Genomic DNA, 121,896 nt, shown 5'->3' with positions numbered 1-121,896 from the left:
CAGAAGAGGAAGACTTTGAGTTGAGAATTAATCTTAGAGATGATGACGAGTAGCAGTGGTAGTATGAGTAACTGGGCTTTGACACAGGGCATAGAGTAGGTTACTGCAGTTAGTAATTTTTGAGAAGATTTGGTGTTTTCCAAATTTGGTACACTCATATATGTTTTTATGGTGGATCACATATCCAAGATGAGATTTTATACTCAAGGAATAAGCCTTTCAAGTTTGGTTGCTAATTGAGTTCATAGATGAAAGATAAGGGCTCTAGAAGGTTAATGTCTATAGTGGACCTGCAATTAGGAACCTCAACTTTGTATCATCTCACTTACATGTGGCATTATCATTTGAATGTTAGTGATGACTATTCTATGCACCCATCATGGTTTGTCATTCCCTGCTCTAAAAACTGTCCATTTGGACCACGTTGTAGAAAAATGGTCATAACTTTTGATCAGTAACTCGGATTCCGAGCTTTCTGAAGAAAAATTGTAGCTCAATGCCAATCTACAAGTTTTGTGAAGAGATGAGATCAAATTCTCTAGAATAGCATGAAGGAGACCATTTTTAGGAGTCTTAGAGATAGATTTGCTACTATATACTTAGTCTTTACAGGGCTGAACTTTAGAGAGCTTAAGCTACAGTGTTTCTTACATTATTATGGGTGCCTTGTTGCTTGAAAAGCTTGCTTGAAATGGGTAAGAAAGTGGACATATTTGAAGATTTTGGTATCTACTATTGTAGATAGTTTATATCATAGTTTTTATTAGTGTTTTTCACGAGTTTTTCTTAGAGAAAATGGGTTGAAGTATATCCCACTATCCATAGAGCATTCCAGATTATTTTAGTATAAAGCATAATATTTCATTATATTGTTGTAGCAAAGAGTTTCAAATTTCATAGAGTAGACAAGCAATCGTCTTGATAGAGTTCTGCCTAAGCCATCATCTTAGACATAGAGTTTATAATTCGAGAAGAGTGGTTATAGTGTACAGAGCTTATCAAATAGTAATGCACAATGCGTTTTGGGTTCTTTTGTTTCTTCCATCTATCTTGTCTATTTCCTTTGAATCCCAGTGATTAGTTGCTTGCCACAACCCACCCCCCCTCCCCCCCTGACACTACAATTTGGGTGGTTGTAATGGTTATTATTTGCATCAATTAACTTCCTATGCATTCTGTGGAGGTCCTAAGTGAGTACCACTTTTACAAAAATGGGATATCAAATTTAGTTTAGTTTTTTTTTGGGAAGTCATGAATCTCCTCTTTGTTAGCTTTGAGTATGCTAGTTTTGTAGGAGGTGATGAGGCATATTTAAATTGTAGGTTCAATGAGGGTCTTTGTGGATTCTTCAGCTAAAATCTAGTATCCTTTAAAGATATGCTCATGATCCTCCCATGTGACATTCAATGCGAGTATTACCTAATCACTAGTTTCATCAACCTCTTTGATATCTAGTAGATCATAATTGCATGCAAGAAGTTTACTCATTTTATCAATCACTTGAGCCCTTAGCTATAAGAAGGTCTTGTTGGCTTTTATTGCATTCACAAGGTTGGTAATGGTTGAGGGATGCTCTTATTCTAGATCCAAAATTGGGGTTTGGATTTCCTTTATTTTTTCAAGTGCAAGAGTGGCAACTATTTTCGTGAATTTCCAATCATTGGAAGGCTCTTGGCTTGTAAGTAATTTTTGGTTTTGGAGTATTTGGATTTGTGGGGATGGTAATTGGCTTCTTGGTTGAGGTTGTTGCCAATTTTAGTATGGATGCAAGAGTTGGTTTGGACTTTGTATTGTGAGACACTTGTGTTGAAGATTCTATAGGAGGCTAACTTTGTCCTAGCTTCGGTAGTAGCTGGAGTGTGCAATTGCTTTGACAGTCCTTGTGCATAGAGTAGGGATTTTGGGCACCCACCTTGGTATGGTTAATTTCTTGTAGGACCTACCTATTCTACTTGTTTTCTTTTTTTATCTATTTTTTGTTCTTCCCTCTTCATGAGGGTCCCTGATTTGGCTATCTTGGCCTACAATCCTTCACATATTTGTGCTTGTTCTTCATAGCATTACGAGTGTGGCATGGTGGACTAGTTTCAGGTTTCCTTTTTTACTTCTTGCAAGTCTTCTACAAAGATTTGACCTTCCTCACTAGATGGTATTCTTGGTTATAATGGATTATCTTTCTCCTTGGTGTAGTTGCCCTTGACTAAAAGGCATGATGATTTTGCAACTAGAAGTATAAAATGCATGTCTATAGCTTAAAATGCTTGCCATGTTTAAGTTTTTCCTTTTGCACTTATTGCAAGGTTTTTACCAGCCCATTGTCCTCCCTTACTAGATGCAATATGGCATTCTTTGTCATAACAAACGATCTTCCTTCTTGGTTTGGTTGCTCTAACTAAAAAACATGATGATTTTTGCATGTAGAAGGCTCAACTCTATGTGGGAAATTGTGGATAGATAACCAAAATGGCTAGGTTCATTTCAACCTCATCTAGAGGTAAAACTTCATGCTAACTAGGTTGTCTGAGAGAACAAATATCACTTACATAGCCTTATGGAAAATATATTGTGATTGAGATAAAAAGTTTACAGGTTTCTTTAAAGAGTTGTAGTTAGGAGGCTAAATACTAAACGCAATATGAGTATGTAGATCATCTACAAATTGATGCAAAAGCTGAAAGGGTTAACCAAATCGTAGGAGATATGGTTCTAGTATATGTAAATAGATGGCAAACTAATTGCAAGAGTACCTAACTAAAGTAGGTTTGCATAATAGTGCAAGCACTCTTTCATCAAATATATATAGTTCATTCATGTGAATGTATGGGTTTCAAACCTAGAGCTCCTTATGCATCGAGACTATTTGTACATTATGGAATATAATGTATGGGGTTCGATGTTTCAAAAAAAGGATTCCTAATTTAGAGTTGAACTTTCCTAATTTAGAGCTATACTTTTCTAGTTAATTTTTAAGGATGAAAGCAGCCCTTAAAGGGGAGGTACCACCAAAATTAATATAGCAATTAATGAATGTGATAGTTGATTGGTGTGATAGCTCTAAGAAAACACTTCAGGTGATTTGACTATTTCTATATTATGGAATATGATGTATGGGGTTCAAGGGGTCATGATTGAAAACATACATGAGGCACATGTGAACACATACCAATTAAATTATAGGCAAGCCGTTTAATATGTCTGAGCATTGGCCAAAGCCAAGTGAGTTGATGAGGTACTAGAAATGCATCTAACTTATAAAGGGATAATTAAAATATCTAACTTACTAAGGGCTACACAATGAGAGTACGGCCCAAATCCCATGTTCTCTCTCCAATAAACTCTAATCTTTGCATTGGACCAATATCAATCATAGAGTACCTTTCATCCAATTTGTAAATGTTCATGCCTAAGGCCGAAAGAAAATATAATGCCATAATGTTAACTTACAAAGGGACCATTAAAATATCTAACTTACTAAGGGCTACACAGTGAGAGTAGGGCCCAAATCCCACGTTCTCTCTCTATTAAACTCTAATCTTTGCATCGGACCAACAATCAGTCATAGCTTACCTTTCATCCAATTTGTAAATGTTCATGCCTAAGACTGAAAGAAAATATAATGCCATAATGTTAACTTACAAAGGGACCATGAAAATATCTAACTAAGGGCTACACAGTGAGAGTAGGGCCCAAATCCCATGTTCTCTCTCTAGTAAACTCTAATCTTTGCATTGGACCAACAATTACTCATAGCTTACCTTTCATCCAATTTGTAAATGTCCGAAAGAAAATATAATTTTCCAAAATGTTGTAACATTTGGCATTATGACCAAAAGAAAATAACTCATCAATGTGGTTCCTTTCTTAATTACTAATCATATGTATGCATTATCATTTACATTTGGATTTAAATAGAATAAATATGCGATTATGCAAAAAAATATAAACATCTACCAAAATTGATCAATTTACAAAAGTAAAATTTACATATTGTCATACATAAATTATGTTTTGCACTTTTCTTGAAAAAAATGATCACATGTTATTTACATCTTTTGTGTAATTGTTAGTCTACACTACTTGATCATTATAATACAAGGCTTTGTATGGCCTATTATACTCACTGTTTAGCTTCCATTGGCATGACTTTTGAGCTTCCATTGACCAAACCCTTCATGTTTTTAACAATTGTCATTCCAATTTGATAGCCCTTCATATCCATGATCTTTGCCTTTCATTTACTCTTCATTGTTCTACTTTCAAACAAGGAATACAAAATCCTAAGCTATCCACATGTCCCAAAAAAACCATTATTTGAAATAAATTGAAAATTTATTTCTCATCATTAATGAAGCTATTTGAGTCCAAGTGATTGAATTGTTAATGAATGTTTGCTTGCAAGTAAGAAGGAGAAGGTCACATGGCAACAATAAATAATATTTGACAACGAAAATTTCCCTCCTTTTCTTGACTTGACAAATTGACCTTCACACACAATCACATCCCCATGATAATAATATATCCCCCTTCATCTCAATAGACAGTTCAATACCCCACATCCCACATCCCATGCCCCAGCCCCAACCCCCCATTTGTCAATTGTCTCTTCCTTAGTCAAGCCAAAAATGTTTGCTTAGCTAAGGAAGCCCATTATCTACTTGACCAAGAGGAGAGTCACTTCCTCTAAAGGCAAATATGCAACACACATAATTGACTTTTGCTTAGCTAAGGAAGCCCATTGTCTACTTAACCAAGAGGAGAGTCACTTCCTCTAAAGGCAAACACGCAACACACACATAATTGACTTTTGGTTTACCTTCTTCAAACCTCCTATTTGACTTAACTATATATTGCTACCTAGCTATGTTCTTGCTAATCCCCCTCAATGAAAGCAATTGGGATGGAAGTTTATCAAGGTGTGACCTTGCTCATTAAAAATGTGTAGATTAGGGTAAAATGGTTAACCCATGACTTCAAAAAGGAATGCAAAGTAGATACCACATGCTTCCCATTTGCAAGGGCTCTCACCTCACCTAAAAAACCATCAAGTGCAAACAAATCAATGGAAGAATGACCTCTTACAAGAGACTAAGAAGTTGAAATCAATAATGACCCTTGGCTACAATGTGCCATGATATATTTTAAGCTCTCATAATTAATGGTTTGTCTTTTCTCAAAGCCAATAGGCATTCTTGCAAGAAAATCGAAAGAGGCTATGCAAAAATTATGAATGGGAATAAAAACCCACTATTATAGTTAAATAAGAAAACATTTGCGAAGTAACAATTCCCTTCGCAAGCTCCCCCTCCACACCAAGATTTGGAAACAAGACAACCAATGTGGCCACATAACATACCCCTTTCTTATAGATGAGAAGGTAGAATGACCTTCATGAAGTGGATTATCTAGCCATAAAACAATGAAATGACCATTCTTCATTGCTACTAGGCTCTTGCCTCTACATGTGGAGAGAGAGAGAGAGAGAGAGAGAGAGAGAGAGAGAGAGAGAGAGAGAGAGAGAGAGAGAGAGAGAGGCTCCTGCTTCTAACCAAATAGATGTAGCTCAATAGGTAAACTTGAACACGTGGTGATTGAGAGGTCTTTGTTCAACTTCTACATTTTGCACAGTCATTTAAAATAGGTATAGAAAAATGGAGATTTGAACTAGAGTCAGCAAATTAATAAAATAAGTGACTTACCATCAGGGCCACCATTGAATTATGAAGAAAAAGAAGAGGCTCTTGCCTCTACATCACAAAGCCTATCTATTGGGTCCCCTCATCAACACTCTGCTATTCAACATCTTGCCACTACACTATCCATATTATCATCATCTTTACCATTTTCCAGCTTGTTCACTATCTTGAGTCCCTCTTATCCTATCCACTATCTTCAGTCGCTCTATAGAACAATCATCACCCGTTCTCCATTTTCATCTCCATTCACCATCCATCTCATTATCATATTCTCCCTATCACAATAATCATAATTATGTTCTCCCCTCTCCTTATCTTGACTATATCAAGGTACCAAGTCTTATGCTTGGATGGTCTAAAGCTGCCGATAAAGACTTTTTCTAAAATTTCACCTATCCAAGATGCATACATGATAAGCATCTCCAATTACCCATACATTCTTGTAGGAGTAGAGATAAAGTGGTAGTTGAGAACATTACTCACCATGGCTCTAATGTTGGGACCAACTATACATGAGAATATGTTTGTCAAAGAACAAGGAAGTTTCAAAAAATATTATTTCACCCAAGATTTGATTAGGCAAGGAAGGCTAGACTACTTGCATGAATGTCACAATAGTAGCATTCGTGCCATGGAGTTGATTGGCCTAATGTGGTCTTTGGCATGAGAGTTTCATCATGGAAAAAGATATTTCCCTTTCAATGGAGATGTTGGGGTGCTCAAAGAGAGACATATGGAGGTGACTAATCTCATTGTGGACATTGTCTTATCATAAATATCAAGACTTTTAACTCATGTTGTTGTTCCAATAGTATAATTTCAAATATAAGGCTCACATATATATATATATATATATATCTTCTTGCAAAACAATGGTGACTTTTTACCATAAAGATTGTGAAAGATTGGTGCTCCACCATCCTAGGCAACTACAAAAGTAATTGCCTACTCTAGTTTTGTGAGCCCCTCATGTAAGGAGAAGGCATTTTTTAGCAATAACTTACCTCATAGGTCCTAGTTTAACATTGGAGCATGGTCGCTAAGTGTGGTTAGACAGCTAGGGACAAATCCTAGAGAGGGTTGGCACATTTCCAACCTAGTTATATATGTGTGTAGAGTCATTACTACACTAGGTCCTTACTTGGAGGGCCTACTGTGCCACAGCTTTGACCATTAAGCTTCTTGGGGGGAGGTGTGGAGGGAGGCAAACCTCCTCAAAATTGTGGGGGGGGTGGGGGAGATGATTCGTGGACCTACCAAATATACATTCGATGGTCAATTATGGATATATGCTTGCAAAAGTAGGCATGTAATACCTTATTTAGCACATTACTTTATGGCTAGTTTTACAAGCTTTATTCACATTTTTTTGAATGCACCCCCTTTGCTCTCTTGTTATCTCAAGTGATATCTAAGCTTCCTAATAGAAGCACACAATTGGCAAGCATAAGCTATCTATTGTAATCATATGCACTAATCAAAAACTTTGATTCTCCATATTCTCTATTCTCACTTGCTATTAATTTTTTTATACTTAGTTGCATCATCTTTTTTTCTCATAGATGTGTGCAAGTGATATAAGAACATGAATTTTGAACATGTGCACACTTTACTCCTTACCTTCCATAAGGTGTAAATCCAAAAAGAAATTGTGCATTTTTAAAAATTTCTTATTTCTTACAGTTAACATTGTATCTTGCAATCACAACTAGAGTTTACTAGTAATACATATGTAAAAAACATGTTTTTTTGCTAATTCAACATTTATCTCCATGGCTCATCAAATGTAAAAATGTCTCCATGAATCCTAAGACTTTTTGGTCAAGGCATATCCATTTAGAATTTTGATATTACAAAGTTGCAACTACACATACAAAATCTTAAGACCTAATAATAGCTTAACCACTCAAGACCTCCTTGATTTTGATATTGGCATCGAGGTGCCAAAGCAAGTTGATGAACACACATACAAATGGAGCACGTGCTTAAATGTATGTATTCCCTACATCACATACCCTTTTCATATCAATGAGAACCTACAAGAAGCAGATTAACTTCCCATAAAATAGTGAAATGGCCATTCTTCATTGCTACCAAGCTCCTACCTCTACATGTGGACACACACACACACACACACACACACACACACACACACACACATGTGTGTGTCCTACCATATTGGATCTACCCATAAAAAAGTGAAATGACCACTCTAGGTGTCATACACATTTCACATTTCACATTTCACCAAAGATACTTGAATATACACTTCATGCAACTTGGTGTGCCAATGGCCCCATATTCAATGACAAGACTCCCAATCGAGGTATGCCTTCAAAGACATCTTGAGATTAGTTCCTACTACAAGGGATGCTAATTAATAAAGCCACCTAGCTTTGCCAATCCCATTGCCCTTCACCCTAATGTAGACAATGTAGGCACGTGCATGTGTATACAAGAGAATGTTGCATAGGCTAGATATAGGCCCTATGTACATCCATGATATTCCTAGCACTAGCTTTTGTACATCAAGTCCTACCATCCTTGATTGTATCACCTAGCCTTTCTCCCTTTATCATAGTTTATATCTTTTAGCTTTCTTCATGCATTTACATTACCGTTCTTTCCAAACGATTATATTGTCATGCAAATGGAATGTAATTCATGGTCTCGAAAGTCATTTTAGAGTTTTTAGACATTAATATATCGTTTCCTCTCTAAATTTTGAATCCACAAGGGTTTGAAACCTTGAATTGTATGACATGCCCTAAAGACCATTTGGGATTGTTCCTACCACATAAAATGCCTTGTCCTCTCTCTCTCACATTGAGATTGAGTTGAGCACATCTTTGCATCCATTGGGCAGATTTAAAAATTCAAATTAGAAAAATTAGTTGCTTTGACTTTTCTACACTGACAAGATGGATTCAAAGATCAAAGATGATTCAGGTAGGTGCAGTGGGTGCATCGGGTTACTGATGGGAAACTCAATTCAAATCATTCAGGTTCCATTTTTCAGTTTCTAATTATGCTGTAACTCTACTTGGAAATTGAAAGGGTGATGTGTGATTCATCTCTGTCAATACTTGGAAGGTACTATTTCATTATTCTGCACTCTTCTGTATAACATTTTTCCAGCTCTTCTTGCAGGCAGGCGTACATGTCCAACCATTATACTCTTGAAAAGAAAAGGGTAAAAGGAAGAAAGCCGAACATTAAGACTTCCCATGGAAAAACATTTTTCTGTCATCTGCACTCTCTCCACATCCATATTGAATCCAGTCAATCCAAACAGTAAACTTCTCAGAGTACAAGCAAAGGTTGCCCGGGCTTACATTAGATTGAAAGAATAGAAGTAATTCATATGAACTGGTAATAATTTGGACCACCCCAGTAAAAGAATTTAGGCCACAGCTTTTGCCAATGTCAGGGATTTTGATAGCAGTAGCCTGGCCACAGGATAGTCATCCTGATGAAGATCAAGTAAAACTGCGGACATGGCCATTCATTTCCACATTTTAGCTGGCCTTATAACACAAACCGTGCTCAAGTACACAGTCATGCTATGCACCATTGGGGTCTTCCTTTCTTAATCAGCATCGTACAGGGTTCCATACTGCGTATTTTCAGAACGATTGTGGCACAACAAGGATCACCCAAAGCAGTTTTGAGTTCCCTGCAAGCAGACATTTTGACACTGCTTATCAACAGGCTCTTCCCATGTAGCAATTGAAGACCTTAGGTGCTTAGGCATTTTGGATTTTCAGGAACCCCGAGACCAAAGAACATTGGGATTATGAATGGCAAGAGTCACATCAGTGCCAGTTTTGGTGTCTGGAACCTGCACCTCTTCCACGTCCACCTGCACCTCTTCTGCCCTGAAGTGCAGCAAAGCTGTTTGAAACAGTAAATTGTTCAGTTACTGAATAGTTGTATGCCTGGCGGTTCCCAGCTGATGCATGAGTAAAACCACCAGGGTATGGAGCTGGCTGCATCGAGGAACGTTCTGTTACAGAATGCCGATAGTAGTTACGAAGGCTATCTTCATAGTATTCTCCACCCTGTCTGACAGGATTCGCCAACACAGAAGCAGGATGGGGGTAAACAGGAGGTGGATACAATGAGGGTGACATAGGGACAGATGGTGGTAAGTATGCTGGGGTGGGAGCAGGACGATGCGGTAACAGAGGAGCCTCATGATAAGCAACCCCTCTAGCTGGTGGATTGCTTGAGCGTCTATCATTGCTGAATTCTGAATCTTGATGTTGATTTGATGAGACCCCTTTACGAGAAGGGATGGAACCAGAATGATGCCCAGGCACAGTCTGTGCTGGTGCAGAGTGATTTCTTTGGTATGAGTGGCTACGACCACTGTTTGTTCCAAACTCCCGTCCTGCAGACAAGAACCCCTGCTCATAACCAGGTGGTCCAGCAGGACCGGGTGGCAAATGTTCATCCCCATGGTGCCTAGGTGGGGCCAGTAATCCATTAGCACCCCTGTAGGAATTTGCAGTCTGAAAAGGAGGTTGAGGTTTTCCTCTGCCATTTGCTTGCATGCTGTTAATCAACAGGCGATGGGAGGCCTCACTTAATCTTGCACCAGCCATGGCTCCTGCAACAGGAGGCCTACACAATCCATGTGTTTCCATCATTAAACAGTAAAAGATTGCAAGCAGCACTAACAGAAAAGATTGTGAGGTCCACACCAGACTAGACTCGGATAAAGCTTTTACCTGACTTGGTTGTTGTGATGCCTTCGCCCATCATCCTCATGCCACAAAGGTTGCAATTTCACATCTTGCTCCGTAACACTCTACAGAGTCAGTTCATATACAATAAACTTCAGATACCACCAACTGAAGAATTCTATTTTTGATGAAAAGTAGATGAAGAGAGCTAGAAAATCAGCTTTAAGACTAACCTAAACTTAAAGAACCTAACAATGTAAAGGCACATCAGCACCAATAGCAAACCAGTTTTATGCATGGTTGTCAGGTCTGACGACGCCCAATTAGTACTGTTTGATACTAGCACGGTACTAATCAGACTAATAAATCATGGACATACATCCGATGCAAAAAGTTGTACATAATTTTAAGGCCTATACTTGATGTTGGGACTTGCAATAATACACTTCAAATGTTTAGAGTTGTTACACAAGGAATTTACATATGGAGAGCTTGAGGACAGAGAGGATGGAGAGCTTGAGAGCAAAGGTAGGATGGAGGTAGGGCAAAGGAAAGCTTGAGGGAACAGAGGGTAGAGAGCTTGAGGAGAGAGAGCTTGAAATTAGAGATGGTTGTGAGAGAGAGAGAGAGAGAGAGAGAGAGAGAGAGAGAGCATGCACGATCTATTTGGGGGGGGGCAGCGGGCGGGGTGTGCCAGTGTTTTGTGCGAGAGGAAGCCTGAACAACACCAACAACTACCCCAAATGGTCACAAACAGGCACTTTGAAACAGTCAGGCAGTTTGGATCAGATGCCATTGTACATGATCGGACATGTCGTACTGGACAGGCCAGATTGGACTAGTCCATTGTCTATTGGACGTGCACAGCTAGGGTTTTATGACATGAGTGTTTTCATACATTCAATGCTGCAGTTCAATATCCAAACTCCACGGCTTTAAAAGCTAACAAATCTGCTGGTTGGAGCAGAGAAACTGACCTTCTTTGGTAACCGTACTCCATCAGGAAGTCTTACAACATGCTCATGTGGAGGTGGCAACTTGTAAGTAACTGACCTGTTATAATCAGCAGATAGCAACATGAAAAGAAAAGTTTACCCACCAATTAAATGTTCTTCACCAAAACCTTAAAAACTGCAAAACCAGATAGTTATGTACACTACTTAAAAACAGCAAAACCAGATAGTTGTGCACGCTTATACTTACAGAACTTGATTATTCAATATGTTCTCCATTCCCTCAACTGGAGAAGGGAAAAGTGTAGGACAAGCTTCACCATCACACAACCCAATAAACCCATTCATACCACCGCTGCAAGAAGTGGATTTTGTAAGCAACATCAAAATTTCAATTATTCAAACGGTCTTGTAATATAGATACTAATCAAGTTGATACCTGAATCTGGGATCTAATTTTTCTGTTGCTTTAGCCCGTTGCTCGCCCATAAGATGTCCTGAGGAGTCATAAAAAGAAAATATGCACGGTGCAAGAGGATGGCTACATGTAACAAACAGCATCTCTGCCATGATACTGTTCCTCCGAGCCTCTTCTGCCTACATTCCAGTATTTTATTGGAGGGTTTTATTGCATTAAATACTTTCAAAACTGCAAACTGTTCATTCTTAACCTTATGAAGATAGAAAAACCCAAAACAAAGCTACCACAAGTAGTTGTAGATATGCTTACCGTTAAAGTGCCTTCAACTTTTCTGATCTCTGCCAGAAGGCGGGCCTCATCAATGAAAGGCAACTTTGCAATTCCCTGAGGTGCAACAAAAACAGACAATGATTTGAATTTACTTGTCAAAAAAGAATTGGCAAAATAATGCTTTCATAAAATTTCCATCTTTTGCATGCAACTCTTCCTTTCAGTGTAGTGGATAAGCCAAGCCACACTGAACAAGTCAGATTTTGCAAAACAGTAGAGATTAATGCCTACTTAACAGATTTTATGTCAATGAAATATGAGAGCGAACTTTGTATTTCTCAAGGTAAACCCTCTCAAATAAAAGTCCTTGATATGGGCTACTTTGCTACAAGGCACCTGTTAAAACTTCCTTTAATGGAGTACAGCAGATGATATGATAAGAGATAAGACACGCCATGTAATCCCGAAGCATGACCAAAAACTCAAATGAATGCTTCAGTTTTCACAAGACAGCAAACTAATGCCAACTTGACAAGGTTTGTGTCAATGAAATATGGGGGCAAACTTTGGATTTCTGAAAGTAAACAATCTCACAATGAAAGTCCTTGATATAGCTTCCTTCCCTAGAAGGGACCCATTAGAGCTTACATTATGGAAATACAACAGGTGATGTGAAAATTAAAGGTCTTGGAAATAGCTCAAAGATCTCTAATTTTAAGTGTGTTTTTTTCCTTTTCGATTGCATGTAGTATCTTGGGGCTTTTGAGTTCCACTTGACTCATTCCTGCTGTTTGTAAGCAATTGAGGCTGTTGTTACTGTAGAAGTGCAAACTTTGGAGCTTTTGCTGTCAAGCTGCCTTTGCCAACTGTAACCAGCCTTCTTCCTTGGATAGGATGGTAAATAACCTGATTAAGCACTATTTACAACAATTGACAAATTCACAAAACTGAAATGCACACTTTACCATATAATCTTGGACATTGGACACCCTGTTGGCCCCAAAACTGTCACCCCTTTCGGTATTTATTTAACTTAATTAAAGAAGAAGTTGATGTACAATGGGATTCTCCCAATCCCTTTCGATATTCCAACTCCCCTTGCTGCCCAAAATGACCGGCAAGTCTTTAATCTGATTTGCCCTTGATTTGGGCAATCAATTTGCCTTCACCCGCTTTGATAGAGATAGGAAATGTCTCAAATTCAATGATTTGCCAGTCCTTCCACTTGAATAGACTAAAAATAACTTCAGCCCTGTTTAATCCAAGTCTTGGAGCTTCCAATTTCTGGCATGTTTCCCGAGGCCGCTACTAAACCCTAATTCTTGCTGCATATTAGGTTTTATAGCAAAGAAATCTGAAATTTCTCAACCTCTAGTGATCTCAATGCTGCAATCTCCGGAGCAAGGTTGTAAAAAGGCTAGGAGATGAGAGAGAATGTTGAGAACTGAAGAAAATTAGTCATTTACTGCTGCTGCCCTGTCTCCACAACCTATAGATACTATTACTTGCTGTTGATTGGTCTTCTCGTGCCCCTGGCTACCTTAGAAGGTACTCCAACAGCTACAAATCAGACCAGCACCATCTCCTACCTCTCTCTTATAGATTGAATACACTAAAAATGCCCCTCTCGAACATCTTAAGACGTTTTTCAGGCTTGCATGGGCATTTTTGACAAGTGGCAGTCTTCCCGAATGGTTTTACCAACATTGTCCATAATTAAATATTAATTTTCAATCTTTGTATACTGAAAATTAATCTAATAATTATTTCGGTGTCCTGAAAAATAATCTGACTAGCCAATAATTAAATTGGCTAGGCAACTTCCATTCCGGAGTGTCTTTGCGTCATCTTTGACCATCAAATTGGTCTTAAGTACCATACGCCACTTCTCTAGTATCACCAACTGACACTTATGGCCAAATGAATAACCTAGGCCAACAATTGACACCGGGTACCACCAAGTACCTATGCGGCATAACTTATAGCAACTTTTGCCTTTGATATCCCGTGATTTCCTCAGATCCTAGGCTTGTAAATTTACTCTAACCCCAGTTACACCTCACATGTGCAACATTTACTTAACCATGTGATTAAAAATTAATCCACATGTTAAGTGAGGTTTCAAAAATACATGTCCTCATGACACCAACCCAGAATAACTGATAATAGTTGCAAACAGATACATATGGGGAAACACAAGAATACTTGGTATGATGAAGTACACCCATGTACAAGTTTTCGAGAGATCATTAGGATGGGGGAGATTTTAGATTGATGTTACTAGCAAAGCACAAATGGGGAGTAATAAGTAAAATCCTTAGCAAAGAGTAGTTTGATAGTCTTGGGGCAAATTGGACTACATACTATTTAAGTCTCATTTCAAAAAGTGTATGTTTTTTTTGGGTGAAACCAATGTTTTTAATTCATAATGTACGAAGGCGACAATCCTCAAAGCAAGGACTATCCCCAAAAGAATTTGCCAAAAACACAATATAACATATCCCTATGACAAATATGCATACTATCAACATACCAGCTGTTACATAGGGATGCTACAATGAGGATCTACAGAAACTGTGAGAAAAAGTCTGACGTCCAAGAAATGCACGATTCCTTTATTTCTAGTCTAAAGAGTGAGTGTGCATGCAAAAGCAATAGTGCAACTGTGAGATGAAGAACGCAAAGCGAATGAAACACAACACAAACCTGATTCCACTTGGTCCAAAGAGTGAGTGCACATGTAGAAGTAATAGTGCAACTGTGAAACAAAGAACACAGAAAGAATAAAACAAAGAACGCAAACACAAGTCAATGATGATGAGAACAGGAGTGCATACAATGCTGAAGCAAACAACAGATTGGGCCCCAACACAAGTGCCAACTGTGGGCAAGATGAGTGATGTCATCAAATGGAGAAAAGATCTGACCGAGAGGAGAGAGAATGATGATGATTGGAGAGATAAGATGACTGCAACATCAGCCTGATGGAAGTGATCACAAATAGCAAAGTGGGAGATGGAAAACAGAGTGACCAACAGTGAGGAGGGACACTATATATACCATAATGATCAGCATTCTGGTCAAGATGGCTGAATTACAGCTGACCAGCACCAAAAATGTGCCACCTAGGAGAAATATTGTCTAACTTAGTGTCCAACTTGCCTAAAACATTCAAGCAGATCTGAACAATGTTGGCCCAACCAGAAAGTGACCATGAAATACAGAAAAGATATTGCCTAGAGGGTGGGCTGGTCAGAGAATGCCATGGGTATATCTCAAAAAGGCAATGGACAGATCTGGGAAAGTGTGATCTCTCCATCTGACGTGTCTGGGGTGAACACTGGTAATGCATACACAGGCTGACAGACATGCACACTGCCAAAGCTCCAAACGTCCTTCCCACACATAAATTGAGCCTTACAACCAAAAGATGGACACAAAGAAACACAGGCCTTTACATGTCCACTGACACTCATCTCAGATCCTGGGTGTAGCTGAATGCCAAATGAGCAGAGAATGGAACACAAAAGGGGAACAACTCTCAAAAGAGAAAACTCGACTATTGGTGTATGAACCACACCACCACCAAAGAAAGCTCCAATGGTGTAGAATGGATCCAAAGATAGCAGAAAGATTTAATGGAAGCCGAGAAAACGTCAATGTCAATGTTATCCCTAAAAAATGAGATCCAGTCAGGTTACACGACCCCCTTCTCTAGATGAAAACCTTAAGAAATAGGTGGCTGAACATGCCAATGGAAGTAAGGAGCCTAGAATGGGCCCCACACATGGTATCCAATCAAGAATAGATGAGCCAAATCATTGGCCCAGCTAGAGGTTGTTACACCATAGTTCCCATCACACACGCCCAATCAGGTCATATAGGTGGAAGTGTATACTATCTTTCTTCTAACCCATTGTGGGGATGCATCATAACATGTGACCAGCTCTATCGCAATTTTCTCTATTAATTATAAATAAAACAAGTCCAATAGATAATTGACCACGCAAATTAATTTAAAAAGAGACGAGTTCTTCTTTGTTGTGTTGTGACACTTCTTCCACTGTCATTCTAATAGGCTTGTAGCATGGCATATTTGAAAGGCTAGCTACTAGTTGGATTTCAACTCAATGACAGCAAGACTTGTGCATGTTGTGCTAAGAAATGCACTTAGCCACTTAACCAGCCCCAAAACATGCTTATTTTAGGCTTATTTTAGCCAAAACCCTAAAATGGCGAGCGGATCGAGAGAGTTAAATGGGAGAGGATCTAGAACCCTAATTTTCTATAAATAGGCAGCTAGCTCTCCACTCTTGTTCAATTACGTTTTTGCATATTTCAGGTGTTTCAGCTTGCTGGCCACAACCCATTCGCGGAGGACATCTCAGCCGAAGCTGTCCGTTGCTATCTTCATCAGTTGGCGCCTGATTTCCAACCCTCCTCACGCAGTTTGGAGCTGATTCCAGTCATGCAATTGCTGTTCCTGTGCAGACCTGCTGCCGTACAGCCTACCACGTCATCATAGTCTTGCTTTCTGCGTTTTTAGTCTTTCTCTCTCCTGCAGGCTGTCTTGCCTGCGTTTTGAATCTCTCTCTCACCTACTGCCTACGTTTTCAGTCTTACTCTCTCCTGCAAGCTGTCCTACCTACGTTTTTAGTCTTTCTCTCACCTACTGCCTGCGGTTTTAGTCTTTCTCTCGTCTCACTATTATCTGCATCAGATCCAACTTCTCACTACTGCGTTTCCTGGTGTTGGACATCCGGAGGCTGCCTTGCTGTGATTCGGATCCGTTCGGAGTACGACACACTCTCCAGCTCATTACCCCTACCCTGAACCTTGAGATACAAGAGTTCGAGATTCCGTATTCATTCACTTCATAGTGTGTTTAGTGTTTGAGCATCGTATTATTCAGTAGTTATATCACTTCATTTATTCACTGTGTTCATTGTCTCTGAGTTACCCTTATCCTAACTGTGTTCTTTTATCAGACTGTGCTTTGTTGTATGGTTTTTGTTTATGTTTCTGTGTTAGGGTATTTCTTTACATGGTATCAAAGCTTGGTACTCTCTGAGAAACCTAGGCCTTTGATCTGAAAGCTCTACACAAGAAGCAAGAACAACAATAGATTCAAATGACTTCGAATACAACAACACCGATTCAGTCTCTAGAATCAACTATGCCGAGAATCGAGTGAGAGTGGGCTGATTAGCTTGCTTCACAAAATTCCGACATGGTGGAAGACACTTCTGATTACATGAAAGAAAAGCTAGGCAAGTTGACCTCTGAAGAATACAAACTGATTATAGCTTATCGACGAAAGAAGATTGAGGAGCTCAATCGAAGGATTGTCCTTCAAGAAAAGCTTCTAAATGAAGGTATGCATGAATTTCTCTCTTCAGATGTTGCACATAAATTTGATGATGTTGTAGGGCCGTTGAGACCTCCATCGGGGACGAGTCCCCCCTCTTGGAGAACAAGACTCAGAGTATGTTTATTTCTTTCATTCTCTTCCATCCACTCCAGTGCAAGGTCCTTTAGATTCATCTTTTGTATGCAATATTCTGGTAGAGATCATGTGGAAAAAATAGTTTACTTTGTTGACTACGAAAAAGATCCTCTTGAGGACCAATTCTTATATGTTAACACACGGCATGGGCATTATAAGAAAAAGCCAGGTACCTCCTGTTCTAACCTTCCTTCTTTTCAGTCTACTTCACAAAATCAAAATGAATTTGGTATTTTTTTTTCTTCATTGCGTGGTGCATCATCATCTTCACACTTTCATTTTCAATCATTAAATGATAAAAATCACACACCACATCGTATTCAACTTAACCATGAGCTTAACCATGGGTCCTCACACACCACATTTTGAAAACCCACCCATCCCACCACATTCTTCCGCTAATTCTCCACTTTCATTCACACCATTTACATTTCCATTTCAGACACCTCATGTCGCACCACACATTACACCGAGGGGTTATGGAAACATGGGCACATCCTTTAGGACTTCATCCTTACCTCTGCCGGGTGGTGTTTCACCTACTTCACATACACTTTTGGGATCATTGTAGCCTGGATATCCCCCCCAGTCTCTCCCCTTTGGATCAGTTGACTCCACAGTCTGCCTCCATGGCTTTACCTAGTGGACCTTCTGGTTATACTGCAGTGTCCCAGTCTCACTTTGGACCGGGCTTCCGTATCCCACTGCCTCCACCTACACCGGCACCTTATGAAAACATTCATGTTCCACTGTCTCCGTCTCAATTGGCACTCGATGGACACTCACAACCTACTTCTGTCTAGCCATCTTTTCCCCCTCCTCCTTATCAAACACATCCACCTCCACCATCTTACCCTCCACCATGTTATTCCCCACATCCATCTTACTCTACCTATGCGATACCTCATGGTTCTAGCTCATCTTCTGCTCCCAGAACCTATGGAATCTTATGGAGGGATTGGAACCCCAACCTAATCCCACACTTATTCCATACGAGGTTGTTCGCTCATGGAAGGCTAGGAATGCCTCCACTATGGTCGAGCTGATGCAGCACTTAATGCCCGAGTTTCATTCTCAGCTTCAACATTTTGAACTTAGCGTCAAAGCAATGGGCATAGTTGACTGACCAAAATGTGGCTTGGGATAGGACCCATCGTATTAAACTTAACCATGAGCTTCAACTTTTCAAAATCATTGATCAGGATGACTTGAAAGTCAAGTTGGCTGAGTTTCGACGTCTCCTCGCTGAATTCTCCACTACGGGAACTCCTAAGTTCCCTAACGATCAGGCCACATTGTTCCTAAACAAACTCCCCAAGAAATACTTCAATTTTGTGGAAGGCATAGTTTCAAAACCTACAATGCCTACATTCTATGAATTTGAGTGTCAACTGTTGCGTTACGTATGGTTGTTCGATCAGTTTCATTCGAATTCCTCTTCAGAGGGGGCTTTTCTTGCTTATTCTCAAAAAGAGCAAACAAAACCAAACCTCCACTCAAAATAAAAAACAAACTCAAAAGCCAAATCTTGGGTGGCAAAATGTACCTAAAAAGAAAAGATATTATCAACATTGTCAAAAGGCTAGCCATTTTGACGACGAGTGTCGATCAAAGGCAAAAGGCACAGTACCAAAACCTAAGTCTCAAATCCCCACTCCTCAATCGGGCAACCCCCAACAGCGGAGACAGGGTGATGGCAAGGAGTAGTTTAAAGGCCAGACTCACACTGCCACCGCACAGCCAGTTTAATCGATATCGTTCTCAACTCCAAAGGGCTTGTCTGACTGGTTTGCAGAGGCCCATATCATCTCCATAGAGACATCAGATACGAGTCTTGTCCATATCTGTGAGTTGCCACTCAACGAGGTTACTGTAGAGGCCCACTCGACACAGCCAAGCACTTCAGCTCCTGTTCGGATTGTGGACAATGAAGCTACACATCACATGACTCCTATAGAGGACATCTTCCGTATGCAAGCCCCTACATTGGACAGGTCCGCGTAGGAAACAACTCCTCGATTAAGATTCAAACACAAGGTTGCGTCAGTTTTGCCACTGACAAGGGTCCGAATCTAGCTACGCTGGACAATGTATATCATGTCCCTCAACTTGGGGTGAACTTATTATCTATTCAGCAGCTTTGCTGATTGGGACGAGCGGTTTTCTTTACAGCGACCACAATCGAGATGCTTCACTCTCTAACTGGTTTAGTGATTGCTCGCGGTGAGGCACAGCCTAATGGCCTATACCACATGACACATTTTCTAACCCAACCGACAGCCGAGGACTCCATGTTCCCTAACTTAGGCCTTCGCCATATGTCGAGAGCCTACGAACAATGAGCGTCTTTGGTAGTTTTGCTTAGGGCATCTTGGTTATGACTCACTTTATGAGTTGTCATGCCGTGAGCTGGTTGAGGGTCTTCGAGACCTGAAGCTCGCTCGAGATGTTTGTAAAGCTTATCAACTCAGAAAGCAGTACCGTACCCTATTTTCTCAACAGATCTCACATAGAGCTGGGCCGCCTCTTAGATTGATTCATGTTGATCTTCGTGGGCCGACATCCACTGCCGCCTTCAATGGCGCACTGTACTTTTTGATAGTGGATAATCGTTCTAGATACATGCATGTGTACTTTCTCAAGCATAAGTCCGATGCTTTCACATACTTTTCTGCTTGGATGTTGCTGGTTCATAATCAGACTAGTCGTCGTGTCGATTGCCTGAGGAGAGATACCGGTGGTGAGTTTATCTCCCAAAGTTTTCCGAGTTTCTACAGAAGCATGGTATCTCTCGCCAGCTCATCTCTACTAACTCCCCCTCTCAAGGTGGAGTCGTAGAGCGTAGGAACCGGACAGCCATGGAAATGGCACATACACATACCTATTGCTCTGTTATAGGAAAACTTCTTTGGTTAATTCACACTCAGCCAGATTTAGCTTACTTAGTTAGCATACTCAGCTAGTATTTCATAGCACCTAGGATGTCACATTGGATTGCATGTCTTCATGTGTTGCGTTATTTGCAATGTACTTATTCTTATGGCCTGACATATGATTCTGGTTTATGTTTGTAGGGGTACACTAATTTTGATTGGGCGGGAGATCCTGACACCTGGCGTTCCAATGGCGGCTATCTCTTTACCTTGGGCACAGCTTCCATTTCTTGGTCCAACCGTAAGCAAGAGACGGTGGCGGCTTCCATGACCGAGGCTATCTGAGGAGTTTATTGACAGCACTTCATTTTCCTTGTGTCTCTCCCACAGTTGTCTACTGTGACAACCAAAGTGCCATTGCCCTTGCGAGCAATCCGATCATCACACCACGGACGCAGCATGTTAAAGTCCATTTTCACTTTTCCAGAGAGCAGGTTTAGCTAGACACTATTTACCTAGAGTTTATGCCTTCATCAGATAATTTTGCAGTTATTTTGACCAAAGCGGTCACCCGGCCAATTCTTTAATATCTGCTACCCAAGATCGGCTTGGATACATCCTCGCCTACTTCTTCCGCTTGGTGGGGAGAGAGTGCTTCCCTCTTGTTTTCCCTTTCACTTTGAGAGGGGGCGGCTTCTACTCTTGATATTGACAGTGATGATGCTTATAGTTTTTAGACATTACATTCGTTTATTCTTTTGTATTGTATTATGGACATTTGTAACTTCATCCGCACTGTCAAGATGACATGATTGTAAAAGGACACTGAGACAAGTGAACAATTCCTCTGCGAGGACACTGTCTAAGTGACACTGTTACATAGCATATTGCATGAGCATGGCATCTTGCATCTCCCTTTTGCATTACCCCATACATTGGCATTTTATTCATATAAACACGCATCTGTGTGCATTTATTCCTCTTCGGTCTTTTGGAGTGGTCGACTCTAGGATTCACCATATTCGTGGTATAACATATAGCAGTTCTCCTAAAGATAGTTTCCCTACCCTTCCTTGCTTGCTTGCTTGTCTTGCTAAGCCCACCATTATCTTTTTTGCCTCTACGCATATTCACCACATGATTGGCACACACATACTTTTCTCATCCTTAAGCACTTATCCTAGTCAGTGTGAGGGATTGACTTGCTAGTTTTGTGAATGACTTGGTTTTAAAACTCTCTTTATCTTTTCCTATCTGTCACTTAATCAACTGTTGCCTCTATATTGCTTATGTATTTTTAAAACACTTTAAAAAAAACCAAAATAAAACATAATAAACAAGTCCATTGTTGTCTCCATCCACCTTTGTAGAACTTAGTAGGCCCTTGGGCAGTCGACAAGCACCCTTGGTCCGATACCCTGGCCTCTCTGGGATGACCACTTGGGCTCCCTTGGTAAGATAACCATCGCCTATGTAGTCTTGGTAGCCCACTAGGCAGCCAATGTGCACTGTTTATCCAATGCCCTGGTTGCTTTGGGATGGGACGCCTTGGGGTAAATCAAAATTTAGGCTAGCCTACTCTTCTAGCCCTATTTTGGACCTGAGAGGGGGTGTTGTGCTAAGAAATGCACTTAGCCACTTAAATAGCCCCAAAACATACTTATTTTAAGCTTATTTTAGCCAAAACCCTAAAATGGGGAGCAGATTGAGAGAGTTAAGTGGGAGAGGATCTAGAACCCTAATTTTCTGTAAATAGGTAGTCAACCCTCCACTCTTGTTTAATCTCGTTTTTGCATATTTTAGGTGTTTCAGTTGGCTGTCCTCACCCCGTTCACGAAGGACATCTCAGTCGAAGCTGTCCATTGCTATCTCCATCAATTGGCGCCTGATTTCCAACCCTCTTCACACAGTTTGGAGCTGATTCCAGTCAGGCGATTGCTATTCTTGTGTAGACCTACTGTCGTATAGCTTGCAACATCATCACAGTCCTGCTGCCTGCGTTTTTAGTCTTTCTCTCTCCTACAAGCTGTCCAGCATGCGTTTTTAGTCTTTCTCTCACCTGTTGCCTACGTTTTTAGCATTTCTCTCTCCTCCAAGCTATCCTACCTACTTTTTAAGTCTTTCTCTCACCTGCTGCCTGCGTTTTTAGTCTTTCTCTCTCCTCACTGCTGTCTACATCAGATCCCGCTTCTCACTGCTGTATTTGCTTGTGTTCAACATCCAAAGGCTGCCTTGGCTGCGATTCGGAATCCGTTCGAAGTACGACACACTCTCCAACTCATTACCCCTGCCTTGATCCTTCAGATACACGAGTTCAAGGTTTAGTATTCATTCACTGCATAGTGTGTTTAATGTTTGAGCATCGTATTATTCAGTAGTTATATCACTTCATTTATTCACTATGTTTATTGTCTCTGAGTTACCCAAACCCTAACTGTGTTTTTTTATCAGTCTGTGCTTTGTCGTACGGTTTCTGTTTATGTTTCTGTGTTAGGGTATTTCTTTATAGTACATGCGTTAACTTGGCAAAGCTTTGGTCTTGCATTGTACAATCCACTTGCACGCATAAGGGAAACTCCAAAGAGACTCTCAGCATCAGCAAGAACTTTCACAGTTGTTTCTTTAAATGCAGTTTCATCATAGCCTATTCTAGGAGCTACCAGTTGGTAACCCTTAGTTCCTCTTTTCCCTTTTTTTTGGGAGGGCTTCTTTTCTACATTTCTTCCCAAGTATCTTGAGATGCTCTAAATGTTGAGCAAGTAAAATTAATCCCTAATTAATCCACTTTTTCTGGCCTAGTTGAACTCCTAAAAACAGCTCCAAAGTTTAAAGCTAACGATATTTGATTGTCAATAGGACAAATAGCTCAAAAAGTCCCATAAAATGACAATGAGGACTCGTTACTCCATTCCATCACCCAAACTTTTCATTGCCATCATCTCCTACCTTTGCCGGTCATCATCATCGCTTTCCCAGCCTGCATTTGAAAACCAGACCTATCAGCAATCTCCTACAACCCCATTGCCATCATCCTCATCATCACCTAGAGAGGTTGATGCTGCCCAGAGCAGACGCTAATCAAGACATTATTGATTCAAGCCGTGCTGCTGCAGGTTGAGGCTGTCCACATCAGCATTTTGCTGCCTGCAACCTCCTGCAGACATCCTCAACTAACACATTGCTGATTGCTGCCATCTTATGTAGTATTCATCTGCTCATTTGTAAGTAATGTGGAGTCATCATAGGGCTTGCATGTATACTGTCTGTGACTCACATTCACTTTATGTAAGATATGAAATGCTGAAGGGAATGTGTAATGCCATGCTTGGAGCTCATGTGCTCTTATGATCTTCAATTAACCAATGAGATCATACTTAAGATAATTTGGTGTGCAATGCGGCCTTTTGGATCACTTTGATACACATGGAGTTCGATGATTTTTTGGTATAGAATGGATGTTATGAAGCAAGAAGTCACAAATAAACATACTCCACATTGTGACACTCATAGTTGTCATCAAATTTCTTTGCATGAAATGTCTTCCATTCAGATTACAACCATATGTCGTGAAACCATGCTTTCTTACCAACCAAGGGCAATAGCGCATTCACGTGCAAATGCAAAGACGTGAAGACACTACATAAAAAAAAATAGCACTCTAATCAAGGCTTTAAAAGTGATACTCTGTATCCATTACATGTAGCTAGTCTGCGTGATCATGTTGTTGCCATAACGGAGCAGCCGAGTATGTATTCGTGAAATAGCCAATTGGGGCACGTGAGTCAAACTAGAATGAAAGAGCTTTCTCATTTGGGTTACAAGCATGCTCAAACATCACATAAAAAGTCTCTTTCATTAAAATCTTCACCCTTAGAGTTGGTAAATTTGGATGAGCAAGATGCATAAGAAAATAGGATAGAGTAGAGAATAGGAAATTCGTAGCCAAGAGACTACATTTTGGAAACTTGAAGATTCGTTGTCATCATCTCCACCGTGCCTTTATTGGCAGACTTGCTGCTACCTTTGGGATCCATTTCAGATACTTGGAGCTGTTTCCAGCAGTTCCAGCTTTTTCATTAGCTCATCTCAACCCCAGTCCCTGAGACAGGGAAGCCAGAGACTCTTTTGTGCCATTCTCATCATTATATATACCTTTCACCAGAAAGATACAAGCCTCCAGTTCCTTATTGCAACAATGAAATTCTGCCAAAGCCCTTGAGGAATTATGTAGTAGCTGATTCTCCTTGGTTCTTTCTCATATATGCTTCTAAAGAGCTAATTTCAGTTTACATTGTAAAGTCAATTAGCAATATGTTCTCATATGCTGGGACACCCTGGGCAAAGCTATTGAAGCAACTTTATCTTTGGCAGAAGGATCTAAATAGAAAAGAGAATACATTCCTTGACCAGGCAGATTCCAGAGTCCTCCATAAGAGGACTTCTATATATCAGATCCATCAAGCTGTACTAACAAATTCTAATGTGCACATTGTGTGAATTTAGTTTGGAACAACATGGTGTTTGTGACTCTGCTTTGAACTAGCTTCAACAAATGCCAGCTTGTGATAATTCCTTCAAGAATGGCATACACAAAGAAAGAGACAGAGAGAGAGAGAACCAAAACCTGCCAAGCATAACGCTTTCCATTCATGTCAACTTCAAAGTCTGCAAAGATAACACAACAAATGAATATGATTCTCTCATCAAAATGCTATACATGAGCTGAGCAAATTTGGTGCGTTGAGCTATACCCTCAGGGTAAAAATCTATAATTGGAGAATTTGGATCAGACATCAATGGCCTGTAGTGTTTTGGTAAGCAAGCGCCACTGCATTTGTAGCACAGGGAAAACACATAAGACGCTTATACTTTTCAAATCCAGTATCATTATAAACTGCATGCGAGTGAACAACAATATTTCTTGAATTCACAAAATACTACCAAGAATTTGCATACCTAGCAGCCGGTAACACCCCCATAAGCTGATCAAATGGTTTAAAAGGCTTTCCAATAGAAAAGTTGGGTTCGACTTGATCCATGGTACTCAAGTCAGATGCAAATGGAGCATAGTGGTAGGGATAAAACCTGTGAGACAAAGGGACCGAATATACAAATTGAGCAAAAAAGTAAAAAAGAATACTTTAAACACAAGTTTGTGAAATATATACTTTTGTTTACCACAAGAAAACGTTTTGAAAGCATAAAAAAGCTCCAGCAACATATTGCCACTACATCAATATGTCTTACAAGCATGTTGGCAGTAGATCTGTAGGTTTCATCCTCAATACCATCAATGGACTAAAAGCCTCCAACTTTGGGTGGCCAAGGACACTATTCTCAATTCAATATTATTGCAACTATCCACTTCTTCAAACAATGTGGAGGGGATTCAGCTGACATGAGAAATCTTTGATGACTCAGTGATTTACTGTTACTGCCAGTTTGCATTTCCAACCTAGGAAATAGGCAGAAACAATGTGGAGGGCATTTGGCTGATGTAAGAAAAACTTGATATGACTTGTTGATTTACTGTCACTGCCAGTTGCAGTGACAGTTTGCATTTCCAACCTAGGAAATAGGCAGATACCAACGTCCTGACTCAAGTGGAAGGGCATATTCTTTTTCACAGTTAGTCTGAAGCAAAAACAAAGAGTGCAAAGGCAAAGACAAACAACTTTTTATAGCGATGACAAAGACAAAAGAAGATCAACGATGACAAGGACAACAACTCCAATCCTACAAGAGAAGCAACCAAACAAAATGCAACATTGCTTCTGCAAAGCAAGAACAAGTAGGGAGCCAAAAAGCAGCTCCAGCTGGCTGAGCAGTGGAAGTCTTGCCATCATCCGTGACAAACAGACAGAATTTTTCCGAGGGTTGGGATACTCTTGGACACAATCAGAAGTCCATGATTTAACCAAATGATATAGGCCTTCTCAAAGCCCAAAAGTGAAACTCATGTTCTAGCATTGTATTGGGCCCATAGTGTACCCTCAAATAACATGAAGAAATGACATCTTTCCCCACATAGTTGGGGCTTGTGAAATAAGGGTGATTGTCACCACTCACATAAAGAACAATCCGTATTATCATTTTGATCTTCAAACACTACTATAACAATGAAATATTAATCTATGTTATTGTTTTGATATTCAAATACTACTTTGGACATGTCTTTGTGGAGGGATGTGATGGAACTATAAAAACGATTTTCCATGAATAGAAAATTAGAGGCCATGAAGGATCATGGACCATGTAAAAACTGCTCTTGGTAATGAATGGACCAATTACATACTTTGTGTTAGCAAGCATAATTTTACCTCTTTTCCTCTAGGGTTGCGAATCTCCGCCACAATCAAGCAAGGACTATTAGACCTCCAATATTATCTTGCCCATTAATCTTTTGCATATGACTGCAGTATTCGCCGTAGGCACATCAGCTGCAAACAATTGGATTTCTCAAATTGGTCCTTTGTCACAAGCTTGTGAATTTTCATATCAATGCTCTTTGGACACTTGAGTTGTGCACTTGTGAGGTGCATATGTGAGATTAAGTTGAATGTGCGTCGTGGTAAAAGATAATCCTAGCTTGGGCAATCGGGGAAACTTGCAAAAGTTGTGTCAACAAGTACCAATGGGGTACCTAACACAGATCATGGTCAAGGAACATTGAATGGCCCCTTGAGGAGTGACTTATCGGGTCAAGAGGGCTAGGGATTTTAAGGATTTCATGCCCTAGACTAAAGTTTGCAGAAAGTTTCAACATATTTAGGTTCAAAGAGATCAAGAATTTAAAATTGAGACTGGGCTCGGCCAAAGTTTGGGTTCTGAAATGTATTTTCCAATTTAAATAATTATTATTGGCTGAAAATTAAGCTTAGAGGCTGAGTTTGCATGCACAAATCTTACAATTGGTAGATGGCTAAGTTTGGAATCAAGGCAAGGCTGTGTGTGGCTGTTTTAGGGCAGATTTGAGGGTGGAGATAGCAATCCTGAGCGCACAGAGAGAGAGAGAGAGAGAGAGAGATGTTATAGCACCATGACAACAGGGCGACCTGTCCTAAGGGTGATTCTAGAGCTTCAGGCAGCTAAGCGACTTGATTTTCTACAACAGCAGAGGCTGGAACTGCAGGCAGAAGCAGCAGGAAAAGGTCAGTCTAGAGTAGGCCCAACAGCTAGGTGATCCCCAATAGTAGGCAACATCTGGTGCCCTCAAATCAGCTAGCGATCGCACGTGTGATGGAAAAGGGCGACAATTATCTTCTCCATCTCAGTGAGAGGCAGTAGCAAAAGAGGAAGGATCATCACCCATGCTGAAGTTTTACCTCCCTTTCAAAGCTGTTGAAACCATCAGAATTAGAGTTACCATTTGAGAGGTGCAGCAACAAACCTGATTTTAAATGTTTATGGTCAAGAAATGGATGTTGGTCACTATTTGAGGGCTAAATTGCAGAATTTTCACTCTCTTGCCTCTTCTCTCTCATGTATGCTTGATGCATGGGCGATCTAGTGAAGCAAATTGGAGACATGAGCCTCAGATTGGAACCTGATGTTTTATGGATTACTGATTTGCTGTTCTCACTGTGTTTCTAGCAAGGATTTTTTTTTTTGCATTTGGGGGGGGGGGGGGGGGGGGGGGAGGGTGGGTTTTGTTGGTGGGTTGTGTGATTACCAAATCTAAGCTAAGACTTTCGTTGGGCTAGGAAATCATTTTAGACAAGGCAAGTAGCATCTCATCCAATCCAAGGAAATTGCAAAACATTTCACCCCCTAAAAATTGCATTTCAGCATGAAATGTTTCACCCCAGTCCCCTTGGCAGATCCCAAGGGAAATACCACATGAAGCAACAACACGGCACATTTAGAATCCACATATTCATCACTTTTTGAGTAAATTGTCCCCCCTTCCCCCCCCAAGAGTGAAAGAAGGCAGCAAAATGTTGCATAGTAAAATGTTTTGTTAGTGAAACATGTTTCATGTTTCACTCCTAATGACATACTTTTCATGGTGACCATGGTCTAGTCAGCAGCATTTCTGGTACTTCATCGTGGTGAAGTTGGACAAACTCATGATTATTGGCTATACATACACACATAGAGCCTCCCCTAACCTTGCTTCCATCATCCTATTGTTGCAGATCTTCTCTCCTCTCTACTGCAATCGAACAGCCTCATTGACATGGTATAGTCCACTGCCTCCTTGTACTCTTTCTTTGTGTGTGTGTGTGTGTGTGTGTGTGTGTGTGTGTCATGAGGACGTGAAGTTTTGCTTGCTTTACTAAACATCTAGATTGATCTTTAATTAAATGTTTAAGTGTGTTTTGCACATGTGAAGTGCAACTAACATTATTTCATATTTACAAGCCAAGGATCCAAGGAAATCAGTGGATATCAAAGGCAAAAATTGTCTTAAGTGATATTGCACAAATACTAGGTGGCATCTAGTGCCAAAAATTGGCCTAAGACATTTTAATGGCCATAACTATCAATTGGTGACACTAGGGATTTGGCACTTAATGACACTTAATGCCAATTCGAGGGCTAAAGAAGCCTCAACAACACTTGGGGGATAAATTGGCCTAGCCAATTTAATTGTTGGTTGGTCAGACTAATTTCAAGGGCACTCAAATAATTATTGAATTAATTAAGATGAAATGGTTGGTTGCTTTCTAAGCTTTTTTTATTTCCTTAGAGCACCATTGCATGTAAAGCCACTTTAAGTTCCTTTTTTCCTTCATTGGAGCTACTTTGGAAGCTTCGTCCACCAGGACAATTAAAGATTGAGCATCTAGAAGAGTTGAAGGTTCTCCATGGTCAAGAATAGTAAGAACACTTCAAGGTTCATGATCAAGAGAAGTTGGTGTTTCACTATCATTTGATGATTTAGCCTCGATAGAAGGCTAAGAAGTACCTTGTTTTCCAAGAAGCTCATGAAGCACTTGGGAACGCCCTACGAGAAGAGGGCAAATTTTTTCCTCAATAGAACATAAACAATCTCTAAGGATTGCTATTGCATATATACCTTCCTCGCAGTCTACTTAGTCCTAACCATTGCAAGGAGTTGTCTTTATAGAAGGAAAGAGTCAGCCAAAGAAAATAGCACTTGGTACAGCATTAGAAGGAGGAGTTCCAAGTCCTAATAATGCAAATAATGCTAGAAAATTGGAATAGAAGGCTGCCACATGGCAAAACTTGTCCATGCAAATCAGAAAGGCGTTGTTGAGGCTAGGGGTGAGAGAGAGAGGGTCATTCCAACCTTATGCAAGCTCAGAGAGACAAAGAGATGGCTGCCATAGCTGTTGCAACACTTAATAGGCCATTTTCAGCCAACAAGAGACCCTCCCAGAGCTGGTGGCATCCCCTTAAGAGAGTACAATAGTAGATGACAGCAGTTTGAGGGTTGTTTCAACAAAACAAACATCATATTTGGTGTGTTCCATCAATGGAAATAGCTTTCATGGCTGTCTAGACAAGGCAGCAGCTAATTTCTTCCATTTTCTCACGATACAAGTCCGAATTTTCTCTCTATTCAACATTCTCTCACAATCCAGCCATTTCCTAGCCTTGCTCCAAAGATCTCAGCATTCTAATCCCTGGATGCTGAAAAATTGTTATTTTCTCTGCTGTAAACCCTAATTTACAGTAGAGATCAAGGTTTGACAGCAACCTTAGGAAGCGTGTCAAGAGATTGAAGCTGAGAATTAATTCTTACCAAGATTCAAGTGACAAATCAGCCAACATTTGAATTCGGGGTAAATTTCATTTCCTAAGGAGCCAGTGAATGCCAATTTTCAGAGAAAATCAAGGGGCAAATCAGATAAAGAAATACCGAAAGAGTGCCAATTTTGGGACCAACATGGTGTTCAATGTCCAAGATTGATTGGTAAATGTTTGTGTTTCAGCATTTCATTAATTATTGCTTGTTGTCATTAAGTTATAATCAAGTTATTACCAACCCTCCACAAAAGAAAGGCTGGTTTCGCTCTCTCTCTCAATAGATAATTGTATTAGTTACGAAAAAGTACAAGATTACAAGATGCAAGATGGCTCTGAGCCATCAAGCATAAACCAAGTACAACAAACCCAATAGATACTCTCTAAGGCATCATGATGAAAGTACAAAGGAGCTAGATGGGCTAAAGAAACTGCATCATGCCAAGAAAATAAATATTGTCTAGGGAGAATATCTGCCAAGTCATTGGTTAATCAAGTCGAGCTCCCAATGAAAATCTCTCTCTCTCTCTCTCTCTCTCTCTCTCTCTCTCTCATTGATTGTATTATATCAAACGACTAAAAGGGTAAAAAAGTCACATTAGTAAGAGAGCACAAAGAAGTACAAAATTCAAGGCAAGGTTGCTGAAGAGACTATCTGATGCAAAGTTACTGAATCTTCTCTCGCCAAGATATTAGCGTGCTGAATAAGATCAAGTTGCCACTAAAGAAGTTCCTCAAGCTTCACAAAATGACGTTGGATGCCAGAGGCAGCATAAAAATTGAATGCATTGCGAGTGACCCAAATATGCCAACAACCCCAAAATCTAAGAAAGTGAAACTAAATCTTCATATGATATTAGCGTGCTGAATAAGATCAAGTTGCCACTAAAGAAGTTCCTCAAGCTTCACAAAATGACGTTGGATGCCAGAGGCAGCATAAAAATTGAATGCATTGCGAGTGACCCAAATATGCCAACAACCCCAAAATCTAAGAAAGTGAAACTAAATCTTCATATGAGGTTGTGCCAGACTATGATGTTTAGCCTTGCCAAAGACCCAAATCAAAAGGATGCATCCTACTCTCCACCACCACATGCCAAATGTCAAAAATAAGGGCCCAAATTTTCCAAGAAAAAGGACGCAATGAATCTACAATGAGAAGGCTCAACTATATTGGTATAGAAGAAACAATTCCCATTGGAAATACCCCTACAGTAAAGAGCCAATGCAAGGGGAAGATTACCCACCAACATTCTCCACATGAATATCTTACATTTGAATGGCATCTTGCTGATCCATCCCTCCATGACTCTCAATTTCAACCAAGCTTTAGATTTGTACAATCCTGATAATGCATTGGCTTCGGTGGCCAACGATGAGCCATCTCTGATCATGAGACAAAAAATTTGATCAACGAAGAAGACTGACAACTCAAATCCCCTAGAACGTCCCAATCCTACCAAGGACAATCAGAATCTAGGACACGAACCTGAAGATCTTGCCCCAAAGATCACGGCAGCCACAAGAGACCCAAAAGACCATTTGATGGTGCAAAAAGACATCAGTGTACCTCCAAGCATGAGAGTGGCATTGGCCACCAAGACCAACCCAAGGAAGCCATGCGATTAAACTTAGGTCTCTCCTCCAATTTATCCTCCCAACAAAGCAAACAAGACACTATGAGAATTTCGATTTGCAATGAATTGGCAGCAACCAATATGTCCTTTCATTGAAACTTGCAAAGCACCATTTTCCACAAGCACAGGAAACGGTTGAGAAGAACTCAAGCAAATGTAGAGAACGGAACCTCAGCATTAAGTACATTCCCCGCCCGGTACTCCCAAGGAATGTCACGGGGTTTGCGATCTAGGTCTTCCCGAGTCTACCACGAAGCGGAAGCATTCCGGCCGTTCCCACTTAGGACCGACCTGAATCAGGGTTTCCCTAATGGTCAAGTTCCTAGGAGGTAGCTAGCGTCAACCACTTTGCGCAGAAACATCAAGGTCGAAGTGGATTTATACTGCACTTGGTTCAAGGAGAATGGGAAACGAGAGGGATTCGAAGCTCGACCTCTCTGCCCGTAAGGCATAGTCCTATTCCGTTCCCCTAAAACAGCATAAATCGTGACTCTAGCTCTATAGATTCTAGGTCATTGTTACCTCGCTGTCAAATCCTTTAAAGTAGACATTATGGCAGCTTGGAATTAGTTGAATTCCAAAGATTGCAAGAACTTTGATTAGTACAATAAGAAGTTTTGGGATGCATTGTTACCAGTTACTTCTTATCGCACAGTACCCCTCCATAAGCAAGTGGAGAAGTGTATTTGTGGTTTGCCAAAGGGTATTCGGGACTTTTACATTAAGTCCATTGTTTCCAACATGTCTCAGCTTATAGAAATTGCTACTACAACAGACACATTGCTATGTGGAAAGGATGCAGGATTCCACGATGATGGTGCCAATTCATAAATCAAAAAGGTAAAGGCTGAGAAAAAGGGTAAATCTGAAAATAAAGTTGAAAATCAAGGCAAATCTGAAAATAGGGCTGAAAGAGGATCAGATCGCAAAGAAAGAGAGGAAGATCAGGGGTAAGGGTTCCAAAAGCTACCTGGTGAAGTTTCAGAATTATTCACCAATGGATTCCAAATGGATGGAGGAGGATGACTTGGCAGACCATCCTCAGTTATTGTAGCTTTACCTAGATGCGTTTCCGTTAGAGCCGACTTTAGCTCGGGCTCCGTCAAGTTCCGCAGAGCAGAGGTCCAAAGTATTACCTGATACTTGTGAGGGAGCTAGCATCTCCACTTCTCAATAATGGACAACTCTCGTATGTAGTGGATCTCGAATGTATTCAGCATGCATCCAAGGTACTGCACTGATAGTATGTTTGCCATAAGGTCACTACTTAGTGTACTAGTCACTGTGAGATGTATGAAGATGAGTAAGAGTTTCACCTGGACACTGGAACTATACTATTGCATCAGCTTACGATCAATTTGGCATGAATTTTACCTCAATTTTGAGACAAAAATTATGATCAGTTTTAGCTTAGTTTTTGATAAGCTTAACAACCATTTATGGTCACTTTTTGGATTAGTTTATGTATTGATTACTAGTCACTTTTTGCAATGAGTTTGTGATCAATTTGGAGTCACAAAAATTATGATCAGTTTTAGCTTAGTTTTTGATAAGCTTAAGAACCATTTATGGTCACTTTTTGGATTAGTTTTTGTATTGATTACTAGCCAATTTTTGCAATGAGTTTGTGATCAATTTGGAGTCACATTTGCAGCACTTTGTGATCAATTCTCAGATCAGCAAGTGATCAGTTTATGATCACATTATGCTCAATTTACAATGGTTTACATCTAGTTCCATGGACAAAGCATATGTTATGATGCCATTGATGTTTTAGCCATGATTTATGCTTGGTTATGCTATGCTATGGTTTGATTTTACCAGATGAGTTGAGCTCATGAGAAATAGACATATCAAATGATAATCTAGCAATGTTTTTGAGATTCTTTGTGAGTCTTATGTTATGTTAAGTTGACCGGTAATTTTCAGCATATGTTGGACATATGGAATGGTTGAATAACAGTGCGCAATGTTGTGTTGACTATGATGCCCTATGGAAAATTCCATTGTAGTACTTTGCTTTTGATGCATTTGATAGTGCAATCGAGGACGATTGCAAGGATTTCAAGGGGAAGGGTTATCATGAAGACATGTATTTTTCAAAACCTCACTTAACATGTGGATAAATATTTAATCACATGTTTAAGTAAATGTTGCAAGTGTGAGGTACAACTGGGATTAAAGTAAATTTACGAGCCTGGGACCAAAGAAAATCACGAGATGTCAAAGGCAAAAGTTGCTACAAGTTATACCTAGGTCATTTATTTGGCCATAAGTGTCAGTTTTTTATGACACTAGAGAAGTGACGTTTAATGGTACCTAACGCCGATCTCATAGTCAAAGATAACACAAAGACACTCGGGAATGGAAGTTGTCTAGCCAATTTAATTATTGGCCAGTCATATTATTTTTCAAAGCATCGAAATAATTATTAGATTAATTCTCAGTATTTAAAGACTAAATCAGATACTCTTTCTCCCTCGGCTAAGGAGATTGTCCATTTATCCCACAATTTTATAAACATGCCTTCATAGGCTTCTGTAGTAGAGAGGGCCGTACACTTCTGCACGCCCTGGACATCCAAGAGATAGCCCCTCCAACATAGTATGGATAATGTTGGAAAAACCATTTGGGAAGACTCCCACTTATCAAAAATCCCCATCCAAGACTCAAAAACGTTTTTAGAGGCTGAAGAGAGGCATTTTTAGTGTATTCAACCTGCAAGAGAGAGGGAGGAGATACTGCTGGTCTGATTTGCAGCCATTGAAGGACCTTCTAAGGCAACTAGGGGCAAGAGAAGACCAATCAACAGGAAGTGACAGCATCTACATGTTGTTTAGACAGGGCAGCAGCAGTAAATGACTGATTTTCTTCAGTTCTTTGCATCTACAAGCTGTTCAGACAGGGCAGCAACAGTAAATGACAGATTTTCTTCAATTCTTCGTAAAGAAAGTTTAAATTTTCTCTCTTCTCAGCATTCTCTCATCTCCCAGCCTTTTTACAGCCTTGCTCTAAAGATTGCAGCATTGAGATCAACAAAGACTAAGAAATTTCAGATTTCTCTGCTGTAAATTTAATAGCAACCTCATGAAACGTGCCAAAAATTGAAACCTCCAAGACTTGGATTTTTCAGGGCTAAAGGTAAATTTCAACTAAATTCAAGTGGAGGACTAGCCAACCATTGAATTTGGGGCATTTCCATCGTCTATGAAGTGGGTGAAGGCCAATTAATTGTCCGAATTAAGGGGCAAATTAGGTTGAAGACGTGCTGGTCACTTTGGATAACACGGGGAGTTTGGATTGCAAAGGGGATTAGGAGAATCCCATTGTAAATCAACCTTTTCTTCAATAAAGCTAAAGAAATACCAAAAGGGGCACCAATTTTGGGGCCAATTGAGTGTACATTATCCAAGGTCAGTAGGTAAATTTGTATTTTCAGTTTTACATTTATTATTTGCTGCTGTAATTAAGTTGTAATCAAGGATTTACTACCCATCCCCACGGAAGGAAGACTAGTTACACAAAGAGTAGTGCCTTTAGGATAGAAAAGGCCCAATGTTTGAGTACCTTTGAGAAAACAAGACATGTTTAACTACTTGCCAATGCGTAGTATAGGGTTGTGAAAAAAACATGCCAACTGAGAGACCCCAAACTAAATATCTGCCCATCTATTACACAAGTACAATAAACAACCAACAACCTATAGATAAAGAGAAGTATTAAAAGGTTCTCCAGCATCCTCAAGTGTAAACCTTTGGCCTGTCTCAATGGGAGTAGAGATAGACTCGCAATCTTACATCTAAAAACACTTAAGAAGCTACCCAATGTATTTAGACTACCACAAAATAATGCCCCCATCAACTGCAGTAAACTATATGCCAAGATACTAGTGTAGGTGGCTAAGATCTGTCGCATCAAAAGCATGCTGCAATTCAGCTTTCAAAGCTGAAATATGTCTCTCATGAGATCCAGTCAACAGCATATCATCCACATAAAGAATGAGAATCAAGAGGCTATCCCCATCTTTGCGAACATAAGGTATACTCTCAATGTGTAAATTACTGAAGCCAAGAGCAATCAAGTATGCATGTATTTTCTCATACCATGACCTAGGTGTCTGCTTTAAACCATAGAGGGCCTTTTGCAAACGGCACACTTTGCTTTCTAGCCCTTTCTGAACAAAGCCAAAAGGTTGAGTGACATAAACCTTGTCGTGAATATCACCATATTTCAAAGCTGAAATATGTCTCTCATGAGATTCAGTCAATAGCATATCATCCACATAAAGAATGAGAATCAAGCTATCCTCATCTTTGCAAACATAAGGTATGCTCTCAATGTTTAAATTACTGAAGGCAAGAGCAATCAAGTATGCATATATTTTCTCATACCATGCCCTAGGTGTTTGCTTTAAACCATAGAGGGCCTTATGCAAACGGCACACTTTGCTTTCTAACCCTTTTTGAACAAAGCCAAAAGGTTGAGTGACATAAACCTTGTCGTGAATATAACCATTCAGAAGAGTAGTTTTCACATCCAACTAATGCACATGTCAATCATAATGAGCAATCAAAGCAATGACACTATGAATGGTGGTCATACATTAAGTGGGTACAAGCATTTCTTCATAGACAATCCCATGTTGTTGGGCATACCCTTAAGTCATGCCTTGTAGCAATCAATGCTACCATCAAATCTTCGTTTTAATTTATAAATCCACTTAGTGCCTATAGCACGCTTGCCAATAGGCAAGTCACATAACTCCCATATGCCATTTTTATCAATAGAATGTAACTCTGAATGCATAGCTGCTATCCAATGTTCGTTTTGTAAAGCATCATGTAAAGAAATAAGGTTCTTCATTGCATGCAATAGTTACAAGTGCCTGCACAACCAAGTTACCTTGTGCATGGCGCGTGGCTACTCTAGTTTTACCAGGAAGAGGAACAAGCTATTTGCCGTCCCATAATGTTTCTAACCACCATATAGGCACTATTTTAGCTTCCCAAATAGCAGTCCTCTTATCAGCCACTTCATAATCAACAATGCCTTGATCAATGGGACTGAAAATCAAATTGTTGTTCAACATGTGTTTGCTATTGATTTTGCTGCTATAAACCCTCAATAGGTTGCTAAAATTGACCAAAATCAGGTCCACCTTGCTGAAATAAAGGCAACAAATTGTCAAACATGTCCACAGGCCCCATATTGGGCTGATTTTTACAGTCCATGAAGGACTGACCAACACCTTCAGCGAATACCACATCTCTACTAACAAAAATCTTGTTGGTGGAGGGTTGGTACAAGCAATACCCTTTACTTTTTGCACTACAACCAATAAAGATGCATCTAACAACCTTGTCTTCCAATTCATGTCTTCGTGGTTGTGACACTAAAGCATATGCCAAACAATCAAAGACATGGATATGTGACACCACTAGTTTCCAACCATTCCAAGCCTCATAAGGTGTACAATCAACAAATACTTTGGTTGGGTTGCAATTCAGCACATACATTGTACACATGATAGCATAAAGCCAAAACTTTGGGGGCAGCTTATTTTGTAACAACACACAACATGCCATCTCCATCAAAGTGTAATTTTTTCTTTCAACCACACCGTTTAGTTGAGGTGTGTAAGGCGTAGTACACTGATGGATAATGCCCCTTTTAGCCAAGGAGGAGTTGAACTCCTGTGACATATATTTTCCTCCTCCATCGGTACATAGTATAATCAGCTTTAGCCACTATCATTTTCAGCCAAGGCCAAGAAAGTTTTAAAGCATGCAAACACTTAGGATTTGTACTTCAAAGCATATTCCCAACAATGGCGAATCATGTAACCAATGAAGGTAACAAAATACAAGTATCCTTCGATGGATTCGACATGCATGGGCCCACAAACATCACTATGCACAAGCTGTAATTTCTAATCAGCACACATAGTACCACCCTTGGGAAAAGAAGCATGATACATTTTGCCAAGTACACAACTTTCACATACATTGTGAGTAGGTGCTTTTAACGGAGGGAGATTGAGCACTATTTTTTATTCTTAGGCATAAAAAACTGCCATAATTAAGATGACCAAACCAAGCATGCCATAACTCGGTGTCATCCACGATGGTGGCATCAACATATAATGCATCCTCTAATGCTCTCCTCTCATATAAATTAAGCTGATAAAGTCCATTGTACAAAGTACCAGTGACAATTAGGGCATCCCCATCACTACAATCATAGACACTACATCAATCCAAGTGGAATTTGACCACAAAACCAGCATTTGAGCATCAACACATAAGTATTCATATGAATCATTCTACCATCTTTGATATATGGACACACATGAATGTTGCCTTGAAGCAATCTTGGGTTTTTGGTGATGACCATGAATGATATATAAACTTGGACATGTTTGTAGGGCAGGTTGTCTCCATAGCTTGACTAGATAGTTATCCCTCATGCAATCATTTCTTGTTCCTAACAAACTTCAGCCCTAGGATATTAGGTCCATCCTTACATTTTTAATTTGATAATAAACAGTTTTACTACAGAACCTCTGCAGCAGATTTGTTTTCGTCAGTCAAGGCCACCTATCTCATTATTTTACCATAAAGTCCTGTCCAGCTGCATTTTCTGCAAGGCTGTTTTGCCCTAGTTCTATATTAAAAGTATTCATAAAGCCAACATGTGGTCGAACTTTGCAGTCACAACCATCTCAGACAGTTTGTTCCTGATATGTACTAGGATCTGGGATTCTGAGGAGATATTCAAACTGAACAAGGGCATTTTCATGGTCTTCGATTGCTCAGCAGTTGCCAGAAAAACTTAGCTTGAGCAGGCATAGGGTGATGATTGTTCCCATCACCCCCGTCCCTGGTCGAACTTTGCAGTCACAACCATCTCAGACAGTTTGTTCCTGATATGTACTAGGATCTGGGATTCTGAGGAGATATTCAAACTGAACAAGGGCATTTTCATGGTCTTCGATTGCTCAGCAGTTGCCAGAAAAACTTAGCTTGAGCAGGCATAGGGTGATGATTGTTCCCATCACCCCCGTCCCCCAACAAAAAAAAAAAAGGTGCCAGTGATAAAATGACGGTGGATAAAGATTAGTCTAAGATGGGTTTTGAAAATTGTCTACCGGACCATTGCATGTCAAGCTCAGAATTGTTCAATCCCCTTGATTGTGCATACACAGTTTTGGGCCAAACTCATGGACTGACTCTTTAGGTCAGAGATAATGGAATACAAGCATTTTAAAAAAACCCCAAGTTTGGTTGAGCCATGTGTAGAAGCATTTCATGTTCTGAAGTTGTAGAAACAAACGGACAGGTCGAAGGTAGCTATGGACAAAGAGGATCATGAATAATCGTTCATCTGTAAACTTTTATATTAAGCATTTTCTCTATTATCTCATAACACATGGAGACAAAATATGAGACTCTGAGCCATATTGATTTTTTGGGCATTCTACTTTAACTGAAAATTCACCGGTGGACTTTCATCTTTTTAACTTCAATGCAGAAATGTGTGTTGTTACATTGTCTCAATAATTAGATCTGAATGTGGTGAAAAAAAAACCAGAACCCCACTGACTGTCAACAGTCTGAACTGGATATGGTTAGAGCACTACTAGAAACAGGAAATCTTAGCCCTCATGAGCTCCCCCTTTCCAGGTTCTGCAAAAGGCCACACTGATATTTTCACAGTTGACCTTGTTGCACAACCATGTGAATCAGTAAGATAGTATCAAGCACACATGATTCCACTCTTTTACAGAGAATGTCAATTTGAATCATGCATAATTTTCCTTTCACACAAAGTTAACAGTACCACCATCTTGTGCTTCCATAAAAAATAAGGAGACACCTATACATATTTTTCACTAAAAGCAATCTCCTTAAAGGCAAGCAGCTCATTAAATTCACTCTATCAATATTGTGATTTCGTGGATAAAACAGTTGACTTCACCATTGCCAAGAGCAGACACCCTCATAATAGTATCGCATCACCCAGCATAGGCCCTCCGAGTATTTCCGTACCTGCCAGACAAGGACACCTTAGCTGATGGATCCAAAAAGGGGGGAAAGGGGGGGGGGGGGGGGGGGGGTTGGGTTTGGTGTGTGGTGAAAGCCGAAAAAAATCACAAAGAAGATGTCTTCCCTTAGATATTAAGTAAAAAACATGGCTTCAAGATTACAGAAGACATAACAACGATGTCCAGGACAGGACTAAGAACCACAAAGGGGGGAAGATTTTAGATCTCATAAAGTAGCACAAAGACAATAGTTGTTAAGGTGCTCAAGGCATTGATAAACTACAAAATGGCAGAGCAAATTACTACAGAGGGCTGACTGTTGAACATGTACCACATTAGAATTTTAGGAATCAATATCTCAGGGCATTGATAAACTACAAAATGGCAGACCAAATCACTATAGAAGGCTGACTGTTGGAAATGTACCACATTAGAATTTTATAAAGTCAATATCTTGCAAACCCACATTTTAACAATTAAAACCACATCTAGAGCTATTTTAACTGCTACAGCCAATTATATTTCTCATGTTGTCATCACAATGTTGTCATGTCACAAGTGCACTACAATCTCCCCCACTGCAATTGCAGACTCATCCTCAACTGAAACTTGGAACTACTGCATAACCAGAAAGCGGCTACTGCATGAAGACTGCTAATTAGATCTGCTGACTGCTGAGTGAGGCACATAAGTATCTATTCAACTATTGGAAGAGAGAGAAAAGTGGAGCTCCATAACAACACTGCCACTATTGTGGAAGAAAGGGACTCCATAGGAAAACTGGTTGGTGCAAGTGTATCCTACTGATTAGCCATGTAATATACACCTAATATTGTAAAACACCTTGTAGATGCTGCAGTAATTTATGGATTTCCACAAGATCGAACCTTTACCTGATATCACAGGTCCTTGAAGTGATGGTGCTAGCTAAAAGTCATTCAAATACAAAGCACCCTATATTATGCATCCTGGAGCAGATCATATCATCATTGTATTTCCCAGCTTTCATCTAGTATTCAGCTGAGATCTCACTTCATTGCCTTCATTGTTTCTTCTTGCTTGAGTGTTCCTCTTCTACTACCATCTCTCACAAGGTATCATAACCTAAACTTCCCTGGAGCTGCTGCCTCATCGCCATTAGCTCCTACCCCTCCCCATAGCTGTGTTTCTTCTGGAGCTGCCCGTTTCTTGGCTCTTCTACCCTTTGCCCTGCTGTCAACTTTTTGTGAACTGTCTCTTCCCTTCTACCTCCTCACATTTCAAACACTGCTATTCATCAGGCATTGGTCTGCCTTTGGCAACTGAAGCAGCTGTGTCTTCCTACTGTTCCAACTGCTGATCACTGCCCAAAGGCTGCCCTTGCTATGTTTTTCATTCAGTGACATGCTGGGTAGCTGCATTTACTGCTAGAGGCGACCTTGGGAGCTGCATTTTCCAACCAGAGCCGGTCTTCATGATTCGCCTGCCCTTGAACAACTGATAATGGCTGCATTTTCAGCCTTAAAGGACTGCTGGTGGCTGTGTTTCCAGTCTGACGCCCTGTGGGCAACTGAAGCAGCTGTGTCTACCTGCTGTTCCAACTGCTGATCACTGCCCAAAGGCTGCCCTTGTTATGTTTTCCATCTGATGACACACTGGGTAGCTGCATTTACTGCTGGAGGCGACCTTGGGAGCTGTATTTTCCAACTGGAGGTGGTCTTCATGATGCACCTGCCCTTGAAGGACTGATAGCAGCTGCATTTTCAGTCTTAAAGGACTGCTGGTGGCTGTGTTTCCAGTCTGAAGCACTGCTGAATTTCTGTGTTTCAACCTTGACATGGCTAATCACTGCATTTTCCAAGGATACCTTCACATTTCAGCTGCTGGACATCCCCTCTGATGGCCTGACATGCTGCATTTGGTGGACCTACCCCTTCTACACTCGGACGTCTTCTTCTTCTACACTTTGAAAGGCACTATTCTGAAGTCTACTTATCAGCATGGATTTTTTTGGCACCTCTCCTCCATCTCCTACCACCTCTTTTTGGTTCACTTTGGTGTTAGAGCTTTGACATTCTTTGCCTTAATTGCACTGCTGCAGTCTCACAACATCTTCAGATTGCATTATACATGTAGACTAAAATCAAGAAACTCTACGAGCATGGCACTTTCTCTAATCAGCTCACTTTGAAGATGCTGCTTTGACAAATGTCCCCATCCATGTCTATTGCCATGAGGAAGCACCTGAGAAAAATGGAGCAAATTCTATCTAGTTGGCATCATGTGGTCGAGTCATCAATTCTAGCAACCTAGCAATCACCCTGCTCACTCATCTTCCCTACCCCAAGTATAATGTATTTTCTCTAGCCAATTCCATAAAGTTGCTGTGTGACCAAGTGCTCGGTCACTCTAACATGGGGATCCATGGTAGGTCACATAAGAGGGACTCTCATGAATTCCCACAAATTGAGGGTGTGGAGGATGCACTCAGCTTTGCACAACCATAAAGAGTAGTTCGTCCAATCCAACTTTTCAAAGGTGAGAAGAGAGGGTAAGACAAACACCTACACAAGGGTGCCATAATGGCCAATTGTGGACTCGTGGCCACAAAAGCTAGAACAAGGATAGAATTATATGTTGGTAGTCCAAAAGGAACCGATGGTCACGGTCCGTCCTTTGATCTGGGTCACAATCACTATGTCAATCTCAATTGTCTTTATGATGATCCTCAGAATCACAATTGTGCGAATGCTGGTTTTCTCAATCTAAGTCATCACTTCGACAGTCCTTGTGATCCCAATCATTGGATCATACCTATCGTACTAGTCTACCATTTGTATCCTTCAAGAAGCCTACAAAAACATACAAAACGTTGACATTGCTGGTGAAAAAATAACAACCTGAAAGAACATGTCTTAAGCATGTTGGGGGCCCATTGGCCTGCTGATCAAAATTACTTGGTGTACAACACTAGAGAACGGGGAATATCCAAGGCTGGAGTGTCAAAACGCAACTGTGGAGAGGTAATTTGCTGCAAAATGCAGAGTGTGGCCAGTGTGGACAAGAATTGCAGGCTGATAATAGCTTAGAACTAATCCTCAAAGCCTAGGAACATGCCACCTGTTAAGCTAAAAAAGATGTAGTAGACATTAAGTCTTCGTCAGCTCATTATACAGCACCAAGTCTCAAATTTAACCAAAGTTCCTGTGTCCCATAAGCAAACACCCAAACTTTGAGAGCATCCACATCTACAAATTGCTGGTTGCCAAGCAGCTCTCATCTCTTGTTTTGCAAGTTATCCTGGTTCTTTCCAACCTCCACCCATTGGGCATCTCATTCAATATGATGTCATGGTCATCTCTAGCTACCACCCTTCAAACTAACAACTCCTACAAGCTACATTTTGCCCCAAGTTGCTAATGCCATCATCATTTATCGCAGGTCATTTTTGCATTTTCAGCACTTTTCTTCATCAAACTCTCCTCTAACTAGTAGTTAGAACACTTGGGATCCGTCTCTAGTGGACAACACACATCCACCCCTCGCTTAGCCCACTCCCATAAGAACCGTGATCTATTGGACAGCTCTCCCCCTGAGCATCTTGTACTCTCTTTCCTTCATTTACAAAAATCATTCATTCACTTTAGAATTCTCTTTCTTCTCTAACTGTGTCTTGTGTTTTGTGTTTATGTTTGACTTCTCAATGTTATTTTATCAGAGCCAATGCTCTTTTAAAGAGTTACGTGAGACTATCATGGATTGCTTGGTTTGTTCCTAATTACACTATACATCATGTGCTAATTCATGATGGCTCAAACCACTTAATCTTGGGATTCTCTATGTTCTCTCAAGTTACTCCTTCAATGGACGCTCTATGAAGGCATTATGATCTTGATTTGGAGGACAATGCTTATCTACTAACCTTTCTTTTATGGATCATTCTCCGAGGCCTAGCTCTTCTTTGTCTCATATTCCTTCACAAGGTGCATCTTAGTTGGAGCACTTTGTTGATGAGACTCCTCACCTCTCAATTGCGAAAAGACTATCCACTCAAGATGTCATGAGGACATGTATTTTTGAAAGCTTCTCCGCTCATCTCGCACCTTCTTCACTTGCTAGAGGTGATAAAAAGGTAAAATCTGCAATTGAAGGCTCGAAACACAGCCTTTCTCCTTCTTGTACAGCAAAAAATCCACAGCAAAATCAGCAACTTTGCTCCTTTCCCACACGCCCACGCTCGCCTCAATCTTGATTTGATATGCAACCCTCTCACTTGCCCTCGAATGCTAAAAACACAGCCTTGTGTCACGCTGAAAAGTCCTCTTCAAGTCTGCCGGCGATCAATCAATCTTTGCGCTGCTCTGATACCATGTCACAATGCAACAGTGCAGAAGCATATGACCGAGATTGAGAAATAGTGTGAACACGGGGGGGGGGGGGGGGGGGGGGGGAAGAGAGAGAGGAGATCGCAAATCTGCAATATGAAGAATGCTGAATAAGGAATACAGATATGTACACGGGCGCAGTTCGTATGTCTGTGTATCTCCACCTTGATGATGTCAACCTATTGTACACCTCGAAGTCTGCACCACAATCTCTGCCCTGACTTGAATCTATGATCAGAGAATGCTTGAAAGTATGCTGGAAATCTGCAATAAATAGGTGAAAAATCTGGTACAAGTTGGCTGCAACTAGCCAGTAAAACTGTCCAACTGCACAGCTGCCGCATGGCAGCCTGTCCAACTGCTGACGTGGCAACTGCCTGCTGACATGGCTGCTGATGTGGCGACTGCTGCAGGCTGGATCAGACTGCTGCCTGTCCAAGGGATGACAGATGGCCATATCTCTAACACCATCATCATCACTACTACATCATTTCATCATGGTTCTCGACACCACACGAAGACAAGCATCATGTTCCTCTTCCTTCTTCAGCATCAACATCCCCAGTTGAGGGGGAATTCCTACCCTTTACTTATCTACAAGTTTTGGCATTTGTCTTCAACATCGGCCTCCCATCCCTATGTACCTACTCTTTGCATTGCATGATCCTCATCATCTTTGTAAAAGGGTACTTGTGCAAGTAAACAATTTTCCCCACGAGGGACCCTATCCAAGTGACACCTTGATGCATGCATATTCTCATCATGTAGGATTCATTTATGTATCTCATTGTGTAGAGTACCCCTGAGCAATCCTAAGTGTCTCCATCCGCATTTTTGCCACCACACTTGCATACTTCTTCGACCCTTTACTTCATCACCAACACCCTGAATGGCACCCAACTGAAAACACACAAATAGGGGGGTGTTGTAGCTGTTTTAGCATAGAAAACAAGCCACCTTGCACATACAAACAAAGAAAATGCAGATTGCAACACTTGATGATGACACTGAGCTGACTGATATGTGGATAGAAGCTTCTCTTCAATTAACTATTGCTCCCACCAAGGTGAAGGATACCATGTGAGAGTGCCCAACAGTAAGGAAAGTGAACACTAAGTGAATAGAGGAGGACCTCTTTAGCCCCATTAGCAGGCCTCTTTGCAGATTGTGCAATAATTCTTGGCAGGTAAACCTGACCCATGGGATTTTGTATGGAGAGGGGACTCACCGACAAGTTGGACAGATTCAGATTGGATCAATGATAGACTCCCCAACATCTACCACAAATTTTTGCTTTAGCTTCAGATAAGGTGCCATTTCTTAGAGTAGCAAGCAACGATCTAGTCTCACTGTTTCTTCCACAAAGCCCAAGTATTGAGCCACGTGTGGCTGCACCAGATGTTTGGTTGAGGAGCAGACTGGCTGAGATTGGATTTCCACTTGCTTGCCTATTTATCAGCACAACTCTCGGTTGGTCATTGTCAGATGAAAGCTGAAATAAGGACCAGCCCCTACAGATGCTACAGTGTGTAGCTGCAGTGAAGGCACTAGAAGTGAGGTCTCTTCATTACCTTCACCGTAGTGTCACAGAACGAGTTTTGGAGACAGGGACGGCAACAGAGACAGGAGCAGGAATTGGCATCCCCTGTTACCATGAGAGGGAGCCCTAACTTGGGGACAGGACTGGGACGGTATGGAGATGGGATGGAACTGGGATGGGAAGCTAGAAAATGGTCATCCCATGTTTCTATGACCTTCACCATTTCTTCTTGCTGAAGTGTTCCTCTTATGTCTTCCGCTGCCATCTGTCACATGGATCTCCATGGATCCTAGTTGCTGCTGTGCTAAAAGTGAAGGCTACTGAATTGACTGGCATTGGCCTTCCCCACTGGCTAGAAAGGTGGACAGAGAGGATCTCCATCTGATCACTGTATCATCCCGGCAGTCTATACACTGGTGTTGCCAGGAAAGATGCTGCCACGTTATAGATGCAGTACAGCATCAACTACACTTCCATCTCTACTTATGCAAGGATTAATGGCTCTTGATTACATGTACAAAGGGAAGGGAGACATTGTATTGGTTATTGGTAGTGGTCGGTCGGATTGCACTTCGGTGGATAACCTACTCCGGATGTTTTATAAAGAAGATAAGAATGATGATGTTGCAGTGCATGATGTGCTGATCACCAAAGATCAAATTCCTAAGATGTTGACACTCATCCAGTACAGTGTACTTTAATACTTGTAGGAGTTAGAAATCACCAAAAACCAGTATTCTTATATTTGTTTAAGTTGGAATACTGGTACTTCTAACAAACAGTGAAGAAGTATTTTTTGAGACGGCTGTAAAGCATATGGAAAAAAAACTCAAACCCAGGCCAGTCCTGTAGCACAAGCTGACCATGGCCTCAAATTGTATACCTCTCAAACAAAAATTCCATAAACCAATAGAGAAAAGACCACAGTACTTACCACATCCTCCCTCACATTTTCAACATCTTCCGGAGTGTATGCCTCAAACTTCTCAGCATAGTAGCGTTCCTTCCATCCCCGTTCACCAAGTTTTACCTACAAATCCAGTCATAGGGATGAGACACATCCCTTTCAATGCAAATAAATAGCAACTAAACTACATGTATTGAAGAGAGTGAAAAAAATAGACTGAGTTGGCTGTATACAACATATTAATATTGTATATGGCTTAACATCTTAATTCCTATTGCTGGACTTCCCCTACATTCACAACACATTTATATCTGGGTATTTCAGTGAAGCGGTCCACTTCCCATCTTGAAATTAAACATGGAAAATCACCAAGAAGCCACTAACACCCCAAAGAGAGATTAACACCTCTAAGAGAGTACAAACCTTGTCTTCCAGGGGTTCACCAGTACTAAAAAGGTCTGACTTATCCTTTAGTGCTTCCTTCAGCTTCTGTTTCAACTCCTCCATGGCGTTCTTAGCCTGCTTCATGAGAATCATCTTGGTTACCGACCAACAGTAGCAAGAAAATACTACTCACTCTACTTCATTAGAACTCTATGCAATGTTGTCTAGCCTACACCTTTTAAATAAGCCACAAGCTCAATCAAAAAACGAAAAACCCAGAGTTAGTCTGCAAACATCAGACCAATGGGTCATTATATGGATTATGTAAGACCTCACCTCTGCATCCTCAGCTGTAACAATTCCTGAAGAAACATCACCATTTTCTACACGCAAAATCTTTGCAGCGTGCGATGATGGAGCTAAAACATGCACACTAGGAGAAGTAACACCATTCGCATGATTAGGTCCAGCTCTGCCTGACTGACCTCGAGAATGAAATGGAGATGGCAGAGGGGCGGAGGCGAGGCGAGATTCTCGATTGGGCTTGACTGGCACTATGTCAGCTGGATTGACATTTGGAATGGCACTATCTTCCCCTTTCAACTTGCCCTTCTCACGCATGCGCCTCTCAAGTTGGCGCTGCAAATGCAACGATGAAACTAGTAACTCCATGAAGGATGATGAATGTGCCACCAAATGCAATTCCATCCTTACTCTAGAAAAGCCTATGCCTATGATGATGCATGTTGCATTGTCATGTCCCTTAAACACCAAAACCAGAAAATAAAATCAGAATCAACAAGAAACCTGATGTAACCGAGCCCTTTTCTGAAAAATTCTCTCCTCGTTTGCTCCCACAGTCTGTATAAAATGCTGAACCCGCTTCAGATTAACCTGCAAATAAGAAATTCGCATGATCAACATTCACTTTAAAATAGAGACAGAGTCAGGTTAACGATGATTAGCAAGCATGCACCAAAAGGTCAAGCTACTTCAACTGAAAGCTGAGTGCGCTCTAGACCATGTGGCAGGCATGGGAACCTAGATAATGATGCCAAGTAGCATCACTGTTTCACGACTCTTTCATACATCAATGTTCCATAGCAGAAGCAAAACCTTAGCTTCAGTATATATCCTCTACATTACAGGAAACATGCACATGAATGTTCCCTCTTTCCTTTCACGGACCATTGAAAAAGCTGTTTTTCTGGGAGACTAATTTCATAACCTTTAATCTAATAGCTACATTTAAACAGAGCAGTACTGGCATACCTCAGCACCATTTGTAAGATATCCACCCATTCTTCGGAATTCATTTTTATATATAGCCATTAGCAAATTGATTCCACCCTGCAAAATTAAATCTCCTGCTTTAGTGAAAAGACTCAACTCTAGCTTTAACTGTTTGTGAATCGCAATAAAGTTCTCTCATGACATATCAAACATGTGGAGCATGAATAAGCAAAACAAATGAGTCATGGCTTCTGGCATAAGGCCAGTTCTCTTGGTGTAGGTTACCCATTCTTGATAAAATACCTTCCACACAGATCACTCACTCTATGACAATCAAAGATGCAGATGCATGAAGACCATACAAGAGAGTCAGTATTTAGGAACGTCAATCAACTGGTGAATTGAGACAGGCGTGCAAAACTTCCATTTTCTCCCCCCCACTGCATTGCTTTTCTACTAAACACATCAAGCTTTCTTGTGCACCTAGAATCAGCATCTAATTTTTCTCCTAGACACAAAAGATCCACATGCACACACTATTTTGGCTGCCTACAACAACATCAGCAATGCATACCCCTGTTTTAGCTGGACAATAAAAGGGTCTCCGCAAACACCACCATACACTTTAGACCAAGATATCAACCATTCCCAAATACAATCACAGACTTCCCAACCTACCAGGTGACAGGAGAGCTACCATTGCGAGAATTAAGCACATACTAGACAGTCCAAACTCGTCTGGGCCCACAAAATTGCACAAGGACACAGCCCAAGGGTTGAGGGGTAGTGCAAAGAGACTTCCCTCCACCAGCTGATAACAAGTAAAGGATCTTAACTAGAACCAACGCAGACAACTGCGCACTAAGAACAGATGCAATGCCATTGCACTATTTCACAGTTTGCAAAGTTATATTCACCGTCTTCCACGCAGAGCACGCCAACCTGTTTCCAAACGCTTATGGCTTACATGCAATATAATGCTTTAAGTATTTGAACAACATTGATAAAAAGTTATTAGTCTCCCTTATATATGCAACCAGAAAGAACAGATATATTAGACAAGCAACCTACCTCTCTAATTTCCAGAGTGGGCATGTGTGGCAAAAAGTCATTGCCCACAAAGAAGCACATGAAAACAAAGTCATCCACAAGTCGCTCAAAATCCACAGGAAAAGGAGGATTTGGAATCCTCAAATCATACTCCAAATATTCGCGCAAGGTCCAAATTTGTAGGAACTGCAAGCATAGATAAAAATTAGTCAATTGCACAGGAGACTGGGGAAAAGAAAAGTTAATGGTGCTTACAAGCTGAAAGATAACAGCAAACTGAAAATAAAATATCCAGAGTCCAGTAAACCATCAATGCTTTCTATCATACACCCAGGTTCAAATCCAGTGATGAGTGTGCACACTCACATACAAAAACAGAGCAATGCACAGGCTAGGGGCAAACAGGGGCTGCAGGGCAGGGCGGGGCGGGGCGGGGCGGTCTCTAGAGATGTACAGGAATCAGAATATGATTTTACTGCAAGTTAAATTGGGTTAGGGGTTTGCAAAAGCTAACTCCAGGGAGTGAACATCGATTGATGCCACATTAATAGCCAACAAAAGATAATGTTTCCTCACATCCAGGCATTTTATTGAAGCAATCACCACAACATTTACCAAGCATTTTGCCCATTCGAATAATACAATCACAATAAGCTTATTAGTGGCATCCAAGAGAGTTTTGTTTCAGGGTGGACTCGATACATAATCAGCTCGAAAAGTATTTATGTTAAGCTGTGTCACATTCTGCAAAAATCCACCAAAATATACTAACTATTTGCCATTTGTATGTGTTCATACTGGTTATTACCCCCTTTGTCAAGAAGAATGTTCTTTTCCCATACTCATATATAGTTACAGGTTAGCCTCATTGCCCTTTTTTTTTTCCCTTAAAAGGGAATATAAATATAATTTCTGAAGTGCCAGATTATATTTTTCTAATCAAATCCTGAATAGAGGTACACCTTATCCTAGCCTCTAAATTTCATTACTCCAGAACAGGGGGAACTCAAAAACAGATATTCAAAAAATGCACATGAGAGCCAAAATTAATTTCTAACCTGGAAGGGCTTTTTGGCAACTCCTTCTTCACCCTTTTCATCAAATTCTCCATGTTTCCTCTTGGCTTTCCCTTCACAATCAGCTGCCAGATGGCCAACTTGGCCACAAAGAAAGCATTTGTCTTGTTGTCCAGGAGTGAATACAACCTAATATTTTCAGAAAATAAGTTCAGGGAAAAAGGCATACATTACTACTCATGGTGGCTTTCCTGTAATAAGAAAAGAGAACTAAAAACAGTAAAAAGATTAAGGTGAACCACATACCTCTCTTAATATGGAGAAATGCACCTCATGAGTGGCAAGAGCAAGCATTATCAGATCTGCATCCTGTCAAAAAAACAGAGACTTCTAGAAACTGGCATACGTGGTATAACATATGGTCAACTGCAACAAAAATATAACACTTTTCCATACCAGTCCATACAAACAATGACGAGTGTTAGGATCAAAGCCAGGAAGATTTCTTTGAAGCCGGATGTACGACATAATTTTATGCTCTCCTTCACCTGGAGCATTTGAATCGGACAGAATGACCTATCAAACGTTTAAGAGGGGTGGGGAAGATCAACATTGTTGCAAAATGTATCTACAGCATGCAACTTGTATTTTTGAGTAAAAGACCTAATAACAGATGTATAAGATCAGCCCTCACTTTAATATTTCGCCACCCAGGATCATTATTCAACCGTAAATGTATATAATATTGCAATGCAACTGCCAAAGTCCCCATGAAAGGTGTTCCAGGAGTAATAACATTAGAATCACAAGCTTCAGACTTCTCCTTCGGAGGTATGATGCGACCCTCTGCCTCAAACTCCTTTCGTAACCTTTCCTCTTCAGCTGCCTATTCAAAAACCATCTACCATAAGGAGAGTTTCAAGAGGAAAAAACACCACGAAATGAAGCTACAATTTTGTTGGCCATCAGAGATGGCAATGTACTTGAACTAAGCATCAGAAGTGATGCAGCATCACCTACTGTGGCTTTGACGAATGGATCAATGAAAGAGAGAAATCCAAGCAAAAATGAAAGTGAACATGCATTGTCTCAAAAACTAGTTCAGAATCCAGTTCGGAATTCTGAGCTAGCAGACTGGAATCATAATTAAACAAGAGACTACACATACCGCATCAGCTGCATCTTTTGCAGCTCGAAATCGTCGAGAACGCTGTTGATTCATTTTTGCTCTTGGAGCAACACCATCTGCCATAAAGTTTAAGTAAACCAGAGAGCAATCACCCATTGTTATCAATAGAGGAGGCACGTATACAAGAACTTTATCAGTCATTGTGGATTCATAAAATTAAAAGAGAACATTCACTAAGACCCCACAATGACGAGATCAGTAAAACCTCACCCCAAAAAAAACACCCAAAAGAACCAAAACCACCACCCTAAGATGTCACTTTAAGACCTTAAAGAACAAATTTAGTAGTAAAAAATCAACTTCATTACAAGTTTGCAAACAAGGTGTTACAACCACAATAGCCAACCATGAGGAAAAGAAAATTGATAGCAAAGCATAGCACTTTTCTATAATAGCTGAAGTAACTTACTAGATCACAACAGTTTGCTTGAGGAAAAGCAAAAGACTCAACAACGTTTTGGAAAAGAATTGTACATACGCATCCATCCATACGAAATGTGTATATACCCAATTAAAATTTGTATTATCAAGTTGCACTACCATGTGGAATAATTGTCTGAATGTTGTACAAGAGGCATTGATTCTCTTTCCACTCCAAGAACACAAAAATACAAATGATACAGGTGGTGGTGGTTGATCACCCACACAGACCTTAGCTGAAGCAATTCTAGACTTTTTGTGGTAAGATCTGCAATGTGTTGCACTTGGGAGCTTTTAAGTGTGCACTTCCACACACTATCATCATCTATCTCACGGCATTAATGTAGATGTATATGCACAGCATGCCTTGTGAATAGTAAGGTTGAGAAACCTTTACAAAAAGGATGGTGAAGGACGAGAAGAAGAAGAAGGTGACCACAAATAGTGGCATCACCCTTATCACACAAAAAAGCCAGAGTTTACATAATGGCAATGAAGAATTTCAGAGATGAAAGCAGCTACTACCACATGGTGATTGAGGGTATTGAGAGAAAAGCTATCTCAGGATTGCATGGAGCCCTAAGCTAAATATAGAAGTGGGCTGGCCACTTCACGACAACTCAAAGTGGCTAAGACCAGCCATTTTGCATATAGAGACAAATAAATGGCTGCTTCAAATTATGTTGGATCAGGTAATAACACAGATTGAAGAAAAATAGCTTGAAACTTGGGTCACCAAGGAAATTAGCGTAGGAGGCTTGGATGATGAATAGGACAAGGTCGAAAGTATTGGAAGATGAAGAGCTCGAGAGAGATTATTCTATTCCAGAACACAATATCTTATAAAGAAAGGTGTGTAGAACCATCCCACTCATTAACATTGGGGATCCTTCAATCAAGGTCAAAGGAAACACTTAATTCTAAGATACAAAACCATGCAAGAAAAAATAGAAGCAATGAAGCAAGCTAGATCTTTGTAAGGAACCAATAACTGGACCATCTGAAAATGTATGGATGGACCTTTTGGCATATTATACCCCTATCTTCTAATTGATAGGTTGACCTTAGAGATTACTTTTACTTTTCCTTTAATTTCCAATTGATTGTGCCTTTTGGCACCCGAAGTGGAATGTACAAATGATGATTGATGTGCGTAATTTTGTCCTCAGTTTTGGCCCCCACAAGAGATCTCTCTCTCTCTCTCTCTCTCTCTCTCTCTCTCTCTCTCTCTCTCTACTGTGAAGGAATACCCTAACACAGAGACACAAATAACACCTTACAACAAAGCACAGTCTGGTAGAAGAACACAGTTAGGGTTAGGGTAACCCAGAGACAATGAACACACAGAATGAAAGAAGTGATATGACTACTGTATATACAATGCTCATGCAGCAAACACACTATGCAGTGAATGAATACTGTACCTCAAACTCCTGTATCTCAAGGATTAGGGCAAGGGTAATGAGTTGGAGAGTGTGTCGTACTCCGAACGGATCCCGAATCGTAGCAAGGCAACCACTGGATATCGAACACCAACAAACGCAGCCAATGAAGGCTGGATCTGATGCAAGCGGCAATGTAGAAGAGAGAAAGACTAAAAACGCAAGTGAGGAGAGAGAAAAACTAAAAACGCAAGTGAGGAGAGAGAAAACAATAAACGCACGCTGCTGGAGAGAGAAAATAACAGCAACAAGCTGAGAAAATGATGGTAACATCTGGAGGAGAGAGAAAATCTGCAAGGGTAGCACCTGGCGCCTGCAAACACAACAATATGCTGACGTGGCAAGCTATACAACAATTGGATAACAGACAGTAGCAATCACCTGGCTAGAAACAGCAGCAAATTGATGACGGAGGGCTAGAAATAGGCGCCAAATGAGTGAAGACTGCAATAGATAGCTTAGATTGCGATGTCCTCAGCAAACAGGGTGTGGGCGACAAGCTGAAAACACCTGAAACCTACAAAAAACGAGATTAGGGCTGAATGGAGGGCAACATACCTATTTATAGAAAGTTTGTGCTTATGGGATATAGACACTCTCTAGGAATGCATTTCTTTTTAAATAAACAAAGTTTCTTCCTTAATTAAGCATGTTTTGGGCTATTTAAGTGAAGCTAATGCATTTTTAGCTCAACATCCCCTCTTAAGCCCAGCAACGGTGCCACGAGAAGTAGGCCAACCAAGCCCTTTTTTTCTTTATCTTTTACCCCAAAGCATCCCACCCCAAAGTAACCAGAGCATTGGACAAAGGGTGCGTATCGGTTGCCCTAGCCTCCCTGGAGTGATCACTTGGGCTCCCTTAGTAAGATAACCATCACCTCTATAGTATTTGTGAAGACTAATTATATTATTCACTGCAAAACTACAAGAATATAAGAGACACAAAGAACTAAAAAAACAGCTGAACAACCAAGGAAATCGCCGTATGCTAGGGGACAAAATCCGAGAGAGAGAGAAGGCTTGCATGTTGAACAAGATCCAACTGCCAATGGAAAAGACCTTTCAATCCAGCAACATGACTTTGAACACCAGAACTGGAATCAAAAATAAAGGTAGTTCAAGTGACCCAACTATGGCAACAACCCCAAAACCTAAGAAAACGGAACATTATCTTCATATACGGCTACGGAAGAAGATCCTTTGAGACATTGGCATGCGAGTGTTCAAGTTCGGGAGAAGCCGATACATCCTCTATTTGTTGAGGTTTGGTAGAAACGGAAGCACCAAAAGGAGATACTCCATCAAAAGCCATGGTAGTAAGAAAAGAAATAGATCGAGAAAGAACAAAAAGATTGAGAGAAAATGATTAACCCAAATGCAAGAGTAAGTGGAGATTAGAGCATAGAGAAAGGCATAGCACAGATGAAGACAGGACTGTAAACAGAATGCATTTAACGCAAATCTATTTAGTTCTTTTTTCTTTTTCAAGAACAAGCACAAGGACAATTTTGGGGGGCTAGCTTTTGCTCAAAGTAAAAGGTTTAAATGGAAACCTTGAGAGAAAGAACAACATATAACAATTAAAGAGGAAATCGGCTGGAACGCTCAACTGCCCTATATCCATGCGGATACGTGCATTTCAAAAAAATGAAGCCACTTGACTGCTTACATTTTCTGCGACACACATAGAGTCCCGCCATGCAACCACCAGATCAATGCAATGAATTACTAGCTCCACGTATTATGGACATATTCAGTCCCCCCTCCCCCCCCACACACAAAAACACCACAGTGACTAACTTGATGCCCAATTGAAACACAAACACGCTGCCTCTCACAGTAGCCTCCCCAATCCAAAAACAAGCCGCCACCCTGCAACCTTCAATGCCCTCCCTCCCTTCGATATCATCATTTCTCTCCTCACTCACTTTCTCTCTCTTCAGCATTCTCTTCTCACCCTCTTTCTATCTCTTTGGCATCATCGTCTCTCTCCTCTCTCTTCTTTGGCATCATCATCTCTCTCTTCTCTCTCTCCCCTCAAGATCAAAATATTTCTAATGCTTTCAAACTTGACATAAAATCAGCATTAATAATTATGTTAACATAAAAATTAACAATAACATTGACATGAACATTTGATGTTAATATAATAACATCCAATATTAACAATAAAGTTAATTGTGACATTAACATCAAATGCTAAGTTAATTGTCAAAACAAAAATCCTGATGTCTTAACAATTATGTTAGCATTAAAGTTAATTGTGATATTAACATCAAATGTTATTTCAGCTAGTAGTGATGATCTGCCATAGCCTCAAAGTGGCAACTCCCCAACCCCACTCCTCAATCCTTCCGAAAACTCCATGTGGACCCATCACCCCAACACAAAACCCGACTATGTACTAGACAAGAAACGTACTTTGTTGTACCCACCACCCACAACACATGCCCCCCATGTACACCCCTCCCACTGACAATGTCCCATACCATCCTAAATGAGATAAAAGCGTATCTTTCGCACGTGAACCATCATGGTCCTGTGAGCAAAAGTGATTTTGTGCTCATCATTAGATCTCACGCTAGATTGCAAGTTGTTGCCTTGATACCAATGAAACGTCTCCCTAAGATCCACCTCCTACATATGAGACACAACACATGAAACTAGCCTTCCTCCTTGGATAGGATGGTAGTAACTCAATTTAACACTAATTACAGCAAGTACAAAATTCAAATAAACTGAAAATGCAAATATTACCACTTAATTTTGGACGTTGGACAGCTTATTCGCCCTTAAACTTGGCGCCCCGATGGTATTTCTTTAACTTTTATTGCAAATGGATGGAGTACAACTCAGATCCTCTGATCTCCTTAGCTAATCCAAAAGCCTTTAGCTGTCATGAACGACTAGCAAGCCTAAAAACCAATTTGCCCCTTCGTTTGCTTGGGGATTGGCCCTCATCCTGCTCGTTGGAAGACAAATTAAGCCCCAAATCTGATATGGGTTGGCTCGCCTCTTGAATCTCCTTGAAATTCTTTAATTTCAACTGTTGTTGGAATTCAAGTTCTAAGACGTCAATTTTAGGCATACATCCCAAGGTGGCTATCAAACCCTACTTTCTATTGTAAATTAGGATTTATAGACTCAAATGGCTAGATTTAACTGAGATGACTTGGAGAGATAGCTGAAGGATAAGAGAGAATGCTGTAGAAAGAGAAATTTCAAAGTTTCATCGTGAAAAAGAGTGAAAAATTGTTGTTGCCTTGCTCAAACAACCATGGAAGCCGTCGCCTACAGCTTAAGATCACCAAAAAGACTACTACCCCATCCTATATGTTGTCACCTACACTAGAAGGATCTTGGGCTCCCATCACCTACACTTGGTGGGCTCCAAACTGTTGTCGCTTGCTGTAGGACTGGTCCCTGGTGGCTGCAAATCACATCAACAACATCTCCTTACTCTCTAACAGCCTCCTTTCAAGTGGCAGCCTTTTAATCTCATTTTCTAGTATTATCCAACTTAATAAGTTAATTTTCAGAATATTAATATTGAAAATTGATTTAATGATTACTCTAGTACCCAGAAAAATAATTTCAAATGAGTCTAAAGACAATCTTTCTTCTGTCAATCCCAAACCAGAAACCTTTGGCTTAGTGAATCCCTCAACCATGGTACCCTCTGACATGTTAAATCCTATAACCCTTGTCAGACAAGAAAAACCCGGTTGAGGACAAGGACAAAGATAAGGAAACCCCAAGTGTCACAACTCTATAGAAACAGAAATTGTATCCTTTTTCACTAATTTGTCTATATAATGATTAATTAAAAATTTGTTTCCTTTGCACTAATTAGATATAAAGAAAAGTGTATTGGAGCTGGCCACTGATGAGTGGTCACAAGTTATGGTGGACCCACGCGGTAGGTTAGAGAAAAGATAGTTCACACTTCCACCTATATGGCCCGATTGGGCGCCTGTGACCAGAACTCACGCATATCAGGGTTAGACTCGCACACAGAAAGGATTGATGCCTTGAAGTGTGGGCTAGATCCGCCAGAACAAAAGTTACAATCAACAAGATGAGCAAACCCCCCCCCTCCCCGAAGGAATGTATTTCTGCTCAACCCAAGTCCCTCAGGGAAGAGCTCGGTTACAATCAACCTGAGAGTGAGGAGAAGTAATTCTCACTCTCACAAGATCATGCAAAGATGTACAAACACACATGCATTATCTATTTTGCAATGATAAGAACTGATTTCTTTACAGTATGAGAGAAGAAAGAGGGGAAATCAGCCTTTCTCCATCGTTGATCAACAGTACATGGATAGGGCTTGCTTCTTGCTGCTAAAATGGAAGAAAGAGCTCGAGAAGGAGGTGCTGTAATGAATTTACAGGCTTGATGTCCTGTAAAACAGCAGTGATAGAAAAGGGAATATGGAGGAATTTGATAATGGAGAAGTGGGGGATGATGATGGGGATGGATGGGGCCAGTTTCTGGCTATCTGTGGGTGCTGTACATGAGTTTACAACAAAGAAAAATGATGCTGAATGAAGAAAAACGAGCTCTTATTTATAGAAGAGGGAAGAGCTAGTACAAAAGGGGAAAGTGGAGTAGCACAAGACAAGTGTCCAGCCACATGTCATGAGATGTGACAAGTGGTGGGACACTTGGAAACTTGTGTGACAAGTGTCTTGACACTTGTCTCTTCTCTATGGCCTTCCTTTTTGGGCTGAATACTGTCAAGAAGAGAAACAACCAAATTTAGTAAGCACAGTCAAAGTACAGAATTTACTATTTTTAGAATGACATTCCTATTTTTTAGGACTAGCATTTTTAGGCTAATTCGAGGCTCCTAAAATTTAGGGACCTCCTAAAATTTAGGGACCCCCCAATATGGGTGTCAAATGAAATCTTTTTCCGTGTCATATGCAGCCATTGCTGCACCCCTGTACTCAGCCTCTGTGCTCGACAAGGCAACTGTAGGTTGTTTCTTGCTGCTCCAAGTGACTGCAGCACTCCCAAAAGAGAACACATATCCACTGGTAGATCGTCTATGAGAAATACTACCAGCCCAATCAGCATCAGTGTATCCATGCAACTGTATCTGAACCCCAGTCTCATAAAATAGTCCATACTGCAATGTGGACTTCACATACCTGAGTATGCGTCTAGCCGCATCTAAATGCGGTTTCCTTGGAGCCTGCATAAACTGACTTACCAATCCAACAGCATAGCTCAAATCTGGCCTGGTAATAGTCATATAAATCAAACTTCCTACTATGCGTCTGTACATAGTAGGGACTTCCAAAAGCTCACCTGCATCTGTGCTCAGCTTGACATTCTGCTCCAAAGGAACTGAAATAGGCTTACAGCCTGTCATCCCATATTTGGACAGCATGTCCAATCCATACTGCCTCTGCAAGAGCTGTATCCCACTTGGTGATCTAATCACCTCAATGCCCAAGAAATAACGCAGCTCTCCCAAATCCTTCATCTCAAACTTTTGCTTCAATAGCATTTTCACATGAAGGATATCTTCATCACTGTCACCGATCATAATCAAATCATCAACATAAATGACAAGTAGCATAATACCTTTTATCCTTCATGAATTTTTCATCTACCCACTGTGCAAGGAAAGTCACATGAAGATTCTGATACCGTTTCAAACATTCTTTAGCCATATCAAGAAGCTTTTCAGCTGAGGACAGCTGAATAAAAAGCCAGAGGGCTGTCACAACTCTATAGAAACAGAATTTGTATCCTTTTTCACTAATTTGTCTATATAATGATTTATTAAAAATTTGTTTCCTTTGCACTAATTAGATATAAAGAAAAGTGCATTGGAGCTGGCCACTGATGAGTGGTCACAGGTTATGGTGGACCCACGCGGTGGGTTAGAGAAAAGATAGTTCACACTTCCACCTATATGGCCCGATTGGGCGCCTGTGTGACAAGAACTCACGCATATCAGGTTTAGACTCACACACAGAAAGGATTGATGCCTTGGAAGTGTGGGCTAGATCCGCCAGAACAAACAGTTACAATCAACAAGATGGCATGATCATGAAATGCTTGTACAATGTGCATGTGTGGGCTGAAAGCTTGAATTGCACATTTCTTTGCATAGGAAAGTCACATGAAGATTCTGATACCGTTTTTGCGATGTACCTGGGAAAAGCTTTCATATAACACCCATATTGGGGGGTCTCTAAATTTTAGGAGCCTCGAATTAGCCTAAAAATGCTAGTCCTAAAAAATAGGGATGTCATTCTAAAAATAGTAAATTCTGTACTCTGACTGTGCTTACTAAATTTGGTTGTTTCTCTTCTTGACAGTATTCAGCCCAAAAAGGAAGGCCATAGAGAAGAGACAAGTGTCAAGACACTTGTCACACAAGTTTCCAAGTGTCCCACCACTTGTCACATCTCATGACATGTGGCTGGACACTTGTCTTGTGCTACTCCACTTTCCCCTTTTGTACTAGCTCTTCCCTCTCCTATAAATAAGAGCTCGTTTTTCTTCATTCAGCATCATTTTTCTTTGTTGTAAACTCATGTACAGCACCCACAGATAGCCAGAAACTTGCCCCATCCATCCCCATCATCATCCCCCACTTCTCCATTATCAAATTCCCCCATATTCCCTCTTCTATCACTGCTGTTTTACAGGACAGCAAGCCTATAAATTCATTACAGCACCTCCTTCTCGAGCTCTTTCTTCCATTTTAGTAACAAGAAGCAAGCCCTATCCATGTACTGCTGATCAACGATGGAGAAAGGCTGATTTCTCCTCTTTCTTCTCTCATACTGTAAAGAAATCAGTTCTTATCATTGCATAATAGATAATGCATGTGTGTTTGTACATCTTTGCATGATCTTGTGAGAGTGAGAATTACTTCTCCTCACCCTCAGGTTGATTGTAACTGAGCTCTTCCCTAAGGGACTTGGGTTGAGCAGAAATACATTCCTTCGGGGGGGGTTGCCCATCTTCAACCCTCAATCTTGTCTCCATTACTTTTACATTTTCATGGCTGTAATTTTGTGAGTAATTTTCATTTTCAGCTTTAAGTGTTCATTCTCTTTTATATTAAATCTCGAAAACAAGCGAATATCATAATTGTTAAGCATACTACGTTGTTCGGGGCATTTACACCAAGTAAGAACAAGGACAATCACAAAGATCAGGAAACCCATTCTTATGGCCCTTCAGACCTCATTAAAGGAACAAAGTCATAGCTTTCTGATTCACCCCTAGCCACTTAAGTACTCCCGAATACTTAACGCTAATGCTACAACATTGCATGGATCAATATGCGTAGTGCTTAACATCCATTGTTTACGGCTAGGAATACCGGGGTATCTAATCCCACGTATCCGATATCATTCCAAGCGGTACTTGTGCAACAAAAGCATTTCATCAAAACCTTTGGGTCTAATGAAGCCTAAATTATCCTTGTCTCTTAAAAAAGCAATTATACTATGCAATTTGATAGCAACTTTAGCAATTTCAATTAAAACAACATGGACAAGCTATTAATATTAGATTGTTTAAGGCCTATTGGCTTTTATGCGAATCTCAATGGCCTTATTGGTGGGTTTTCGAACCTTTCTAGCACCACTCAAACCCAAAGCTAGCTTGTTCTCCCCGAAATGCATTGAGGCACAACAGTTGACTAGACTATCTAGGGGTAAAGCATTGTTCCCATACAAGCTGCGAGAGCAGTAACAAATCGAGACAAACTCTGAATACTAGATATGACTCCTCGAAGGATGAGGAGGTAAGGGTCAACTAGTGAGACAATGGGGGATAAGCTTCATCACCGAGAGTGAAACAGCCCAAATCACCAAATAAGGCCTCTAAATAAACGCTCAATGGAGTTTCATGGGTATTGCCCTGTTTCTCAATTAGATTTTGAATATGAATTATACCCTGCTTTGCCAATTGACCTCTCTTCTCAAACGATTGGGAAGGCTACTTAGTGATAAGCTTTCCGTTGTCACCATTTTGGCCTCTTTTGCCATCATAATAAGATAATTGGCCTTGAATGTGGTCAACATCAACCATGTTTAGGTCACAGAGCTTACACTCATTCACATGAATTCATTGCATTATGATTTGGATCTTTTGTTTCTATAAGGCCAATTATCCGGTGCTTGGATTTGGACCAAGCATGCTTCTCTAGCTTTCATAGCCTAGGCTGAGATTATATTGTTTAATATGAAATGATCATTTTCAACTTACCAACGTCATACCTTTTTTTATTTCGTATCCGCTCTTTATATCCACTGGTTTATCTAGGCATATCGTCGGCCTACCCACATAACATTACAAAAGGTGCAACAATGGCGACGATGTGACAGGATGGAGTTAGAGGGAAAAATATGGAACTAAAAAGAATTTCATTCCAAGGGGAAAAAAATATCAATAGCCTATCCATTAAGCACTCATTCAGCACCTATATGAATTTTTCTCTTATCCCATTAAGAACAAATACACTAGTTCATATGTCATATGTGCATACGCCAAGTGTTTCTATGTTTTGTGCATTGTATCGAATTAAACCACATGCTCCACTGCTTCTACAAGACCCTGTCAACAATTCCTTGGAGTTTCAATCTTGTGACCATATTCCCCAAGCGAAGTGTTTAACACATTAGCTAAGATTCCACTCCGCAAACCAAAAACGAACACTCGTTGTTTACAGCATGAAATTCCTCAACAATTCTCAGCCATTTTCACATCTCAATGAAGAGCAATTGTGTTTTTGCTCCTGTAAACCCTAATTTACAACAAAAATTAGGGTTAAATAGTCACTCAGCTTCCATGCCATGAAATTGAAGGCCTGATAGTTGAAATCAACAATGGAAATTCAAGAAATTGCCAAGATTTCAAGAGGCTAACCATCCCAATCAGATTTGGGCATTGTCACCAAGGATGGGGAACCGTAACCAGGATGGAGACCTAAAAATTATACGTTCTTTAGACATAATTGAAAAACTCCATAAAGAGACTAAACAAATCCGATACCTTATAGGTCAAAAACCTTCTAAAATGGCACATAAAAGTCTAAAACAATACACGAGCCATGAAAGTTGAATCATAAATGAACAAGGAATACTCAAATTGAAGAGTAGAAGTAACAATTATCAATGCCAAATGGTGACTAAGAAATAGTCTATGACATAAATACTAAAGTCCAAAAAATAACAATAAACAATGAGTACTTGGATTGAAGACTACAAGAAATAGAACAAGCTAAGAAATGTAGTAAAAGTTAAATGTGACAAATCATAAATGCCATAAGACATAAAGACTTAAGTCCACCAGTAAACACTAAATCATGGGTACTTAAACTAAAGACTACAAGAAACAGTACAAGCTAAGAAGCAATAAAACTAGTAGACTAAAGACTACAACACAATACAAGAAGTACAAACCCTATGACCCATGGCATCCCCTGTGTTCCCCACCCCCCCATCGCACTCGTCCCGAGACACATCCCCTTGTGATTGACTAGTGTATGGAAATACACCCTTTCTTGCATTTCAAAACATCGTCCTTGCATTTCCCGCTTGTGTCCCTTGCATCCCCTATGACTATAGATTTTTGCCTCATTTTGACAAACCAACAGTCAATTTGAGGCCAATCCCCTATTAGATGAAGGGGTAAAAATCAAATACAAGGCTTGCTCGTCATTGTTGACAACAAGAGGCATTAGATTTGGAAGAAGATTGGAGCAATCTTAGTGTGCTTCTTCCAATTGCAATTATAAGTTTTAAAAAACATTACAAGAGTCACTAATTCTAGAGCCAATCAAGAGTCTACTAACCAAGATTGATTCGTAACATTTATATTTCACTTTATGTGAATTTTATGCTTGCTGTAATTAGTGCTTAATCAGTTTATTTGCCACCCTATCCGAGAAGAAAGACTATATTAACTGCAAAGGAGAATGAGCAACACACTAGCAAAAAGCTGTAAATGGCAAAGGTAAATGAAGGTGGAAAGACAACAAAAGTGCAAATATGGCAAAGGCGTCAAGCACAAATAATATTTTAGAAATTAATACGTGTTGAGAAGAATCCTAATGTTAAATATGCACCCAATTTTTATGGACAATTTAGAATTCTTTATTGTATCAATGTTAATGCTTTTAAATTAGAATTGCCCTCTCATTGGAAAATTCATAATACCTTTCATATTAGTCTTCTTTGTCTCTTCAAAAGTTCATTACCTGTCCATCTCGTGTATAATTCTCTCCCACTGCTTGAAGATGATAATGCACTTTTACTTCATGAATCTATTATTGATACTGATTATATGACCATCCACATTGGCACTACTTATCCTTGCTATCTTATAAAATTTCAAAACCATCCTGTTGAGTAAGCTCAATGAATGACTGCATGTGCTTTGCATGGTTTTTGAATGGTTCTCCCTTGTGTACACATTGCCAGGATAAGTGCCTTGAATGATTCTTTGCTAGCACAAGGCATGTTCCTAAGAGCAACTCACTTTTCGTCTTGGGCAAAAGGTTGATGGAAACACCTATCCTTTCCAGGCGAGAGACTTGTAGGTGTGAACATGAGTGAAGATGTACGTGGGTGATGCCACAATATTCATATCTCAAGTGCTAAGGTCTACATGATTTGATTACTTAATGACATTTCAATAATTAGTTGATTTATTATGGCTAGCTACATTTATTCAGTTAATTATTTTTTAACATGATTTTTTGAATTTTTGACAGTTGATGTGTAGAGGAAGATGAATGGGATATATATACGACAACAAGCGCAATTTATTTCAAAGACTTCATTAAATTATTTAAATAGATGCACAACTGTTGAGTTGTGCAAGTGATTGTAACCATCTATTTAGTTAACTCAAACTTCCTTCTGAAAAAGTCACGGCGTGCACACTATATTTTCCAGTTGATACCGGGGCCATGTAATTACTAGTATTATTTTGAGAGCCAAGGTCGTGCCCGTACAGGGTGTAATATTCTCCATGTTGGAAAGGAAAACCCGCAACTCAACGAAGGCAGGCACTAGCTTCTATTCGCTTTCAAGAAATCAAAAAATATAATCTTAATGTGTGCGTGAAACAAGAAAGACCGTCCACGGGCCAAAAAGGAGGAATGGGCAACGGATTTGATATTGGAAGCCCAAAACTCAAACCCTATGTATAAAAGTCAAAAAGTGAATGGATAAGCTCATTCTTGTGGTATACAATCTTGAGAGCTCTCTCTTCCTTCTAGCTTCTACTATTTTTTCTTATGCATCATCTTGAGAGGGAGGGAGAGTGAAAGTGTGACAGTGACAGAGAGAGTGAGGGACTTGGGAATAAAGATTCTCTCTTCCTCCGCATTCTTCTCTTCTTCCTCTATGAGAAGCAAAGTGGCGGAGAGGTTGGGTTTCTCCTCTTCTCTACTTTAGAGGTGGATAAGGGAGCACCACTCAAATCATGCAATCACTTGTAAGCCTTAGAATCATGTCGTTCATGTGGATGTTTTGATTAGTTGAGAGACGGCCATCTAGCTAGTGCAGTTAAAACACTTGAAAGGATGAGTGTTTCATCAAGTCCCGTGTTGTCCACAAAGCTTTAGCGAAAGTGACAACATTTTGGTTCCATTGCCAAGACATAGAATGAACTATTAAGGTACGCTCTCTCCACCATAATCCATTTGCACTCTAAAATGGAATAGGCACGTGTACTAAAACGGAGCATGATATAGTTTAGGAATGAATTATGAAGACAGTCATTTGTTGCTCTTGATGCTTGGGTTGATTATGTGACAAAAAATAGAATTCAGGTAGAATAGGAGAAGAACCTTAGGAAGCAACCTTACATTGTTAAAAATTGCAAAAAAATTCAGTTTTAGAGTCTATGTGATTCCCTGTGGGAGAGGAAAAACTAAGGTCTTTCAAGTTGTGGTTTTGGGGGGGAAGGAGAAGGCAAGGTGGTAGACATTGCAATAGGGAAAGCAAATATAGAAAAGTTGGAGGTGGAACCAAACTCTAATGGTAGCAATATCGTCTCAAGCACCTGCCAAGTATACAAGTATCGGTTCTCTATCTCTCCCCCAGTTGTGGATGAGGATAATGTTATTATTTATTTTATTTGCCTTTGTTGAGTGCCCTTGCAAGGCCACTAGCCTACTCGATCATATTGGCCTTACCTAGTCCTCGGCTTGGCCACACCCAAGGCACTGATTGTGACATCACATTCAAACACTCAAGCTCAGACACTCGAACTCAAATGCCCAAGCTCAACCTCTATAGATTCAACTTGACCTCGCCCACCATCAATACCTCAACCTCCAACTAGGCCCTCGACCTTTGACCTCTCTCCTCAACCCCTTCCCCTTGGACCAATAACTAGTCAACCTTCCCACCATTAAACTAGAACTTCAGCCCATCCCCATACTCAACCTCAGCCCTTACCAAGCTTCTCAACCTAAAGATGCCCTTAGCCTAAAAACAATGTCTCGACCTTGCTTCACACCAAGCTCTCAGCCTGACCACCCTAGCACAACTATTCAGACTCCACAATCAACACTCGCATCACTTCTCACTCAAACAACACTGGGACAAGCCCCTTGCTCTAACACCAATCAAACCATCATTCCTCTGTCCCTACGATGTAGGAAGCTCAATCATTCAGGTTGAACATCACTACGATAGCCATCTTGGCCCTCTTCAATCCATGTTGCCACAATCAACAGCCCACCAACCACCTTGGTCACCCCTTGGCCATACTCCACATTAGCTCAACTAGGTGGCATTCTCTCGACCCAACAATGTTGACCACCCTTACACATGTGACATCTCAGTCTTATTAACTCGATCCTACTCGAGCCTTATTGCAACCCACTCTACTACTATCGCATGCGAACGCCCACACACCAGGCCATTTGAACACATCCGAACTCAAACCTCAACACGATGCCTAGATATCCATATCCTCGAATTGCCACAATACCCATCTTGGTCCTCCTAGCCAAATCACTCATCCACTTGCAATCCCTCGACCCATGCTTGCTAGGCTATTGACAAGGCACCCAACTCAGCCCTTTTTGCCACCCCTGTTGCACTCAACACTCCATCAACTGTCAACTGCCCCCAACCCCATGTGCCTTGGCTGGGCTCTTGGCCCTTTGCATACACGAGGGCCACCTAGCTCAGCCCACTCCTCTCATTCTCACACACCCACAACCTTGACTTTGGTCACCTTTTCGGCCCGTGACTACCATAACCAGCATGTCACTAACTGAAGAGAGGCATTTCTATAAATTCAGCTTGCAAGAGAGAGGAAGGGGAGGCTACTGGTCTGATTTGCAACCATTGACGACCTTCTGAGGCAGCTAGAGGCAAAAGAAGACCAATCAACAGCAGGAGACGGCATCTACAGGCTGTTGAGGCAAGGCAGCAGCAGTAAATGACTGATTTTCTTCAATTCTTTGCATCTACATGCTGTTGTGGCGGTGCAACAGCTGCACTTGACTGATTCTCAATCATTCTTTGCGACAAAACTCTGAATTTTCTCTCTCTACAGCTTTCCCTCTCATCTCCCAGCCATTTCACAGCCTTGCTCCAAAGATCTCAGCATTTGGACCCTTGAAGGCTGAGAAATTGCAAATTTCTCTGCTATAAACCCTAATTTACAGCAAAAATTAGGGTTTAGCAATAGCCTTGGGAAGCGTGCCAAAAATTGGAAGCTTGAAGACTTGGATTCAACAAGACTGAAGGTGAATTTCAACTGAATTCAAGTGGAGGACTAGCCAATCATTGAATTTGGGGCATTTCCATTGTCTATGAAGTGGGTGAAGGCCAATTGAGTGCCCGAATCAAGGGGCAAAATAGATTGAAGACATGTTGGTCACTTTGGACAACAAGGAGAGTTGAAAAACCAAAAGGGATTGGGAGAATCCCATTGTAAGTCAACTTTTTCTTCAATAAAGCTAAAGAAATACCAAAAGGGGCGCTAATTTTGGGGCTAATCGGGTGTGCATTGTCTAAGATCAGTAGGTAAATTTGTATTTTCAGATTTGCATTTATTGTTTGCTGCTATAATTAAGTTGTAATCAGGGATTTACCACCCTATCCGAGGAGGAAGGCTGGTTACAAACATTGTTCCCACTACCGATGACTCAAAGCCCGAGCTTTGTATTGTCTTGTGCCTTGGTATATGATTTCATTTCACACACATATTTTTCGTGAGGTCTTTTGTTCTTTACAATGTCCTTTCTTTGTGTTTGTCCAATCAATTGCAACAAATGTCTCTCGCTTCCATTGCTACCCCTTATTCTAACACACCTTTCATGGCTTACAAAGAATTGTACGTTGTCTTGACCATTACAGACATTTCTCTAGTGATGACGAGATGAGCATCATTGAGATTCTAAGGCGGTGGCTTACATAGTCACACGTGTGTTGTAGACAATCACATGTTGCTTCATCACTCATTCTCCTTAGCTATTCATTGGTTGGGTAGATCATTTGTGTTAATACATCATATCTTCCTCTTCTTCTCATGCCCCAACGATATTACGGTGCTCCCATTTGGCATCTATCTTGGTTCCCTAGCTGCCAACCATAAAGCCTTGGGAGAGACATGTTGATCTTCTAGTCTCTCTGATATTGCATCTACATGCTTTTGGCCAAAGGGCATATGTGGAGGTGTAAAGGGCATGTTGATACTTTTCTCACACTTCAGAAACGGCCTTTTTTCTTACTACCTTCTCTTATATCAAGCTTCACTATCTACAACTAGCAATTCTTTGGGTATTCACTGCAAAGAGAGCTCATTAGAGAAATCTTGGATGGTGTTGTCTCCAAGTACATATACATTTGTACTTTATACTCCTTATACTTGTGTATATGAGGGAACCGTTGGACATGCTCATGCTCATGAGAGGGATTTCACGTTTATTGCATAACGAGCTATGTCGACAGCTCATGAAACTTTGATGTGCAATGGCTTGTAGATCTTCATCCACCTGGCCTATTGGTGGTGCTTCAAGCTCATTGTACTTGTCTAAGGTGTAGCCCACAAAGGCCCATGCCAGAATGTTCGTGCCACATGGTGTGCTTTGTTCCTCTACAGCATTCCATCTATGAGCTATGGGGTCATTAGTACAACCTACACGTGTCTGCCTTAGGAGGATCGAGCGACCACTCTTTTGTGCCATTTTTGTATGGTATTCGTATCCCCCTTCATATGATCCCTTGTGTTTCTATGATCCATTACGGATGGCCTTGGTCATCATATTGTTGCTCTTGGATATGAATAGAGGCTAGTATGTTTTTGCTTCATCCTTGCTATGTTGATGGTTGTTATACTTGTTTTAGCTGCACAATAATGAAGTCATTTTCGTTGCTCTCATTTGATTCTCCATGCTTCCATGGGTTCTATGTTTCATATCTATGCTCTTTGATTTTGTGTTCCACTTCCACATTGTCATTTTGACAAATGTAGCATTAAACCAACTACAAGAATGAACAATGGAATGAGGAAGACCAATAAAGAATGATAGTCTCGCAACTTACAATGTATTAAGTTACTCCTTGAATATCTAAGACACTCCCCAGTCTAGGTAATTTGACTAGGAGCCTCAAAATTTACCCTCGAACTTGAGAAAGTTTACATAGACTAACATTGGAACTTCATACTTGTTCATGTTGCAAAAATTACAAAGGGATGTATACAACTAATGATAAACTAACTATTTGGAGTCGTAGGAATTTAATATTGACCAAATGGCCATATTAGTATGTCCCAAACTTGAGCCAACAACAAACCACGATATAAGTTGTGAACCGATGTGACCTATAAGATTTCAAGTTGTTTGCTAGTGAACAAGTTTCTCTTGATGCACCCGTTCAACTAAAAGTAGAAAGGCATGTGCAAGTTTGACCGGATAGCATAATTCACACTTGTTGACGGATGCAAAAGGTGGATCGTAACAAGATCAAGCTCAAAGGAACACAAAATATGAAAAAGAAAATGGGATCAAGAATGATGGACATGCGCAATTTCAGCCGATTAGCATAATTTACAGATCACATAATTTACAGCTGTTGATAGATGCAAAAGATGAATCATGACAAGATCAAGCTCAATGGAATGCAAAAGATGAAAAAGAAGATAATGGGATCAATAATGATAGAAGAGGCTGTCTTCTATAGTTCACTACTACATGTATGCCACTACGAGCACCGCCAAAAAAGACGTCTTAGTAGACTCCCATGTGTGTATTAGCTTGGATGACTTTGGGGCTGAAACGTAAATGCCTGAAGCCCGACAAGCAAGCCACACTCAAGTTGAAGACAACCACCAGCCTTCTATAGTTCACTACTACATGCTTGCCACTATGAACACCACCAAAATCAACCACTAGTAAAAATGGACGCATGGAATACAAGAGGAATCGAACAAATATATAATCCCCGTTGCTACCATAAAACGTTTGGGCACACAAATTTTATTAAGTCCACAGAGCTGCTTCATTTCAAAGAGCGATTGGTTGATTTCAAAGGGCAATTGATAAGAAACCATTTGTAGTGCAAAAAAATCACCAGCTTTTGACTTATCCAGACGAGAACATTTTGTGTCAAATTTTATTCAGTATATGCACCCAAACAAAACAAAACAAAACAAAACTCACCAATGGCCATGTACAGCAGCTTTCTGGGCCGAACCATTGCAAATATTCGGTCAATGTAGTCAAACATGTTCTGGAAAACTTCACTGAACGTGGTGGGGGAAGGCTGTTTCGACAACAGTGACCAATAAGTTTAGGATCTACAAGAAGATCACAAGCCAGTACTACCAAAGCTACACACTTCCTGGCAAACTAGTAAAAACTACTAACTCCACAACTGCAAAATTCAGCGACAAAGAAATCTAAAATCTCCCCCAAAACATTACATCAATCAATTTTTCACCAGACAGGCAGGTTACAAGCAATCTAGCCCATCCTGACGGGGATCTTAGTAAAAAAATACCAACTTCACAGCTATAGAACGCAGCAATCAGGGAATCCAAATACTCCAAATTCTGCCAAAAAACAGAAACCCTAATTTAGAACCTGGAGGAGCAGGATTTCGTACCCGGTCTTCGGGGTGGAAGCAAGGGTGGATGATGCCATTCATGTCGAGGTAGAGGTTGTCGAACTCGAGCTCGTTAGGATTAGGCTGGCTCGTATCTACAGGCACAGTAACGCCATCGATGCAACGAGGCTCCTCTTCTATGACGTCGACGACGATAAGCGGGTACTTGTCTGCAAGCCATCGGTAGAAAGCGGGGACACCCATGGCGGAGCTGGAGGAGAGTAGGGGGCGACTGGACGTCTACGAGGCCTGTCACGATTCGGGGCACAAGAACGAGCAGTAAATCTGGAACCAAGAGAGACAGTCCTCGTGAGACGGTGCACTTTTAGAGAGAAGGTGCCGCCATAGCTTTACAAGTTTACACGATCCCAAAGCCAACCAACCCTACTATATGTGTGTGTGTGAGAGAGAGAGAGGGGGGGGGACAATATCTCCGAGAAGAACGTGTCGCTTGGCTCTATTCCCCCGCCACCGGCTCTCCTTTGAAAACGCGTGGAAACAGGGATTAACTCCCTGAAGGCTAAAGTCCCCACCCAAAAAAAAAAAAAAAGCCACTGATCCGGTCATAGCCTAATGGTTTAAGTGTGTGTATGTTCGAGCCCTTGGTTCCGCATCCCCCGTGGCACAATTCATCTTGCATGCAAAAAAATTTTACATAATTGAGAGGGGTTTCCCACAATGTGTTTGAAAGGGTACATGAAAGGGCATGAAAGTTTCAAACACACAACTCAAAGTTTGGAAGCACCTTCCCCTGTTGTTACTATAAACTGGATGAGGTTAAAAAAGCCTATGTCCTCTTATTATAAGTGATGAGAGTGAAATTATCGTGCTTTAAAAAGTTTATGACCTCTTATTATAAGTGATGAGGGGGTGAAACTATAATGCTTTGTCATAACTTTTGCTATTTAACAAAATTTTCACAAAAGGAATGGAGTTCCCTATTTTCATGGGATTCCTTTCCAAACTCACCATAGGAAGGGGATAGTTTCGAGAAAATTGTGGTTTTGGCCTGCCAAACTCACCATGGGAAGGCCCTCTTAGCACATGAGACCTGTCACTAGACTAAGCAAAGTGTAGGTGGAGATGGTAATTTGCCTATTAGGCCCAACTACAAATAGATGTGTTTAGTGCATGAGACCTATGGTAGCTCGAGCAAAAGTGTAGGTGGAGATGGTGATTTGCCCATTAAAAATGTATGGTTCAAGCACATGAGGAGGCGTGGAAGAGAGTCCAACATAGCAAGCAAACCTTTTTTGACTATCAACATGACCTATTGACAACTAAATCTAGGGTGAGATTTGGTAGCAACTCAATCAACTACACAGCAAGTAATTCAATCCATATTAGCACATGAACCTTTCATCTACTGACATAGGGCTCCTCCCCCCTAATGTGCTTGATACAAGAGAGAGTAGTTTCACTAACATTTGAAATTCTTAATAAGCATCAACATTACAGTGAGCTAGATTGTCTAAAAAACTTAGCCAAAGATTGGCTAAGGTTCTTCTAGATACAAAGAGAGAGAGTGTATGTAGTTATAACGTGGATAGAACCACTCCCATGGGAGCAACATTACAAAGAGCTAGATTGGCCAAGACCCTAGCCAAAGATTGGCTAAGGTCCTCCTAGATGCAAAGAGTGAGTGTGTATACATAGTTTAACACAGTAGAAACACCTCGAAGATGTCTCAAAGGCAAATCTCACAATTTAAGTTTTGAATTCTAGTAGAATCAACTAAAATATATCATGCATGGGGCCTCCTATGCTGAAGCATTACTAATTGAGCATACGTACAGGTGGGTGTGTGTGTGTGTGTGTGTGTGTGTGTGTGTGTGTGTGTGTGCGCGCAGCACGCGTGTGTGTGTGTGTGCATGCATACAGTAGAATCAACTAAAAAATATCGTATATGAGGCATCCTATGCTAGAGCATTGCTAATTGAGCACGCATATAAGGGGATGTGTGTTTGTGTGTTTGTGTGTGTGTGTTTGTGTTACCAGATAGGATTTTAACAAGGGATTTTGAAATCAAGTTATCATTATAAATACTCCAAGAGAGAAGGAAAAAAAAGGGTGCGGGGGGGGTGATAAACCTGCACTCGTTACGTACTCAACACAGCACAGAAAGGTAACACGATATATGAGCTCAAGGTATACTCTTGTATTATTCAATCCAAAAAGCAGGACAACATAGACACATCCCAGGACTACACCCTCGTGACGCCGCACATAAGAGGGTTCACCACTGGGTATAGGGAATCACACGTAGAGTGGAAACAAGGCAGGGCTTTGAGTCACTACTACTCGTGACGCCGCACATAAGAGGGTTCACCACTAGGTATAGGGAATCACACGTAGAGTGGAAACAAGGCAGGGCTTTGAGTCACTACTACTCGTGACGCCACACATAAGAGGGTTCACCACTGGGTATAGGGAATCACACGTAGAGTGGAAACAAGGCAGGGCTTTGAGTCACTACTACTCCCTATATAGGTGCAATCGGTAGCAACGGCATGGTATAGCTACAAAGCCCTTACACTCACCCCCCCTTACTGGATTGCTGACCTCAGCAAACTAAGGGTAGCGTTTGTTATTTGACTCATCCGGGATCTTAACGCAGCTTTTCCTAGCAAGCTGGTCAGTGTCTGCCGGTCTAATGGGACCGCGGGGTCTTAACACAGTCTATACTATCAGATTGGCCAGTGTCTGCCGCACTAGGACGTTGGGGCTTTTTATTTGATGGAGTTATTTTTTATGATTGCTACCATGCTGGTCCACCCTCAACTCGATTGCATTTGAGGAGTGGAGGCACGTTTGGGGTCTATGATTGAGAACCGCATTATTTGTTGGAGTGCTGGAGAGGCTCAAGGGTCGTTGGAAGGAGTAGGGGGGTTCTCCTCGAGCCAAAGGGCGAAGGCATCCTTTCCGCGTTCGCGGGCCTCCGCTTCTGAGATCCAAGTGGCCTCCTTGAGTGGACGCCCGCGCCACTTGGTGAGGTATTCGGGGAAGCCTCTTTGTTCCTGGCGTCGGAGGAATGCTTTTACTTCGAAGGGACCGTTGGAATGGAGCATTGGTACACACCATCCCCATTGGTTGTCGGGATAGAACCTGCGCAGAAGACGAGCATGAAATGCATTATGAACACAGACACTGTCTGGCAGGTCTAGCTTGTAGGTGACTTCATTCAGCACTTGAGTGATTCGGTAGGGTCCATAGTAACGGTGATTGAACTTGGGGGTCATGTTTTTGGGAAGTGACATATTCTTAGAGCTCACTAGGACCATGTCTCCTTTGGCGAATAGTACAGCCTTTCTCTTCTTGTTTGCTTGCTCTATCATGGTGATCTTGCTCTGCTCTAGGCTTTGCTTAGTTGCTGCATTGCGGTCTCTCCATTTCTTCAAGAATTCTTATGCATCTTGATCTTCCGCTTTGGCCGCTCCAGATGCTAAGGCCAATGGTGTAATGACTTCTTTGCCTGTTGCTAACTCGAAGGGGGTGTACCCGGTTGCCGAGTGTATGGAGCTATTATAGTGGAATTCCAAAACATCAAGGTACAGGGCCCAATCTTTTTGGTCCACTCGGGCATAGCTTCGGAGATAATCTTCGATGCCTTGGTTGGCTCGTTCTATCTGTCCATCTGTTTCTGGGTGGAAGGATCATGAGAATCTCAATTGTGTTTCCAGAGTCTTGAAAAGTTCCTTCCACATGTCGCTCATGAATCTTCCATCTCTATCTGATACAATGGCCAGTGGTAAGCCATGAAGTTTGAATACATGTGTAAAGAAGAGGCGTGCTACCTCCTTGGCATTCAGTGGTGGTTTGGCTGGGATGAAGTGAGCCTGTTTGGAAAAATAGTCCACCACTACAAAGATGATTGTGTACCCATGGGACTCAGGTAGTTCCACAATGAAGTCCATGCTGATGACATCCCATGGGCGGTTGGGTACCGGTAATGGTTGTAGTAGACCTGCTGGTCTTGATCGTGGTGCTTTGACCAGTTGGCAAGTGGGACAAGTTTTGATGTAGTCTATTACTTCTTCCTTCATGTTTGGCCAAAAGAATTGCTTCCTAAGGGCCTCCAAGGTTTTGCTTTGCCCTTTGTGGCCTCCAATTTTACCATCATGGATCTCATGCAGTATGAGTTTCTTCAACTCCAAATTGTTGGGGATATACAATCTTTTGCTTAAGAATAGGATACCCTCCTCTAATGTGTACATTCCATGTGGGGTCTTCTGTGCTTCCACTTCTCTGATTATCTTGTGCATTTCTTGGTCTTGTTCTAGGGCCTCTTTGACTAGTTCTATGAAGTTGCTACTGACAGCTTTCAGGTCAGCTTTCCGGCTCAAGGCATCTGCTATCTTGTTAGTAGAGCCGGGTTTGTGCTTGATCTCCAGGTCAAAGTCGGCTAGGAAGTTTAGCCAACGGGCTTGCTTTGCCGATAGCTTGGGCTGAGATTGGAAGTATTTGAAGGAGATATTGTCGGTGAAGATGATTGTATGCTTGTCTTGAACATAGTGCTTCCATTTTCTAAGGTAGTGTATGACTGCCAACATTTCCTTCTCATGCGTGCTCCACCTTGTTTCAGCACCGGTGAACTTCTTTGACTCATAAGCGATGGGGTGACCTTCCTGTACCAGTACACCTCCTATGCCGTAGTCGGATGCATCTGTAGAAATTTCAAAGGGTTTGGTAAAGTTCGGCACCTTTAGGACGGGAGTTTGGCTCATGCACTTCTTCATCTGCTGAAAGGCTTCCTGTTGCGCGTTCCCCCATGTAAAAGAGTGATCTTCTTTGGTGAGGTGGGAGAGGGGGGCAGTGATGAGGCTGTAATCTTTGATAAATCTCCGGCAAAATACTGTGAAGCCGAGGAACTCCCGCACTTCTCTTACAGTCTTTAGTACAGGCCATCTTTGGACGGCTTCCACCTTCTTAGGATCCACTTTGATTCCATCTGCTCCTACAATAAAGCCTAAGAACTCCAACTCTTTCACTGCAAACTCACATTTTTCCGGCTTGGCATATAACTGATGCTGCCGTAGTTTCTCAAAAACTCGGCGTAAGTGCTACTTGTGTTCTTCTAAGGTTTTACTATAGACTAGGAGGTCATCTATGTAGATAATGACAAAGATATCTATCTCCAGCCTAAAGACTCCATCCATGAGGCCACAAAATGTTCTTGGCCCATTGCTTAGGCCGAATCCTAATACTAACCACTCAAAGCTACCATATCGGGTGCGGAAGGCTGTTTTTGGGATATCTTCTTCGGCTATGCGGATTTGGTGGTATCCTGATCTAAGATCAATACGGCTGAAGTACTTGGCCCCATGTAATCTATCTAAGAGGTCTTCCACTAGGAGCATGGGGTATTTGTTTTTTATGGTGATTTTGTTAAGGGCCCTATAATCTACACAGAGTCTAAGTCCCCCATCCTTCTTCTTTACAAATAACACTAGGGTACCAAAGGGGGATTCATGCGATAGGGAGCTCAGGCCGGTGGGGCAGACCCTGGGATCAGCTCAATTTTGTGGTCCACATCTCGCCTAGGTGGTAGACCCTTGGACTGTTCGGCTAGCATCACATCTTTGAATTCCTCAAGTATTTCTGCCACCTCTGTTTTCTTGTTCTGTTGTCTGGGTTTCTTGCCACTTTCTTCTTCTTCAATCGGTCGAATCATACACAGATAGACCATATCTCCTTGTTTGACTGATTTTTCGACCTGCTTGGCATTGCATGTCATGATACGTGGCCTGATATGGACCGGTGCATTTTGGGTCTGGCCCTTTGGTTGGGTTGTAGTTGGTTTCACTGTTTGGCATGATACTCCTGGCTTATTCTCCTTCATTTGCACTTTGATTGGGGTCCTGCCAGGCAGTTGCATTCTTTCACATGGTACTCTGACGCCTTCTCCTTGCATATCTAGTATCATTTCATTACACCTTTACCAAACATTGCAATGACATACTTGTCATAGAATTCCAGCCCAATATCACTTCAAAATCATCCATGGGGATTACTAAGAAGTTGAGTCTTGCTTTCCACCTGTCGGCTTCTACTTGGACTGAAAAGACTTGTTTCACCTCCTCTCCTTGTGTGAATGTTACTGTTAATCCTTCTGGGGCCTTCGACAGTTTTAATCCATGTTTTGTTGCACACCCTAGTGTCATGAAGTTGTGTGTTGCTCCTGTGTCCACCATGATAGGTTGGTTTCCCTCGCCCACTCGGCCTTTGATGTATAGATGGTGGACTGCTGCTACTCTGGCTGCCATGCATTGGGGTCGGGCGCTAACTGACCCTACCCTTGGGTGGTCCATGCTTTCTTCACTCCCATTTGGGATTTCCTAGATTCGCGGTGGTTGTGGTTCTTCTCCTCCATATACACTAGTTGCATTCACCCTTGATCCACTTGATGAAGCTGTATCTTCTATTGGGCATCTGTTTTGGTAGTGTGGACCCCCGCATTTGAAGCATCTGATTCCGACGGACGGGCCTGGGGGTCTCCACCATGATGTATTTGATCCTGCGGGCCCATACGATGTGCTAGGGGTTGGCCTATAGTGATTGTTCCCCCATCTTCCTGCTGCTCCTCTTGGTACTAAGGCGGTCTGTGATACGGCCGTGGTGGTGGTGGTGTTTTGGCTCCTTGTATCTGTGAATGCCCCTCTAGGAGCACCGGGCCTTTGGTTCCATGAGTTGTTGTTGTTGAAGGTGTTGTTGAAGTTGTTGTTGAACATGTTTTGATTCCCTTGTGCTGTTATTCTGCCTTCCAGGTCCACCAGTTCGGCTATTCTCATGGCTTCTGCTAAGCTTGTTGGCTCCTGTCTCTCCACATCTCTTCTAGCCCATTCTTGCATCCCAAACAAAAATCCATGTAGCTTAGTGTCTGTATCCATGTTTGGTAGCTGCAGCATGATCTGCCTATATTTGCTGATATATTCTTTCATCTTTCCTTGTGTTTGCTTGAGGTTCCTCCATTCATCTCTCACTTTGAATTTTTCCATCTTTGGAATAAAGTAGTCCTTCAGTTCTTCCTGGAGTTCTTCCCACAAAAAGATGGTGTAGCCATGCTCTTGTTCCAGCAGGTACCAACTGGTAGCGTCCTCCTCCAAGTAAATGGCTGCCACCTCCGCCTTCCTGTCTTCGGTTATTCGTGAATACTTTAAGTACCTGTCTACCTATGCGATCCATTTCTTCAGAACCAACCCATCTCTCTCTCCTTTGTACTTGGCGGGTTGGGGCATCTTGAATTTTCCATAATCATATTCTGAACTACTACTATCTTCCTCTTCTTTGCGATGGTGCTTCTTCTCCTTCTTCTTGTCTTTCTTTTTGCTTCCTAATTCTACTACTTTCTCCTTCTCCTTCCTTGTATCTTGCGCCCTCCTAGATGTCTCCTCTCTACCCGTTCTATCCATCTCCTCTTGCATTCTGTCTTTTCTCCTCTTCTTGTTGTTGAATCACCCATTCTCTATAGCCCTGCTCTACTTCTAGTTTTTTCCTCCTTTCTTCCTCCTCTTCTTTCATCTGCATGTTCCTCCATATTGACTCCACAATGCCTGACATACCATCTAATTGTCTTTCTAGTCCGGCCACCTTCTCCTCTTGGGCCACTCTCTATTCTTGCCCTCTACTTTTCTTCCTCTCCTCCATTGTTGGGAGGGTGACATTCTCCCTCTCGTCCTCCATGTGGTTGGTGGTGGTGTCGACGCGGGGAAGACGCATTTCGCCTTGTGGTGGTGTGGGTCATGCCGCGGGGAGGCTGCGTCACGTCTTCAGACAGTGGGATGTCGATGTTGGGGCATCATGCCGGGGCGACGCGTCGAGGGGCGTCGCGACGTGGGGCGACGCGACGTGGGGCGATGCGACAGGGGTCGACGCGATGTGGGGCATCGCGACGTGGGGCGTCGCGCTGTGGGTCGTTACGACTTCGATTTCTTCGAGACACTGGATCTTTCCTCCTGCTTCCGTGAGCACTCCTTCACTCCGAGTAAGAGTCGCTCTAATACCAAGTGTGATAAACCTGCACTCGTTACGCACTCAACACAGCACAGAAAGGTAACACGATATATAAGCTCAATGTATACTCTTGTATTATTCAATCCAAAAAGCGGGACAACATAGACACATCCCAGGACTACACCCTCGTGACGCCGCACATAAGAGGGTTCACCACTGGGTATAGGGAATCACACGTAGAGTGGAAACAAGGTAGGGCTTTGAGTCACTACTACTCCCTATATAGGTGCAATCGGTAGCAACGGCATGGTATAGCTACAAAGCCCTTATAGGGGGGTGGGGGGGTGTGAAAGGTATCATTAATAAAACACATAGCAACCTCAATAATATCAATATAGAGTTTTTGCAAATAGAATTTTGAGTGTACAAGATAGTAATTTGTAACTGTTTACAACATTTGTAGAACCAATAATAGTTTACCGCAAATGAGTAGAGGTGAAGTTTGGTACCTACATCCATACAATAGAAGTGGGTGAGAACCATAACTTCTAGTACTATTGCATTGATCAACTCAAATAAATTTAGCAAGTTCTTGGAGTTGTAAACATCCAAGTCCATCACCCATATCTGCAATTTTTAGGATAACAACTTTTTGGGCACCAAGTGATTAGTTCTCAACAATGTTCATATTTATTGAAATTGGCTTAAAGTTGGGCATCATAGAAAACAATCCATTTGTGTGGTTTCCTAATGACCCAAATGCTAAATGTCCTATCATTCAATCTCTAATTGAGATGATTCATTGGCTTTCTTCTAAGCTTCGAAAGGAGAGGAATGCAACTAAATTTGTGGCAATTAAAGCTTTATATATCATTTATCGCTTCATGAAGAGAAAATATTGTTGCAACAAGAATTTTATCAAGTGAAGCATGTATGGGTTTGCAATATTATTATTGTTTTGAGGTCATTAATGCTCTTGAGAAAGTTGTTCTGTAGAAGGATAATGAGATCACCAATTTGGATACTCCAATTAGCATTTTCACATGTTCCAAGTCAATATATTATTCTCAATGATTTGTATGCATTGAATGATTAGGTTGTTGATGTTTTTTATTTATTTTGATATTTCTAATGTTTTTGAGAAATCTAATTAGTGAAGTTAGAGCAAACGCAACTATGCGAGTATCTAAACTAGATACCTATGCATTTCATGTTATAGCAAGAATGGTTTATATTCAAATCCACCAAATTTTTAGGATGGCAATACTTATTATGAATGAGCTTGATGCTCATAGCAAAAGCATGTTATAGTTTTCTCTATCATGAATTTTTTTGGGTCCCCCACAATAAGATTTCTAAGCTTACTTGAATTTCCAAATCTATAAGATGTTATAAGAATTTAGAAATAGAGTTTACTAGAAGTTGAACAAGTAGCGTCTATGTATTGAAACAAAAATCTCGATTATAAAAACCTAATTTTTTGCAATAATAATAAGATTTGTAGGAGCATGAATACTTGCAGCAATAAGAAGTGTTGCATCAATCTAATAATGCATCAAGTGCTGCAACAACCTGTAAAACAACAATTACAATAACTTAAAGAAGATTAATGATAGGAATCTACAAACAAACCTAAAAATTAGTGGATAAAGGTTACATCAATTCAAGTTGATGTTGAAAAAGACTTTACACATGATATAAATGTCGATTGAAGTTGTGGAAGATTATGATGTAAATGCAAATGTTGTTCCATGTTATTTTCTTTTATAAGTTTCTTTGGAGTATCTTGCATATTTCTTTAGCAATGAAATATATTGGTTGATATCTAGATTGTGTGGTATATCTCCGTATGCTTCTTATTATGATGCGGACATTGGAGTGTCATCAACGTATTTTTTGATTGATGTGGTTGCTATTTGTCATTTGACTAGTGAGTTCCATATGTTTCTTATGATGAAGGGATATAAGTATGTCTTATCTCTATGGCTTGATTGAAAATCTCACAAAAATAGTAAAAAGTAAATCATTGAAAATTTGGAATTTGGATTAAGTAAGAAAACAAGAACCTAGAAATTAAAGGAATAAACCAACAAAAATTTACTCGAGGCTAAAGAATAATCATGTTAATGACATTGGCTTCATAGTTCATAATAGTGAGGTTGTGGATTCAAGTCTTATCAGGCACATCACTTAATTTGGATACCTATGTCCCCACGGTGCATTCATGAAAGTGTGGACTATTACCCACTTGAATGCACAATTGGTCCTCCTCAATGATAGGGCCATTATGGAGGAGGACCCCCATATGATCAAGCTTCATTATCCATTCAACTTGCAAGATATCCTATGAGTATCCCTAACAACACATGGGAGCAATGCCTCCTAAGAGTAATTTTGAGGTTCCTCTAATAAGTCCTCTCAAATCTCATCCATGTTGAGATCTTTTGAGTCTTGTACCACTTGTAACCTGGGGTAAAGATCCCATTTTCTTACATTGAGTGAAAGAATGTTGAGTTTTAACGTGCCCACTTTCCATATTAGGTACCTATTGCATGGGCATTGTCCACAATTTAGTTATAGGGTACTTCCATTTGCCTCTCATGGCATGTTGTCATATTTCACACCCGCATGTTCAAGGCAGTAGTGTTTATGACAATTGCCTATTTAGGCATTGGCATTCCCTCTTGTACCACATTCCATCTCAATCATTATGTACACTTAGGGTTCATTGATCTGGACATTCTATGAATGCAATCTCTTCATTCTTTTTTGTGTTTGACTCATCTACATTGCATCTTCATTTGCATGATGGTATCTTTTTTGTTTGCCTCATCTTCGTCACACCTCTATTTCCATCATGATATCCTTTTTTTTGCATCATCTTTATCGCACCTCTGTTTTCATGGTGGATCATTGTTTCATCAAAGGGGCTAAACTTAGGGAACTAGTAAGAAGATTGGAGGTCGTGCAACAACACTTATTCTAATGAGAATAAGGACACTAGTTCCTCCCATGAGAAGGTAACCCCCAATGTAGTTATTGCAATCAAAGAGGCCATGAGTACAATAGCTATAAGATCAACATTAGGATGATAAGGTTGAGTTTAAAGGAGGAGCCCTATCATGGATATGCCATGAAAGGTGGAGCGAAAGTCGAAGCACAAGCAGAAGTAAGAAGAGAAAAACCGATACATGTGAACTCTAATAGTCACAATGTGTGACCTACCTTTCCTTATTTTATTGCCACTAAAAGAATAAATAATCAAGTGACAATGACGGGTGTGCACCAGCTATAATGTACAAATGTACGAGCATAGTATACAACTAAGGCATTGGCGGCCTTTAATCCCAACAACCTTCCACTTAAAGGCGAATGTGCCTCCATGAGGACTAAAAGAAATTTATTTTAAAAAAAGTACGATAGGATAAGGAAAGACATAATCTCATCCTATACATATCATCTTCCTAAGGAAGGCATAACATTCCATTAAGAGACTTTTATGAATAGATCTGTAAGATTCACATCCATAGAGATCTTGACAACCTCAATGGACTTATCATCTACCAACTCCACGATAAAGTCATGCCACACCTCAATGTACTTTGTCTTCACATGGAAGACCTGGGTGGCCAAGTGAATGGCACTCATTTAATCAAAATATAGTGTAGGAGTTATAGTTATACCAAGATTTGCAACCAAATGGCCCAACCTTAGGGCCTCCTTCCAAGTCTCAGTGATTGCAATGTACTCATCCTTGACCATAGATAAGGGCGTGCGTTTCTACACCATGGACATCTAAGAGATAGCAAGTCTCAATGGTTGGAATGTACTCATCCTTGATAGTAGATAAGGATTTGTGTTTCTACACCATGGACAATTAAGAGATAGCACCTCAAGGATAGGTAAAGGCATACCCAAAGGTGGACTTCCTACTATCTACATGTTCTACATAATCTGAGTCAATGTAACCTGTGACTCATGTATCTTGGCTACCATAGCAAAAGCACATATCTACTGTATCTTTAAGATATCATGACCTTTTAGGATGTCCCAATGTGACATGCGAGGTGTACCCATATATAATGTGTTAGAACTTGCACTACAAATTTTATTTCAACGTGAGTGGCTATCATGGCATACATCAAACAATCCAATGTGGATGCATATTGAAACTTGACCATCTCGACCCTCTCATCATCTGACTACAGAAAATCTACCTGACTGACCTTCACGTAAGAAGGTAAAGGACAAGCAATAAACTTACCATCTTTTGCATATTGAATCGCTCAAGTACTATTTGAATGTGCTCCTTCTAGGACAAGTAGAGAAGTCCCTTAGAGTGGTTGTACATAATGTGCATACCAAGTACGTGTGAGGCATGTCCCATGTCTTTTATCTCAAAGCTCTTCTTGAACCGAGTCTTTAAAACATCTAGCTTTGCATGAGCACTTCCAACAATAAGCATATCATCAACATAAAGCTAAGTTCCATCCCATTTCCACAATATCCTTTGGTGGTTTCGTTGTACCTCCCATCCCTTTCAGATGGGGATGATCTTGGCAATGCAATTGTCGATTCCCTAGCCCTTTGTGTTTCAAAGGGGGGTTCCCACCACGATCAAAGGAGCTTCTTCATCACATGACTATATTGACAAACTTCTTTAACTTTTGCATTTCTTCTACCACCCTTGGATCCATTTCATCTTCTTTGGCCTTTAGTCACATCCGTGGTATGATAGGGGGTATTAGTTCTCGAAATTTACTCTAGTTTGTGAGATAGACAAGGTATTGAGAAGAACCACAGGTAGAAGAAATCCAAGAAGGGAAAAAATAATGGAAGCTACCATCACATGCCTTCTTCATATATAGACACAAATCCATATTACTATTGGAATACCCCTGTGCATGCATAAAAGCCTCAAAATTGAGGTATCATTCCCTAGGTGTTTGCTTAAGCCCATAAAGACTCTTCTTCAATTTACACACTAGGTGTCCCTTGCCTCTTTCCACACAAATCGTATAAATGTCCTTAGGTATGTCCCTATGTAGAAAAGCTGTCTTAACATCCATCTGATAAAGATCCAAATCCAATTGAGTAATCAAGGCCAAGACTAAGTGTATGGTAGTCATCTTGACAATAGGAAATAAGATATCATCAAAATCAACTCCCTTTTCCTACTTAAAACACTTGCTAACCAATTTGGCCTTATATGGTAGCTTAGGGTGGCGAGGGTACTCTTTAACTTGCACACCCACTTGTGTGGCAACATACGCTTCCCATTAGGCAAGGAAACTAAGTTCCATGTATGGCTCTTTTGCAACAAATCAAACTTAGAGTACATAGCCCTCTTCCAAGAATAAGAATCACCATTGCACATAGCCTCCTCATATGTAAGTGGCTTAGTAGAGTTTGTCACCATGACATAATCCATAGAGGCCTCATAACAGTTAAGAGGACATGAAGCTCTAGAAAAGCATCTCAAAAATGGTTGTGGGGCTTGTATGTCCTGTTCTCTCTATCCAACATCATGATCATGCACAATAGGTGGATCTTGGGTCACTGGGGCTGGATGTACTATGATAGGAGGCTCCTCTTGAAAGATCATCATGTGTACCTCATTTACTTACTCTAATCTCATCTGTATCTTTTTCTCATGGAAAATAACATCATGGCTAAAAATGTCATTTCAAGCTTGTGGATCCTAAAGTTGATAGACTTTGGATCCAACTTATTGCTATTGTCTTTGGGAATATGGCAAAAATATTTACATTTAAAGGCTCACAAATATGTATATGAGGGAGATCTACCAAACCATATCTCCTCTGCAACTCTATGACTAAGATTGGTGCACGGGAATCTATGAATGAGATGCACGATAATACTAACTATCTCAACCCAAAAATGTTGCAGTAAGCTTGGTTGACTAAGCATACTATAGGTTCTTTCCTGAATGGTCATGCTCATACCCTCTATAATACCATTCTGGGGTGGGGTGTATGGGGCAATTAACTAACTCCTAATACCTCTCTCATCACATAAATGTTTAAAAGTCTTAGAGACATATTCATCCCCATTGTCAAATTGTAGGCATTTTACCCTATACCTAGATTGGCTCTTTAACATGGCAAGAAAGCACTGAAATGTAGACAAAAACATCCATTTTTTCCTTAATAAGATAGGCCCAGAGCTTATGTGAATAATCATCTATAAATGTAACAAATACTTCATGCCACCTTAGGACTCATAAGGCATGGGACCACAAACAACTGAATGCACAAGAGCCAAAGGTTCACCCACACACATAAAACTAGACTTCTTATGCGAGTTACGAGTTTTCTTGCCATACAAATAATGATTACACAAATCAAAATAAGAATAATCCAAGGGCAAAAGATACTGGAAACAAGTCAATACTTTCATGCTTTTCAAATACATGTGCCCAAGGTGACTATACCATAAATATACATGTGGAGGATCAACCATAGCCAAAACATGGTTAATAGACACAAAAATAACCAAAGGATAGGGGCTTGCCAACCTAGGCACCTTTAGCAAAAATAAGATCGCCACGGCTGATCTTTTGTAAAGAATCACCAATAGATACATGGTACTTGTAATCATCCAGCTGTCTAGTTGAAATAAGGATTTTCATTAAAGTTGGGACATGGCATACATCATGAAGCACAAAAGAAGCACCAATATCAAACTATAGTCTAACATCACCTATGCCAATGATATCCAACACAATGTCATCTCCAAATCTAATAGAACCTGTAATAGTACCATTGATGCCAGGAGGCATATTCCACGGTGGATTCCGTGAGGTTTTACGGTGGATTCCGTAAACTTAGATGACCGGGGCTCATACGCAAAGAGGATTCTTTGTGCGAGAAGTTGATGGGGACGCCTGTCCTTTTCGGGCGTTTCATTAATTTAGTGTGTACATGGGTGATTCCATAGCGGGTGATTCCGCAAAATGCATATTAAATTAATAAACGTTTATGAGTTTAGAGTGCGCACTCGTAATAAATTAAGGTTAGGATTTATTTCTAACCAGTTGATTTATTTATGTAGCTGAAGACTGCTAGGTATTCACTTTTGTCGGTTTAATTGTGTTATTTTACTAACGATTGTGAATGCTTCAGTTGATGTGTAGAGATAGCAGCAGTGGCGGAGGAAAGCATTGGAGTCTAGCGGGTTTCCGACCTTTGGATATATTTTGATAGGCGCCACGCCTATATTTTGATTATGTCTATAGAGACATCGACTATTTATTATTATTTTGTATGCGCTTATGCGCCTGGATATGTTATTTTTATTTGGACATTGAGATTGGGCGTGCCAGACTCTTTGGGCACCGTCCATTAGCTTTATTTTCCTATTTTTGGTAGAAAGCAAACTCAAAAGCTAAAAGCTTGTATATTTTTGTAATTGGGCTATTTTTGAGCAAAAAGATTGAAAATATATATTAAATACATGCTTTGTGAAGCGCTCACACAAGGCATGGGGGAGATTCAACCCAATTTGTCTCTTGTCTCATGTCGTGCTTGTTTTTACATTGGTCTTTGTGCTAAAAAGTAGAGTGCTTTGTTCTTGGGGACCTTTGGGAATTCACTACGTGAGCTACCTGCGTCCGATCTGCGCACCAACCATAGCTATGAAACCAATGGCGATGCAAGGTAACATGGAATGAAGCCCTCGAATCAAAAAGGCAACACCAAGAGATGGAAGCATTGGTTGACTAAGTAGCATCAAGTGATGAAGCAACACATTTGATCATTAGAATTAAGCTCCAAGGAGTTTATCTCCTCTATCTTCACATTGGACTTAGGCACAATCTTAGTGGACTTTGCATTTTCCAGTACATTCCCATTGCCTTTCTTATTTCCCCCATCATTATGCATTTTATGGCAGTATGGCCTAATGTGACCCTACTACCCACAATAATGACATGTCAAAATAGAACTTATGACCGCGGGATAAACTATGGATTGCCCATGAGACTGAGACTACCCTTGTTGAAATGTGAGTCTCTACGATGATTATTATTATCTTTTTCACCATTTTTGTCTCTAATAGAGTAAGTGCATGAGAAGCCCGGGCTATATCAATATTCTTCCTATTTACTTCTTTAGTAACTAAAGCACTCTCTACATCACTGCATTTAAAACCATCCTCGTGAGGATTAGCACCCATCGTAGTATGAAATGTATCCCATGAATTTGATAGTGTGACAAGCAAGAACAAAGACTTTATATTATCCTCAAACTTGATGTCCTGTGAGATAAACTTGCTGAAAATAGAGTGAAACTCATTCAAATGAGTGGACATAAGGGTGTTATCCTTCATGTGAAGGTCCACAAGCTTCTTCAACCAGTACAATCAAGATATAGGATTGTGCCTATCATAAAGATCACATATATTCTTCCATAAATCATATGCACCACCAGTAATAGAGACAACATTGAAATACACTTGCTTAGACGAAGACAATATGTTAGTGGACTTGCACAACTCATCAAGCTCATCCCAATCATCTCTATTCCAACCTTTTATTTTTATGCACTTGGTTTTCAATGACTTAGTTTGCTTCTTCTACACCAATATCTGCCATATTTGCATCTTCCAGTATTTGAAATTGTTACTATCAAGCTTCTCAATGTTGAAAATAGCATTATTGATTGATGCATGGGAAGCATCTACCATTATGTCTACAAATGATTACAAAGTACAAGAGTATGGGCTATTATAATTACAACAAAACAACCCCAAAATTGAACTAAAAGGATAGGCAAGAGGTGGGAAACAACAAATGATATAGTTGTCCATAAATAGTGTGTAGTACACTGCTCAAATAAGGCATTTGCACTCAAAGAAACTACTCATAAATGATATTCAGCATTGCTATCTATAAAACTATAGTAAATGACCATCTACGTGTAGGGAAATGTTCAACAAAGTAAGCTATCAATGCTACAAATATCCAAGAAGCAACCAAGGTATATAGAATGCAAGTAGCAATGTAGCAACCAAGTACCAAGAACTGCCAAAGCATACGGAGTGTCAAATACATAGATGTATACAACCAATGCATATCAAGCATCCACCATTAACAATGATAAGTATATGGTATCCAAATGATCAAAAGCAAATCAGCCTATAAGAGTCAATATCTACAAGGGTAGTGCATGCATATAGCAACTGAGCATGTACATGAGGCAAGAGACTCCCATTGTCTCCAAAGAATGAAGCTCTACAAAGTAAATACATGTGTCTCCCATTGGAAGCGAATCTGGAATGTAAAGTGAGCAAGTTCAAAGTTCAAGGTATAAGTTTCATAGAATTTGGGAACCCCAAGTATATCATAGATACATTCGGGAGTATGTACATATAATATATCTTCTGTTAACCCCAACACGACAAGAGCGAAAGAAGGCAGAGAAGACGCAGGGCAAAGGCAAAAAGAAGGTAGCCCGACGGAAGGAAAAAAAGGAGAAAAGCCCAAAAGCGCAAGGACAACCGTCAAAGACCAAGGCAACCATAAAAAGGGAAAGGCGCATAAAAAGCGCACTCTAAAATCTTGTAAAAGAGTGCCGGGCTCTCACCCGTGCTATTTGTAAAGATAGAAGGGTAGTGAAAAGAAAGCAAGGAAGAGAAAAGAACAATGGAAAACAGGGCCTGGGCTATGACCGGCCATGTAAAAAAGGGAAAAAGGGAATGACCGCCCAAAAGGGAAGTAGGGTTTTGTATAAAAAGTTGAAAAGTGAATGAAGAGCTCATTCTTTGGTGTGGCAAAACTAGTCTTCTTCTTCCTCTCTTCTTCTCTCCTTCTTCTTGCTTGTGTGTGCTCTTGAGAGAGGGAGTGTGAGAGTGTGAGGGAGTGAGCACGTGAGAGAGTGAGGAATCAAGAGGGTGAAGCTCTCCACCATCTCCTCCCCCCTTCTCCTCTTCTCCTTCCTTTTCTTCTCTTGCGCGCGCGGCTATGGAGGATGAGGCTTGGAGAAGGAGGAGGCTTGAGGATGCTTGAGCTAGCATCAAGAATCGTGGAGCTACCAAAGTGTGAGAGAGAGGAGGGCACTCGATCAAGCATCAAGGTAAGTTCACTGCATTCGTAGGATTGACGGCGCGTCGGCTAGGTGAGAGATAGCCATGAGAGCTCGCTTGGAACGCTTGAACAATAAGCGGTCCGTGGGTCTTGGCGGTTGAGCGAAAGCTCCCACATTTTGGTTCCGTTGCCGGGACCACGGATTCAAGCTCGAGCACTCGCGCGCCCCATATCGAGCACCGAAGTAGGGCGTTCACCCTGAAATGGAGCTTGAGATAGGTAGGAAGTCTGGTGTTTTTGATCTTCAGAACAGGTAAGTGTTTTTGAACAATCTGGTTATTAATGACTGGAAAACATGGAGAAATTGGTTCAGTGTTTTGTTTTCGATTCAGGATGTGTTTAGGATAGATTAGCAGTAGGAAATCACACACGAAGAGGCAAAGGGCTGCTGCTGTGAAACAAGGGAGAAATCACAGAGGGAAAAAATGGAGTAGATGCAAGGTAACGGCATAAGGAACACCAGGGACGGAACCTGGAGGGTGTAGAGCAGAACTAGCAGAGTATAAAACTCTGGGGGGGGGGCAGGAGGACCCCATTTCCAACCAACAGAGAGCAAAAGAGACAGAGAGGGAGAGAGTGAGCGAGCTAGGCAGCTGTTCGATCGACTGGAGCTAGGAGGACATTGCATTCGGCGACTTTAGGTAATCGATCTTGTCCACCCCACTCCAACTCTGTCGCGGGGTAATTGCACGACCAATAGGATAATACACCTAGTGAAAATCGAGCAAATCGGAGTGCGCGACCCATCGGACCGGCGGAATCGGACGGCCGGCCTAGTGTCCGATTCCCAGAATCGGACACTCGGACAATCGTCCGATCAGACCTCCCACTCAATCACTAACTCGGACTAACTGGTCCGATCGGATGTGCCACGTGGCACTCGGACCGACCAGTCCCTTTTGTTAAAATGGGACGCTCGGACCAACTCGTCCGACTCAACCACTCGGACGCCCCGACTCGGACCCACCGGTCCGATCGGACGGAGTAACACACGTCACCAGTCGGACCTCCTAGAATCGGACCGATTCCTCGCACACTCGCCCGTCCAATTCTTGAGAATCGGACACGCGGACCCTAAGACCCCCACTTCGCCCTGACATACCTGGTCCGATCCCCACAATCGGACCACTGGTAAATCGGACCACTGGTGAATCGGACCACTGGTAAATCGGACCACTGGTAAATCGGACGTCCGATTCCCATAGTCAACCCAGAACAAAACCTGACCCATCTAGGAGCACACTGGGGCACTCCCCCAGTGGTCCACCCCCCACATGCGCAACAGGAAGCATCATGGGGCCCTGTGACCCATGAGGCGGCCAGGAATAGAGTAGTAAAGCCTGTTAGGCCCAAAACGAACAAGAGTGGGCAAGACACAGGGAAAGCACTCACAGCACTTTGATCGAATTTCTGCACTTGAAGAACACTTAGGAAAGTCGAAAGCCTGTTTGAGCACGAGTGCACAAGGATAACACAATTACGAGTGGCCCTAAGTTGAGCACTGCATTCAAAAATTAAAAAGAACTCACTCAGATAAATTGCCAAAAAAAACCCACCACTAGGAGAAAACCCAAGCGTGACAGACGCACAGAGCGCAGGGCAGGATCAAGCAAGGAGCAACAACGACAAGGATTTGACTGACAACCAGGCGTGAGGATTTCACCATGACAGAGGGAGTTCCAGATCATCGGTTTGTGGGGGAGCTAGATGTTAGCACGTTTTCGGAAGCCATACAGCAAATGGTGAGTAGTTACGATGCGCACGCCCGATACGAACACCATGGCAGGACAGCTGAGGCAATTATTGCAGACCTAGAGGAGGAGAGGAGGCTAGCCCGCAAGGCATTGCAGGGCATAGCAGACTATAATAGGGACCAACAAGCCAGGAGTCTAAGGCAAAGCATGGAGCTGCATGAGGTGCAGCGAGTGCTGAACTTGGTTGGCCGAAACCGAACAGACCAGGAGAGAGCACTCAAGGGAGACCTGACGTTGGGCGAGCTCCTCATGAAACGGCTGTTCGATAACACCGCGGTGGAACAAAATGCCGCTGCACTAGCAACCTCGCTACTTGCAGGACTAGGGGCAACCTAGGGCTTAAAGAGCCAGGCCAAAATTCCTATTGTCGCTAAGCAACTCGACAAGTACCAACCACCGGACGACCCGTACAGCTTTGTCGAGCAGTTCGAGCAGGTTTGCGAAGCCAATGGCCTCAATGACCAGACCCAGCGTTCGCAAGCATTCGGACTTTGCTTAAGCGATAAGGGTAGGACGTGGTATACAAGTCTAGATAATGTAGAACGAGCCAATTTCAATAACCTCAAGGATCTCTTCGTTAAGAGATTTGCCGAACCCGGATACTCTGACAACCTGCTAGTGGGTCTGATGAACGTCAAGCAGAAGGAGAAGGAGGGCATCCGTGACTACGTCACCCACGTTAGAAGTCTCCTTAAGAGAATCCCCTTGGGCGAAAGACCGACCGACAGGACGGTGTCAACCGTGTTCATCAGCGGGATTCGGGATGAAGAATTGTACAAAGCAATAGCAGGCAACTCGAGCTTGCAAAGGGACGTGGTGGCTAGAGTTTTCGAGGAGGCCATTAGGGTCGATGACCAGCTGAGGGAGCGGAGCTTCAGGAGCTCGAACCCGGAAGAAGTCAACCCACGGAGTTTAGAACGAACACCAACCTCTAGCGAGCGATCCAACACGTCATCCCACGATAAGGGGAAGTCCACCGAGGCAGACCATGGCTTGGCCGAGGTCAAGACAGAACTGGCCAAAATACAGGACATGTTAAGGCGACCTGCGCATCAGCATACCCAGTGCGTGTACTACGGAGGAAACCACCTGCCAGCAGAATGTCAGGACCCTAGGTCGAGACCCTGCACCAACTGCGGAAGGTTCGGCCATGATGCCGCACACTGCAGACTACCACGACGACTGCCGTACACACAGCCCTACGGCCAGCTCTATCCGACTAACAGGCCACAGTCATTCTACGGAAGGGGAGCTCCTCTTGCCCTACCAGCACCTAACGATACGAAGCCAGCGGTCCCTAGGCTGGACATAAACCCTACCGGTATCCCTAGGCCGCCTAGTCCCTATGTGACCCACCCACCGAGCGATGCTCCTGTGCATTACGTAGAGGAGCCCAGTGATGAAGAAACCTACATGTACCCGTACGTCTCGCATGACGACGAGGGCAATGCAATCCTCATGGATTATCGACCAGTACTGGTGATGGCACTAGGACGAGGACGGGGTAGAGGCCTGGGAGGGCAGCCACCGGATCCAGTCACTTGTTGGACATGTGGACATCCCGGCCACGTCTCATCAAGGTGCCCAGAAAGAGAGCAGCAAAATAGGGACAAAGCCGACCAAAGGTGTGCAGAGTGCGGAATCACTCATCTTTTTATAGATTGCCCAAAGCGGAAGCCGCCTTCTGGGACGGCCAATTTGCCGTCCGTCCCGCTGGAACTGTTTGGTGTTGAAAACCCCGATGGGGAGGCCACACCTATCCCTCTACGAGTGATGACCCGAGCACAAACGAAGCAAGCCGGCGTCTCTCTGCCAGGACCTAGCAACCTCGACGCTGTCTCTGTAGGAAAGAAAAGCCGTAAGCGGAAAAAGAAGAGGTCAGAGGCTAAGGTCGCACTAAAAACCGACAGCATCACGACCTTGCCCCACGGCAAGAAAGTCTCAGACGCAGAGGCAGAAACTTCAGCCCCTAGAACTGCGCAACCGGAGAGCGCTAAGGTGGGGGAATACCCACACCCCAGGCGGCAATCGGAAGCCATAGAAAAGGTAAAGGAATGGGTGAGGGAGGCTCAACAGCACCTCAAGGACGTCGAGCCCATCATGGAGGATGAGATTGAGGACCTCTCCAGCATGAGTGCACCATCATTGCTACCCCACCCTAAGTCTGCCGAGACGGCTATGCCACAAGCAGTACCGACAAGGGCAAGGCCAGGCCTAGACGTAACAGAACCACAGGACAGCCCTGGCCATTGGCCCGGATAGTCTGAACATAGAGCAGGACAGGGGTTTAGCAATCTCCTAACCACACTAGTAACCACCCCTGTAACGGTTGCACTGGGAGAGCTGCTCAGGCAGCACTCGACCCTGTGGCAGGATCTCAAGCGGTGGATCGACAGACCGCACGAGCAAGCGCCAGGAAATGCTCAAGACCAGGATGCGGAAACGCATTTGCCAAGTTTGACGCTACACTCAAGCCCTAAGTCCTTGCACATCAACGCCTTCTGGGAGGGCTCAGAAATGCACACAGTCCTGCCAGTCCTAGCTTTAGGGGACACAACGAGAAGGGGGATTGTGGACACAGGTGCAGGGGTCAGTGTGCTCAACCATGCAGTGCTACAGAAGTGGGGAAACCCGCCCGTCGAAACTGCCCGGTTTAACGTCACACTAGCAAATGGCATGCGAGTGAGACCATTCGGGGTCTTGAAGAATTGGCCAGTGAAGATTGCAGGAATCCAGTTCTCTGTCGACTTCATCGTCATGAAGGGAGTAGACTATGACATCTTATTGGGTCGACCTTGGATGCGCAATGCCAGAGTTATCGAAGACTGGGGTAACAACTTGATCTTCTTGGGCAACCGAGCGGACGTTGTGAGAATAGAGATGGACACTTGGAAGACCTCACCAGTCGACCTAGATACCATCTCCACTCTACTCAAAGGAACCGACCAGAACAAGGAACCCCGCGGGTCCTTGACGAAGTATATCTCTTGCCCGGAGGACGAGTGGGATTGGATGCACGTTCTCGCAACGCTTGATTTGCCATTCTCAGATCAGGAAGCGTACGGGCAGGCTGTCCAAACAGTTGGCAAGCCAAGAGAAACACAGCCCACACCTGTCTACATGATGGCAGCAAGCCTCCATGACGGACCTAAACCTGTCGCCTTCCAAGTACTAACCAATAGGAGAGAACTTCAAGGGATACTGGGACACCTAACGAACCGACTAGAGCGCAACGCAGCCGCCAATCTCAAGCCGCTCCAAGATCTCTTGGAACAACCCGAATGGAAGTGGACCAGAGTGCACGAACTAAATCTCAGATACAACTGGGCATTGGTCCCCGACCAACAAAATGAGGCAAAACAGGCCTTGGAGAACAATGCGCAGTCCAGCGAGGCGGATTCCAGCGACGAATACGAAGACTGCTAACCCTTCGATGAAGAAAGTGAGGGTGAGATGGACATGGTAGAATATGATACCAAAGGGCGAGAGATTGAACAAATCCGAGCGGATGCAAAACCACAGCCGAGGCCGGCCATTTGGATGGACCAAGGGGTCATGTGTGCGAAATGCGATCGTGAGTGGTTGGAACAAATGGGGGCTATGGATTTTAAGCAGGCCGGTCTGACCCAACCAAAAGCGGCAGCCCTGCTTAGAACCGAGTCGCCCTCCGAACTGCGGCCGCCAGGAGAGACCACCTCCCTTAGTGAAAATGAGGAATTCGACTCTGAATCTGAAGTTACTTCGGAGGATGACCGGGAAATCCCTAGGCCACCCACGGCCAGACGCACCAGGGGAGATCTGCCCATCCACCTGAGGCGCCGACGACTACGACAGAATAAAACAGAGTGCTCCAATGACGTGCGATCGAAAGAACAACAAAAGCCGTGAGACCTCCCTAGGCGCTTTTCGAAATTCAAAAAAGGGGACAGGGTGGTGGTTCTGCTAAGTGCCAAACGCTAAGGGCACATCTGCGAACCCATCGAAGGGCCAGCCAAGGTCAAGGAGATAAACCTAGCCCTGGAACGGGAAACACCCCGACCGGTGTTCATTGCCGAGGACCTGACCACGGAGGAAGAATCCAACCTCATCACTCTTTTGCGGGAGTACCGGGATGTGTTTGCTTGGTCCCTAGACGAGCTACGAGGGGTGGACCCGAGTGTTGTGACTCACAACATACCCATGACGACGGATGCAATGCCGGTCAAGTAGCGACCATACCCCATGAATCCCAAGCACGCCCATGCTGTCAAGGAGGAAATTGACAAGTTAATGCGAGCCGGGTTCATTTACGAAATTGAGCACATGGACTGGGTATCACCCATAGTCATCGTGATGAAGAAAAACGGCAAGATTCAAGTGTGCGTCAATTATAAGAAAGTAAACGCACGACAAAGAGAGACAACTACCCCTTACCATACACTGAGCACATGCTAGAGAGGGTGGTAGGTGAGGAAACCTACAGTTTCCTGGATGGCTTCTCGGGATACAATCAGGTGCAAGTGCACCCTGCAGATAGGCACAAGACCGCCTTCGCCACTGAGTGGGGCGTCTTTGCCTATGTAGTCATGCCATTCGGGCTAACCAATGCCCCCGCCACCTTTCAACGCCTCATGTGCACCATATTCAAGGATGTGCTTTGCAAGGAGTTGGAGGTCTTCGTCGATGACCTGTGTGTCCATTCGGCTTGGAACCAGCATCTCGAAAAGCTCCGTGCAGTCTTTGAACGGTGACGTTTATATTGTCTCTCTCTCAACCCCCTGAAATGTCAATTTTGGGTAAACCACGGTTGCATCTTGGGACACGTGGTGTCCAAGAACGGCATTGCCACGGACTTCTCAAAGGTCAAGGTTATCGTGGACCTCCCACCCCTAGGTAATTATAGGGGGGTTCAATGCTTCTTAGGTCACACAGGATACTACCGGCGGTTTGTACTAAACTACGCGCTGATCGCTAGGCCATTGTACAAATTGCTAATTGCCTTCGAGTGGACCGAAGCCTGCCAGCGAGCCTACGAGGAACTGAAAAAGCCCTAACGACAGCACCTATCCTACGACCCCCAGATTGGACCATACCGTTCCACGTACACATCGACGCTTCTAAGTTCGCAGTGGGGGCGGTGCTGTGCCAACCGGGTGAGCATAACTTAGATTACCCATTAAGTTTTGCAAGTAGGCAGCTCACTGAAATAGAGATGAACTATTCAACAACAGAAAGGGAGGGATTAGCTATGGTGTTCGCCGTGAAGAAGTTCCGGCATTACCTGCTTGCCACCCCCTTCACCTTCTTTGTCGACCATCAAGCTCTGCTCTATCTAGTCAACAAACCTTGCGCTACAGGACGTATAGCACGATGGATTCTCCTGCTCCTAGAGTTCGACTTCTCAGTGGTAGTACGGAAGGGAAAACAACACTACATGGCTGACCATCTATCCCGAATACCCACAGGAGAAGCTGCTGGACAAGGCATAGTGGACGAATTACCAGATAGCCACTTATTCCGCATGTCCAGTGAAAAAGACCTATTCAGGGCCGACCTGACACCATATTGGGCAGACGACATAGTCCAAGTACTCGAGCATGGGCTGCCCGAACGACCAATGGAACGGGCATGACTTAGGCGATTAATTCTGAAAATCCAGCCTTATCAGTTGATCGCAGGCCAGCTCTATAGGCTGGCGCAAGACGGTCTGCTGCGTAGATGCGTATGTGAGCATGAGATGCACGATGTGCTCTCAGAGGCGCACAACGGCATTGCAGGAGGACACTTTAGCAGGGATACGACAGTGCGGAAGGTGTTGCAGTCCCAGCTATGGTGGCCCACGCTCTTCCGGGATGCCTCACAATTTGTCAAACACTGCGATGCGTGCCAACGGACGAGGGTCCCAATCCGTAAAGATCAGATGGAGTTAACCCCGGTCATCGCTCGCCAACCTTTCGAAAAGTGGGGTATTGACTTCATAGGACCCATCAGCCCTGCGGCACAATATTCACAGGCTAGATATATAATGGTAGCCACGGACTACCTCACCAAATGGGCGGAGGTGAGAGCCACGCGGAAAAATGACACTAGGACAACTGCCAAGTTTTTATGGGAACAAGTGATCTCGCGTTTTGGGTGCCCCATTGAATTGGTTCAGCGACCAGGGAACGCATTTCATCAATGAAGTGATAGCCCATCTCCTATCCACATTCCTCATCATCCATTGCAAATCCTCACCATACTACCCTCAGGATAATAGCCAGGCCGAGTCAACCAAAAAAATTCTCATCACTGTCCTGACCAAAGTTGTCTCAACCTCACGAAGTGACTGGGATAACAAGTTGATGGCGGTCCTGTGGGCCTACCGAACAGCTTACAAGACAGCCGTCGGACAAACGCCTTTCAGGCTAACCTATGGGACCGAAGCTATTCTCCCCCTAGAATTCTTTGTCCCTAGCCTGCGGATAGCACTACAAGAACGATGGGAGGGGAGGGAGGCATGGACGCAACGCTTAGTCGAGCTAGAACGCCTGTCGGAGGTACGTTTGCTAGCCACCCATGCGCTTATTTGTGAGAAAGCTAGACGCAAAACCTGGTTTGACAAGCACGTCAAGCAACGAGAGTTTGAGCCGGGCGACCTAGTACTCCTCTATTCAGTTAAAGGACACAAACAGAAGATGAATTTCAGAGGTCTTGGGCCCTTTAAGGTCCGCGCAATTAGCCGTACTGGTAATGTCGAGCTGGAAACCCTGGATGGAGAGGGAATCGGCTTCTTTAACGGCAGTCGAATCAAAAAGTATTATCCGCCCACGCACCCACTGCATGAACAACCAATGGTGGAACCGCTCGTTAAAATACGAGTAGCCACACTTATAGAAATCGAAGAAAATGAGGACGAGCTTGTAGAACCCGCCTACCTCCGCATCACGGTCATGGCCAAGCAAACGTGCTTCTTCAACACCCTGATCGACGAGGGGGTGGATTTTAACATCTTAACACACGAGCATTGGACCCAACTTGGCGCTCCAACACTTCATCCCACAGCAGCCAGATTGAACCCATATGGGGCCCAATCCTACCCGCTCCTTGGCACATGCAGGGTTGCAGTTTCTATCGAGACTGAAACTATTCCCATGTTGTTCTATGTCCTACTCGATGCCAGGGAGGCAGGCGCAGAGTCACTGCTCGGGCGAACTTTTAAAAAGCAGACCCGCTGCAATGTTGATTATGAGTTACAACGCATCCACCTAACAATCGAAAATGTGGCAATTATCACGACTTTCAACCAACGCCTCGTAACCCCAGCCTTGCTCAACGAACCACCATTAGAAATAGTTGCACATAGGACTAAGAAAGAGGGCCGTGCATATCTACTACACCCAGATCCCCATGCACCGCAACCCGCCAAACCTAAGGCAAAACCCCAACAGACTCGCTTGCACTGGGTGCCGAAAAACCCGCGGGATCAGTCTACAACTAGACGCGCGGATACGCGAAACACATACAAACCTAAACCTAGAAGACCAAAACGCCATCATCACAAGCGCCACGTGGTTAAGAAAATATGGGTCCCTAAAACCCTGCTGCGTGCACAAGGCTACTATGAAGGGAATGCCTTGCTGTGGATCCCCAAGGTCCCAACTGACACAGGTCCTGCTCCTACGTCAATCGCAAAGTCCGGTCCTCAGACACTTCAAGACCACGAACCGCACAATCCATCCCAGTCGTCTGACTCCTTTGAGAGTCATTCCACAGGTGTCATATACGCCAAACGGCCCAAGCATCGGCCACTATTGCCGGCGGTATCACCCAACCACCCTGGCCCGCAACCCAGCAGCCCTGCCGACCACCCTAGCACGGTTCCTCAAATCAACCTTGACCCGTCCATTCAACCGTTGGCCGAGCCGCTGACTCAAACAGGCCCCCACTGGCAGCTCTGTGCCGACCGAACCTCTAGCCCCAACAAACCTCAACCACCCGACGGCCTTAAGCCTTCCTATGAACGGAAGTCATTCCTAACGCTGGCCATGGACCTCGCCGAGGACACAGGGGTTGACGTTATGGATTGCATCAAACAACTCGACGCCACTTTTGTGGCACTGGCCCTTAGCTATGACCGCCTAGACTTGGGACTGTTAGCAGAACCCCTTGCAACGGACGTGCGCACTATGCCTTGCTCTTGGGAGACTTTCGAATTCGCCTTCGCACAAGCTTCACGCTCTGCCGCTGAGCTACTCGCTCGCGAGGTCTCCGAAGAGCAAGCCATTAGGCAACGCCTCATTCCATCGTTTGACCCGCGCACGATGTCCAGCCTCACTAACCAAGAAACAGCAAGGTTGTCCCACCTCGCGGACACCGAATCTCCCTTCTTGAAGCAATGGTACACTCTTCGATTAAAGTGGGCAACAGAAGGATGCCGCACAATGACCAACGCCGAACAACGCCGAGCCATCAAGATGGCTGAGTATGATCCCACATACGTCGCGCCCACCTCGTATCGAGTGTTAACCACTCTTCGAGGTCGAACCATGGACGATCATATCTTAGGACACCCCTATCTCGATCGTATCCTGACAGAAGAAGAGCTCCACATCGCAAGTCGGATCAACTCCGGAGATTTCCTTACCGATGTCCTCACATACATCACCCACGTAGGCATCCGACCCTGTGACCTGGACCACGCTGCACACCTCGAATATAACCCCAACTTCTACGATTGGCTCCTCCACAAAACAACCTGAACACTTGGAGCCCACACCCCAATCCTGGGACGGATTTTTCTTTTCCTCCAGGGAAAGGGCAGGAAATTAGTGGGGCAGTAAATCTGTAAATCTAAAAAGCAAACCAAGCATGAAAGTTAAAACTAAAAGTGAACCACGCATGAAAAAGCTCCAAATTAAAATGCCATGTAGGAACAGGTGATAGAAGTTGAATATATATATATATATATATACATATATATATGTATATATATACATATATATATATACATATATATATATATATATATATACATATATATATATATATACATATATATATATATATATATATATATGTATATATATATATGTATATATATACATATATATATATATATATATATGTATATATATATATATATATATTCATGATTATAAATGATGAAATCTGTTATGGTTGTCCTACAAATTGGTTGCCAAAAATACTAAGGAGCGAGTTGACTGGATGTACAGGTAGTGACCATGGCAGGCCAAGACAAAGTGGGCAAACTCCCTTTTTCGGAGGAGGAACAGGTGCGGTACGGCCTCACGGTGGAAACCAGAGCATTCAATCAGCTGAAGTTCCGCCATATATTCAACTTGGAGGATGTGGTTATTGAGGAGCCAGCAGTGCGACGGATCATGGAGCAATGCCACTTACAATGGTACCTGGAAGCAGTGGGCCAGAGAATAGACTATGCCCTGTGCGCAGAGTTCCTACGCACCTTCAACAAAAACAGAGGCACTATCAAAGTACGGGACGCAGGAGCCACCAAACAGGTGCAGGTTGAGCTGACCCCTGAACTGGTAGAACGAGCTCTAGAACTTTCGAACAAGGTGGAGAAGAAGCCGAAAAGGGACGTCTACGCCATGTTGGGAATGGACAAGGTGAAAGTCCACACCAACGACGGAGTCAACTTGGCAGACATCCCTGATCTAGAGATCCAGCTGCAGGCAAAAATGATGCATGCCCTATTTTCGAGTCAACGGTACAATAGCATCATGCCCGGGATAAATGTACCTTTACTCGAAAGCATCACGGCTCAGGCACTAGATGAGGTAAACCTCAATGGCTTCGTGAGAAGGACGATCGAGGCCTCAGCAAAGGCCCTGGCAACAGGAGGAAGGGCCGGGGCAGGAGAATCCCTCTCGCCTCGATCGACCTGCAAGGCCTCGTCCTCCAAGGCCTCCACTGTAGGGTTTGGAGGTGTCCTCACTGCAATCCTCCACGAGGCAATAGGGCAGGGATGTGCTGAAGAGGACAAACAGGGAGGTGGCGGAAAAGGAGGCGAATCGCTGTCGCAGTCCCAGCCCCGGCCGGAGGAACAGTCGGATGAAACAGAGACGGACACCGACAAGGAGGAAGAGCACCAGGCTGCACCAGAAAGGGAAGCAGAGCAACGAACCAAAGCCCTGCATGGAAAGAGAGAGGAGGAGCGAAGGAGAAAAGAGCAGGAGGAGCTCGAATGGGCCCGAAGAGAGTCGGTAAGAGAAGAAGAGGAAAGAAGAAAAAGAGCTGAGGAAGAGCTAAGGAGGAGAGAAAAGAAGAATTGGAGCTGGCAACGCGTCGCTCCATCGAGAAACAGCGTAGGAAAGAAATAGAGGAAGCGGGGAGGGCATACCAATCCGAATCTGAAGCACCCGGCCCCAGCACTGGTGCATCGGAACCCGTGCCGCCGCCTTCTACAGAAGGGAAGGGAAAAGACCCGATCAGACCCGTCTCCCCTCCCCCCGCACCAGCCGCACAAGCCACTCCCCTCAAGGTGACGCCCCCTGACACGGCCGCCCTGATGCACACCGCAAAGGTAGATGAAAGCAATATAGTTACCTGGCTACAATTCTTAGTGGAACGAGAATTGGCAAGGGAAGCAGCCAAGGCCACCCCAGTCTCAGGGGCCAAAACGGCAGCGACGACCGAGCTAGAGCAGGGGCCAGAGGAGAAAAGACAAAAGGTGGAGGAGACTACTACTACTACGATCAGGCCCCACTCCCCACCCCCAGCAGGCCACTATGATGACTATGTAAAGGAGCTGCTCGCGCAGTTGCAAACAGCCAGGCAGGAAAGGAGGGTGGCGATGGAAGAGCTGACAGCGGAGCGCGAATTGCAAGCTGCCCTCCAACTAGACAGAGTAAGACAAATAACAGAGTATCAAAAAGAAATTGCTGTGCTTAAGGAGGAAGCCAGCACCAAGGAGGTGGAGGAGCTGAAAACCTGAAGGAGCGCGATGCTACTTGGGAAGGACGAAGGAAAATTCTGATGGAGCGTCTCATGAGGGAAAGGGAGACAAATGCCCACCTTCAGCACAGAAATGACCAGCTATCTGCAACTAACTTGGAGGCGCAGAGCCAACTCGAAAAAATTAGAGAAGACGTTGCAAAGCTGGATCAATTGAGGGCAGAACAGGTGCGCTGGTTACAGGCGATGTGGGGCCAACTCAACGAGCAGATTGCAGAGCAGCACCGAGAGCAGTCCCGTTTGCACCAGGAGCTCGAAGCCCAACAACAGCAGCTCATGGCAATGACCCTCCGACAAGGAGAGAGCCTGGAAGACATGGAGAAGCGGGCAAAGGAGTGGGCAAATCACAACAAGCAGAGAGTGCGAGACCTAGCACGCCGGCTGGCCAAAACTGAGGGCGACAAAGTGATGGCTGAAAACCAAGTAGAGGCAGCCCAACTTGCTATGATGGCTCAGCAGCACACTTTCATCAACACGCTACTCCACACCACCCACTCAGAAACAGGAGAGACCAATGATCAGTTGCAGAGGAAGCTAACCACTGCACGCAAGGCCCTTACGACAGGCCTGCACGTACCACTGCAACTAGGAGGCCCTCCGCAGAGCCTGGAGGAACAAAGGAAATGTCTGGCACAAGCAGGACTAACAACACAGGAAATGGATGATCTGGGGTTCACTGAAGAAAAAACACAGGAGGAGGAGCAAGCAGAAGGGGGTGAGCCCGAGCTTGAATTAGGGCCTCAGGACGAGGAATATGCCCCGCCACCCCCTCAACCCCAACAAACCGAAGTGCCACCCCATGACGCACCCGCCGAACGAAGAGTGGCCCACACCACTCGAAGGAAGGAACTAGTGGAGAAGGCAAGAAGAAAACTCAAGGCCAGACCCGCCCTGAAACAGCTGCCCCTTTCCCGCTGCGCACCCAAGACTCACCCGCTGAGTACCGTGTTGAGATGATCATCTGGGAGCAGCAGGAGTATAGCCGGGACCCCTTCGACCTACGCTTCGAGTTGCCCACCGCTCTGAATAGGGTGCTGCCCATTCAGTTGGTGGAGGATGTCATCGCCATGGGGGCTCGGCTCAAGGCTAGATGGTAAGAAGAGCGTGAGGCCCACCCAACTGCTTGGGGGACCGAGGACCGCGAATTTTGGCAGGACAAAGTCCTCCACGTACCCCGCACCGTGGAAGGATATAGTTCCCAACCTACCTGGAGGCAACGCATTTTTGACGTCAACCTGGAGGCGTGGATGGCGTTTTGCAACACCCTCCCTTCGGAAAGGAACGACCCCACCTTTATGCCGTTTCCTCGAAGGGTAGGAGTGGATTTTAACCCGTCCATCCACGGCAGGTTTGACTTTCCCATTATTTACAATGCCAACTCCACTTCCCATAGGAGCGCCCTTCTCTTCACCTTGCCCGACTTGTACAGCTCCATAAATAAATTCCTTACTGAATTCTCTTCTTGTCCTGACCCAGCCTTCATCACCACCTGTAACTACCTTAGATTAATTAGAATACTAGTACACCAGGAACCTGCACCCCAAGAGCGCCACCTTCCGCCCCTTTATTTTGATCCCAACGCCATAGACAGCACCACCATGACTCGTTTCATGATGCGTGCTGCCCTTTTGCCATCCTTTTGTGTTGCACTGCTGGAAGACTTGAATGACAGCAAGTTCACACAGTGCAATCACCCCTTTCTCTCCACCACCACCCTTAAAACCCGCCTTCATACTAAAGGCTACTTGCTAAGCCGGAAGTTCCTCAACAAGGCCCCCGGCCTCCACCCACCCTTCCCCATAATTCGGATGATGAGGGGTAGAACTCCCATTATCCCTTGTATTGCTGCCCCCATGTAACCATGGCAAAAAAAAAAAAAAAAAAAAAAAAAAACTGAGGTGTACTTTATCTCCCCATTACCACCCTCCTGCTCCATGCGGCCCCCGTCGCCCAGTCTCCTAACTACGTAATAATTAAGTATGCACACGCATGGCACTCGTATAATACCTACACAGAACTAATTCACAGTTTGGGTCCTCAAGTGCAGGACAACACTCTCAGCTTGCTCAGAGTTCGACCTATCTCCCAAACTAAGTCTTGCGCACAATACAGAGACTAGCACCCCCCCTAGGGAGAGACCACCTGACAGGTTTTCAATTGCAGGTATCGACAACCACAACCCAAGTGGCATTCATTCTTCATCAACCTCCCATGCTAATTGCCCACCCAGCATCCAGCGAGCTGGCAAAATCAACCAACGCGGCATCCCCAACCAACCCCCGCATACCCAGTCGCCACTGCAGACCCCAAGCCCCGGTCCCCCCGAAGTCCTCAGCGCCTACCACCACTTGCTCCCTCCGCAAGTAAGTGCCATGGGACTGGCACTCGTCTAGGAGGGGGGCAATGTTAACCCCAACACGACAAGAGCGAAAGAAGGCAAAGAAGACGCAGGGCAAAGGCAAAAAGAAGGTAGCCCGACGGAAGGAAAAAAAGGAGAAAAGCCCAAAAGCGCAAGGACAACCGTCAAAGACCAAGGCAACCATAAAAAGGGAAAGGCGCATAAAAAGCGCACTCTAAAATCTTGTAAAAGAGTGCCGGGCTCTCACCCGTGCTATTTGTAAAGATAGAAGGGTAGTGAAAAGAAAGCAAGGAAGAGAAAAGAACAATAGAAAACAGGGCCTAGGCTATGACCGGCCATGTAAAAAAGGGAAAAAGGGAATGACCGCCCAAAAGGGAAGTAGGGTTTTGTATAAAAAGTTGAAAAGTGAATGAAGAGCTCATTCTTTGGTGTGGCAAAACTAGTCTTCTTCTTCCTCTCTTCTTCTCTCCTTCTTCTTGCTTGTGTGTGCTCTTGAGAGAGGGAGTGTGAGAGTGTGAGGGAGTGAGCACGTGAGAGAGTGAGGAATCAAGAGGGTGAAGCTCTCCACCATCTCCTCCCCCCTTCTCCTCTTCTCCTTCCTTTTCTTCTCTTGCGTGCGCGGCTATGGAGGATGAGGCTTGGAGAAGGAGGAGGCTTGAGGATGCTTGAGCTAGCATCAAGAATCGTGGAGCTACCAAAGTGTGAGAGAGAGGAGGGCACTCGATCAAGCATCAAGGTAAGTTCACTGCATTCGTAGGATCGACGGCGCGTCGGCTAGGTGAGAGATAGCCATGAGAGCTCGCTTGGAACGCATGAACAATAAGCGGTCCGTGGGTCTTGGCGGTTGAGCGAAAGCTCCCACATCTTCAAACCACAAGTGAATGATCTTGAAGCAAATGTCAAAAGCCCAAATACATCTAACAAAGCTCAAATGCAAATCTAAAAGTGCATCATAAGCATATTTAGGAATATACATTAAGGCCAAGTATCCATACAAGCATGCAGAGTACCCAAAGCTCTTTAAGGAATTCAAAACATAAATCTTACTATTGTATACTTTCTGTCTAAACTATTATTACAACAATAAACCCTTCAAACATAGGGTAAATGAGCTCTAACCAATCCAAGTATCAGCTTCTCAAAGCATCAACATAACATTTGGGCACCAAAAATAGTATCATTGAAGCATTACATATGCATTATGGAGCTTATTGTTTGTTATTCATAGGGTATACATTAGGTTTGTACCAAATTGCGAGTAGATGATTAAGGACTCTTCAAAGAGTGCTTGGGAACAAGCCAAACAATACTGGAATGATTGCCAACAATGATATTAGGAAGAGGGCCACATATCAAAAGGTGAGAAGGATCGAAGCTTGCTTGGAAGAGCTATGGCGGGAGAGCAAGAGCAAGAAAGAGAGAGAGACCAAATGGGAACTCCAATAGTCCCAATATGTGATTGGGCCTTCCTTTATTCAAATTGTCACTAAAATAATAAAGAATAAAGAATAAAGTGACAGTGATGGGCGCTCGCCACCTGCAGTGTGTAGTGGCGAGTGCTGTCAATGTAGTAATACATGGGCGGCTAGGCAGAGGCACTTTTACCCCCAACAACCTCCCACTTAAAGGCAAATCTGCCCCAGTGAGGAGTGAAAAAGAAAAAAAGAAAAGATAGTACAATGTACACATGTACAACAGGATGAGGAAAAAAGTCATCTCATCCAACGCCCATCAATCTCTTGAGGAAGACAAAGCACTCAGTAGTGAGACTTTTTGTGAGTAGATTGGCATGGTTTTTTTCAGTGGAGATCTTGACAAGGTCAACATACTTGTCCTCCACGACCCCACATATGAAGTGATACCTCACCTCAATGTGTTTCGTCTTCGCATGGAAGATGGGATTCTTAGCTAGCTGAATAGCACTCATAGAATCTGAATGCAGCGTAGGTATAGAATCAATCCCAAGGTCATGAACCAAATGGCCCAACCATATGGCCTCCTTGCAAGCCATCAATGGTGGCTGCAACATACTCGGCCTCGGTGGTAGAGAGAGTCGTACACTTTTGAATTCTGGACATCCAAGAGACAACACGTCTAGCATAGGTGAATACATAGCTAGAAGTGGACTTCCTACTATCTACATGTCTTGCATAATCGGAGTTTGTGTACCCCACAACTCATGTATCCTGGCTGTCATAGTAAATACACATATCTATTTTGCCTTTCGGGTATCTCATGATACCCTTCACGGCATCCCAATGTTTCTTGCGAGGTGTAGCCATATAGCGTACCACAACACCAACTGCAAAGGCAATATTTGGACGAGTGGCTATCATGGCATACATCAAACTGCCCACGGATGATGCATAAGGAATCTTGGCTATCTCGGCCCTTTGCTCATCTGTCTACGGACAATTGGCCCCTGTGAAACCTTCACATAAGAAAGTAATGGATAACCAATAGGCTTGATGTCCTCCATGCAGAAATGCTCAAGAACTTTATGAATGTACTCCCTTTGTGACAGGTAGAGTAGTCCTTGATGCATGTCGCACTTAATGCGCATACCAAGAATGTGAGAGGCCCCTCCCAAATCCTTCATCTCAAAGCTCTTCTTCAGCTGAGATTTAAGAGCATCCAGCTCATCATGAGATTTCCTTGCTATCAGCATATCATCCACATAAAGTACCAAAATAAGTAATGAGCCATCACGGGCTTTCTTCGTGTAAAGACACAGATCCATAACTCTCTTGTTATAGCCTTGTGACTGCATAAAGGCATCAAACTTATGATATCACTCCCTAGGTACATGCTTCAAGCCATAAAGACTTTTCTTCAACTTGCACACTAGGTACTCCCTACTAGGTTTTGCAAAGCCCTTGGGCTGCTCCATGTAAATCTCATCATGCAAATTCCCATGCAAGAATGCAATCTTGACATCCATCTAATACATGTCCAAGTCAAGCTGTGCGACTAAGGCCAAAACCAAGCATAGGGTGGTCATCTTGACCATAGGAGAAAAGACTTCATCAAAGTCAACTCCATGCTCCTGTTTAAACCCTTAGCAACAAATCTTATAAGCCAGTTTGGGGTGCCCAGGGGTACTCTTCAGCTTGTACACCCATCTGTATGGCAAAGCCTTCTTGCCGTTAGGCAATGCAACCAAATCCCAAGTCATATTCTTATGCAGAGAGTCCATCTTAGATTGCATAGCCCTCTCCGAGGAGTGACTGTCACCCCTGCATATAGCCTCATCATAGGTGAGAGGCTCTCCTACATCTGTAACTAAGACATAATGCATTGAGGGTTCAAATTGATCAGGTGGACATCTAGCTCTAGTAGACCGTCTCACTGCAGGCTCTGCTGCATGTCTAGCATCCTGTCCAATACCCTGGCCATGTGTACCAGTTGCTGCTATAGGCTATCCAACTGGTTGTGCAGGAGCACATGGCTCGTCCTGGAATATAACCCAGCTTATCTCTGCAACCTTCTCAGGCTGCCTAGATATCTTGTCTTCATGGAAGACTATATCATGGCTACGTATGACTTTCTGCGCTTGCGGATCCCAAAGACAGTAACCCATCTCGCCTACATCTCCATAGCCAAGGAAAATGCATTTGACACTCTTAGGATCCAACTTAGTTTGCTTGTCCTTGGGCACATGGTAGAATGCCTCACATCCAAAGACACGTACATGTGCATAAGACGGAGGTTTCCCAGTCCATACCTCCTCTGCAACCTGAAAATCCAAACCATTGGAAGGTGATCTATTGATGACATGCACAGTTGTATTGACTGCCTTAGCCCAAAAGCTCTGTGGTAGGCTTACATGGCTAAGCATACTGCGTACACACTCCTGGATGGTTCTATTCATCCGCTTAGCCAAACTATTCTGGGGTGGGGTATAGGGGGTGGTCAATTGATGATTAATACCCCTCTCGTCACATAGATACTCAAAGGCACGTGGCACATATTCTCCCCCATTGTTAGTCCTAAGGCATTTTAGCCTATGCCCAATCTGGTTCTCAACCAATGCAAGCCATCTTTGAAACACAGCCAAGACATCTGACTTAAGCTTAATGGGGGTAAGCCCAGACTTTATGCGAAAAATCGTTAATGAACGTCACAAAATACTTTTCACCACCCATAGACTGATAGGGCATGGGCCCATAGACATCCGAATGTACCAATGCCAGGGGCTCACTAATGCATGTCCTACTAGACTTCTTATGCGTATTCCTAGTTTGTCTACCATAAAGACAATGCTCACGTGAATCAAAACATGCATAATCAAGCGGCTTGGCTACAATATACTTAGTCTTGATAGTAGACAGGACCGTGCATTTTTGCACCTTGCACATCCAAGAAACAACACCTCGAGCAAAGATGAAGACATAGCCAAAGGTGAACTTTCTACTGTCTGCATGTCCTACATAATCAAAGTTTGTGTAACCCATAACTCCAATTTTTCGGTCACCATAACAAATGCACATATCTGTAATGCCCTTAAAGTGTCACATGATATCCTTCATGGTGTTCCATACATCAATCTACTGACTATGGATGCATATGGGATCTTGGCTATCTTGGTCTTCTCATCATCTGATTGGAGACAATCTACTTGATTGACCTTCAGATGAGAAGGTAATGGGCAGCCAATAGGCTTACCACCTTGCATATGGAATTGCTCAAGGACTTTATGAATATACTTCTTTTATAATAAATAGAGGATCCCTTAGAGCGATTGCATGTAATGCGCATACCAAGTATGCAAGAGGCATACGCCATGTCCTTCATCTCAAAGCTCTTTTTGAGCTGAGTTCTCAAAGCATCTAGTTCATCATGAGCACTCCTAGCAAATCAACATGTCATCAACACGTATGAATAAAATGATAAGGCTACCATCATGGGCCTTCTTTGTGTAAAGACATGGATCCATATCACTGTGGGAATAACCTATGAGTGCATACATGCATCAAACTTATGATACCATTCCCTAGGTGCCTGCTTATCCATAAAGACTCTTCTCAACTTGCACACTAGGTGTTCCTTGCCCTTTTCCTCAAAGCCCTTAGGTTGCTACATATAAGTATACTCATATAGGTCCCCATGTAAGAAAGCCATCTTAATATCCATGTAGTACAAGTCCAGATCCATCTGCGCAACCAAGATTGATGCTAAGCAAAGAGTAGTTATATTGAATATAGGGGAGAATATCTCATCAAAGTCAACTCCTTTTTCATATTTAAAATCCTTAGCAACCAAACGTGCCTTGTATGCTATCTTAGAGTGACAAGATGTGCTCTTCAGCTTATATATCCACTTGTATGGCAATGCATGTTTACTATCTAGAAAGGAAACCAAATCCCATGTATGATTTTTTTGTAGTGAGCCAAAAGCAAATAAGTCATGAGAGCCTTGAGACTATTCATATAGATCCAAACTCTATTGATGTGGCCACTATGTCAGTGGTATATCTTGCTATTCTTTTGCATACATCAATTGATTCCCCTGGACCTCATATTGGTAAATTTGTGGAATTAAGTTGATTTGTCTCCTTCTTCTTTTGCAACTTTAGAATTTATTTCGAGGTTGCTTTCCTAGCCTTTTCCTGGTCATCCAAATTTATATTCTCCTTAGCTTTAGCCTAGTGATGGCTAATATTGCTATTTCTTTCAAACAATCTTCCACAATTATACAATTTGAACAATCACAATCTACTTGCAGCTCTAACCCATGTTTGATTACATTTAAAACACCCTTACTTGGCACCTCTTACTAAAAAACTTATTTGATTTTTTGCTCTAGTTGTTGGCCTATGTCCTAGCCCTCCATGACTTCTATAGGTATCTCAAGTAAGACCATTGATGTAGTTGTCGATGTTGCTATAGTCCTACTAGTTGCATTTCTTGTTGCTACTCTAGTTTGCATTCCCTTTTAGCCCTATGGCATACCCATAACTCGTAGTTAGATCCTCGCATATGTCCCTACTTCCCAGAATAGTAACAAGGCTCTCGTTGCCTCTGCTAGGCATTATTCCATTGGCTTCGTTGGTCATTGCCCCATTGCTTAAGTGGTTGACCCTTCCTGCCAAAACCTCTGATTTCTTATTGTTGTGCCATCTCAGGTGCAATTTACCATTGGCGGTGCTATTTGCTATCTTGCATTTCACACCATATTGCATGGCCCTCTTTAAAGAGTGACTATCACCTCTATGCACATCCTTCTCATAGGTGAGGGGCTCACCAAAATTTGTCACCATCACATAATACATAGACGATTGAAAATAATTAGGAGGACATGAGCCGCTAACAAAGCATCTGGAGACCACTTATGGGACATGTACTACTTATCCTCCTTGTCTAGCATCATGATCCTGTACAACTTGGGCCACTATATCATGAGCTACTACAAGCTAATTAATTGTAACATGAGGCTCCTCTTGAAAGATCACCTTGTGTATCTCAACTACTGGCTCGACTCTCATATGCATCTTTTCCTCATGGAATATAACATCATGGCTATGGATAACCTCCCAAGCTTGGGGATCCCGATGGTTGTAGTCCCTCTCACATGCATCTCCATATTCAAGAAAGATACATTTGACTTGGATCCAACTTGATAGATGGCCTTATATCCAAAGGCTCATAAGTGTGCATATGAGGGAGGTTTACTAGACCATACCTTCTTTGCACAGAGCAGTGCATGGGGATTTATTAATTATATGAATTGTAGTATTAACTACCTTAGTCCAAAGGTATTGTCATAAGCTTGTCTTACTAAGGGTATTGCAAACTCTTTCTTGAATGGTCATATTGATGCACTCTACAATACTATTTTGGGGTGGGGTGTGAGGGATAGTCAACTGATTCTTAATACCCCTCTTATCACAAAATTGCTCAAATGCCTGAGACATATTCACCCCCATGTCAGATTGTAACCATTACAACCTATATCTACATTGATTCTTAGCCATAGCAAGAAAGTACTGAAATGTAGGCAAAACTTATGACTTCTGCTTTATGGGATAGGCCTAGACCTTATGCGAATAATCATCAATAAATGTAATGAATTTTCACTGACTGACAAAGCACGGGACCATAGACATGTGAATGCATAAGAGCGAATGGCTCACCCATGGGCATAGAATCAAACTTTTTATGCGAGTTACAAGTCTACCTACTATATAAACAATGATCACATGAGTCAAAACATGAGTAGTCAAGAGGTGCTAAATACTACAAATCAGTCAGGACTTTCATCTCCTTTCAGAGACATATAACAAGATGACAATGCCAAAGAGATATAAGTGGAAGATCGATTACGGCCAAAATATGCTCAATAGACCCATAGACAAGTGAGAGATACAGGTTGCCAACCTTGGCACCTCTAACAAAAACGATGTTGCCATGTCTAACCTTCCATATAGAATCACCAAAAGATACATGATACCTATCATCATCCCCAACTATCCATTGAGATAAGGCTTTTAGTCAAAGCATGGACATGATGTATGTTATTGTCCTAATCTATATAGAATGCATAATAGGATAGGTAGTGCCTCATATAGAAAACACCTAATCTTGTATCAAGCAACTCATAGGAAACTAAAATATAATCATTCAAAAATACAAGAACACATACTTCATCACTAATACTTAGAGAATCAGAAATAGAACACAAGGAAAATTTTGGAAATAGAGCATACACATAATAAATGATGGCACCAACTCTGTCAGATCTGATATATCATAATAAAAATCCACCATACATAGGTTTGAACATCATTAGAGATGATCCAAAAAATGAGAATGACACCAGTTGCCTCATCAGGCCATGTTGAAAACTACCAACATAACCATAACTTCATGAGGCATCTAAGGGGTACCCCACACATAGAACTAATATGTCTAAGGTACTGACCATAGTAAGGGCAAACATAATGTATGAAGTGTGAATCCATGGCTAACACTTGGCACAACTCGGTGGATGCACATCCATGACTCGAACCCTTGCATGATCCATGGTGTCAAATGCCTTATCTAAAAAAAAATTGTTATATCTAGAGAGAAAAATTATACCTTACTCACACCATTGCACCATGAAGTAAGCCACAAAGAGAAACGATAAGTAGAGCCTCTCTTGTAGGATACTTATAGCCCTCTAAATGGTTGCATAATCCCCTCAAATGATAGTAAAAAAACATAAAGGCATACATAGTAGGTATGATGGAAAAAAGAAACAAAAAATAGTGGAACGAGAACGTGTCTCATGAGCATCATGAGAGTCGGTGATAGACTGCTCCTATGCATGATATTCATGTGATACAAGAGGCAAAACATCCATGTCATGAATCTTACCAATTGTAAGCTCCCTGGACTTTACCTGTTTATTGATATCATGCAATACATCATTGATATTAGCCTTGACAACATCAATATCCGAAGGCTAATTTTCAACATGATCAATCTGCTTAAGACTTTGCAACCTAGTAATCATGCCCAAAAGTTTACCATACTCAACTTGCATCCCATCAAGCTTCTCCCTGAGCATATCCTTTTCATGAATCAATGCTTCCACATTTTAGAAACAAATGACTACTGCAACACTACATAGGGCTAAGAAATAACTTGAGATCTCCTCCCAACAATTGAAACCCATTGATGATGCATAACCCTAATCAAAGTAGTCCTCATATCAGCCAAATCCTATCGCATAAACACAGAACCATCCAAATCAACTTACATGTCATTCAAAAAGTTGCTTCTCAACCTTAAGCAAAGGTTCCAACTGAGCATCTAAAAGAATCCTCTCAACTTTGAGTTTCACATTCTCTTGTGCCACTAAATCAAGCTCACTCTGAAATTTTACCTGCATAGTGGTTGTCCACTCCTTGAAAGCGACCAAGGATATCTTACACTTAGACAACATATCACCATAATCATCAATTTGTCTCCTCAAAGAATCCACTTCACTAGTATGCAACTCCTTCAATATATCCATTTTAATGAGCATAGTATCCTTCTCGGACTTCATACATGATAGTTGTTCCTACAAAGAGTGAACAATATCCAATTTGACAGCACCGCATGCATTCATGTCAATCATAAACCTATGCAATTCCAGACATAGTGAACATGCTTCCTCAACGTTATGATGAACATAACCTGCTGCCAATACTTTCCTGTCATGCAGCATACTATTTCCCTGCTGCATACAATTGGATTGCTTAGACATAGTCTCCATTTTCAATTGAGAAAATCAAACTTTCTTTTGCATACATGTTATGATCACATCTTCATGAACCACATCATGCTTAGCATCATCATTCAACCATTCAGAAAAATCCAAAGGCATAACACTACCCACACCCGCATTAGATATATCATGTAAAGAATTACCCATATTCAATGGAGCAATAGGTCCTTTGCCTTGACCATTTTCACCATCCAATAAAGCATTAGAGTGATCAAATCCCTATCATAAAGATCCACAAGAATATTATCCACTAACTTTTGCTTTTTGAATGCATTAAGCTTATCCCCCTTTTGTGAGTCCCAAAGAGATGAATGAATAGTTGGATATACGCTTATCCCCCTTTTGTGAGTCCCAAAGAGATGAATGAATAGTTGGATATACGCTTATCCCCCTTTTGTGAGTCCCAAAGAGATGAATGAATAGTTGGATATACGCTTATCCCCCTTTTGTGAGTCCCAAAGAGATGAATGAATAGTTGGATATACCACTTGTAAATGAGCATGTAAGGTTGCTAACACCGATCCGATTCGGCTCTTTTTCTGTTGCTTTCTAACAGTGGGCACATGTACTTCTTGCATAAGCTTGTCATGAAGAGTACCTAGTGAATTAGGGATGCCTACATTTTTGGCATACCGAAGAATTCCAAATGTATCTTTGGTGATTGTATTCATCTTGATAAAGAGAAGAAACCTTTCCATGAACCATTTAATGAAGAACCTTCTCTTGGTATCGGCATGCCTTAGAACATATTGATTTCTTGCACTTGTGGCATTTCCAAACGCCTGCTGCATAACCTTATCTATGCATCCCCAATGTTTAGGACAATCATTAAGATCAAGAGGAAAAACTTGAGACAAAAGAGAAGGTGTAATCTCCAACTTCCCCCCAATTTTACCAATTTCCTTAAGTATAGCAAATTGCTGCTTTGCATGCACATCATTACTCCATGATTCCCAGGGTAATTCGACAAAAGATAATAATCCAATTTGCATCAGTCAACCTCTAGTGCTAGGCTCTGATGTATCCATAAAAATAGTGCAATTTATCATGGGTGTTGCAAACTCACCATCTTCATCACTAGATAGGGCTGATGATGCTTTCAGTGTGGTGTCCTTTGCCCTAGAAGGAGTAATTTCAGGAGGGTTGTCACTCCACTCCTCTTCTTCATCATAAACTTGTCTCGACTACAGTTGCATCCTCTTGACAAATAATTTTTGCACCTTCTTTTGCCTAGGCTTCACCATGCTACGTCCTCCAACAATGACTTGCTCACAATCAGGTTGCAAGAGAGGCGGAGAATAAGAAGAAAGATGAAGACGTTGAATTGAGCTATGGCACTTCTGATTGTGTTCTTCTCCAAATACATGCTCCAGGCATCATGCTCTCTTTGCCATATTTTCCCCTTTTCCCCCTTTTTCTACTTCACACTAAGTGAAACTCCCAAAAAGAAGGAAGTGTGTTACATACTGATTACACAAAAAAGTACTCTTAGTGACTTTGACACATGTCTTTTGTCCCCTTAGTTGGGCTTCATCCAACTGAAATTTGATGACTTCATATAATTCCTAGCTTCAATTAAAATAAGTTGCTTCAATGTCCCATCATCCACAAATTCATGGTTAATGGTCAAGAGTCCTTTCAAAAAATACTCCACCAATGCTATGTCAATATTCTCCCATGTCATGATAGGTTGTAAAAAACAATTAAATATATATCCACCATAAGCTAAGTTCCCATGACCAAGTCTTAGTTTTGGATTATGCCACCACTTCATGAAGTCCCATAGTGCTTGCAACAGGACTATAGACAGTTCCAAAAGATCCCACACCTCATATAACAAAGTCAAGATTTGAGTAGCTTCTTCATGAGAACCAAAAATAATCTGAAATATAATAATATCAGCCACTATTTTACAGTGATGGAGTGGTACTCCATGTAAAGAATCAGCCCATGCAAACCTACAAACAGCCATAAGAGTAAAAAAAAGCATAGGTTGGCATATTAGGGAAAAATAGATTGCTTACTATATCAAGCAACATTGTGAAAGGCTGAACCAAATTAACTATGATTGTGGCTTTCCGTGAACCTCTTGAGTTGAGCCATCATAATTTGGTTGTACTAATATCCTTAGTCTAAATCCATTTATTGCTGGCTTGATTATCTCACCCTATAATGTAGCCAAAACAAAAGTTCCTTGGCTCACATATTTGACAACCTCATACGGACCCATATACTGCAACTTCAACTTTCTTGGGTGCTTGCCAAGCTTCAAATTATATACCATGACAACATCTCCTTCCCTAAATATCTTCTTCTTAATGTGTCAGTTGACCCATGCTTGTCTTCCTCATGACATAATCTATGAGTTATTGCCACTCTCAGGCTAGGAACTAAAAATTCCATTGGGACCACTACTTTAAGTCCATGAACTAACTTGAACAAAGTCAAACTTGTTGACATCTTATATGTTGTGTGAAAAGACCATAGTGTTGAATCTAATTTAGTGTCCCAATCCTTATGGTTATTAGTGACTATCTTCTTAAGAATCCCCAACAAGATCTTGTTAGAACTCTTGGCCTGCCCTTTTGCTTGAGCGTGGTAAGGTGTTGATTTCTCATGTAAAATCATATGTTTAGAAGTCAACTCCTTAATCACTTCATTCAGAAAATGCTTACCACGGTCACTTATCAACTCTATAGGGCAACCAAACCAATCATTATATTAGAATAGAGAAACCATACTATACTTGTGCTACCTCATTATTTCGCAAGGCTTTGGCTTCAACCCAGTTAGTGTAGTAATCTGTACATACCAAAATGTACCGATTTTTACTTTGATGGGCTACTGGTTTAACAGGACCCACAAAATCAATACCCCATTATTGAAAACACTCTAGAGGCAAATTCGGATGATCCTGCATCCTATCTTTAGGCTGAGGTTGACCTTCCTACATAGAGATAATGCACTTCTTTGCATATTGATGAGCATCTTTGAGCATTGTTGGCCACCATAAACCAGCTTGAAGAATCTTCTTGCCTGTAATCTCACTAGAAAAACGACGGCCTGCGAGTCCGGCATGTGCCTTATGTAGTACAATGGGCTGTTCTTCAATAGTTACACATCTTCTCAATATATTGTCAATGCCCCTTCTATAGAGCACTCCCATGATAACTTGAGAGTGTCTGCTCTGTAATGCCAACCTTCTATAGTGATCTCATGAAAATTTTGTGGGCATCACTCCATCATTCAAAAAATTTAGCATTTGATCATGGCAAGAATTGAATTGATGTACTTGAACACTGAATAGCTCTCCATCATGCAACTGATTGTTTACCCCTCGTGCAAGTTTGTTGATTCAATCTTGCTCAAGAAATCAGCTATACTACATGACCTTTGATCAGTGTATGTACTATTTTATACTCAAACTCTTACAAAAGAAGCATCCACCTTGCCAATATTCTTGTAAGTTGTGGTTTATTAATGAGGTACAATAAAGCTTGATGATCCACATGAAAAATTACTTGATTCCCTAGTAAATAATGTTTAAACTTCTATAATGCAAATATCATTCCAAGGGCTTTTCTCTTAGTCACTGTGTAATTCTTCTCATCTGTTGTAAGCCTTCTAATTGCATAGTAGATAGGTCTAAACCATCCTGCAACTCTTTCATGCATTAAGACTACATTTACCACAATGTTGGATGCATCAAATACATGAAATTAAATGTCCCATTGCGGAGGTTGTAAAATCAATGCTACTACAAGCATATTCTTTAATACACCAAAAGCTCTATCTTGATCATGCCTCCATACAAATTGAACACCCTTCTTAGTAAGCAAAGTGAGCGGAGCATAGATATGAGCTAAACACCAAAGATACCTACTATGCCATTTCACTTGCTCCACAAACTGCATTAGTTCTTGAATTGTTGCAGGCACAATAGCCTTTTGAATTGCCTGAATTTTCCTTGGGTCAATAGCCATACCTTCCTAAGAGATAATATCACCTAAAAGAACCCCTATTATAGTAGAACCATTGGTTTAAATAGGTTAAGAGACATCCCAAATCGATGACATCTTTCAAAACACAGCCTAAGATGTTGTAGGTGGTCTACTTTCTTGTTAAACACATAGAAATCATATGTGAAAAATCTCATAAATGTAGTAAGATATAGATCAAATGTTTTGTGTACTGCATCCTGAAACTTTGATCCAGAATTCATAACAATACTTACATATGCTCCCCGTTCAGTTATTAAAGTGGTTTTCTCCATGTCATCTCGATGCATTCGAATCAAATTGTATCCTAGGAAAGCATCCAGAAAACTGTAGATCTCATGATTTGCTACATCATCCAATAAAGAATCTGTAAATGGAAGAGGGAATGGATCGGTTATTGTTGTTGCATTCAATTTTCTATAATCCACACAAGCTCGTATCTTGCCATTCTTTTTTGGCACCACTACAATAGGTGACAACCAAGTCACTTCATTAATGGGCTTAATAAAGCTAACTCTAAGAAGTTTGTCAATCTCTTCTTTCACCTATTTAGCATAGTTCAGATTCATGTGGTACCTTTTCTACATGATAGGTTTAGCATCTGCCTTCAAGTTGATGCTATGTTGACACACCCTTGGATCAAATCCCTTCATGTGATACACTCCCTAGCAAAAATATATTGAAATTATTTGCACAAATTAATCAACTATTGCTTAAAGTTTTCCTCAACAAAAACACCCACCTTTATCGGTTTAGAACTTAATTCAACATCTAAATACACTTCCTAAACATAATCTTTAAGCACTCTAGTTGACTTGCTCATAGTAAGTCATATTTCAGCTCAGCATCAATAATGGCTTGTTGACTTGCTCTATCAAGATCCTCCTTTGTCTTTGATGAAGCCTTTTCCTAAAATTTTAGAGTCCCCATATTAGTTCCCTTACTCCCCTTAGTGTTATCATTGCTTTCTTCATCCAATTTAGTGTCTTGCTGTATCATGTCACTGTTTGTCTACATCAGGGTAAACTTGCTGCTTGTAATGGTAAACCTGCTACTTGTAGAGGTAAAGTCACTTTTTGTAATGGTATTACTGTAAATAGATTATATTGAGACATAACCTTTTCAACATCTACCTCAAAGACCGGTACAATGGTAGGATTAGCCTATAAAAAGAGTTTCTCTTCATAATCTTCAATCTCAAGTGCAACATTTATTATCTGAGCAACCAATGGATGGCACTTTGGTTTCAATACCACTTATCCTCATTAGAGTTAACTTTGGAACAAATCCTTGATTTGAATCCAAGATTCAAGGAAAAGCTCATAGCAAAGATTATACTGAATCAAGGAAAAGTATGGATGCACTATGCTATTGATAGTAGGCAGATTTCAAAATGTCAAGCCATCATCCCCATACAATCAAAAGTGGTGGATTACAAAGTGCCAACTATTCAAGTGGATGAATTTGATGACATATTATTAGACGGAGGTTCGGGAGTAAATATTATACATGAAGAGTTGCATTTGGCACACAAATTATAGGGACTTGTACCAGCACCGTTTTAAGTCAAAATGGCCAGCCAACAAAGACTTCAATCTTTGGGGATCATGAAGAATCAACTTATTCGAGTTGCAAGACTGAAGTTTAAGGTAAGTTTTGTTGTTCTCTACATGGAAGGTCTAGGAGATTCATGTAACATGCTATTGGAAAGACCTTGGTTTAGATTATCTAAGTTGAAGCAGGATTGGGGTTCAGATATAGTAATCATTCCTTGTGGTGGTAAGGAGGTTAAGTTATGTTATACTAGTATTCTCTAGCCTCGTGGCCCACCTTCTTTTAACATATGCTGCATGACTTCACATTCCTAGGAGTATTCATAACTCCCATGTCCAACAACAGTTTCTTCATTTTCTTCTCCAACTTTTTTCCAAGGCTATCTTTTCCTCTCTTTTTGTTTCCCTTCTTCTTATCATTAGAAGAACTCTTATCTTTCCTAGATTTCTTTTTATGCTGCTTCTACTTCCTTCTACTCCTGTCATCATCCAAGTCGCTTGATTCGATATTTGACTCAAAACTTGATGAGGTGTCCTCTCACTACTATCCCTAAATTGCAATCATTAGAATCAAAGTCAGAGAGGAATCCTTATTATTCTTTGTCTTGAATCCGCTCTTGCCAAGTATTTTTTCCACCCGTTGTGCTACTGTAGCTAGCACATCTATGGTGTTATTATTTTCAACTTCGACATTAGCAATTGCTCCTACAATAACTTTATTCAATCCCTTAACAAAGTATGAACATTGAAAATCCAAGGAAGGCATGCCTATCTTCTTCCTTCAACTTGTTCAATAGGTTCTTAAATTCCTATGCATAATCCTGCACGAGCATTGTCTTCTGCTTGATTTGCTTCATGTTTTCTAAATCTGCTTAGAAAACTAGTTTTAAGGTCATCATATGTGGTAAAGTGTTTAGCATCATAAGTGCTATACCAATCCATGGGCTTACCTTTGAAGGTTGTTGCAAACTACTGCAATTTGACTCGATCCCCGAACATATTGTTGAAACCACTAGCCACCCACCTTGTTTAAAATTGTGTGACATGATAGTCCAGGTCTTCTTTCTTCTTACCTGAGAACTTAGATGTCCTAACCTTAGGATTGAGTGGCTGATTGAGATTCATGGCTCTTGGCTTCTTCTTCTTTAATGGAGGCAAGGGATCAAAACCAAGATACTTCTTTGCATTAACTACTTTACTCCTTAACAACACTATACTTCTCCTAACACCAGATGATGTAATCTTTCCACTGCATGCACGGTCTGGAGGAGTTGAGGGATCATCCAAAGTAGACACTCCATTTTCTTCTTCAAGAGAATTTGGAGGAGCTTTGGTAGATGTAGCAAGGGAATGATACAGAGTAACGGTGCCGACATCTGAGAACTCTCCAGATAGTGGAAACTCCCCTTCATCCAGGGTGCCAATTCCTCCTGCTTTACCACCATCATTCCACAATAACCCCTATTGTTGTTCTATCGATAACTCTCTTAATCCTCTAGTCATGCTTTGGGTCAGGATAACATTTGATGGATGTAGACAATTCTTTGATATATATGTAGAAATGCAAAATTAAACCTTTAGACTGCATCATCCTGCTTTAAGCAGTCTACCACTGCTTCAAGTCTTGACACAAATTTTAGATTTCTGACTTCAAAGAGAAGTATTTTTATTAGGATTTAGATCTAGAAATAGATAACATCATAGAAGGGGTTGTATCATGTTGCTTCTAGAAATATGTTACTACTTCATATAGGACATTCTGCTTCATACAAGAACTCTACTTCATGTAGAAATTTTGCTTCATACAGGAACTCTACTTCATGCAGGAATTTTGCTTCATACAAGAAGTACAAATTTCTAGCCTCAACCTTTGCCATTTTTGCTAGTATTTTAACATAAAGAAACATGGAAGCAATGGTAGGATCACCAAAGTGTTACTACCCTAATCATACAGAATGCATAATAGGACAGGCAATGCCTCATACAGAAAATACCTAATCCAGTATCATGCAACTCACATGAAACTCAAATATAATCACACTAAAATGTATTGATGCTTGGCATTGGTTATTATGGCTAGATATGCTTATGTTAAGATCTAGCTTTAGTTTTGAGCTTGAGTGGTTGCATATTCAAAGTGGCTCCTTGCTTCAAAGCTTTTTTTTATTACATGCTTGAAGGCTTATTGCAAGTACATGCTCCCAAATGTATTGCTTTATGTCATTGGACACCCAAATGCTATGAGGCATATGTATCAAGCTTTGCTTTGGTCTTGGAAATTCCAATTTGCTTCCATGGGAGCACTTTGATATTTTCTTTGTAGAGCTTGGACTCTTGATTCAATGGGAGACTCTTACTTGCTCATGTATATATGCTTAATTGATTATGGTCTACATTGTTCATGCAGATTGATGATTGTGGGCTGATTTAGCTTTGGCTTGTATACCCAATACTTCCTCCTATTGAATAGGCTTGTCAGCTTTAGATGCATGCTTGGTTATGTACTTGAGCCTAGCTATTCAGATCCAATGAGTTAATTGCAAATTGGTAGACCTCTATTGCTTCTAGAGATCTCATATGCATGGTTGGCTTATGTACATGTTATTCTTTTGTTTGTGATTCATCTATATCTCTGACATCTTTGGGTCTTTAACAATATTTGGTACCTTGGTGGCTTATACCTATCTTGCCCTGGTAGTTGCATGACATATCCTGATTGCTACGTGGATATTCCGAATAGTGGGAGCTTTGTGTTTTGCTTGTTTGCCTACAATTGTACATTGTTGCATTTTACAACCATCCATGTTGAAATTTTATTTTTGAGAAGTTGCTTTGAGAGTAGACACTTGTATTCATTTGTTGCATTCATTTGTTACATTAATTTGTTGCATTTTACAACCATCCATGTTGAAATTTTAGTTTTGAGAAGTTGCTTTGAGAGTAGACACTTGTATTCAGCACTCTAGTACTTCCTACTTGTGGATAGCAATGTATTAGCCTAGTCCTCCTCCTATTGTACACATTTTGGCTCAGTGCTCAAAGCAAGTGTGCTTCAAAGTTATTGCTGATTGAAGGTGGTGCTTATGACTTATGAAAAAAAATATGTAATCTTTATGACAAGCAAAGTCCTACCTCCTCATAGTTGTATTGATTGAAAAAGCTTGTGGACCTTCGCATGAAGGAAAGAACTCCTATGTCTACTCATTTAAATGAGTTCCACTTTATTTTCAGCCACCTTATCTCACAAGGTATTCAATTTGAGGATAAACATATAGTCGTTGTTCTTGATTTAAATGCATTGATGTAGAGAGTGCATTACTTATAGAAAAAGTGGACATGAAGAACAATGATGCAACCCATACTTCTCATGCACTTACAGCTAGAGGGAGACGTGATGGTAGAGGAAATAATAATAATAATGGTAGAGACTTGTAATCCAAGAGGAGCAAGGCTAAGTCTCATGAACAATCACCCAATAAGTCCTATGGTCCCAAGTCCTCTCTTAC

The 121,896-nt window shown here is 41.9% G+C and overlaps 1 protein-coding gene across 1 annotated transcript; it reads right to left on the bottom strand.

The window, feature by feature from the left end:
- Positions 1-8,889: 8,889 nt before the first annotated feature.
- On the bottom strand, positions 8,890-70,875 carry XRN3 (5'-3' exoribonuclease 3). Its single transcript, XM_087663695.1, has 23 exons — positions 70,461-70,875; positions 70,016-70,118; positions 51,462-51,538; positions 50,988-51,179; positions 50,750-50,869; positions 50,600-50,662; positions 50,336-50,482; positions 49,299-49,463; positions 48,267-48,344; positions 47,802-47,888; positions 47,331-47,633; positions 47,034-47,129; positions 46,638-46,733; positions 39,733-39,803; positions 25,361-25,489; positions 25,156-25,232; positions 25,029-25,069; positions 12,065-12,139; positions 11,774-11,931; positions 11,585-11,689; positions 11,359-11,434; positions 10,427-10,506; positions 8,890-10,319 (listed from the first exon to the last, which is right to left on the bottom strand). Exons 1-23 carry the CDS (start codon positions 70,662-70,664, stop codon positions 9,509-9,511), a joined length of 3,354 nt encoding a protein of 1,117 aa, XP_087519821.1. The 5' UTR covers positions 70,665-70,875; the 3' UTR covers positions 8,890-9,508.
- Between the last annotated feature and the right edge of the window lie 51,021 nt (positions 70,876-121,896).

This window comes from Lygodium microphyllum, chromosome 23, assembly GCF_053477565.2.
Source record: "Lygodium microphyllum isolate KBCC chromosome 23, Lygodium_microphyllum_v1.1.10, whole genome shotgun sequence".
NCBI classification, from domain to species: domain Eukaryota; kingdom Viridiplantae; phylum Streptophyta; class Polypodiopsida; order Schizaeales; family Lygodiaceae; genus Lygodium; species Lygodium microphyllum.
Note: the sequence above shows the minus strand (reverse complement) of the source record. Positions and strands in the feature narration are given on the sequence as shown.

Excerpts from the sequence above, each read along its gene's own strand:
- XRN3 (XM_087663695.1), bottom strand. The coding sequence starts at position 70,664 with ATGGGTGTCCCCGCTTTCTACCGATGGCTTGCAGACAAGTACCCGCTT. Across the intron at positions 70,119-70,460 it reads GCTTCCACCCCGAAGACCGG|CCTTCCCCCACCACGTTCAG; the intron begins GTACGAAATCCT and ends TTGTCGAAACAG. Across the intron at positions 39,804-46,637 it reads AAAATGTGAGGGAGGATGTG|GTACGGAAATACTCGGAGGG; the intron begins GTAAGTACTGTG and ends CTTGTCTGGCAG.